This window comes from Diadema antillarum, unplaced genomic scaffold (assembly GCF_040938485.1).
Source record: "Diadema antillarum isolate AM-2024a unplaced genomic scaffold, OU_Dant_1.0 seq00000703_RagTag, whole genome shotgun sequence".
Lineage (NCBI taxonomy): Eukaryota > Metazoa > Echinodermata > Echinoidea > Diadematoida > Diadematidae > Diadema > Diadema antillarum.
In genome coordinates this window covers 53,812-197,990 of record NW_027271608.1, presented here as the reverse complement: position 1 = coordinate 197,990, position 144,179 = coordinate 53,812, and the positions used below count along the sequence as shown (strand labels likewise).

At 38.0% G+C, this 144,179-nt stretch overlaps 3 protein-coding genes across 3 annotated transcripts; 2 read left to right on the top strand and 1 right to left on the bottom strand.

The window, feature by feature from the left end:
• Positions 1–28,334: 28,334 nt before the first annotated feature.
• Positions 28,335–33,296, top strand: LOC139737756 (echinoidin-like). The gene is made up of 3 exons (XM_071648430.1): positions 28,335–28,665; positions 30,358–30,516; positions 33,096–33,296. Exons 1-3 carry the CDS (start codon positions 28,411–28,413, stop codon positions 33,294–33,296), a joined length of 615 nt encoding a protein of 204 aa, XP_071504531.1. The 5' UTR covers positions 28,335–28,410.
• A 14,323-nt stretch (positions 33,297–47,619) lies between these two features.
• On the top strand, positions 47,620–49,717 carry LOC139737760 (echinoidin-like). The gene is made up of 2 exons (XM_071648434.1): positions 47,620–47,945; positions 49,433–49,717. The coding sequence occupies exons 1-2, from the start codon at positions 47,691–47,693 to the stop codon at positions 49,670–49,672; spliced, it is 495 nt and encodes a 164-aa protein (XP_071504535.1). The 5' UTR covers positions 47,620–47,690; the 3' UTR covers positions 49,673–49,717.
• Positions 49,718–58,252: 8,535 nt separating this feature from the next.
• Positions 58,253–99,635, bottom strand: LOC139737759 (uncharacterized). Its single transcript, XM_071648433.1, has 6 exons — positions 98,310–99,635; positions 66,246–66,311; positions 65,138–65,283; positions 64,277–64,405; positions 59,646–59,867; positions 58,253–58,823 (listed from the first exon to the last, which is right to left on the bottom strand). The coding sequence occupies exons 1-6, from the start codon at positions 99,505–99,507 to the stop codon at positions 58,383–58,385; spliced, it is 2,202 nt and encodes a 733-aa protein (XP_071504534.1). The 5' UTR covers positions 99,508–99,635; the 3' UTR covers positions 58,253–58,382.
• Between the last annotated feature and the right edge of the window lie 44,544 nt (positions 99,636–144,179).

The window sequence follows — 144,179 nt, the reverse complement described above, 5'->3', positions numbered from 1 at the left end:
AATTCCCTCAATATTTTAGGATCACTACCAAAACTTAATCGTTTGTTACTTGTGCATTCTCAAGCTTTCCTGCAAGTTTCATCCCAATCCGTTAACTACTCTTTGAGTTATTTTGCACACGGACAAACTAACGAACTAACTTACTAACAAACAAACCAACGGTAACGAAAACATAACCTCCTCCCTTTGCGGAGGTAAAAAGTCTATATGATTATATCATAATGTATAATATCACATATGTATAATATTACTTATGTATGAAGAGTTTGTTCGCAAAAAAAAAACGATAAGTCCATTTTTGAAGATTTTGAAGTACGGTCTCTGTCATAAAGTACAAAATAATACATTTTAAGTGATATATTGGTCACTACAAAGGTACATTTTTGAAGTTATGGTCAAAAGAAGCATATATTTTCTTATAACTCTCTTTTTTTCTTGACCTTTATTCACAATTATCTCCATTTGGCAAATATGGACTTATCGGTTTTTGCGAACAAACTCCTCATATGAAGAGTTTGTTCGCAAAAACCGATAAGCCCATTTTTGAAGATTTTGAAGTACGGTCTCTGTCATAAATTACAAAATAACTCCTTTTAAATGATATATTGGTCGCTACATATAAAGGTACATTTTTAAAGTTATGGTCAAAAGAAGCAAAAATTTTCTTATTATTCTTTTTATTTTTCTTGACCTTTAATTGCAAATATCTCCATTTGGCAGAAAATAATCTAAAAATAATAATCTAAAGATGCATGCTACAACCTCGCGGAATACAAAATATATATAATCTTCGACTAAAATAAGGGCAAATGTGCTAAAAAAAATAAGCGGAAGGGAAGTGAAAAAGTCGATCCCGATCAACACGATTAAGAATTACGAAATTGATTGTCAATTTCACACTTGTATGTTCAAATCTGTTCAGATTTTAGTGAGACACTGAACTCTGACTTTTGTAATTGAGTATTTCAGCTGTTTCTTAACAGGAAATATTAAATCGACTTCTTCCTACCGATGATTATTGTATTCTGAGTCATTTAATTGTTTGAGCGCTCTTTAACCTATTTTTGTAACTTATGATTACATGTGTCGATATCACAACATGAAACAATTTAATTGCTGGGGCGCTCCTTAACTTATTTTTGTAACCTATGGTACGTTGATGAGTAGATAATTATGTCGATATCATAACTTGTGTTAATACTGTTATGTATGATCATGCACTGTTGGCTTGCCATAGTGTGGTTGCTATGACGACGGGCTCCGAATAAATGATGGCTACTAACGGGACGTGTCCGTGTCCATTGTCGTTTGTCACATAGTAAGAACACAACAAAACTGGCGACGAGTACGGGATATTTCGTCGGCGTTTTCACGAACCGACGCTATTTCGATTTTGGTCAAAATTTTCAAAATCGAGATATTGGTACCAAATGAAAGTGCTTTCAAAACTCTACCAAATCCCAAAATTTTAGATCACAAAATTAATTATTCTTAATTTTATCAAAGAAAGAAAAAAACGACGGTACTCGAAATATCGAGAAATTGAGAAAAAGGGGTTTCACGAACCGACGCAGTAAAGATACGCCGGTTCGTGAAACCCGAATTGCTAGGGTGAAGAGCAATGCGGGTTTTACGAACCGTCGCAGTTGCATTATTTTGAACTTTGTTCAACTTACTGGCCTAGAATTAGGTTTTGGCCCTAATCCAGATCTCAGAGTGAGAACCAAACCATCTGAAAGATGAATGACGACCTAAGCCAGCCCACTGTCCACGAGTGAAGTGAATGGTAAGCTATAATCCTATTAAAATCATGCTCAAAATAACAGTTTCAGTTGGACTACCATAACCATTAATTGCGGTAGAGTGTAGTCCCATGTATTCAATCGCGTGATGCTTATGAAGCCTAGTCTGTAAACGCCATCCAATTTCAAATTAGATCCCAAATCATATTATTTATAGTTTCTTTTCAACTTATGTCGTTACTTCTGAGACTACTGAGTACTGTAGTCGTAACGTCTGTGTGCAAGACATGCAAGATGTCAAAGTCTCGAAGACACTCATGGCTATGCCTTGACTTGAGTTGAAAATGAAATCATGAGATTGACAAAGTAGGCCTACTAAACCAAAAAAAGAGTAAAAAGTCTAAAAGTAAAACTCAAAGGAAGAGTAAAGAATAAAGTTAGACATGTTAGACTTTAACTTTCAAGTTTAACTATTAAGTCTAAGTTAAGACTTTACTTGTAATGCCAGTTACTAAAACTAAGATCAGCTGAAGTCTAAGACCAAGTCAAATTAACACAGAGTCTATAGTCTAGCTCTAGATCTACATCTAGACTAGTGGTAATAGTAGGTAGAGTCCACCCATTTTCCCCCCAATTTTTACTTGTCCATTCCTGAAAAAGTTACTGGTCAGTGTCCAACAGTGATTTTTCCTGGTCAGGGACCGTCGGACCAGTGCCAGTGTGCAGCGTTGGTGTAGATGTCATCTATGACAGTATGTGGTCTAGTGATACTACCTAAACACTACGAGTAGTACTCTACAGGTTAGGTGGCTTTCCTGTACAGTGCAGTGTTATAGAATACTTGTGAATTCAGCCCTAGTACCGTACTGTGTGTAGATATGTGACATTATGTCTAACGTTAGTTCGAGTGGAGTACCTTTGAAGCACAGCGGTGGGGCTTTTTTTCCCTAAAACTTGTGAATGCGGCCCAACCAAATGGCGTTTACATATTCACGCGTGATTGATAGTGATACAGTAGCGCTGTCGATTTCCACAGCATCCATACATAATCTTTTGTCCTTTCTTCTTTCCTTTTTTCCCTTTGTTCTTTCACCCTTTTTATTCTTGGAATCGAAGGACTTCTAAGAAATGTCCCTCGACTGATTTAACCAGGACTCTTGAGTCCTGGTAAACCTAACCTAACCGAGTAACCGTTAACATTTGTTAGGCCTAACATAACAGTAACACTGACTTAGCCCTGTATTGACTTTGTCTTTGGCCGACTTACTGAGATGGCGAGTCTAACTCTTTAACGTTAGTCTAAACGTAGTCGTTAGATCTGTCAGTGTCAGTGTCACCGGTTATTGTATATGGTGCCATCTCTAACGTACGTTAACAAGTTGATGTTAGTTATCTATAGATGTCAACTTACTGAGTCAGTAATAGTGGTACTCTCATCCTGTTGGATATCGCCGCAATATCATCCGTGACGTGTTAATTTCGTGTCACAAAGACAAAAGTTGCCAAGATCTAATAGTATTAGATGTCTAGATCTAGATGTAGTCTAGATCTATAATATAAATTTTGTGAACCACTGGTAACTTAAAAGTGAAAGGTCTAGACTTCACTTAGTCTATAATTAGACCAGACATTCATGAGGCAAAGGCCTATTTAGTAGATCTATTCTTATTCTATTTTAACGTCAATTCCTACTAACTCGCCACGTGTTATTCCTAAGGCCAAGGACTTCCGGGTTAGTGATTTTTTTTCTCATAAATACCAAACAGCAGACGTGTTTCATTTGCATTCTTGTGCAGACTTCATGAAAATATGCGCAGTATCAAAGAAATATGATGCACATGACAATGCCAGTGTTTTATAGGTGAATGGTTAATACCTTTAAAAGCTGAATGATAATGTAGAGTCTAGGTCTAATTAAGATGTTACAGTCTCTGATAAGAAACAGGTTTGATTGTCATAGACTGTTTCCCAAATGCAGGTACATGTAGTAATATTCAGCTATTTCAATGCAATGCCTTGTTTACAAATACATGTAGATTTATATTCATGTGAATGATAATTCAATTTCTACATGAGACATACCAAGTGCTAAACATAATATCTTGCATCAGTAAAATGTGTAAATGAAGAGACAATTTGAATATGCATCAAATACGAACAGCAGCATTTTTTGACATTCTTTGATCCTGCATAGGCCTACCATTTTGTTTTATGTTTAATATAAATAGAGCAAAATAATTTCAACTTCAGTTTTGTTGGCTGATTTTTTTTTCTTCTCAAAATTAAAGTTGTATCTTGTGCCATGATGTTTGATTTTAATCAAAAGTTCTTAATTACTTTCTTTTCTTTCAGATGACTGGTGCCATGTAGTAGCGAAGAACTGGACTGTCTCAGAAAAGAAAAGGAAAAGTACAGGGTCGTGTACATCACCAACAGATGTGAATACAAAGGTAATGTAGAGTCTAGGTCTAATTAAGATGTTAAAGTCTCTGATAATAAACAAGTTTGATTGTCGTAGACTCTTTCCCAAATGCAATTAGTAATATTCAGCTTTTTCAAAGCAATGCCTTGTTTACAAGGACATGCAGATTTATTCATGTGAATAATAATTTAAATTCTACATGAGACTTACTAAGTGCTAGACATAAGATCTTGCATCATTAAAATATGTAAAAGGCGAGACAATTTGAATATGCATCAAAAACAGCAGTATTTTTTTGACATTCTTTGATCCTGTATACCGTTTTGTTTTATGTTTAATATAAATAGAGCAAAATAATTTCAACTACAGTTTAGTTGGCTGATTTCTTTTTCTCAAAATGAAAGTTGTATCTTGTATCATGATGTTTGATTTCAATTGAAAGTTCTTAATTTCTGTCTTTTCTTTCAGATGACTGATGCCATGCAGTAGCGAAGAGCTGGACTGTTTCAGAGAAGAAGAAAAAAGTACAGCATCGTGCTGATCATCAAGGAATGTGAATACAATGGCTTAGGAAAGAAGACAATCTACAGATAGGATAGAAGGGAGAAATTGGGATGAAGGGCGACAACATAAGGACGGTATATCTACAGTGAAATGTGATTGTAAAGTGGAAACATGAAAGGAGATCCTAAGATTGAAGGTGAAAACAAGGCATTCCGTTCTGTGATGTCGTAATTATAATTTTGCTACACTTTAATAACACTACAGAGAGACATTTATATCAAGGAAAGCTTCATGTGGATATGGAATGTTAGATTTTTTTAAGTGTTCATTGGTATGTATTTCATGATAATAAATCTTGAAGGTTTTGTGTGGTAATCATAACCTTGTGATAAATCTTGATAGATTTCTAAGTGCACATTGGCAATATTTAGATGATGCTGTAATCAGATTAAGTTCTATTCTCCTTTATTCTTTTATTTATTATTTTGTTGTCTTCAACCCACTTTGAATGTGTCACGTATGATTCTTATAAACATGGGAACATGCACTCCATGTAAATGATAGGACTTATAACAAATTGACATAATTATTCAACCATCACTAGACAGTTCTGTTATAAGATGTTCTTTATCTAACTAAAATTGTAAATTATGATACGTGTATGTTCCCATGCAAACTCACAACAAAATACAGAAATTTGATTTCTTTTAATAATAATTCATTATGTCTCTAAATTCACAATTAAAGAAAGTGATTGCAATAAGGATGTCAAACATCGTATATTAAAATAATAGATTATTCATTTGTCTCCATCCGTAGTAACGCACGCAACTACAGTGTGCAGTTTGTAGGCTGCTGTGAAAAAAAAAAAAAAAAAATCACAGGCAGCCCAAGCAGGATTCGAACCACGACCTCTGGATTACTAGACCAGCATCATAACCACTAGACCACCGGAGTGCCCTGGCGCTACCTTTACACATGAATAATTAAGTATAGAAGGGCTTGGGGGCGCTTCGAAGTTTACTGCTCTTATTGAATATGTACATGTCATTTGCAACTCAACTAAAAATGATTAAACACACTGAAATTCTTACTTTAAATGATATTCATAATCTGTTTTTTTTTCTTTAATAGCTTGGGATGTACACTTTATACACTGTATCGGTCTACATTTCGCCTACAATATGGAATTCTTTACTTCGAGACATTTGTTTTTAACAAACAAAAAATTAAGAGTCCTTTAAAGGTGCTGTAAAACAGTGGTGTTTGTTTGTTTGTTTGTTTTTTGGTGGGGGGGAGGGGAGTCAAATTAGCCTTGGCCCCTCTCCGCCGTCTTTTTTTTTTCCTTTAGCTGCATATTTTTTAGTCATCACATGAAAATTCGTCTGCATCCACCCCGTAGTTTTGCTGATGACCTTTCTTTTTAATTATTTTAGCCACACACAATTTTGGCTGAATTTCCCCAACCCTCTTGTGAATTTGCTAGTACATGTACTAAAACACATTCTCAGAATGTGTTTATAGTACTGGTGGATTAAGGATTCACAGGGAGGGGGGGGGGGTCGGCCAAAATTTCTCTTTTCTCATATGTAACAAGCCTTCGGGGCGAAAGGCTGATATTATGGGCTTTCTACACACATTTTTAGATGCTAATTATTGGTTAACATGAGCATGATCATTTATGTTGTGATTAATTTGTTTCCTTATATATGTATGACTTCTATTAGAGACTTAATTGGCTTGGCACTCCTTACATCGACCTATTTTAGACACCCATTTCCCTCTCTCTCTCTCTCTCGTGCTTTTTCTCTACTGTCCTGTGAATAGTGTAACTACATGTACATGCAGTACCTCTTCTCTTTTGTATGATATACATCAAGTTTTTATCTGAGCATATGGGTGTTGCAGCACTCTCAAGCTTCATGCATATGCAGCAACATCTTTGTGTGGTCATATACATACATGTAGTTATGCTTGATATATTAATTTGAGAATGTTATTCTTTCTCTTGTATATGTTCCGTCCACACTCTATAGATGTAAATGTACGATGTAAGATTTGGTGTGCATGTTCGAACTGTGTTCCTCTTTTTGTGAACACACAAGAACTGATATAATAATGAACTTGAATTACACATATTCTTGAATCTTGATTCCATCTCCATTTGCCATTAGATATGTATTGATTTATGGAGCTCTTCCACAATTGTTATCCTTCCCATTGTCATTACTCATCTCTGAATAATTCAAATTTGATATTCTATTGAGGACCTATGTTTCTTCGATTACATAATGTACCTCTTCAATATATTGCTGCAAAAGGCATAATAAAACATGACCATTATTATATATTTAAAATGAAGCTTGAAATTCTGATCGTGTCGATATTCATGTATTTTTAGGAGTTTATCAGTTTCGAAGAGTGCATGCAGGATGAGTTTATGTTTTTATATGATCAGGTGCAGCTATCATAGAATCTGTTGAGCAGGAAAGAGAAAGATGGAAAATGAGGAATTATGAGTGAATTCGCATGCGAGCCAAATGACAATAATGACACTGATAAAAATTGTGACAAAGTAAATGTCACAAATATGTGGAATAATAAGAAATAAAGAAATTAATATATTATTTCAGAGAAAGAAATAACAGAGTGCATGCATGAGTATGAAAGATGAGTAAATACAAGTAATTATTATTGACTGGCACATCTTTTTCCCAAGATTTAGCGGTATCCTTCATCTTAGAACAAACATACATAATTATTATGAAAGAAGTGAACTGAATTTGAATTAAAAATAATGTGAAAAAATGAAAAAGTAAGTTAATTAAGTATTAAAAAAAAACAGTAAAAAGTAAAAAATATGAAACACAGTATACCGAATACATGTATTACCAAATGATAGATGTCCAAATGCAAAAGTGTTAAATAATAATATATCCACAAAAAAAGGGGGGCAAAGAAATCTTTGGAACGATCAACCACAGCTATAATAACAATACATGCGTGTACTAAATGAAGATGAAAACAATGACAACACTCTTTTTAGAACAATCAAGAGAAACTGGCTTGTATTATCATCTTAATTATCACTAAATGTATTGTAATCATCACAACAATCATTACATGACAATTAATTTCAATTAATAAGGTTATTGTTGATAAGCAGGTATAGCCCTAATAGTATTTGTATGTAAACACATACGAAAATGAAATAGCGACGGTTCGTAAATACACGCGTATTGCACGTTACCTATTGTACAGGCCCTACAGCGCGGGTCTCACGAACCGGCGTAATACAACTTACGTCGGTTCGTGAGACCCGCGCTTAAGTACATAACCTATGGTGCGCGCAAGAAACGATGGATTTACGAACCGACGCAGTGAGTTTGAAGACAGAAATATCGTAAATTTTTTGAATTCACACTAAAATTACACTATGGATAGGAAGAACAACTTCCACTCTCATCACCCTGTCAAAATTTTCACACACAAGTCAGGAAAAGTCATTGAAAACGTTGTCTAAAACTTGTGAGATCTTTAAACGCGATTTTCTCAGAACTACATTTTCGCTCAAAAACGAAATAGCGTCGGTTCGTGAAAACGCCGACGATTTGTGACATTCGACTCTCTAAGTTGTAGGGGTGCAGCTAGCACAATGGCGAGTGCAAATTTGGGGCAGAACAGGGTATTTTTGCCACCGTTTAGTTCCAGCTACGACAGCACGGAAGACTTGGACTGTTACGTCGAGCGGTTCGAACTTTACCTATTCGTATTAGCAAATGGGCTCGCGGTGCCTGATGAGCCAGTACAGAGCGCACGCGATCGCACGGAGGAGCGGGACCTAGCATTAGTAAAGCAGGTCACTGCCATGTTCTTACATTCTATCGGACCGAAATACTACAGTCTAGTACGAGACTTGGTAGACAGAAAGATCCGTCTGTCTTGATCCGGAGGACTCTTTTGTATTTTGCCATTAACGCTGTCCTCCGTAGACAGACGGAAGGTTGTAGTACCCATTGCTGTGTGGATGTTCTTAACCACTGTCTCTATGGAAAATTGGGTGAGGTACCTCAGCCTTCTCGATTGCGTCTAATTCACGGCCCTAGGTCGGCAAATTTAAGCTTGAATAGTTATATCAACTATTCAAGAATAGACTACACTCACCAGATTAATGAATAATCCAATATTTCGGTGGAATTTTCAACGCAAAACAGACATCAACCAGCCCGTCGCGTCGTCACGTTCAAACTGCAGAAACATACAGTATGAATCTATTAGCCAATCACATGCGAGGTAGTTTCTACGTGTTTTTTTTAACTAAAAAAAGTACCTCGCATGTGATTGGTTTACAGATTCAAAATGGCGACCTACAGCTAGGGAACGGCGATGTTGCGATATGGATAAAATTTCTGCATTATAACCGCGTTACTGTGAGTATTTCGATTGCAAAATGTGAGAAATTAACCCCAAATATTGCTGCATAATGTGTCATGTCATGTCAAACTTGTTTGAATGTAAAAAAGCTGTCTGAAATTTGGTTTATCGTAACGTTTGATCTGTGCGCGTTGCTCCACACAGGAGATGGGATCATTGACTTCGGTCTGTATACGGAGGGGATCCGTGAAGCCAGACGCAGTCTCCGCGGAACGTTCCCCGACGGACAGATACAGACCGATCTTTCGGTCAAGAGACTTGGTAGCACCAGCCACCCCACAATCGAAGTCCTATAACGAACTGAAGATGGTTTTGCGACGTCATTTGAAATCGACGCCCATGGTTGTAGCGGAGCGACGAAAGTTCATCCGTCGTGATCAAGCGCCCGACGAGTCGACGAGTGACTACGTGGTTCAGCTGAAACATTTGAGCTTGAACTGCCAATACGGGGACAAGCTCGATGAACAGCTTCGCGATAGATTCATCAGTGGCATTTCCCACGAGCCTACTTCGCTGAAGTTGATGGAAAAAGCAACAGAAAACCCCAGACTTTCGTTCAGAGAAGCGGTAGACTACGCGCTACAGAGAGAAACAGCAGCGGGAGAGGCCCGTGCTATGCGGAACCAGAGTTCGCGGAATGGCATAGATTACAACGGCGCTAGACCAGGAACTAGGACCAGCACCATTGTGAATGCGGTCTACGGCAAGTCGCACGGTTCTACAGGCAGCGGTAACCGCGGGAGGAAGGAACAACGCGAGTGCTATCGTTGTGGGAGGAACCATGCACCTGATCAGTGTTGGTTTAAGTCAGCAACTTGCAGATGCTGTCAGAAGAAAGGACACATTGAAAGGAAGTGCCGGAGTAAGCCAAAACCGATGAAAAATCAGAACAAAGAACACACAGACTCTAGATCCAAGACTAAGTCAAAGACTAAAGCAAACGAAGGACAGAAAAGGAAAGGTGGTATTCATAATGTAAAGGAAAGTCATGAATACAATGATATGTCTGGAAACAGTGAGAATGAGAGTGAGCGTGATGGTTCTGACAATGAAAGTGATGTTGAGTACGATCGCACTATGTTCAAGTTGAGGACTGAGAGTAGTTCTAGGTCTAGGACTAGGTCCAGTTCTAGCGTTAGGTCTGAGAGTGGTGCTATTTTGGCCCCCATCGAGATTGAAGGTAAATTGACACAAATGGAAGTCGATACAGGGTCAAGTGTAAGCATCATACCACTGTCGTACTATGAAAAGCATTTGTCCCACTTGAAAATGGACCAGACTGAGAAGTCGTTTGTGAGTTTTACAGGAGAGACAGTTGAGCCTGTTGGTAAGGTCCAAGTCCGGGTCAGATATGGAACGTACCAAGGTAGACTAGCCCTGTATGTACTGGAATGTACAGAGTACATGTTGCTAGGTCGTGAGTGGTTAGGAGTAATTCCACTAGACTGGAAGTCGTTAGTCCAGACAAGTCTTGGTACTAGTACATTGGACCAGAAAGTGAACGTGCATAGGCTAAGCGATCAAGTAGTTCAGAAACACGAGAAGCTATTCGATGGACAGCTAGGTAAATTGTCCCATGCAAAGGCTAACATAAGGGTGAAAGATGATGCTACACCAGTCAGGACTAAGCCCTACAAAGTCCCGTATGCACTAAAGGCAGGGGTAGAACAAGAACTAGACCGATTGGAGAAGTGTGGTGTACTTACACCAATAGAACACAGTGAATGGAGCACAGGCATAGTGCCTGTCCCTAAGAAAGATGGAACAGTTAGGCTGTGTGGAAACTACAAGTGCACCGTCAACCCAGTGCTTAGTTCAGTGGCACCACCCAACATAAATGTCGATGACATTTTGTCAAGTCTGAGTGGAGGAGTAACTTTTTCGAAGTTAGACCTAGCCCATGCCTACAATCAAATGGAACTAGATGAAAACTCCAAACAGTACTTAGTACTATCGACACAAGGGTTTGTTCAAGCAGAATAGACTAGTGTTTGGGATTACCACAGCACCGGCAATTTGGCAGAACGCGATAGATCGGGTTTTGCAAGGATTACCGGGAGTACAGAGGTTGTGTACCTAGACGATATTCTCGTTACGGGTAGTTCGCAAGAAGAGCACATGAGAAATTTGGACGCAGTGCTCACGCGCTTAGAGCAACGCGGTCTGAAGCTCAAAAAGGAGAAATGCGAGTTCGAGTGCAACTCTGTGGAGTTTCTAGGACATCGTATAGATGCGCAAGGTGTGCACACTGTTGAGGAGAAAGTGAAGCAGATTGTGAATCTCCCTAGACCAACTGATGTGTCGCAGTTACGATCGTACCTAGGGTTGTTGAACTACTATCGCAAGTATGTTCCAAATTTGATCTTTTGAAATCTGATCGGAAGTTCGCTTGGAGCGAAGAAGCAGAAACGGCATTCATACGCTCGAAAGAACTGCTGCAAGCGTCAGATTGTTTTATCCATTATGATCCACAGTTGCCGATCTCCATCGCAACGGATGCGAGTCCGATAGGCATAGGCGCAGTATTGTCGCACGTACTACCAGACGGAACTGAGAGACCGATACAGTTTGCGTCCAGGTCGCTCACGAAAACGGAAAGAAAATATCCTCAGATCGAGCGAGAAGCGTTAGCAATCATATTCGCGCTTCGCAAGTTCTACATGTACATCTATGGCCGCAGGTTTACGCTTATTACCGATAATAAGCCCCTCACAGCACTGCTAGGCCCGTACAAGAGTTTGCCTACATTAGCAGCGGAACGCATGCAAAGATGGGCTATGTACCTCGCAGGTTTTGATTACGAGATACGCTACCGCACATCAAAGGCCAATGCAAACGCAGACTGCTTTTCAAGGCTTCCGGACTCAAACGAGAAACGCGAAGGTCGTGAACCAGGAAATGTTTCGGTTTGTCATGTGGACATGCTACCGACAACACACGAGGAATTGCGTAATGCGACGCGCAAAGACCCGATCTTGTCCAAAGTGCTCAGATATACTTTGGATGGATGGCCAAAGCAGCTACCTACAGAAGAAAGCGAGCTAAAGACATTCTTCATGCGTAGAACAGAAATCACAATCGAGCAAGGCATACTCATGTGGGGAATGCGAATCATCATCCCTCACAAAATGCAGAAGGCAGTCCTTGCGGAATTACATCAAGGACATCTCGGAGTAGTAAAAATGAAATCAATCGCACGAAGCTACGTATGGTGGCCGCACCTCGATTCCCAGATCGAGGAATGCACAAAGCGATGCGAAACATGTCAGGTTGTGCAAAATCAGCCAGCGCAAACACTCTTACATCCATGGATTCCAGCGTCCAAACCGATGGAAAGAATCCATGTGGATTTTGCCGGACCATTCGAAGGTCTCACCTACATGGTCATAGTAGACGCATACTCTAAATGGCCGGAGGTATTCATCATGCCGAGTATCACATCAGAGCGCACCATTGATACTCTCCGAAGCGTATTTGCTAGGTATGGACTACCGCAAATCATCGTAACTGACAACGGAAGTCAGTTCACCTCCGCTGAATTCCAAGAGTTTGTACACATGAACGGCATAAAGCACAAGCGCAGCGCACCGTACCATCCAAGTACAAATGGTCAAGCAGAGCGTTTTGTCCAGACACTCAAACAGTCCATGCGCGCCTCAAGATCTGATGGAGGATCTGCACAAGCGAAGCTAGATGGATTCTTGCTGGCCTACCGCAATGCAGCACATAGTGTCACGGGGGAATCACCTGCTTCACTCTTCATGAAAAGGCAGTTGCGCATGAGACTAGATAACTTGCGTCCTAACATTGAACGTCGATATGCTGAACAGCTGCATTACCAAGCATCTCTCAGAGATAAGCGCAGCAAAGCAATCAAAATGCGCGAGTTTGCAGTAGGACAATCCATACTCGCTAGGGACTACACAGGAAAGCGTAAATGGGTCCCGGGAGTGGTTGTAGAAAGAGAAGGTCCGCTCATGTACAAAGTACAAGTACAAACAGGATTTTGGAGAAGGCATGTAGATCAGTTGCTTTCTAGATTAGAAACGGAAGAAGACTCACAAGATCAGAGTCAGTTAGGGAACAAAGAGTTTGATCCTACACGAGACCCAGACAGTTCAAGACCAAGCAGGTCTGTCCCAAGGGACACATTTGTCTTGCCTAGGTATGCAGAAGAACATCCATTGGGTTCTCAAAACACACCAGTTCGAGTACCTGAAACCTTACGTCAACAAGACAACGTAGATACTCAGAGTGAACCTGATGTACAAGGAGCTGAAGTAGAACAGTCTCCTACACAAGTGTTGAGGAGGTCTCAGAGGAAGAGAAAACCACCAGATAGATTTTCTTTCTGAATAGAGGTGTAGAGGAGTTGACACAAAGATGGATGTTAAATCACAACTCAGTGATTAAGGAGTTAATTTTTGGTGTTTAAATCACTCAGATGATTGTTGTTTCGATGTTAACAGAAACATGTGTTATATTAGCTGGATATAAAGTAATATCCCGAGGTTTTTGGTTAAGTTTAGTAGTTTATGTACATACATTATCAGCAACAAAACAGATTACAGATGTTTCGTGTACAAGCAAAATAAGTAACAACGGAATTACAAATGTTTTGAACAAGTATTCTGTGTCAGTTGAATGGACCATACAGTATATCTATTGCTGGAGATATTGAACTGGTTACATATCGCATATCCACTCACCTCAAAGTTTGATACAGTAGAAGTTATTCCGAATTCACATAGCAAACTGAGCATTGAGCTAATGATGTGACATTATTCTTAAGGAAACGAATAATGCTATTTACTGGTTGTTTTACAGTTTTGTGATAATCAGGATCTTTATACATACTGTGGAAAAATAACTCGGACAACACGTGGAAGTTGAAGTCCATGTATTTTATTTTGTATGTTACAGAATATATGATGTGAAATTTACGCATACAATTGCTGGAAAACAGCTTGTTTCGGTTAGTTGTGAACAGTAGCCAAAGGCAGAAGTTTGTTATTATGCAAAGGATACTTTTTGCACTTTTTCGTCAACAAAACAGAAAAGGAACAATGTTGCTGAATATCAAGTGACATTTGATTATGATCACACAGTTGTGGGCTGTATTTGTAAGTAAGAGAAAATCTTTTTTGTGATGTCATGTTCTAATAACATGGTACTGCAGATGTACACAACATTGTATTATGGAAACCCTCACACCGGATGTCAAAATACGTTTTTGGATTGGCAGGGGGAGAGTTGTTATTTATGATCATGCACTGTTGGCTTGCCATAGTGTGGTTGCTATGACGACGGGCTCCGAATAAATGATGGCTACTAACGGGACGCGTTTTTTTTTTTTTTTTTAAGACGGACCATCACTCAGCGGAAGGATATTTCTGACAGAGCATACGCAGTTTCCCGTTATCGCAGTTCATCTACCCTGCAAGCTACAACGTAGCGAGGACGGACAATCAAGACACGGCACGATCCAGACTGAGATTGAATCCATATGCAACCAGATAAAAGAGATGAGAATTAGTACAATTCATTAAACTATCTCAGACATTTGAACACTTGCGTGTGGACTATTACATACATTCGTTATTTGTGTACATGAATGTTTTGACATATTCATATGCATCTGTGTATTACTGTGGTAATCTTGACATCTAGACATGTTTCGATGTATTTTGGAGTGTACATTATTGATACATGTATATCAGTAGTGATTTTGTGTCACATATTTCTGTGTTTGGAAACTGTTATTGATTTGTTTACTTTGTAAACTATATCTGTAACCATTCAGCCGTAAGTTTGCACAGTTTGACGTTGATATCAAGCATTGTATCATTTGTATCTCCAACTCAATCTAAATCAAAACGCACGATGGCAAAGTATCCAGAAATGAATTGGAATAGTGCTGATGTGCCGGAAGAATTCAAGTTATTCAAACAACGCATGGAGTTATGCTTCCAAGACAACGATGTCCAAGACCCAAAGAAGCAAGCAATCAAAATCAAAATTGCAGTAGGAAATTAAGGTTTGCGTAGAATTAACGCATCCGGTCTATCCAATGAGGATCAAGAAAAACCTGCAATGTTGTGGTCTACTCTTGAAGGTCAGCTGAAAGTCAAGCTGAATTTTCGCATCCACAGACTGGAACTGATGCGATATCGTCAACACGCAAATGAAACTATAGACGAATTTGTAAATAGATGCCGGAGTAAAGCCAAAGAATGTGACTTTACCGAAAATGAGCTCTCAGAACGCGTGACAGAGCTAGTCATTGCGTCTACACCTATCGAGGCGTTCCAGAAAGATCTTCTAGACCAACCCAAAGGCTACAAGATAGCAAACCTCCTTGATGAAGGCAGGAAATACGAAGCCATAGCCGTAGGCAAACAGTGTCTTCGTTCGATCGACTCCTCTGCAAGCAACGTAGATGCTCTATCACATAACCAAGATAGACGCAAGAAGTGTGGTAACTGTGATTTGAATCATCCACCACGCAAGTGTCCAGCCTACAGAGACATTTGCAAAGCATGTGGTTCCAAAGGACACTGGGCTAAATGCTGCAGAAAGACAAAACACAGAAGAGTGCTTCGAGGACGAAGTCCAAGCAGAGGACGCCAAGGTGGTAACCGCAGTTTTTCACCACGAAGACAGAAGACACCCACCAGGCAGCCAACCAAACAAAAGGTAGCCGAGTTCTCCAAAGAGCCAGAAGGAAAAACCCAGGAAGATTTTGAGGAATTTAACACTATCGTACTGGGAAATGACATAGACGCATCTATCGATTCTGTGCATCAGAAAGAAGCATTCGTGAAGATTGGAATTATCTGTCCCAGCAAACGTGGACAACACATCTTACATGCAAAGGTCGATACCGGAGCGAGTGGAAATACACTCCCTCTACGGACAATCAAGGCCATGTATGGAAGCAGGTGGCAAGCAGTTGTACACCCGACTTCAGCACGTCTTACCGCATACAACGGTTCCCCGATACATTGTTTGGGCACCCTTCAGATCACGTGCAAGTACAAAGACTCCGAGTGGAGAGATCAACTTTTCTACGTGGTCGATGTCTCAGGACCAGTGATAATTGGACTACCTATGTGCAGTGAGTTACACGTGGTAACAATCCATGAGATGCACCCTCAGAGTCGTAGTCCAACTAACAGACCGTCTCCGTTGAAATCTGTCAAGGACTTGCAAGTGCTCTATCCGGAACAGTTTGATCGTATTGGTAACTTTGGTGGAGAAGCAACACTACATGTCAAAGAAGGAGCTGTCCCCACCATTGATGCTCCAAGAAAGTGCAACGTCCACATCAAAGACAAACTCAAGGCTGAGCTTGACTCAATGGAGAAGCAAGGCATCATCAGACAAAATGACCATCACACCGACTGGTGTAGTTCGATTACTACAGTTCTCAAGAAAGATGGATCCTTGAGAGTATGCCTAGATCCCAGGAGATTAAACCAGAATCTCAAACGATGTCCCCACAAGATTCCGACTCTTGAAGAGGTCAACCCAGCTTTCTCCGGAGCAAAGTATTTCTCTAAGCTCGACGCGAAATCCGGATATTGGTCTGTTCACCTATCCAAGGAATCCCAGGAGTTGACAACTTTTCGTACTCCATTTGGCCGATACTGCTACACACGCCTACCTTTCGGACTTTCTGTCAGCCAAGACTTGTTCCAGCAACACATGGACCGTATCGTTGGTCAAGTAGATGGATGCATCTGTATCGCTGATGATATTGCAGTTGGTGGACGTACCGAGGCAGAGCATGACAAAAACCTCCACAGACTGATGGAAGTTGCCCAAAGAGAAGGACTTGTCTTCAACAGTAAGAAGTGTATCATCAAAACTGACAGCATCAACTTCTTCGGCTCTGTATATACCAGAGATGGCATCCGCCCTGATCCACAGAAGATTGAAGACATTCATGCCATGCCAACACCTCAAGACAAAGAAGATCTACAGAAGTGCCTTGGTCTTCTTAACTATCTCGCTCCACACATTGCCAACTTCTCTGAAAAGGCATCACCCTTACGTGAACTACTGAAGCGAGACGTGCCATTCACATGGCAAGACGATCATCAACATGCCTTCAACGAACTCAAGAAAGCGATCTCTGCAGAATCGTGTTTGCAGTACTATGATCCAAGGAAGACAACGATCCTAGAAGTCGACGCGTCATCAAAAGGCCTAGGAGCTCGTTTGATGCAAGAAGGCAAACCTGTCGCATTTGTTTCAAAGTCTCCCTCACCGTCACAAGCTAACTACTCCAACATAGAGAGAGAAACGCTAGCCCTCGTGTTTGGAATACAACGTTTCCACACATACCTGTTCGGAAACCAGTTCACTGTCTAAACTGATCACAAACCCTTAGAGATGATCACCAGAAAGCCACTGAGATGTGCGCCACCACGTTTGCAGAGACTTCTCATCAAAATTCAAGGCTATGACTATGATGTCAAGTACAAGCCAGGCAAATCGATGATCATATCAGATGCTTTGAGCAGAATGCCTAATCCAAGTAAGAATCAAGATGTTCCCCTTGATGTCAATGTGGAAGAGATCTGTGAGGAAATCGACATATCACAGATTGACCTTATCTTCTTTGGACAAAAGAAGAGAAATGAGCTGCAACAAGAGACGTCGAGAGATCCTACCTTGCGAGCTCTGTGGCAAATCGTCACGAATGGTTGGCCAGACACAATCAAGGAAGTACCTAGAGAGGTCAGAACATTTTGGCCATACCGCGATGAAATCGGAGTATCAGATGGTGTACTTTTCAAAGGCAATCAAGTCATCATTCCCACAGACCTCAGGCAAGACATCCTGAATCAACTTCATCAGGGTCATCAAGGTATTGAACGTACCCGCAGACTAGCAAGGGAAACCGTGTGACATTGGCCGAACATCAATAAAGACATTGAGCAAATCTCAAAGAATTGCTACGCCTGCCAAGAAAATCAGGTCAAGCAACAAAGAGAACCCTTGCAACCTCACGACATACCAACTTCGCCGTGGACGAAGCTTGGAACTGACTTGTTTACTTTCAACAAGGAAGAATACCTGTTGGTGACCGACTACCATTCAAAGTATCCAATCGTTCGCAAGTTGAAGGATACATCCAGTGCGGCGGTCGCAAACATACTGAGTGGTATCTTCAGTCTTTTCGGACCACCAGCAACTCTGATATCAGACAATGGTCCACAATTTGTTGGAAGACCATTTCAAGAGATGTGTGAGAAATGGTCAATTGATCACATTACATCGTCTCCACGATATCCAAGATCCAACGGACTCGCTGAACGCATGGTACAAACTGTGACAGGAATCATGACCAAGTGTACCAGAACTGGACAAGACATCCAGACAGCACTACTACATTTTCGTGCCACACCAATCGACTCCAACCTACCATCACCTCCTGAATTACTCTTTGGAAGACCAATCAGGACAACACTTCCAAGTCACCACCTGACCAGACAATCGTCTACGCCTGATTTGTTGTTTCAGAGACAGGAGAACATGAAACACAATCACGACTTGCATGGAGGTAGAGATTTACCACCTCTGCACGTTGGACAGAAAGTGAGAGTTCTGAATCCCAAAGACAACACTGTGTAGACGCCGTGGATCGACCGTGTAGTTGCCGGGTGGGTCCGGCATGGTCATTGTAAGGGCCGTGTATATGCCGTGTAGATGCCGTGCTGTTTCGGTCTCGTCCGTGTAGCTGCCGTGTTGATACCGTGTGTACGTACAGTCATCAACTCTCGTCGATGCTCCATCCGGGGCAAAACTATCCCGGAACTCCCCGGATCGTTGCCGGCATGATCCGGGGGTCGCCTGTAGATCCTTGAGGATCCGTGTTTGTGACTGAGGCTTTAACACAAATGAACGTTCCACTTCACCACAATGTACTTTACCTGGCAAACAAGCGCAGGTTTCTCAAAATTATAGCTTCACTTCAGTTCATATCAGATTTTATATGTAATATCACAAATTCCTTCAGATAGTACAACTTCAACATATCGTTGTAATACAAAATGTATTCAATATGTATATTCGCAAACACGATTGTGTTTGTCCATGTACATAAACCCTTTTCTGTGCCAATGAGTCGAACGTACACAAATTTCATTCACATACCTATGGACATTAATTCAATGCAACACGCGAGAGTGGTGATTATTGTTGATTTTCCCGTAAGCCAGTGGGACAGATGTATTGCGTATAATATTGTTAGTTAGAATGTTGCGTCCCACCGTTTGACTTTAATCATAGTGCCAATGAATTCATACCGTTGACCAATGATAATCACTCCCCTATTGTACATGTATGTTTTAATTTTGTTTTGTTGTTGCTGTTCTTGTTTCAAGGAGGGGGTCAATTATGTAACCATGGTGGTAAACATGTACCCCACAATGTAATTTTGTATCTTTGTGGGGAAATTTAATGGTGGTGCATACAGAGCTTTCCCCGCAATAATAATCTTATTCTACCCATGGAAACAGCCATGCCTGCAAGATTGTGAGTCCGTGGTGTGGTCGAAGTTGTTGTGTTTACCATCTCAGTCCAGTCATCATTTCTTTGAACATTATACAATTATGATTTTTTTTTCTTTTAAGCACAAGTCCTCCTTACATGTTTCTGTTAGTGTTCCGTATGTACCGATGTGTCTATTCTCTCTTTCTCCTGCATTCTTACCGGTACAATTACGTATAAAATTTTTTGCATTATATTCAATCCAGCATGTGTTTTATCACTAATTTTACATCATGGAATCCAGCTTGCTTGCGTCCACGATGACACGTGCGGTAGCTCTTTTTTCTATCCCTTTCTTTTTCTTTTTATTTCTTTTTCTTTTTTCCCTTCCCAATTATTTGCATTTCATGTCAGTTGACATCGGTTCGTTTTATTTAGGTTTTTTTTTATTGCTGTTTTGTGTATTCTCTGAGGGTCCCATATCGTATAAGCTTTGCTTCTTAGTGAGACCCTCCATTTCCATCCCCATACTTAGTTAACTTGTATTATACACTTTATGTATGTAATGAACAAAGATATAATTACGTGTTTTTGTGGGGTTTTTTTTTCATCTGCTACTCATTTTCATATGTACTTTGTTAAATCACATTCTGCAATTATTACATATATCCTGTACATATGCATTGTATATAATTTCTTTGTTTATTTGATGGAAGTGAAAATAATTTTGAATCTTGAATCTTGAAGTATTAATTCTGCCACCTAGGACACATGTCAGAGAGTCATTACTCTTCAGTAGAGCACTGCACAGGCAATTCAATACCAATAATCTCTATTCTTTTTCAAAAGAATGACCGTATTTAAAGAACATTGGAAATACCAACATGTATCATAGTCTGTTTGATTACACATTCACAATAAATTAGAGCAATGGGAAGTAAGTGGTGTCATATCCCACACACACACACACACACACACACACAATTTGCTTCGCAGGAAAGGTTTATCGGCTGCTGTCAGTTGAGTGATGTCTGTACACATTATTTTTGTTGATCTAAGGATATGAAACAGAATTTAAAGGGATCGTATAGTTTTGGTGAGACATAATTTCAGGTTTCTCACATTTTTTTTTTTGTGAGATAATGAGAAACCTCTAATAATATATGAAAAAGCATGTAATTCCATGAGGAATTCAATGTTTATTTGATGAAAATTGTTTTTGAAATGACTGAGATATCCAGAACAGAGCGATTCTAATAAAGTGTGGGACCCACCTCTTATTAAGATCGCTTTGTTTTACCTTGTTTTTGGATGTTTCAGTCATTCCAAACCCGATTTTCATCAAATAAAGTTTGAATTCCTCTTAAAATGGTATGCTCCATTGGCAACTAGACGATTTTTATGAAATTGATGGGTGATCGATAGGTTATCTAACGATGTCCCGTAGGCGTACCGGCGGCCGGCGGCAGGTCTCTGCCGGAAATTTCTCACGAGCTACCTAGGTTTATTCATGTCCTACCTACATGTTTATATGTGATTTGTTCACATTAATGATAATAATAATAATAATAATAATAATAATAATAATAGTGGCTACTTGTAAATCGTAAAGGTCCACTTTTCAGTGCTCATGGCGCTTCAGAAATGAAAAGATATTATACAGGCATATCATGTTCAAATAATCTATGTCAACAAGGAAGAAAATGGCGAACAAAAAACAAATTCTATTATACCAAACAAAGAATACAACATATACCAATTAGAAATACGATATTGTTCGAGCATTAATGACACACAGCAATTACAGTCCTCAGTGTGAGAGGAACAGATAAGTTTGAAGTTTGAATTTGAATGTCTCTGTAGATGATAGTTCCTTTAACTAAATAGGTAACTGATTATACAATTTTGGTCCCATAACGGAGAAAGCACAATCACCCCATCCATGTTTTACTCTGGGTGTTTGGAGTAACAACCCAGCAAACACATAACGTTTTCTGAACGTTTTGACAACGTATATATAACGTCAAAGTTGGGACTAAGAATTTACCGCAAGGCACAGTTTTTTTAAAACCGTTTTAAAAACGTCAATGGACGTTACAAAAAAATCTTATTTTGTCTGCTACCTCTTCGTAATTCATAAACGTCCACAAAATGTTTTATTACGTCTGCTATGTCGACTTCGTCTTTAAAGGACAAGTTCACCTTCATAGACATGTGGGTTGAGTGAATGCAGCAATATTAGTAGAGCACATGATTGAGAGTTTGAGGAAAATCGGACAATCCGTTCAAAAGTTATGAATTTTTGAAGTTTCTGCTTACTCAAGGCTGGATGAGAAGACTACTATAGCTTGTGATGTCACATGAGTACAACGATATAAAGAAAGAATAAAGAAAATTCAACATATTTTCACTTTTCTCACGTAACAAAAGAGCACTTGACTTCTCTCTTTCAGAAGGCAGGGGGAATAATATTACCCTTAACATAATGTCAGTAACAAGTCGAAGAAATGTGCACTTTATTCAAAAAGTAAAGTTTTGTGAAATTCTCTTTTTATTTTCTTTATATGGTTGTACGCATATGACATCATACACTGTAGTAGTCTTCTCATCCAGCAGTGACTACGCAGATACTTTAAAAATTCATAACTTTTGAACGGATTGTCCGATTTCCCCCAAACTTTCACTGATGTGTTCTACTAATATTGCTGCATTCACTCAATCCACATGTATATAAAGGTGGACTTGTCCTTTAATGAACGTTTGAAAAACGTTTTTTATTTGGTCAGTTACGTCGTCGTCCTTGGTTTCTTTATATTGAATGCTCATGCATATTCATGAATATTCAAATAACAACAATCTAAAATTTGAAAAATAGATACAAGACATTGAAATCTGAAGTATTTATGGTGGGTTCAAACTTTCTGTGTTAAGAATTGTACCTACGTTATTGTTCGGTCCTTCAACTCACAGTAGCTCAATTCACAATTTTAGACTGTGGTATGAAGAGGTATTTTCATATGACAAAAGGCCTAATTAAGATATATGTGGTTTAAATCTGATAACCATGTCTTCGTACATTTCAACATTTCTGCCGGTATATAAAAGAATGTGATACAGATTCATATGTAGTAGGTATATGTGGTCGGACATTAGAAGCAGGTTTAGGATAGGATTAGGATTAGGGCACATCTCAGATTGTGCCTGTATAATCTCATAACAATCTACTTCCGGTAACAGCATCATACCGTGGACACTCTCAATAGCTTCAAGTACCCTTTGCAAGAACTCTACTCTTTTATACTCTTTTATATATTCTTTCCTGACTCCATAAGGCTTTGGAACTCTCTTCCAGAAGCCCTCATCAAAATGTACCTCTGCTGACAGTTTCAGTTTTTTTAGCTGCACTTAGTTATCATGTTGTTATTTTATATGGCACTGTACATATGCCACACCAGACCCGCCAAACAGTACGAAAATACACCAGATGGTGGACTGCACTTACTCGGAAAAAGAAGAAGAAGAAGAAGAACGATACTTTTTTAATGCCCCATAAATAAATAAACATTACACGTTCTCAAAAGGTTTTCTGGACATCTTAGACGGATATGAAAGGTTCTCTAAACGCTCTGGAAAGGGCCATACGACTTTTTGACGTCCTTAAAACATTTTGTGAACGTTCTAGACGGTTTCAAAGATTTTCTGGACGTCCTCAGAACGTTTTGATTATTCTTAAAGGTTTTCTGACTTCTCCGACGTCCAAAAGGTTTTCTGCAGGTCCTTAAAAAGTGTGAAAGGTTTTGAATTGATTTTTTAAACGTTTAGAAAACCTTTTCATAACGTCAATTTGAAACGTTAAAAATACGTCGAAAACCTTCCACAAAAAGACGTCCTGAAAACGTTTTGCCAAAACGTCCAAATAACAAACTTGGATCATTTCAAGAACGTTCAGAAAACGTCCAAATGTTAGCTGGGAATGCATCTGATGATGAACGTAGACTTCGTGTCGGATTGTATTTTTTAACAGAATTACTTAGGTATACGGGGGAAAAAGAATGAACTGAATGATGTACTAGTAACAGAATCTTGAAAATCATCCATTTTTCTACAGGTAACCAATGCAAGGAACGGAGAACTGGTGATATGGAATCAAACTTATATAGTTAAACTTGATATTATACAACAATCGGGCAGCAGAATTTTGCAACTGTTGAAGTTTGGTGACATTTTTTTTTAAGATTACACAACAACGAATTCGAAAAATCCAATCGAGAAGAATACAAAGCATGAATAAGTATCTCAGCTGCAGATTTAGACAAATATTTCCTTATGAAACTTGAATTACGCAGTTAGTTACGTAACTTCGAAAAGACATTTCCTGATCAAATACGACACCTAAATTACAGGCTGTTTTTTACGGAGTAATGCTGCCGATGAATTTGTATTGGGATCACTCCAAAACCTTCTAGTGATCCCTGAGGTCACTCCAAAATGAGTTCATTTTCACTCAAAATTCACTCCGATTTCACTCTAAATTCATTTTTTTTGTGTGTTCACTCCTTCAAGAGTGAATATTTTCACTCAATTTTTTTTTTTAGAGTAGTTCGCTTATGCTGGTATGTACCACTGAAAACAAAGAATCACTACATATTGCTGAAACCTGTAAGCTTGTCTCTTGGAAGAGCTCGAGTGTTGTTGGTTTTTTTTTCTTCGGGAATTACAGAGATCACTAAACACCTAAACAGCAGGAGGTGTGCGATAGTTTTGATCTCTCGTCAAAGACAAGTATAGATTTCATTCGAATCTGGATAATGCAAACATTCCTTTTTCGAAAAGTTAAAAAAAAAATTGTACAGATGGTTGGACAGCTCTGTCAAAAAAGAAAGGTCAAAGAATCAACATATTTTTCTAAAGGTTCAAGGAGGAGTAAAATATGCAAAGACTGATCAAAGTTTAAACATAATAATTCGAATAGAGGCACAAGCTTCACACTTTGTATCTGAACGAAAAGTTGACAGCAAAGCGATAATTTTCTATAAATTAGATACAAAATGTTTATGGTATTCGTGATATAACGAAATAGTATAGGGCCTACATAGCAAAACATTGAATAAATTACATTCAAGAATCATAAATATCAAAATGAAATATAGCTACAAGAGCCTACCACCCTACCTGCCCTATATATAGACCAAACATTGTACATAAGGTATACAAAATGGCAAAAAGATCTTTTGTGTTATTATGCAAATTTCATCATTAATTCAATACTAAGGAAGGATATTTGGAGGAGGGTCTGTTGGGTTTGCTGTTGTTGCTAGTTGTTGTTGTCGTTGTGTGTGTCAGTGTGTGTGTGTGTGTGTGTTGATTCAATTCGTATTTTGCACATTGTTAATATCTCGTTTGTTCAATGAATTCGAGATATCAGTACTCTGCGAAAACTAAGCATGTTTTCTCTTATCTTAATGATTGTTGTATACTCATTTGTCTGTCTATGGTAAATACATTGTTTGTATATACAGTTTGTGCGTGTTTGTGCATACGTGCTTGTTCTTTTTGAAATGGTATTTGTGTTTATGGTTTATCAAAGTGAAATATTATAGAAAGGAAAAAAGACTCCCCCCCCCCAAAAAAAAAAAAAAAAAAAGATGTTCAGATTTCGAAATAACCATTAGTTAAACGCAATAGAGTTCTTTTTATGACTCTTGATTGTTCCTCTGTTGTGTTTTTCAAGACCAAGGTATCAGTGAGGTGAGTTTTCATCTCACCTCCCTGGTACTATCACTTGAATGATCAGTCTTTCAATGATTATCGTCTACGAGGCATTACCGGTGGTTCAGTAATGTGATGAGATGCCAACATCCAAGCTGATTGGATATAGGCCTTACAAACACGCATGCTGACTGGATATACCACCATGCTGCAGCTGACTGAATATAAGAAACACGCAAGCTGATTGGATATACCACCATGCTGCAGCTGATTGGATAACAAACACGCAAGTTGATTGGATATACCAAGACGCTGTAGCTGACTAGATATAACCTACACGCAAGCCGATTGGATATACCAACACGCAAGCCGATTGACAAACATATACTGCTGCAGTGACGTACACTTAATCCAGGGTAGTGCATCAAAAAATTCCATTTTCATAAAAGGCTGCAAACTTCCCCGAACCTTGTCATATCAAACGATTCTTGCAGACGAAGAAGAGTCGATTCGTTCTCAGAAGGTAAGAAGCTTATCGCTTACACCATCTCTCTCTCTCTCTCTAAAAGAATATAAAGATGTTGCTGGTCAAGTGTAAAGGGTATATCATGGTACATCCTATAGAGTAGATATTTATACACTACCTAAGGTACAAAATTTGAATAAGAAAATTTAAGGTTACTTCTCTCTGGCATTGGACATCACGTATGGGATTATGATCGTATAAATCTGTTCCGTTTCGTTTCCTTTGTTAACCAGGTTTCCTTGTTGGTATTTGAATTTATATTCCGCTTGGTTGTTGTTTTTCTCAAAACAAATGTTTTGTAGTTGTATGCTTTCTTGGCAGTTATCATTACATGTGATAAATTATTGTCAATAAAATACAGCAAATGAGTTGTCACTTGAAAGCAACAGATCATAAAAGATTTGGAATATAATACAAAATTATATGATTATATAATCTATATAAATATATATATGTGTGTGTGTATTTATGGTCATCTTGGAATTTTCCACGTGTCGGACTTCAAATATTGTCATAAGTAGTAGAAGGAGTCTCGAGTACACCATTTTGTAGTTCCAACAAGGTTTTTATTAACAAAAGTTTCGCCCCGCCTAGGGCCTCTGTCAGTGTATACATTGTATACACTGGCGAATATAATGTATACGAATATACTAATACATATACGATTATAATATTTATATTCATATATAAACAAATAGGCATAGATCAGGAGTGTCTAAAAAGATTACCGCCCAATTTTAGATCTATCCTATTTGAGTAAACTGCTTGAGAAGGTTGTTTTCTCGCAATTGACAACCATTATATGTGCAAGATAATGAATTGTTTGATTCATTTCGAGCTGCACACAAGCTTGGTCAAAATGTGGAAACACTGTTAGTCAACTTAACAGATAGTGTGTTCTGAGAATTAGAAGGTGGTAACATCACTGCTATCATGATTGATATGAGCTCAGCTTTTGACACAGTCTATCGCATTATCCTGATTCAAAGGTTGGGATATTTGGGTATCAAGGGAACCGTCCTTGATTGGTTTATGCCATACTTATGTGATCGATCTCATTATGTCAGAATTGGTGATTCTACCTCTTCTAAGACTATTACAAAGTTTGATGTACCCCAGAGTTCTGTTGGAGGCCCGTTTCTTTTTTTCTTTGTATCACATGCAACCAATCATTAAAGTATTTCGCAAGCATAGTATTGGTAACCATTGTTATGTAAATGATATACAACTGTATATGTCTTTTAAACCTACTATGTCTTCGTTATCATCTGCCATTGCAAAACTTGAAGCATGTTTGCTAGACCTGAAAATCTGGCTTACATCCAACGGGATTAAATTGAATCATGATAAATCTGAGCTTTTGTTATCAGGTTCAAAGCATATGTTAACTAAAGTCGATTACCAATCACGGCATGTCCGTATTGGTAGCACTTGTATTACTCCATCAAAAGTTGCCCGTAATTTAGGTGTTATATGATCAGGAAATGTCACTTCGAAGTCATATAACTCAAATTCAGCGAAATGTTAGATATAGGTTGCGTAACTTAATTTTCATAAGGAGATATTTGTCTAAATCTGCAGCTGAGATACGTATTCGTGTTTTGATTTCTTCTCGGTTGGATTTTTTCGAATTCGTTGTTGTGTAATCCCTTGCACACACACAAAAAAAAGAAAAATGTCACAAGACATCAGCGGTCGCAAAATTCTGCCGCCCAGTTGTTAACTGTTAGTAAAAAGTTTGATTCCATGTCACCAATTCTCCGTTCGTTACATTGGTTACCTGTAGAAAAGACAAATCGAGATTCTGCTATTAGTACATCATTCAGTCCATTCTTTTTCCCCTTGTACCGAATACACGACTCTATTCCCAAATACAATCCGACATGAAGTTTAAGTTCATTATCAGATGCATTGTTACTCCTAACACCCAGAGTAAAACATGGATGGGGTAATCGTGCTTTCTCCGTCATGGGACCAAAATCAGTTACCTATTCAGTTAAGGCAACTGTCATCCACAGAAACATTCAAATCCAAACTTAAAACGCATCTGTTCCTCTAACACCGAGGACTATTATTTGCAGTCTATAATGTTTGAAAAATTGTATTCTTTATCTGGTATGTGTTTGTTTGTTGTTTGCCATTTTCTTCTCTGTTGTCATGTTTGAACATGAATATTATGTATCTTTCAATTTTTTTTTTCGAAGCGCCATGAGCACCGAAAGGTGGATCTGTGCGTTATTCAAAAGTAGTCACTATAATTATAATATGGTTTCTTTAAACTACTGAAGAAAATCAATAGAATAATGTTGTTGCTGGATACCTAGAGCTACACTTAGAATTATAGATGTTTCTCGTTCCACATTATTGTTTCAGGCTCAAAACCTCAAAAAAAGTTGTTTGTTTGTTTGTTTGTTGTTGTTGTTGCTGTTGTTGTTGGGTTTTTTTATTTTGGCTTTTCAAAACTCCAACCCTTTCACGTTCTGATTCACCCAGCAGTATAATTCACGTAAAAAATAAAGGGTGATATCATACATCTGGAGTGGAAACGAGGAGCCTATACTAAAGTGACGACCATGCATGCACCAGCTACCCTTACCCTAGTCCTTGTGGCACTCGCTCAAGTGCACTTGTCGACGCAGTTGTGTTGCGAGAGTCTCTGGACGCAGTACGGCAACGACTGTTATCGAACGTTCGGTGCTGCAAAGACGTGGACTGCTGCAAGGAGCCACTGTCAAAACCTCGGCGGAGACCTGGTCTCAGTGCACAGCGAGGGAGAAAATACCTTCTTGTACCAGCTGTGGAGGACAGCTGTTCGTACACCAGTGAGGGTGAGTCTCATGCCCATCGTAAGCAAAAGGGAAATTACATTTGGGATCAATGAATGTTAGCTGAACTCTTTAGTGAGGTTTACTGATATTTTGGTTAGCCTTAAAAAAATTATGATAATGATAGAATGATAATGATAAATGATAATAATAATAATAATAATAATAATAACAATGATAACAATAATAATGATAATAACAGTACTACTGTTGTAATTGGTACATGTATAAAGATTTCACTCCTGGATAGGAATGTCTGTGTACAATAGAGCGTTATAATGAAAAAAAAAATCTCCAAAATGTCCTTGATATGACATCATTTTTTGAATGGTAACATTATTTTTTTTCCTTCTATAATAGGGTAGAGGATTTAGTCTAAGTGTTCTTTTATAAAACTAAAAATGAGAGTGACTCTGGATTTTCGTTATTTTTTATAATATGTCAGTCAACTCTATACAGTGACAACTAGATTCTGCTAAAAAAAAATAGGGTTATACCCTATATTGCGAAACTATCAATATATCACAATAATTTGCAATTTATCTGATCGATTTATTACTCGTATAATGTCCATTTGATATGCAAAGTAGTGACCATAATGGAGTTATAATCACAACACTGGATCACTGTAAACATATTTCCTTTGTTTGGTTGGTGGGTGGTTGGTTGGTTTTATTTCTGTTTTTTGTAATCAGACATACCAAGAGAGTACATACATTTTGAGGATACCATAACACGATGTATACGGCTTAGCATATTGTCATACAAATTGACTCAAAATGCATACATATATATATAGTATGTTTCAATTTGTTTTTATGCTCACTGGATGAGCGCTAATAATTGCTATGGTGATCCGAAACCAAGATTCTGTACACATAAAAGTCGCCCAAATTCAAATCAACGTAATGTATAATGGAAGTTCTTGTTTACACTATGATCATACTATGAAGTATAGGGTTGCAGTGAAATATCATATGATATATATTATACCAAGTATGATTATTAATGCATTTCCACTGAGACATAATTATATGAAATAGTATATATATGTATATATATATATATATATGTATATATATATATATGTATATATATATATATATATATATATATATATATATATAAAGTCACAACAGAGGAATGCAGGGAATGCATTAATAGCCAATCTTGATTTAATGAATAATCCGAATTTTCGAGGATCCTTCCTCTTCTTCAGGGATGACAGTGCGAATATTCACAATGATTATATATATATATATTATATAATATCCTAAATTTCATGTTCCTTAATGCATTTCCTGTTTCATTATTCTAAATATATACATGAATTACTTTTCTAAAAACTCGACAATTAGGAACGAGTTCACTTATGATGATGTTTTATTGTATAAAATGTTTTGTTTGACTCCCATTGAACACACCAGCTTGACGCATCCTTTCACCGAGTTAGCCTATGCCTCCTTGCTATAAGCTCTGTTAAAGAAAATACAAATAAAGATCCTAATTGGTCTTTACAAAGGTAAATGATTCGAGAAAAATCTCTTTAGTTAAAAAAAGATGTCTTTGCGCTCTCGGGCGCGCGTGTGTGTGTTTCCTCGTATGGATTCGTAAATAAAGACGCTTGCAACAGTAATAATCGCCTTCAGCAAATCCGGCTCCTTTTCTTTTCACTGTCATATTTATCGATCAAAGGGGTTCTGGCTGGGATTCAATGACCGAGACAGGGAAGGTAGCTTTCGCTGGTCCGATGGATCCAGGGTGGACTACACCAACTGGATCTCTGGCGAACCCAACAATGGTGGAGGCAATGAAGACTGTGCCCATCTCTGGTACCGCAACGAACAATCCGGCGTGACACGTGATTGGAATGATGCACTTTGCACTCGCGAAGAATCTTATATTTGTAAGAAAACCATCTGTGCTTCTATTTAAGAGCGATGGGAAAGGTAAAACAGATAATTATGGACTTTTGCTCGGGACCTTAACTCCATTATAGTGTCCCTCGAGCGGGTTGAGACCCTCTAGGCTATAATAATCAACCTCTCCCCCCCCCCCCCTCCAAAAATACAGTCGAAACTAAATAGCATACGACATCTAGACTACGTGAACTAGGAAGGAAATAGCAATAAACTGAAATTCCAATGAAGAACATCCAAATCATTATGCTTCTGAAAAGGGTAGGCCTATAAAGCTTCACAGTCAATATTCCGGGATTATAGGGACTTCTGCTCTTGTTCTTTTTTTTTCTCGAATTATGTCGATTTCTCCATTATTCATTATGCTTTAAGGGTCCAAGACCTTCAAAAGGATATTAAAACTAATCGATCTCATTTCCACTCATAAAATCTTGACACGCCTTCGAGTTTTATGTACGTGTCTGTGTCAGTGTGTGTGTGTGTGTGTGTGTGTGAGTGAAAACTGAATTTATACAACTATAGGCCTACGTGAAAACATAAATTTGGAGCAGTTGAAAATCACTCTAGTTTCAAATAGATACTAAGAAAACACATAACTCCCAATGTTTCTAACATGACTCAAACGAGCCTCTTGGTAAAGCAAGATTAAATTGGTGTGGAGACAAATAACATAAAGGAAAAATGATTAAACGCTGGTAAAGTCTACATTGTGCATAGTACAAATAATAAAGCAATACAATCTTCATTGCTTATCGTAATCAATCATGATCTAACAAAGGGATACCCTCCCCTTAACAGACATACAAACAAACAAACAAACTGAATAGCGCACATTGTATTTTAACAAGAAATCTATACCAGGAAACATCTTGCTCAAGACCACAAATAATAATTATGCCCAGTACACAGCACAAAATATACCGTTCAGAGATGTGGTGTTCAAATTCTTTCATTTCACTTTAAGTCAGCACTGCGAGAATAGCTTACAAAATGACAAAAAGGAGCAATATTGCAGAAAGATTGATAGCCACAGACATAACAATAAAAGACTAAAAATATATAATGCACTGACCATTCATCAAAATTGGATATGGAAAATAAGTACATGACTCGTGTGAAGTTACGTGATGTTTTAATAACATTAGAATCGTCTATCTCATTTCTTTTTCTTCTTTTTTTTTTGTTCCTCGCGTGGTTGAGAATAAAACTAGACATCTTACAAAAAGAGAGAAAGAGAGGGAGGTATGCAGAAAACAATTACCCTATTTCAGATTGGATGATTCGAATCGAGTGCTAAAACAGTGTAGGCCTACACGACTAAACCATAGGCCTATGCCACACACAACAGGGCCGGCGGAGCGTTTTCAAAAGTGGGTGGGGGGCACCTCCGGGTTTCATGAGCTAACAAGCAAAAAAAAAAAAAAAAAAAGGAGGGGGCCTTCAGCGCAACTTCTGTTGCCACTTCTGGGTTTCCTCAGCTGACAAGCCAAAAACAAAACCAAAAAGAAAGGTCTTCAGCTCATCACTTCCGGTTGTTGTTTTTTTTTTCAACAGCTGCTGACAAGCAAAAAAAAAAAAAAAAAAAAAAAAAAAAGGGCCTTCAACGTTCACACTTCAAGGTCTATATTTCTTTCTAGTGCCACTTACGCACTTCCGGGGTAAAGATAAGTATGGGGGCCAAAGTGGTGACACCTTACAATTGTATGTATTCTTTTGAACGGTGCAAAAAATGAGGGGAGGGGGACTGAGCCCCCCCCCCCCCCCCCACACACACACACACACACACACACAGGTTCCGCCGGCCGACAGAAGACACGACAGAAGACCACTAGCCAACACGACGCGTCCTTGATAGCAGCCAACCAAGAGATTCATCAACGTGGTCAGGAGATGGCGCTATTTCAATTTTGGACTCATAGTTCTATTTTGTCAGCACCAAACATTATCCAATAACAGTCTGAGCTACGAAACTACCGTTACACTGTATGCTTGAGAACTGCAGTTTTCCTGATGGTTCGGTGACTGTAGATAGATTATCACTGATAAATAAAAGGTGAAAGGTTGACAAAAACTTTATCATCATTGTAACACTAAGATTTTGCATAGCTCATACCAATAATACAATGTATTTCCATTTGTAAGAGAAAAATAATCACATTACGTCCTCAGATGAGAGACACATTTTATATGGGGCCCCTGTGGCAGGGTTAGGCACTAACATTTTGTTTAAGATTTAATTATACCAAATAAGGGCAGCTTGAATTTCTTTTTTAAAGAAAGAAACAAGCAACCAATTTTGACCGCCAAATAGAACGTGATAATAGAGATTACTTTGGTGTACTGTAAACTGTTGCTGCATTAGAAGTATCGCATTCCCTGCGGGGTCTGTGACGAGAACGACAGATTGATGAAAATGCAAAATCAGCTCGCTTTGTATGGAAGATTTTCGTCTGCCGGCGTGGTACGTGGAGCTGCTGTGTCGGTCCGTGTAGTCACCCTGATGGTTTTGTGTAGACGCCGTGCTCTGCCGGCATCGACCGTGTAGTTTCCGAGTGGGTCCGGCATGGTCGGTGTAAGCGCCGTGTAGATGCCGTGCTCTTTCGGCCTCATTCGTGTAGCTACCGTGTTGATACTGTGTCTACAGTCATCAACGCTCGTCGACGCTCCATCCAGGGCAAACCTATCCCGGAACTTCCCGGATCATTGTTGGCATGATCCGGAGATCGCCCTGTAGATCCTTGAGGGTCTGTGTATATATGACTGGGAATGAATGTTCCACTTCACCACAGTGAACTTTACCTGGCAAACAAGCACAGGTTTCTCAAAATTATAGCTTAACTTCACTTCAGTTCAAATCAAATTCTATTTATTTGTAATATCATAAATTCCTTCTGATAATACAATTACAACAAATCATTGAAATACAAAATATATCAACATACAAATCATATTCGCAAACATGATTGGGTTTGTTCATGTATATTAATCCTTTTCTGTGCTAATGGATCCAACGTACACAAATTTCATTCACATACCTATGGACATTAACTCAATGCAACACACAAGAGTGGTGATTATTGTTGATTTTTCCATAAGCCAGTGGGACAGAATGATGTATTGCGTATAACTGTTAGTTAGAATGTTACATCCCACCGTTTCACTTTTCACACAGTGCCGAGGAATTCATACCGTTATGTTGACCAATGATAATCACTCCCCTAATGTACATGTACACTGTATGTTTTAATTTTGTTTTGTTGTTGCTGTTCTTGTTTCAAGGAGGGGGTCAATTATGTAACCATGGTGGTAAACATGTAACCCACAATGTAATTTTATACTTTGGGGTAATGGTGGTGCATAGAGGGCTTTCCCCGTAATAATAATCTTATTCTACCCATGGAAACAGCCATGCCTGCAAGATTGTGAGTCCGTGGTGTGATTGAAGTTGTTCGGTTTACCATCTCAGTCCAGTCATCACTTCTTTGAACATTATACAATTATGATTTTTTTTTCTTTTAAGCACAAGTCCTCCTTACATGTTTCTGTTAGTGTTCCGTATGTACCGATGTGTCTATTCTCTCCTTCTCCTGCATTGTTACCGGTATAATGACGTATAAAATTTTTTGCATTATATTCAATCCAGCATGTATTTTATCACTAATTTTACATCATGGAATCCAGCTTGCTTGCGTCCACGATGACACGTGCGGTAGCTCTTTTTTTATCCCTTTCTTTTTCCTTTTATTTCTTTTTTCATTTTTCCCTCTCCAATTATTTGTATTTCATGTCAGTTGACATCGGTTCGTTTTATTTAATTGTTTTTTTTTATTGCTGTTTTGTGTATTTTCTGATGGTCCCATATCGTACAAGCTTTGCTTCTTAGTGGGACCCTCCATTTCCATCCCCATACTTAGTTAACTTGTATTATACGCTTTATGTATGTAATGAACAAAAACATAATTGCGTGTTTTTTGTGTGTTTTTTTTTTCATCTGCTACTCATTTTCATATGTACTTTGTTAAATCACATTCTGCAATTATTACATAATATATCCTGTACATATGCATTGTATATAATTTCTTTGTTTATTTGATGGAAGTGAAAATAAATTTGAATCTTGAATCTTGAAGTATTAATTCTGCCACCTAGGACACATGTCAGAGAGTCATTACTCTTCAGTAGAGCACTGCACAGGCAATTCAATACTTTATAATCTTTATTCTTTTTCAAAAGAATGACCGTATTTAAAGAACATTGGAAATACCAACATGTATCATAGTCTGTTTGAATACACATTCACAATAAATTAGAGCAATGGGAAGTAAGTGGTGTCATATCCCAGACACACACACACACACACACACACACACACACACAATTTCCCTCGCAGGAAAGGTTTATCGGCTGCTGTCAGTTGAGTGATGTCTCTACACATTATTTTTGTTGATCTAAGGATATGAAACAGAATTTAAAGGGATAGTATAGTTTTGGTTGAGACATAATTTCAGGTTTCTCACATTTCTTTAGTGAGATAATGAGAAACCTCTAATAATATATGAAAAAGCATGTAATTCCATGAGGAATTCAATGTTTATTTGATGAAAATTGTTTTTGAAATGACTGAGATATCCAAACCAGAGCGATTCTAATAAAGTGTGGGACCCACCTCTAATTAAGATCGCTTTGTTTTACCTTGTTTTTGGATGTTTCAGTCATTCCAAACCCGATTTTCATCAAATAAAGTTTGAATTCCTCTTAAAATGGTATGCTCCATTGGCAACTGGACGATTTTTAGGAAATTGATGGGTGATCGATAGGTCATCTAACGGTGTCCCGTAGGCGAACCGGCGGCCGCCCGCAGGTCTCTGCCGGAAATTTCTCACGAGCTACCTAGGTTTATTCATGTCCTACCTACATGTATATATGTGATTTTTGATGTGATAATCAATTGATTAATTAAGCTAAAGCTCGAGGCTAAAGATTTAAGAGTTAAATTACCAACTACCAAATCTCAGTTATGTGAAACCACAGATAACTAGAAATTAGGAAATCAAACAAAAGGGAAGAAACCCAAGAGGGAACAAAAATGAGAATAGATCACAATTTCCCAAAATATCTTTGTTTGCTTCTATATTAAACAGTATTTTTCTAGTCCTATTTCATTTCATATTTTAGTTTCCCCATCTTTTGTCATTTATGACTTCTTCATTCAATATATAGGCCTTTGATAAATAAGGTAACCAAACCATATATTGCCAATGATTACTAAGTCTACCTATCGACAGTAACTTTTAGATTTCATCTCTTTTGCCCCGAAGTGGTTGTCCCCGTCTTCCATATCCCTCATGTTGGTTCCCGAGATGTTGAGATGCTGAGATGTTGGTGGGGTTTCCTTGCTTATATCCCTCCCCTGCTTCTTCCACATTGTCCTGGCTTCTCTTCCATATACAGTCCTTGGTTTCCTTCAGTGCTTCTGCCAAGGCTGTCATTTTTATCTTTATCATGTTTAGTCCCTAAATCGCTCGACGGCGACCGCTCGATCTATTCCGTTGCTTTTATGGTGTGCTTTTGTCATTTTTGTCTCTATTATTTTCGTTCCCTTAATCGCTCGGCGCCGACCGCTCGATTAGGTCAGTGTCTATGGGCAGTTGCCGCTCGGACACCGAGCGTATTTTGGGCAGCGAGTGAAAACTGGTCGGTCGCCGCTGAAATTTCAACTCCTCGTTAAAACTTCAGTGGCGACCGACCGATGCCCTAAAAATCAGTGGTGCCTGGTCGGTCACTGGTCGATCACCGGTCGTTGTTCGATCGAAATCGGCTAAAAACTCGCCGACCAGTTGTCGAACAGGCTGATTTTGGGGGTTGTGACCGTAGCCATAAGAAACCATGCACAAACTGGGAGGCTTTTTCCACGTTTAAGTCAAACTGACCAGGGAGGTCCCTGAACTGACCTAACCAACGTACTTGACATGGATAGTTGACCCGGAGCTTATTCAGTGTGACACTTACTTACTAACTTGTGTTTACTTGGGTGTAGAGACGTAAAGAATCTGCTTATAAGCCCCTCGTCACTGTTTGTCTCTGACACGGAGATAGCGCTCTTCCAATAACGCTTCCAGAGCCGTACTGAACGCTTCCAATATATGATTACATATATTATTGAAACTTTTAAGTCACTTGCACACTCAATGTACTGCGTATGGAGTATGAATAAAATACACTGTATGCATTAGAACTATGAACTTTCCTGAGTGCTTAGTAACTGTTTAGGTAAAGAAATTATCACTTGAAAGTAAAGGAGAAATTTTGACAAAACATTATAATTTTAACACTAAAATCGTATATTTTCATGACTTTTATGATAAGAACATAAAGCTCGGATCTCAGAATGAACCCTTTTTTATGAGAGAACTGAATCCTTTTCCTTTCTTTTTTTTCCAGCAGCAAGCATAAAGCTTTTTGGAAGACAAAATCATTACACATCACAGTGTCTGTCTTATTCACAAGCACATTTTCCCTCATAGCATGATTTATTGAATTGAATTGAATTGAATTGAGTTGAATTTATTTTCCATTTCCATGACAACATGAACAAAAGACATGATACTTAACATTTACAAAAAAGTAAAAATGCAGATTACATAAACGGTTGCAAAAAAAAAGACAATATGAATGGCAAATGGATGGATCTCCAGAAAGTAAGTATAACTTGAAGATCCAACAGTAATCATAAAGTATGTTCTTTTTTTAAAGGGTGCAACATACATTGACATGCACATCAAGAACATTGAGACATTTGTACATACACACACACACAATAACTTAGCCTGATTTAAGAAATTTTATCTAATTATCTGATATAAACTTTTGTAATAAATATCTTTTCAACTTTACTTCAAAACTTTTAACAACACTGCATTGTTTGATATTCTCAGGTAACATATTCCGTAATTTAGGTGCTCTGCATATGATATTAGAGTTTGTAAATGAAGACCTTCCATGTTGCACACGAAAATAATTTGCACATCTTGTATTATAATTGTGAATTGACCTATTTCGCACAAACAGATTATCAAATACTTCTGGTAACATATTATTGGTATATGAATGCATGAAACAAATCACTTGATAATCATGAAGTAAAAATACTGGCAGTATATTCAATTCATAAAACAATGGCTTTGTATGGCTATCATATGAAGACTTTGAAATGATACGTACCGCTCTTTTCTGCAATGCGAAAATACGATGCAATGAATACTTATACAAGCACCCCAACCAATAATGTTATATAGCAAATGAGGAAGAATTAATGAATTATAAATGGTTAAAAGAATACATTTTGGCAAACACGTTACATTTCCACTGGGAATAAAAATTATCATAAATAGAGAGCCCAAACTCGTTTATATCACACAGGCACGAGACACGTTTATGAGAAATTTATAGGCATATTTCTCTCTTTCAAAACCCATGTAATGAGTATGCATACAAACAAAATAAATTTCTATAAATGGACAATAAATTAAAATTGAATTGAATGGAATTGAGGTATAATTTTTATCAACAAATAAATTGAAACATATAAAGAAATGACAAATGTAAGAGAAATCATATAATAGATAGAGAGAGAGATAAAGATAAAGAGGTAGATAGATAGATAGATAGATAGATAGACAGATAGATCATAGATATATATATATATATATATATAGATAGATAGATAGATAGATAGATAGATAGATAAACATAAGAATATATGAGATAGATAGACAGACAGACGACACCGAGACAAGGAGATCACAGTTCGCTGATCAACAAAAAATCAAGTGGGAACTAAACAGGATACAGACAGTCATGAAGTGTTTGTAACGTTGTTAACAGATATCCACAGCCAGACTCCGATAGTCTCTTGAAAGATAATACTGGCACATTGATATCCGTCATGTGTGTATTATTTTCATATACATCGATACTTTATAATTTTCCCCTGTAGGTTTTATTATGATTTTAAAAAACAAATCACAAGTTCACTGTACTCATTGTCAGGATCCGAACGTCTCTTGAAGGATAATTAGACTGGTACATATATCCCGGCGCCATCTATGTACGAGTATTGTTTTCGTAGATATTGATAACTTATCATTTTCCCTTATAGGTTTGCTATAAAAAATCTTTCAAAACAAGTCAAAAGATCGCTTCTTGTTGTAGTTGAAATTGCAAACACACACAAAAGAAAAAACTCATGAATATGTCTTTGATATTCTTTCTCAAACTAATATAGTAACGAGAATAACACAGTCTGCAGGAATCTGCAGCTTATTGAAGGAGGTAGACTTAACCAGAAGAAGAAGAAGAATATCAACAAACAGAGATGCAAAATAATGTCAACTGCTTCAAAGGGGGCGGTTTAAACCGACCGTACTACAAGTACATAATTTGGTTATCTGTTACAAATGGTATTCAATAAAAGCATATCATTTTCAAAATAAAGTAAGAAACATCCAAGTATTGTCTTGTTCTCATTGTGATTTCTTCAAATTTCAAACATTCCCTGCATCCCTTAAAGCTTCATGTACCCATGTGATGGAAGTATAACAATAGTGGCTATTTCTGTTGAATTCGAAATTAAAAACACACAACAAAGTGTCTTTTGGTATTGTATGTCTCAAACATTTTAGGAATCTTTGTACCATGTATAGGCTATATACAAATGGTATTCAATAAAAGCATATCATTTTCAAAATAAAGTAAGAAACATCCAAGTATTGTCTTGTTCTCATTGTGATTTCTTCAAATTTCAAACATTCCCTGCATCCCTTAAAGCTTCATGTACCCATGTGATGGAAGTATAACAATAGTGGCTATTTCTGTTGAATTCAAAATTAAAACACACAACAAAGTGTCTTTTGCTATTGTATGTCTCAAACATTTTAGGAATCTTTGTACCATGTATAGGCTAGTGGCATACTTTCATCATGGTGTGTAGTTATATTGCATCCATGATGCTTTCATCAAGACTGTTCAAAGGGCCAATGAGCTGCGCGGACGGAGCTACTGCAATCATTGGACATTGTAGGTCTCTGAAAAGTTTGTCTATACGTCAACGTCACAACCTGTCTCAATAACAAACGCTCTTTGTTAGATAAGTAAAATGTACGGTTTAGTATTTAAAGACTCTATTGAAACTAGGGAAATTTCCTACGCTCCCGCAAATCTTATCGAAATGTACTAGACCTATATGGAGTATTATAGAACGCATTAAAGGGAGGCAGTCCTGAGTTTTTCAATGTACTGATAATTAAGAATAATAAAAAATATAACCTTTCACCAGTTTATACGGGTGGAAATTAAAGACTGTCTCCGTACGCGATTTTTGACAAACAATTCCCGCAGGCGATCACGTAAGAGCCTGTAGAAAGATCCTATACGTCGTTGATGCCCTACTCTCAAGTTGACAGGCGTGCCTCTAAAAACCAATTCAAGTGTTCAAATGATCAGTTGCAATTTTATCATAAAATGTGAAAATATGTGATTTTATTATTTTAAACAAAATATTTTAAGCTTAGTTAAATAGAATTCATGTAAATCAATATTGTAAACACACATCTATATATATATATATATATCTTTGAAATCAAATATACCATATACTTGACATGAAATAGGCACTGTCCTTTTCTAGCTTCTGTCCGTGTTGCATACTACTTTGCGTACAAACCACTCTCGCGCGCGAATTCTTACCATACTTATGTACACACAAAGAGATTTTTCTCCTCCCCACCAGTTACTGGGGAAAATCTCTTTGTGTATACAATACTCCGTCGAGCTGAGTTTGGCGTTCAGAACGAAGATTACCATAACAATTAGCGTACGCATAACGAGCAGAACACGGCTGGGAAGAGTTGTGCCTCGGTGACGTCGGACTCTCCGCCAAGACTTGCTCATTAGCATATTCACCATGCAGATTCACACTTTTTCAACAAAAAATTACAAGCTTATCTGGTGATTTGAAAGTTTGTTTTTGGTGAAAGTAGTTCATTTGAGGTACCAACAACAACATTTTTTTTTTGATTCGTGAGGACTGCCTCACTTTAAGCTGAAACTTTGCGAAGTTTAATTACGTGACCCAGTCCAATTTGTTTGCGACGCATGCGTTCTTCTTTGCTGCGCATTCGCATCAGTCACCCAAAATTCGAGAACTAATATCGATAACGGTCACCATTGTGAAAGGACGAGCATACAGCGCGGAAAGTTCTCGAAGCTAAACTTCCATGATATTGTGTTTCCCATACAGTGTGACCGTGCATGGCTATTGACCAAACACTACACGATAATGACGCAATTTTCAGAGTTACATTGTACATTGCATTTATAGACCTATTTCGACGTATCCCGTGTCTTTCACGTCGTAATAATGTTGAAGAATGCATTACGTTCACATTAATGATAATAATAATAATAATAATAATAGTGGCTACTTGTATATCGCACAAGTCCACTTTTCAGTGCTCATGGCGCTTCAGAAATGAAAAGATATTATACAGGCATATCATGTTCAAATAATCTATGTCAACAAAGAAGAAAATGGCGAACAAAAAACAAATTTTATATACCAAACAAAGAATACAACATTATACCAATTAGAAATACGATATTGTTCGAGCATTAATGACACACAGCAATTACAGTCCTCAGTGTGAGAGGAACAGATAAGTTTGAAGTTTGAATTTGAATGTCTCTGTAGATGATAGTTCCCTTAACTTAATAGGTAACTGATTATACAATTTTGGTCCCATAACGGAGAAAGCACAATCACCCCATCCATGTTTTACTCTGGGTGTTTGGAGTAACAACCAAGCAAACACATAACGTTTTCAGAACGTTTCCTTAACTTTTGTTTTTTGAGGTTCCGTACGCCTTCGTATAAAATGGACGTTTTGACAACGTATATATAACGTCAAAGTTGGGACTAAGAATTTACCGCAAGGCACAGTTTTTTTGAAAACGTTTTAAAAACGTCAATGGACGTTACAAAAAAAATCGTATTATGTCTGCTACCTCTTCATAATTTATAAACGTCCACAAAATGTTTTTATTACGTCTGCTATGTCGACTTCGTCTTTAATGAACGTTTGAAAAACGTTTTTAATTTGGTCAGTTACGTCGTCGTCCTTGGTTTCTTTATCATGAATGCTCATGCATATTTATGAATATTCAAATAACAACAATCTAAAATTTGAAAAATAGATACAAGACATTGAAATCTGAAGTATTTATGGTGGGTTCAAACTTTCTGTGTTAAGAATTGTACCTATACGTTATTGTTCCACTCACAGTAGCTCAATTCACAATTTTAGACTGTGCTATGAAGAGGTATTTTTCATATGACAAAAGGCCTAATTAAGATATATGTGATTTAATTCTAATAACCATGTCTTCGTGCATTTATTTCTGCCGGTATATAAAAGAATGTGATACAGATTCATATGTAGTAAGTATATGTGGTAGGACATTAGAAGCAGGTTTAGGATAGGATTATAGATAGGATTAGGATTAGGGCACATCTCAGATTGTGCCTGTATAATCTCATAACAATCTACTTCCGGTAACAGCATCTCTGAACAGCTTCAAGTATACCCTTTGCAAGAACCCTACTCTTTTATACCAGAAATCATTCTTTCCTGACTCCATAAGGCTTTGGAACTCTCTTCCAGAAGCCCTCATCAAAATGTACCTCTGCTGACAGTTTCAGTTTTTTTAGCTGCACTTAGTTATCATGTTGTTATTTTATATGGCACTGTACATATACCACACCAGACCCGCCAAACAGTACAAAAATACACCAGATGGTGGACTGCACATACTCGGAAGAAGAAGAAGAAGAACGATACTTTTTAATGCCCCATAGATAAACATTACACGTTTTCAAAAGGTTTTCTGGACATCTTAGACGGATATGAAAGGTTCTCTAAACGTTCTGGAAAGGGCCATGACATTTGGACGTCCTTAAAACATTTTGTGAACGTTCTAGACGGTTTCAAAGATTTTCCTCAGAACGTCCACAGAACGTTTTGATTATTCTTAAAGGTTTTCTGACGTCTCCGACGTCCAAAAGGTTTTCTGCAGATCCTTAAAAAGTGTGAAAGATTTTGAATTGATTTTTTAAACGTTTAGAAAACCTTTTTATAACGTCAATTTGAAACGTTAAAAATACGTCGAAAACCTTCCACAAAAAGACGTCCTGAAAACGTTTTGCTAAAACGTCCAAATAACAAACTTGGATCATTTCAAGAACGTTCAGAAAACGTCCAAATGTTAGCTGGGAATGCATCTGATGATGAACGTAGACTTCGTGTCGGATTGTATTTTTTTAACAGAATTACTTAGGTATAGGGGGAAAAAGAATGAACTGAATGATGTACTAGTAACAGAATCTTGAAAATCATCCTTTTTTCTACAGGTAACCAATGCAAGGAACGGAGAACTGGTGATATGGAATCAAACTTATTCAGTTAAACTTGATATTATACAACAATCGGGCAGCAGAATTTTGCAACTGTTGAAGTTTGGTTACATTTTTTTTTTTTGAAGATTACACAACAACGAATTCGAAAAATCCAACCGAGAAGAATACAAAGCATGAATAAGTATCTCAGCTGCAGATTTAGACAAATATTTCCTTATGAAACTTGAATTACGCAGATAGTTACGTAACTTCGAAATGACATATCTGATCAAATACGACACCTAAATTACAGGCTGTTTTTGACGGAGTAATGCTACCGATGAATTTGTATCGGGATCACTCCAAAACCTTCTAGTGATCCCTGAGGTTACTCCAAAATGAGTTAATTTTCACTCAAAATTCACTCCGATTTCACACTAAATTCATTTTTTTTTTGTATTCACTCCTTCAAGAGTGAATATTTTCACTCAATTTTTTTTAGAGAGTAGTTCGCTTATGCTGGTATGTACCACTGAAAACAAAGAATCACTACATATTGCTGAAACCTGGAAGCTTGTCTCTTGGAAAAGCTCGAGTGTTGGTGTTGTTTTTTTTTTCTTCGGGAATTACAGGGATCCAAGTGCACCTAAACAGCAGGAGGTGTGCGATAGTTTTGATCTCTCGTCAAAGACAAGTATAGATTTCATTCGAATCTGGATAATGCAAACATTCCTTTTTCGAAAAGTTAAACAAAAAAATTGTAGAGATTGTTGGAGAGCTCTGTCAAAAAAGAAAGGTCAAAGAATCAACATATTTTTGTAAAGGTTCAAGGAGGAGTAAAATATGCAAAGGTGATCAAAGTTTAAAGATAATAATTGAGGCACAAGCTTCACACTTTGTATCTGAACGAAAAGTTGACAGCAAAGCGATAATTTTCTATAAATTAGATACAAACTGTTTATGGTATTCGTGATATAACAATATAGTATAGGGCCTACATAGCAAAACATTGAATAAATTACATTCGAGAATCAGAAATATCAAAATGAAATATAGCAACAAGAGCCTACCACCCTACCTTCCCTATATAGACCAAACGTATTACATAAGGTATACAAAATGGCAAAAAGATCTTTTGTGTTATTATGCAAATTTCATCATTAATTCAATACTAAGAAAGGATATTTGGAGGTATGTCTGTTGGGTTTGCTGTTGTTGCTAGTTGTTGTTGTTGTCGTTGTGTGTGTCAGTGTGTGTGTGTGTTGATTCAATTCGTATTTTGCACATTGTTAATATCTCGTTTGTTCAATGAATTCGAGATATCAGTACTCTGCGAAAACTAAGCATGTTTTCTCTTATCTTAATGATTGTTGTATACTCATTTGTCTGTGTATGGTAAATACATTGTTTGTATATACAGTTTGTGCGTGTTTGTGCATACCTGCTTGTTCTTTTTGAAATGGTATTTGTGTTTATGCTTTATCAAAGTGAAATATTATAGAACGGAAAAAAGATTCCAAAAAAAGATGTTCAGATTTCGAAATAACCATTAGCTAAACGTAATAGAGTTCTTCTGGCTTGTCGGTTTTTATAACTCTTGATTGTTTCTCTGTTGTGTTTTTCAAGACCAAGGTATCAGTGAGGTGAGTTTTCATCTCACCTCCCTGGTACTATCACTTGAATGACCAGTCTTTCAATGAGTACCGTCTACGGGGCATTACCGGTGGTTCAGCGATGTGGTGAGATGCCAACATCTAAGCTGATTGGATATAGGCCTTACAAACACGCACGCTGACTGGATATGCCACCATACTGCAGCTGACTGGATATAAGAAACACGCAAGCTGATTGGATATACTACCATGCTGCAGCTGATCGGATATAACAAACACGCACGCAGATTGCATATACCAACATGCTGGATAACCAACACGCAAGCCGATTGGCAAACATATACTGCTGCAGTGACGTACACTTAATCCAGGGTAGTGCATCAAAAAGTTCCATTTTCATAAAAGGCTGCAAACTTCCCCGAACCTTGTCATATCAAACGATTCTTGCAGACGAAGAAGAGTCGATTCGTTCTCAGAAGGTAAGAAGCTTATCGCTTACACCATGTCTCTCTCTAAAAGAATACAAAGATGTTGCTGGTCAAGTGTAAAGGGTATATCATGGTACATCCTATATAGTAGATATTTATACACTACCTAAGGTACAAAATTTGAATAAGAAAATTTAAGGTTACTTCTCTCTGGCATTGGACATCACGTATATGATCGTATAAATCTGTTCCGTTTTGTTTCCTTTGTTAACCAGGTTTCCTTGTTGGTATTTGAATTTATATTCTGTTTGGTTGGGTGTTTTTTTTTTCTCAAAACAAATGTTTCGTAGTTGTATGCTTTCTGGGCAGTTATTATTACATGTGATAAATTATTGTCAATGAAATACAGCAAATGAGCTGTCACTTGAAAGCAACAGATCATAAAAGATTTGGAATATAATAAAAGATTATATGATTATAATAATGTATATAAATATATATATATGTGTGTGTGTGTGTATATTATATGGTCATGTTGGAATTTTCAGCGTGTCGGACTTCAAATATTGTTACAAGTCAAGTGGAAGAAGGAGTCTCGAGTACACCATTTTGTAGTTCCAACAAGGTTTTTATTAACACAAGTTTCGCCCCGCCTAGGGCCTCTGTCAGTGTATACATTGTATACACTGCCGAATATAATATATACGAATGTATACATATACGATTATGATACTTATTTTCATATATAAACAAATAGGCATAGATCAGGAGTGTCTAAAAAGATTACCGCCCAATTTTAGATCTATCCTATTTGAGTAATCTGCTTGAGAAGGTTGTTTTTTCGCAATTGACAACCATTATATGTGCAAGATAATGAATTGTTTGATTCATTTCAATCTGCACACAAGCCTGGTCAAAATGTGGAAACGCTGTTAGTCAACTTAACAGACAGTGTGTTCTGAGAATTAGAAGGTGGTAACATCTTATCATGATTGATATGAGCTCAGCTTTTGACACAGTCTATCGCATTATTCTGATTCAAAGGTTGGGATATTTGGGTATCAAGGGAACCGTCCTTGATTGGTTATTGCCATACTTATGTGATCGATCTCATTGTGTCAGAATTGGTGAATCTACCTCTTCTAAGACTATTACAAAGTTTGGTGTACCCCAGAGTTCTGTTGGAGGCCCGTTTCTTTTTTTCTTTGTATCACATGCAACCAATCATTAAAGTATTTCGCAAGCATAGTATTGGTAACCATTGTTATGTAAATGATATACAACTGTATATGTCTTTTAAACCTACTATGTCTTCGTTATCATCTGCCATTGCAAAACTTGAAGCATGTTTGCTAGACCTGAAAATCTGGCTTACATCCAACGGGATTAAACTGAATCATGATAAATCTGAGCTTTTGTTATCAGGTTCAAAGCATATGTTAACTAAAGTCGATTACCAATCGTGGCATGTCCGTATTGGTAGCACTTGTATTACTCCATCAAAAGTTGCCCGTAATCTAGGTGTTATATTTGATCAGGAAATGTCATTTCGAAGTCATATAACTCAAATTCAGCGAAATGTTAGATATAGGTTGCGCAACTTAATTTTCATAAGGAGATATTTGTCTAAATCTGCAGCTGAGATACGTATTCGTGTTTTGATTTCTTCTCGGTTGGATTTTTTTCGAATTCGTTGTGTAATCTTCAACAACAACAAAAAAGGAAAAATGTCACAAGACATCAACGGTCGCAGATTCTGCCGCCCAGTTGTTAACTGTTAGTAAAAAGTTTGATTCCATGTCACCAATTCTCCGTTCGTTACATTGGTTACCTGTAGAAAAGACAAATCGAGATTCTGCTATTAGTACATCATTCAGTCCATTCTTTTTCCCCTTGTACCTAATACATGACTCTATTCCCAAATACAATCCGACACGAAGTTTAAGTTCATTATCAGATGCATTGTTACTCCTAACACCCAGAGTAAAACATGGATGGGGTAATCGTGCTTTCTCCGTCATGGGACCAAAATCAGTTACCTATTTAGTTAAGCCAACTGTCATCCACAGAAACATTCAAATCCAAACTTAAAACGCATCTGTTCCTCTAACACCGAGGACTATTATTTGCAGTCTATAATGTTTGAAAAATTGTATTCTTTATCTGGTATGTGTTTGTTTGTTGTTTGCCATTTTCTTCTCTGTTGTCATGTTTGAACATGAATATATTATGTATCTTTCAATTTTTTTTCGAAGCACCATGAACACCGAAAGGTGGATCTGTGCGTTATTCAAAAGTAGTCACTATAATCATAATATGGATTATTTAAACTACTGACGAAAATCAATGGAATAATGTTGTTGCTGGATACCTAGAGCTACACTTAGAATTATAGATGTTTCTCGTTCCACATTAATTGTTTCAGGCTCAAAACCTCAAAAACGTTGTTTGTTTGTTTGCTTGTTGTTGTTGCTGTTGTTGGTGGTGGTTTTTTTTTTTGGCATTTCAAAACTCCAACCCTTTCACGTTCTGATTCATCCAACAGCAGAATTCACGTAAAAAATAAAGGGTGATATCATACATCTGGAGTGGAAACGAGGAGCCTACTAAAGTGACAACCATGCATGCACTAGCTACCCTTACCCTAGTCCTTGTGGCACTCGCTCAAGTGCACTTGTCGACGCAGTTGTGTTGTGAGAGTCTCTGGACGCAGTACGGCAACGACTGCTACCGAACGTTCGGTGGTGGTAAGACTTGGACTGCTGCAAGGAGCCACTGTCAAACCCTCGGCGCTGACCTGGTCTCAGTGCACAGCGAGGGAGAAAATACCTTCTTGTACCAGCTGTGGAGGACAGCTGTTCGTACACCAGTGAGGGTGAGTCTCATGCCCATCGTAAGCAAAAGGGAAATTACATTTGGGATCAATGAATGTTAGCTGAACTCTTTAGTGAGGTTTACTGATATTTTGGTTAGCCTTGAAAAAAAATAATAATAATGATAATAATAGAATAATATGATATTAATAATAATTATTATTATCATAATGACAATAATAATAATAACAGTACTAGTGTTGTAATTGGTACATGTATAAAGATTTCACTCCTGGATAGGAATGTCTGTGTACAATAGAGCGTGATAAAGAAAAAAAAATGATCTCCAAAATGCCCTTGATATGACATCATTTTTTGAATGGTAACATTATTTTTTTTCCTGCTATAATAGGGTAGAGGATTTAGTCTAAGTGTTCTTTTATAAAGCTAAAAATGAGAGTGACTCAGGATTTTCGTTATTTTTTATAATATGTCAGTCAACTCTATACAGTGACAACTACATTCTGCTAAAAGATAGGGTTATACCCTATATTGCGAATCTATCAATATATCACAATAATTTGCAATTTATCTGATCGATTTATTACTCGTATAATGTCCATTTGATATGCAAAGTAGTGACCATAATGGAGTTATAATCACAACACTGGATCACTGTAAACATATTTCCTTTGTTTGGTTGGTGGGTGGTTGGTTGGTTTTATTTCTGTTTTTTGTAATCAGACATACCAAGAGAGTACATACATTTTGAGGATACCATAACACGATGTATACGGCTTAGCATACTGTCATACAAATTGACTCAAAATACATACATATATATAGCATGTTTCAATTTGTTTTTATGCTCACTGGATGAGCGCTAATAATTGTTATGGTGATCCTAAACCAAGATTAAACATAAAAGTCGCCAAAACTAAAATCAATGTAATGTAAGGAAGTTCTTGTTTACACTATGATCATACTATGAAGTATAGGGTTGCAGCGAAATATCAAATGATATATACTATACCAAGTATGATTATTAATACATTTCCACTGAGACATAATAATATGAAATAGTATATATATGTATATATATATATATATATATATAAAATATCCTAAATTTCATGTTCCTTAATGCTTTTCCTGTTTCATTATTCTAAATAATATATACATGAATTACTTTTCTAAAAACTCGACAATTAGGAAGGAGTTTAATTATGATGATGTTTTATTGTATAAAATGTTTTGTTTGACTCCCATTGAACACACCAGCTTGACGCATCCTTTCACCGAGTTAGCCTAGGCCTCCTTGCTATAAGCTCTGTCAAAGAAAATACAAATAAAGATCCTAATTGGTCTTTACAAAGGTAAATGGTTCGAGAAAAAATCTCTTTAGTTGAAAAAGATGTCTTTGCGCTCTTGGGCGCGCGTGTGTGTGTTTCCTCGTATGGATTCGTAAATAAAGACGCTTGCAACAGTAATAATCGCCTTCAGCAAATCCGGCTCCTTTTCTTTTCACTGTCATATTTATCGATCAAAGGGGTTCTGGCTGGGATTCAATGACCGAGACAGGGAAGGTAGCTTTCGCTGGTCCGATGGATCCAGGGTGGACTACACCAACTGGGTCCCTGGCGAACCCAACAATGGTGGAGGCAATGAAGACTGTGCCCATCTCTGGTACCGCAACGAACAATCCGGCGTGACACGTGACTGGAATGATACACCTTGCACTCGCGAAGAATCTTACATTTGTAAGAAAACCATCTGTGCTTCTATTTAAGAGCGATGGGAAAGGTAATGATATGGCGCCAATAGCCATGGTATCGGAATAAAGAGAATTTACACGGAACTAATGTTGACATACTCTGACACTAAAATATATCATAAAATCCCTGTCGATGTGGGCTTTGAAACGGTTTTTGATTAGTACATTGTATTGGTAACTGATGTGGGATAGAATTAACTATAAAGTTATAACTGTCATTGATCATAGGTAACTTTACTCTGTTTCCGCGTATAGGGCCTACTTCTCGTCATAAAACGATTTAATGTCATTTGAAATAATTGGTGAGAGACTCAGTCACCCGTAAAGGCACTTTGTATATCACTCGGGACCAACTTGTTCTGGTGCAATGTACGTAGATTGCGATCGATCGATCACGATATTCTGTTTCCCTTTATTTGGTAGGTAAAACAGATAATTATGGACATTTGCTCGGGACCTTAACTCCATTATAGTGTCCCTCGAGGGGGTTGAGACCCTTCTAGGCTATAATAATCAACCTCTCCCCCCCCCCCCAAAAAAAAAAATACAGTCGAAACTAAATAGCATACGACATCTAGACTACGTGGACTAGGAAGGAAATAGCAATAAACTGAAATTCCAATGAAGAACATCCAAATCATTATGCTTCTGAAAAGGGTAGGCCTATAAAGCTTCACAGTCAATATTCCGGGATTATAGGGACTTCTGCTCTTGTTCTTTTTTTTTCTCGAATTATGTCGATTTCTCCATTATTTATTATGCTTTAAGGGTCCAATACCTGCAAAAGGATATTAAAACTAATCGATCTCATTTCCACTCATAAAATCTTGACACGCCTTCGAATTTTATGTACGTGTCTGTGTCAGTGTGTGTGTGTGTGTGTGTGTGTGAGTGAAAACTGAATTTATACAACTATAGGCCTACGTGAGAACATAAATTTGGAGCAGTTGAAAATCACTCTAGTTTCAAATAGATACTAAGAAAACACTTAACTCCCAATGTTTCTAACTTGGCTCAAACGAGCCTCTTGGTAAAGCAAGACTAAATTGGTGTGGAGACAAATAACATAAAGGAAAAATGATTAAACGCTGGAAAAGTCTACATTGTGCATACTACAAATAATAAAGCAATACAATCTTCATTGCTTATCGTAATCAGTCATGATCTAACAAAGGGATACCCTCCCCTTAAAAGACATACAAACAAACAAACAAACTGAATAGCGCACATTGTATTTTAACAAGAAATCTATACCAGAAACATCTTGCTCAAGACCACAAATAATAATTATGCCCAGTACACAGCACAAAATATACCGTTCAGAGATTTGGTGTTCAAAGTTTTTCATTTCACTTTAAGTCAGCACTGCGAGAATAGCTTACAAAATGACAAAAATGAGCAATATTGCAGAAATATTGATAGCCACAGACATAACAATAAAAGACTAAAAATATATAATGCACTGACCATTCATCAAAATTGGATATAGAAAATAAGTACATGACTCGTGTGAAGTTACGTGAGTGTATAGCGTGTATAGCATACTTTATTTCCATTGCAAATTAAAGCATGTGATAAATAATCCTAGGATACTACCTGCCCACAGGCAGGTACGTACAAGGAAAAAAATACAGTGGACCCAGTCCATCACACCGCAATAATGGTTATTGACAGTTACACAAAAATTTTAATAACATTAATAAGAATCGTCTATCTCATTTCTTTTTCTTCTTTTTTTTTTTGTTCCTCGCGTGGTTGAGAATAAAACTAGACATCTTACAAAAAGAGAGAAAGAGAGGGAGGTATGCAGAAAACAATTACCCTATTTCAGATTGGATGATTCGAATCGAGTGTAAAAACAGTGTAGGCCTACACGACTAAACCATAGGCCTATGCCACACACAACAGGGCCGGCGGAGCGTTTTCAAAAGTGGGGGGGGGGGGGCACCTCCGGGTTTCATGAGCTAACAAGCAAAAAAAAAAAAAAGGAGGGGGCCTTCAGCGCAACTTCTGCTGCCACTTCTGGGTTTCCTCAGCTGACAGGCAAAATACAAAACCAAAAAGACAGGTCTTCACCTCATCACTTCCGGGGTTTTTCAACAGCTGCTGACAAGCAAAAAAAAAAAAAGAAAGAAAGAAAAAAAAGGGGGGGCCTTCAACGTTCACACTTCAAGGTCTCTATTTCTTTCTAGTGCCACTTACGCACTTCCGGGGTAAAAATAAGTGTGGGGGCCAAAGTGGTGACACCTTACAATTGTATGTATTCTTTTGTACGGTGCAAAAAATGAGGGGAGGGGGACTGAGCCCCCCCCCCCCCCCCCCACACACACACACACATACACACACTCACAGGTTCCGCCGGCCATGCACAAATAGGGGAAGGCTTACACAACCGAAGACCACTAGCCAACACGAAGCGTCCTTGATAGCAGCCAACCAAGAGATTCATCAACGTGGTCAGGAGATGGCGCTATATCAATTTTGGACTCATAGTTCTATTTTGTCAGCACCAAACATTATCTAATAACAGTCTGAGCTACGAAACTACCGTTACACTGTATGCTTGAGAACTGCAGTTTTCCTGATGGTTCGGTGACTGTAGATAGATTATCACTGATAAATAAAAGGTGAAAGGTTGACAAAAACTTTATCATCATTGTAACACTAAGATTTTGCATAGCTCATACCAATAATACAATGTATTTCCATTTGTAAGAGAAAAATAATCACATTACGTCCTCAGATGAGAGACACATTTTATATGGGGCCCCTGTGGCAGGGTTAGGCACTGACATTTTGTTTAAGATTTAATTATACCAAATAAGGGCAGCTTGAAATGCTTAAGAATTTCTTTTTTAAAGAAAGAAACAAGCAACCAATTTTGACCGCCAAATAGAACGTGATAATAGAGATTACTTTGGTGTACTGTATAAAACTGTTGTTGCATTAGAACTATCGCATTCCCTGCGGGGTCTGTGACGAGAACGACAGATTGATGAAAATGCAAAATCAGCTCGCTTTGTATGGAAGATTTTCGTCTGCCGGCGTGGTATGTGGAGCTGCCGTGTCGGTCCGTGTAGTCACCCTGATGGTTTTGTGTAGACGCCGTGCTCTGCCGGCATCGACCGTGTAGTTTCCGAGTGGGTCCGGCATGGTCGGTGTAAGCGCCGTGTAGATGCCGTGCTCTTTCGGCCTCATCCGTGTAGCTGCCGTGTTGATACTGTGTGTACAGTCATTAACGCTCGTCGACGCTCCATCCAGGGCAAACCTACCCCGGAACTTCCCGGATCATTGCCGGCATGATCCGGAGATCGCCCTGTAGATCCGTGTTTATATGTGACTGGGAACGAATGTTCCACTTCACCACAGTGTACTTAACCTGGCAAACAAGCACAGGTTTCTCAAAATTAAAGCTTAACTTCACTTCAGTTCAAATCAAATTTTATTTATTTGTAATATCATAAATTCCTTCAGATAATACACTTTACAACAAATCATTGTAATACAAAATATATCAACATACAAAGCATATTCGCAAACATGATTGGGTTTGTTCATGTATATTAATCCTTTTCTGTGCTAATGGATCCAACGTACACAAATTTCACTCACATACCTATGGACATTAACTCAATGCAACACACAAGAGTGGTGATCATTGTTGATTTTTCCATAAGCCAGTGGGACAGAATGATGTATTGCGTATAACTGTTAGTTAGAATGTTACATCCCACCGTTTCACTTTTCACACAGTGCCGAGGAATTCATACCGTAATGTTGACCAATGATAATCACTCCCCTAATGTACATGTACACTGTATGTTTTAATTTTGTTTTGTTGTTGCTGTTCTTGTTTCAAGGAGGGGGTCAATTATGTAACCATGGTGGTAAACATGTAACCCACAATGTAATTTTATACTTGTGGGGTAATTTAATGGTGGTGCGTAATAGGCCTTCCTCACAACAATAATCTTATTCTACGCATGGAAACAGCAATGTCTGCAAGATCGCGAGTGTGTGGTGTGGTTGAAGTAAATTCTGCCACCTACGACGTATGTAAGAGAGTCATGACTCCTAGACTGCACTGTCCAGGCAATTTCTATATAGAACCTACCAATAATATTGTTCTTTTTCAAAAGAATGATCGTACATGTATTTAAAGAACATTGGGAATACCAACGTGTATTATAGTCTATTTGTATACAAATTCACATTAGAGCAATGGGAAGTAAGTGGTGTCATATCACACACACACACACACACACACACACACACACACAATTTCCCTCGCAGGAAAGGTTTATCGGCTGCTGTCAGTTGAGTGATGTCTCTACACATTTTTGTTGATCTAAGGATATGAAACAGAATTTAAAGGGATCGTATAGTTTTGGTTGAGACCTAATTTCAGGTTTCTAACATTTTTTTGTTCAGATAATGCGAAACCTCTAATGATATATGAGATAGCATGTAATTCCATGAGGAATTCAATGTTTATTTGATTAAAATTTGTTTTGAAATGGCTGAGATATCCAAAACAGAGCGATTCTAATAAAGTGTGGGTCCCATCTTATATTACGATCACTTTGTTTTACTTTGTTTTTGGATGTTTCAGTCATTCCAAACCCGATTTTCATCAAATTAAGTTTGAATTCCTCTTAAAATGGTATGCTCTGTACTATTTCGTAAGTGTTTTCTTGGTATCTCGCAAAAAGTTAAAAGCCCAATTCTCATCTCCACCAATACTGTACCATCCCTTTAAGGGGGAAAACAGTTTGTTACAAAGCCTTACTCTGCTGTTGGTTAAACGACATGATGACAGAATGAGACTTACGATCTTTGTGATGTCTACATGAAATTGCATTTTCATGCATGGATGTAAGTTTGCTCGTGATTTTTTCATTCTTCTCAGTGCAATCAAAGTTACATTCAAATGGCACAACGCTAAGAGATTTGAATCCCATGACACGTCTCACAATAGAAAAATAAAACTCTGTAGTCAAGCGAAGTATATAATATTTTTTTTTATCATAACTTTCTTTATTGTAACATGATAGGCGAGTTGTTTACACAGATTAACAAATTAATACTCTCTTTGACACTATGATTCATAAATAACGAGACGAAAAAACACATCAACTAATTGACTCGACAAATCAAACTGCAATCATACTTGCAATCGGTACGCAATCACATATCCATGCTCGTCTACACAATAGTTTGCTCACACTATTTTCATTTTCTAACTGTCTTCTCTTGCTATTATGACGACACAAACCGATACGAAACATCCACAGCTCCTTCTGGCACATCCCGCTCTGTTAATTCTGAGAAGAGAAACTTAGGCCTCCTTCAGAATCATGCTATGAAGTGTATAACCGTATTCACGAGTAATCATCAATCCAGTAAATCGCTCTACAAAAATGGTTGATTCTGACAGGTTGCAACTATACATTGTATAATGAGGTAATACATATTCACTAACTGTTGCTGTAATGCTTTCTTTGTCCATACCTTTCTGTACAAACATTTAGTGCACTCTTTGGTATAACCTGCGATACATAATTATGTACCTTTCCACTTTGAATCAAATATGCTGTGACTTACAACTACTGAAAGATTAAACAATTTCATGTACTAGTACGGATATACATCACACGCAATAACACAGAAATATCGACGAAATGTGGCCTCGATTATCTACATAAACTGGAGTAATAATACGAAAAGCACACAGGTCATTCACACGCTCCCCCCCCCCCCCCGCTTTCTCTTTAATCTTTTATTTGTGTGGTTTTTATTTTCTTCATCCCTTGCTCTTTCTTTTCTAATGCATTATCAAACATTTTGCTGTTGTAACACAATTAAGTATTACGTTGAACACTTCAGTCATAAGTACAGGTAAATTCATACACATCAGTATCATTTATCTCTGCTGTATACGAGGTTACGTGATTATCCGAAGACTTTCCATATCCCCAACGTCTTTAATATATTCTACATCATATAATGTACATGAAATCGCTAATATGCATTCCTATAATGCTTACAGTCAGCTACACGCTACAAAAACATGGACCATGCTCAGTCATACGGAGAAAGGAAAGTAAATGCACACAGCTAAAGCTAGACAGAAAGGAGAGAAGACCTACCTATATATAGTATATTCCATACGGTGAAAAACAATAACACACGAAGAAGTGAGAAAATTGCTAGATAACTTTCATACATCTGAATAATGCCGAGTTATTTCACTGAATCATAATGAATAAAGTTTCTACAGTTTCAGACCCAAACTGTCTGACAGACATGTTTGTGTTGAGATCACCGCCCATCTGTATTGCACACTCAATTTCTTAATGCATTTCTGTATCACTTTATCATTGTCATTGACAAGCATGGCTTTAATGGGCAAGTACTGTATGCTGTCCAGCTAAGTTTTGGCTCGAAGGGGAAGTACGTGCTCCAATGGGCACCGTTTTGATTGACTAATGCATGTGCCATTATTTTGATTAGACGCCATCGAGTAACTAGCAATAAGCAGTGATTCGGTAACGTTTACAGAAGGAACAAGTTTAGTGCTGTCACTGGTTTTTTATGCATATATACATCTAAAATAAGATTACTACAGGATATTGGCATGAAATGTTATGGCAAGTGTAAAAAAACTGAACACTAATAAATTTTCATTTTACAGTCATGTCCGAACAAGTCGATACTGACATATTTTTGTAGAGTAAACGCGAACTCATCTTAAAAACTTACCATCATTATTCAGGGCTCGAAATAAAAGATAAAACAACGGCATCATCCTAGTGACTTCACCTTCGACAAAGATTACTCAACCTTGAGCCCTGAGTGAAAAATAAAAGATATCTTCCTCAAGAACAATGCTGAATCAATGCCTTTGGCTGCACGTCAGTATTACGGTCCAGTGACACTGCTTGGAAGGTAACAGTGAACTCGGCACACTCTGTATTAGTCATGTCTACATGGGTCATATTTTCAAAAGACTGTTTCTTGGTAGTTTAAAACGGCTGAAAGAATCATAGAGTCACATCATAGGTGTCTCTCAAGCCTTACATCAAAATCATATATTACATTCATAACTATCAATAACTTATATACAAGTACACTAGCAATCTTTGGCAGAAAGTTAAGTCATATAAAAACAAACAAGCAAACAAAAGTGGAAGCAAAAGGAGAACGATTACCGAGACTTAAAAATTAAGTTTAGAAATTAAAACATGGAAGACTTTTTAATGGATACTCCGATGGTCGTTGTAGTTTTACTTTTTGCTTTTTGCGTAGACGGCTGGTACTATGATGAATGTTATTAATGCCCATCACATAAAAATACAAAGATCGAGCAACAGATCTGTATCATAATTATCATAATGAAGTTAGTAGATAATGGTGAATTGGCTTTAAGTGATTCTATAAGGTAGTGATTTTTTTCACATTGTAATCAAGCTTTGAATAGTAATGGTCTTGCTCTTACGGTATGTCTCGCAATAATGCCAAAACTCAAACTCACTACGAACGCATTATCGCAAAGCAACATATAACATTTTGTCTGCCAAAATGTAATATATTATGTAACAGTAGTTATAATCATGTCACGATCACGATCTATATGAGACAAACATCCTTTTTATGTAATGTTGCGTCTCCTAACACCTGGACGCAGTCACTTCGGCAAGTTATCGTCACATCAAATGGCAACACACTGGCTTGATGGTTTGTTGATCAGTTCAACTCTGTCGCAGTACTAATATCACAACGAAGGTAAAGTTGCGAAACGAATGGTGTACATGTACTGACCAATTTGTCAGAGAATTTTTGGCTCCAAAGTCCGTGCTGTTCTAAAAATCTGTTCTCCTTTGATTATCAGTGGGGGTAAACGTCACAGAGCAAAAAAGATCCCCGCCGGAAACAACGAAATCATGTCCTAGTATTCTCATAAGTTTGTCGGTCGCCTGACCGTATTCACATTAGTTGTTTCGGTATTCATCTCTCAACCTCTCTCGGCATCCAGAGCAATTACTATTGGCACTCGGTTATCATGATTTCTAATACTGATCCAATCAGAGAGAAGCGTTCACACGTAGATTCAGTCCAATCGCTGTCCTTTAAAATGACGTGGTTTCTGGTTACACAATACCGCATCGGATGAAACATGTGTCCACAAGCAGCAACTGAATCAGCAGATGACTCAGGCAAGGCTCGTGTTAATGAGAACTAGAAAGTGTATTGCATTATGTTGATCTCATCGATTATGTCCTGAGACTCCCAGGCGCGTTCAGACATCATTATCTTCATTTCTCTATGCTTATGAGTGAACAGTGAATGCAAAGCTTAAGATCACGTGCATCCGATGGTTAGCCAAGATCTGTTTGGTTGACGATTTGAAGGTGAACACGCACTGAACACTGAAATCAAGCGATTCTCAAGTTTTTATTTCTTCACTGGAAAACAAGACAGTGAGTGAATCAAAGTTGATTAAATATAATGATGATTTCCACTTTTTTTTTTTGAAGTATGCGTTCAAAAGTGAATGCTTCAAAACTGTTTGCGACATAATAAGCTCATCTTCTTTGATATTATATACATATATAGCAACTCTAGACGAGTTGGTGTAATACTTTTGTTGTATTGCGTAGCTCCGTAGCATAATATGGATACCAGCTACACTTCTTCCCATTCCAGCCCGGTTGAAAAAGAGATCTCATTCCGAGTTGGCTTTGTCGACTGATACAGCGACGGCGGAAGGTGGGGATGGATTGACGCCGCCGAAAAGAACGTGCGGAGAGGTCGAGCCGTTGTTGACCATCTCGCCGGGGCTGCCTGCGTGGGGCTGCACGGCGCCGGCACCACTCGGGTTGGCGCTGAGATTGAGAGGGTTGATCGGGGTCGCACCGTTGTGCAAAAGGATGGGCGAGTTTTGATGGTGGTGATGAGGCGGAGGCAGGTGGACGGCATGGTCGGCCGCCGCGGAGTGCGGCAGGTGAGTGGACGGAGCCCCGATGTGGCTGGTGTAGCCGCTGGCATGATGCAGAGCCTGAGACGAGATACAACCGCTGTGGTGGACCAGGCCTGGTATGTATGACGTCACTGGGTTGGCGATGGGCGGAGGGGGCGACAAACCCATTCGGTATTGTGGCTCAACCTGGGGAGGAAACAGTCAAAGATACTCTCAACATCCAAACCATAAACTTGAAGCCTGCACGACTAATGACTATGATTGCTGCAGATAAATATTACAAAGTACAATTGTACCTAGTCAGTCGCGTTTGTTTCTCTTTTGTTTTTCTTTCTTTTTTTGCACACCAGTGGCATAAGGCGGACTATCTTTCGGTTTGTGATTTTGAGTTTGAATTTTGAAGCGTTGATTTAATCCTGCAAACATAGCTAATAACGAATACTGTCATCCCACCTTAAAAGACAAGGAGCGATACATATCTCACGACTTACCGACATGCATCATGAATTTTGAATGTCGCATGGGCCAAGTAATACTATTCAATCCGTTCCAACTATTCGTCCAGCAATAACATTAAATTCCCATATGATTTATCACTGTATATTCATTATCTTTATTAGATGCGTATCTTCATTAGATGTTGACAGAGTGTCAACAAAGCTTTATCTAACATATTATCAACTGCATTGCACTTGGACCAGAGTGCACGCGTACTGACTACAGTATGATTATGAAACACACCATACTATGAAGAGGAATATGGGGAAGGAGACGAAGAAGTCAGAATTGCTAAAAGAATAACAAGAAAAACAAAGGCGGTTGAGGATTTAGAGGTGATCGGTGGAGCAGGAGAAAGATGATGAAAAGGATAAAAAAAGAAGGAGGAAAAGAGGAAGATACAGAAAAGAAGGAGTAACAGAAGTTTGTAGAGAATACACAAGCATAGTGTATCAGTACAGAGGTACAGGAACAGGGGTAATGTACGTAGGGGTCGCTGAGTTGACTCACTTTTATTGGAGGAGTGTAGTTAGTCGATGTCGGGATTGGTGAGGGTTGCTTGGTCGGGGAACCAGCCTTTATGGCACCTTCATTGGCCGAGTTTGGCGGAGAACCGCCGCCGTTGCGTACCTGAGCATTTTGCTGCTGCTGTTGGCTACCTTTATTGGAGTTCTTGGGCTTCCGTTTCCTGGTTTGAATCCCGTCCTTTTTCATCGCTAGAGGGCGGTTTACCTGCAAAGCCAGATGTAAACAAGACGCCCTGTCGTCAATTTATATGTAATCATTGGCATATACTCTAAAAATAATATCTATCTTAACATCGGCACCATTTCCTTCTGTGTTTGCAAGGAGAAGGTGCAAGCGTCAAACATTGCAAGCTTACTTCAAATTGATGGAAACAATTGTAAGATAATTGTGTTCTTCAAACGGCATCACGGGAAAACGATAACGAACCTCAATGGTTATTTATGAACACGTACAGCATTTTCGTGAATTGCATCTTTTAATCGTAGGCGAACATTTACAGGGCAACATGACATAATTAATGAATGTGGTTAAACTATAGTAGCTGCATTCCTAAAAATACAGTCCTGTGTTAACATGAACGTGACTTAAAAACAAAAGAAACCACAATATTCCACAACATAAGGAATAACAAGGGATGGAAACTGGAAGAAAATGAGCTGAGTTTGTCCTGAAAATAGCAGGTCACTGCACTTCATCCGCTAGATAACACATTCCAACTTCTTTCTTCCTTTCGACTAAAACAGGTCAAAAACGGAAGGATCATTCGTTCATGAGCCAGTGTCATAAGGCGAGTAAGTGACCACAAAGTTTCGCTCCTGTATTTTTATGCACCGCGTAAGCCAGTAGAGCGCCACCATATCTGATTTAAAGGAAGTAGCAGAGGGTTATCAGGTAGATAAACGCCTGGACAACACACCGCAATGGCTGCCGACAAAAATAAAGAAGGACCTTACGCAGCAGAAGACAAAAGGAGGGTATCCAACATTATCCCCAAAGAAATGTGTTTATTGTAAAAACATAAACAAGCTATCTGCATGGGACTTTCTCAAGTCTCATGTACTATAGTACATGCAGATTAAGGCGGTCACATTAAATCTAGGGCGAATTGATCGAGTAAACTATTCCTTAAACCTGCGTGTGGTGGGAGTTACTTTGCGAAACTGACTCTCCTTCATGGGGATACAATATTACAGGCTTAAAATCTACGTATTGTGTGCCTTTAAGACAACGTTTACTTTTGTTGACTGACCTGTATAAAGATATTCAAATGGATGAAAAAAAAAAACCGCTAGAGAATAGCCAAGTTTTGAAAATTATGTTGCCATCATCAAAATCTGTGGATATCTATGAACGAGAATATGAAATACAATACCAGTAAACCGTTTCCGACATTGTTTATTTCTATACTTCTGTCTACAGGAAAGTTGAGTATGATGTAGTACATCCAATCACAACAAATCTTTACTTGTTGGAAGTATTTAGCAATTACATTTACCCTCCAATACTTTTAGAGGTTGTTTCTCTTTTTATTGTATTGATACACTTTATGAGAGACAATAGTATAGGATCTTTGGGTGTCAGATTTTTCAAACTGAAACAGTAATACACCATCTTGTGTGTTGTACTGCTACACTTATCAAATAACATGTTGTTGCATTCATGCAACATATCATTTTGAAAATTCTAAACTTGTCAGAGATCAAAAATCTATAAGACATTATGATCGTGATGTATATTATGGAACTCATTGACTGACATCTTAGACGAAGTCCTTTTCTACAATATTTCGAATCATCCTTTAAAAAGTCGATCAAACAAAAAAAAAACTCTTCTCTCAATGCATTACTCGAATTAGAAACTACACTCAGCGGTGGCGGATCCAGGGAGGACCGCAACCTGCGCACGCCCCCCCCCCTTTATTTTTTTGTTGAAACAAAAGAAATAAAAAGGAAAAAATGGGGGGAGGGGTGCGTGCGCCCCCTCTTAACGGAATTCCTGGATCCGCCCCTGCTCAGCAATCCAATTCACTGTAAAATTCTCATTGCTTAGAATATGAAATTTTAAGTAAAAGTAATTGGTCTTGTTTTCTTGTATTTAGCTCCAAACTCCTAAACACTGTTGATATGCTATCGCTTCTCTTCTCTTCTCTCAACCTTTTCTTAATTGGGTATCCCCTTTCCTGTCCCCTAAGTTCGTTTCAGTGTTGTTGTATTTCCCTTGTGTTGTTCACGTTTTTTATTTCTGTATGTATGTGTTTTGTTCCTTCAGTTAAAAATATGGGAATTGAACCCGTCATCTACTACTTTCCGGGCAGCGACACTACCAAGCTCACTGGTTGCTGGCAGTGACTAGATGAATTTGGACCAAATACCCAAGCACCGAAATAAAACATTATAATATATAAAATATTGTTATGTTAAGTAGCCCATGGCGGACATAGCATATTTAATTGAAAGCAAGAGATTACTACGCAGAGGGGTGAAGAATGAGGTATGAGTTCTTCAGTTCATCTCCTTCTGTACAAATTAAATTTGTAAGATCGCAAACTGCAGATCTATACCGGTACATTGTTACAAAAATGTAAAAAGAAACCAGCGGGAACCCACGGGAACCAGCGGGAAGTGAACCTATCAGCAGTAGATGACAAGTTCGATTCGATTCAGCGGTTGCGCGATCTTACACATTTAATTTGTACATATTTGTCTATCTCCACTGCTGCTGCTGAGTAGGAAACGATCAGGACCCAGTTAAGAGTTGTAATGATGAGAGGATGATCGATGCCAGTCTTCTAAAATGGTCTATCACCCCCCCCCCCCCCTCTCGCTTTCTTCTTTCTCTCCCTCTCTTGCACCGATTGTCCAGCAGTAGCCGGACTTGTCACACACATTATTGACCCCGAGTGGGCAAGGTCAATCATCTATTTGGCTCTAATCGAAAGTATTGCTCAGGACTTCCTTCATGGTCTCATTCAGCGATGTTACGAAACTAAATTGCCCGGTTATCTCCTTCGAAAAGGTGAGCACAGATAAGACGGTTCGTTCGCTACCACACGCTTTGTTTTTGGGAGTAAGTCACGCGTACTTTTCCCCCGCGCCTTATACTCATCTAAAAGGGAAGAGAGACTTTATCAAAATCTTTCACTGGACGTCTCTGCTGTCAAAAACAATCGCCAACAGTAGCCTGGATGAGCGGGCTGCTATCTCTGACAGGACGAGCCTCACATGGGTACTGAGTATACCGTGACCTGAGAATTTTATCACAATGCTTTGGGTTTCACATGTTCTTTCGGTGGCGACAGCAAGCCTATCTCACCGATACAAGTACAAGGATCTCGCGCTCCGCCTGAGGGCTGGCTATCGGTGAGACAGAGTGTAGAGATCCAGGGACTGAGTGTGTTCATAGCTCGTAACCTCTCTCACGTGTGAGATTACCGAGTCATGCTAAATGAGGATATTCTGCCACTCTACCACTCTGTTCTCCCAACAATATTCCTCGAACTTTAACTAATTCAAAGATTGAATTGTGTATAAGAATAGCATTTCTCTATTTTCAGCAGAAATACTTGTAAGTTCGGTCAGACTATTATAGTACATCAATTTTTTTCTCTTTATAAATCTATCTTTCATGAGCAGATGTATCCTCAAGACCGCATACTGAAAGATGCTAATAGAGATTACATCTAATATTTGTAATTTTTTGGCTTAAAGGGATCGTACAGTTCTGGTTAAGACTTAATTTCCGGTTTCTACCATTTTCAGGTGGGATAATGAGAAATCTCATATAAAATATAGAAGAGCATGCAATTCTATGAGGAATTCAATGTTTATTTGTTGAAAATTGGTTTTAAAATGGCTGAGATATCAAAAAAGGGCGATTCCAATAAAGTGTGGGACCCACACTTTGTAACGATCGCTTTGTTTTTCTTTGTTTTTGAATGTTTCAGTTATTCCAAACCCGATTTTCATCAAATAAACTTTGAATTCCTCTTAAAATGGTATGCTCTGTACTATATCATAAGTGTTTTCTTGGTATCTCGCAAAAATTTAAAAGCTCAATTTTCATCTCAACCAAAACTGTACTATCCCTTTAACACATTAATCACAAAAATAATTGTGAAAATGCCAAATAACTTTTTTCAACTTCTTCGAAAGACTTAAATCAATCAGGATTGGTTTCCCAATTAATTATTCTTCTAAATTCCTCTCTATCCATTGCAGTTTAGTTTTTAAGTACAGCGTCACCATATTCCCATGGGTATAAAGCATTAATACTCTGTTCCTTGCTGCTTGTCATGGCAAATCCTAGAAGCAGATAGTCATCCCTAAACAACAGAACAGATTGTGGTGTTTTTTTTTTCATGGCACAAACTCACCTTACGAGCGTCTCATGGTTGCTGATACACGTAATGATGTTTAGTATAGCACTGCACTGTTACTCATCCCTGTGACTATTGGCAGGTTCCTTTCGGGCTACAACTTCGTCTCATGTTTCTCTCAAAAGCTAAGTGAGGATGTGTGTGTTTGTGTGTGTGTGACGTTCATAGATACCAGCTGGTATTCAGAATACTTAGTATTGTAGACAGGTATATGCTAGCTCTCATCTCTTATACTTACGCCGTGTAGTTTGAAGTAGAGGCCGCATGCGTTGCACACAGGCTCGCCGTCTTTGTTGCGGCGCCATAAGGTGGTGGTGCTGGTGTGACAGTTTGCACAGGTGATTCCCTCCCGCCTCGATCCCGACTGCTGGGGAAGAGGAATAGGAAGAAAACAGAAGGAGATTATAAAATCATGATAGTGAAATCAGAGATCTTAGCTATCGATTCACGCTGACTGCATCCCAAAAACACGACATCACACTCACGAATAAATTGATACATTTTGAGGGTAGAAGAGCTGTTCATTTTCTTCTACCTTCGGTCTTCCTGCCCACTTTTTACACTCTACTTGCCCCAAGTATCTTCAATTATGTCAATGCAATGATATTTCCCCCTTAACTTTTTTAGCCATTAAATTACAGGAAAATATACATACTGCGACCTGCAATGATGAAGATGAGTCCATTTCCAAGCGATTTATTTTCATCATTTCATTATTATCATTATCTTTAAAATCATAAGAATTGTCGTCATTATCATAAAGGCAATTGACACTTGGTATTCATATAGCGCCTTATTCACTTGATATAAGGGGTTTTAAAATGTCATCTCTGGGTTGGAATTGACCCAGAAATTGCCAGGTAGATATACAAAACAAATTCAATGAGAATCATCGTTATAAGCAGCATCATTATCATCACCATTGTACCATTGTCGTAATTATTTTAATTTATCATTCAATTCATCATTTCGATGAGTGGACTTGTCACATGTTTTCTCCTTAAAAACAAAATGCTTCAGTAGTTGTAAGTATGCCATTAATATCATCATCATCATCATCATCATCATCTTTTCTTCTTTTTTTTTTTTCGTTTCCTACCAGTCTCCTTGGGTTCTTGATCAGTGGTCGGTTGTAGCCGTTCATCTTGTGGTAAAGACCGCAGGCATTGCATAGGTAGTGACCGGTCCCGTCCCGGCGCCACAGCGGAGTGGAGATAGCCCCGCAGTTCACGCACTCACGACCCACTACGAGACGGCAGGCACAAGTGAAGAGAAAGATATAACTACTTCTTTTATTCACTTTCATTCAACGTCAATACATTATGTCATTGGAGTTACATGTCCATAGTTAACCACTAGGAGTGTTTGTGATAAAGTATAAGAGTCATATACATGACTATAATTCTTTACAACAACGTCGATAATGTCACATTAATTTAGTGTTTGTTAGACAGCGAACTGCCATGAAGTAATAGGGTTAGCTAAATATCAAAATTCCCGAGGGAAAAAAATGTCCAAAGAATATTTCATACCCACAGGACACACTGTAGGTTCCCTTGGACATGACGAATGACTGTATTCTTTCAGCCCATGTTACTTTCCACTAAATAACCCCTGACATTCCATTGACTTTGGACAGTGTGTACAACTCTGTGGGATTTCTCTGTGCCAATGAGCGCTCAAAGCATACAAAGGGTTAAACAATGAAAAACGGAGATGTCACTTGTCTGCTTGTTTTATTATTCTTTCACTTTTCAGGTATCATTTTTTAAAGAAAATACACGCACACAAATATCATGTCACAACAACTTCCAACGGACATGGCTACCACAGCAAACAGAGATTGAAATTATGGACGTACGGAAGCTTCTTCGAAAATGATCGTGTAACAAAAATATGAATTCGCTTCTGTGTTCCACACTTCCAAGCATTCAGATAATGATATATCGTCCCAAAAAAGACATTGTCGCTGTTTAATCAATTTATTCTTTCATAACAGCGATGGTGCTCCTCAGATTTTAAGCCTTGTTACAAACAACACTAAAATAATGTGTCGGTTACCCGTCAAGCAAAAACTGAAAAAAAAAATGACATTCCACAATTTACTTAATTCCAACTCTATGGATACAAGAATGAAGTCATGTCATATATTTCGTCAAGTAAAAGAGATTGTAAGCGTAAACTTCGGGAAGAAGATTCAAACTTACATCCGTATTCGTTAGGCCAGACTGCTGTGTATCCTTCCATGCTTTTAATCATCTGCGCCTCGGCTTCTGTAAAATACAAGAGGAAGAAAATGAAACTACCATGTTAACACTGTTTGTTTGTTTCTTTCTTTGTTTGTTTGTTTTTCTTTCTTCCATTATCTGGTTTCAACAATAATTCTGTAACTTCATTGAGTGGGTGTTGTGGCTCAGTTTGATTGATAAAATGACAAAACTGCGATCATAATGAAATCTGTGGAAACGAAAGAGTGTTAACATTACGAACGCTCATCAGAGACTGTGGACTTCGGAGAAACGCTCCAGAAGTCATTCCAGACCTTGCTGGACTTTCTTTTCATTATGGAGTCCATTTGCTTTACACTAAATCAAGTTACGTGAAAAAAAAATGCATTAAAAAGTGTAATAATAGCAATAATGATAATAATAATAATAATAATAATAATAATAATAATAATAATAATAATAATAATAGTAGTAGTAGTAGTAGTAGTAGTAGTAGTAATAATAATAATAATAATAATAATAATAATAATAATAATATGGGATTGTTATTATTATTATCATCATCATCATCATTTTTATGGACACGAATGTTATTCAAGCGAACAAATTTTCGCCGCCGTTTTCGTCAGCGAAATCCTCCGCCAGTTATTTCCGCTGCTAAACCAAAGCGCTAGAGCGACCTCTCTCGCTCACAGCTTGCCAATCCCCTATGATGCTGATGATAGAAATCACAGCAAAAAGGGGTAGGGTACGACGGGCCGGAAATTAAGCCTATCGACACCTTTTAAGGTTTTACAGAATTCAATAGTCATTGGTGCATTGGTATTGGTGTTTAAGAGTCTGATGTTATAATGTAACATTATTATGTAAACAGGATCTAGGGGTGCAAGGAAGAACGCACTGTCACTGATGGGCGAATAAACGACCGAAAATACATCTAAGGCAGCCTAAAGGGGCATAATGAATTTAATACAATAAGCCTTGTAAATATACATACCGTTAAATGTCACATTCACACTTCGTTGTTGTTACTCTTATTGTTTGGTACCAAATCAAAATAAGTAAAATCAGATTTTGAGGAGGGAACCTCACGCACAAAGGACGGGATGGGAAAGTTTTCTTTGTCTACTCGTCAAAATCAAAATTTATCACGCCTACGAAGTGAAAGAGAGCAAGAGTTATACACGTGTTCAGCGAGAGAGCTCATTGTCTCATTTCGCTTCAACTGCAGATAACATCTATCATCTCCATATACCTTGATACCTGTTTTCCGGCATACAAGAGTTTTGGTCATCAAATTTCATTAGTCGAGCGTATCTGCCTTGACGATCCACAAAAGAAATGTGAGCGAGGTTTGAGGATGGGAGGGTGTACCACTCGCGGTAATGTGTTTACTTTGTATGTTCCATAAACAATATCAAATTATGTTGTTGCAGTACAAAAAAGACACTCAAACGTGTGAATGACAACCTTTATCAATTGACATCAATGCAGTTTTTCCTATTATGTCGTATGCAGACGCAATTATTTGCTGCGAACGCTAATGCAGAGGTCGGGAGGGGTTAACAAAGACAATGTCAATCGAAAAGCTACTCTCGTCTCTCCGTAATCATAGTTTCCAACAGGAATTTAAAGAAAAAATAGAGACTTGGTTATTTTCGCTGTAGTTACTTTCTGTGTAAATGAACGATTGAAGTACAATACAGAGAGACACATTTTAAGGATCAACATAATTCTTAAACCCATTTTTTTTATGTAATCTGTCAATAGGGTGATCAGTGCAATTGGTTCGAAATAATATTCTTTCACTTTCGTCTGCCACAAACAAAAGTTCGGTCATTAATTCAGATTTTGGAAAAGTTGATCGTGGTGTTATAACTATGTTACATGCTTCTGAGTTACAAGTTCTTTTCCCAGTTGTTCTAAATTGAAACAAAAAAGCTATGAAAGGCAACTTAGTATGTTAAAGGAGTGAAGTCTCTAGCGGATAGTCCTTTCCAACAAGTTCGGTAGACGATGAACTGAAATCTCACTCAAGGCCCGTCACAACTTTGGATGGCTCCCATCGAACTCGCCAAGATGATTTACAAGTCCAGGCACATTCGACGGAAAGTTTGAGTTCTAGGTGTTTGCTTATTATCTATCAACAATATTTTCTTTGAAGCAATATGAGTGCTAAGATTAACGACTTACTCTCTCAGCAAGCAGCCTACAATTTTTTTCGAGAAAACTGAAGCACGTTCCTTGAGCGAAAAAGCCATTCACTTCTGAGCCGAGCAAAGACCGACCATCTTCCCCACTCCTGTAAAACCTCCTCTCACGCCTCTTCACTCGACATTATTTGTAATCCATTAAGATGGATTCTTTGACATTCGCCACTCACAAGCTGAGCATGTTGTTTGCGTCGGAAATTTCTGAAAAACATAAACGCACGTCACTCAAACGCGGGAGGGGAGAGTGAACGTCGAGCGCCGAGCTAAGGAGCGAGCGGCAATACCGTCTGCACCGCTAATCCGGCTAAGAAATAAACCCGTCGCCGGTCACCCTCTCAACGAGGGAGTAGCCGTGTTCGCTGCCGCTACCGCCGGCGGCAAGGCGACGGTGAGTGCGCAGAGCAAGAAGACCACCTTACAGCGACCAAAAGGACTTTCCGATTGCTCAACAAAAACAAGGCAAAGACAGAAAGGGGGGGTCGGGGTGAAAGAAGTATCGTCAGTCAAACACGAGCTTGTATCAAGCTTTTATCGTGATGCCCAAAGCAAACGAGCCATGATACCGCGACCAAAACCGAGATATGACCGTGAAAGTTTGGCAACATAATAAATGCACCCTGCTTTGAAGATGAACAACATAAAGCTGTAGGGGATTTTATCACGACTGCCGTGACATACCCATCGAGGACTTCATATGGTGTGAGGTCCCGCGAACAGACGATACACTGGCTAGCTAGACATTGATATAAAGCACTCAAAATCTCGATGAAAATATTTGAAGATTTCAGGGGAAAGTAAAAAGTATATGAGACTGACCGCCAAAACATCACCACTCTTGATTGTCTGTAAAAGAAATATCACAAGTCTTAGTCTTTTGTCAGATGTTCCGACAAATCAGAATGAAATATGTCATTTAAAGCGAAGTCACATACATTCAGACTGATTTCTTCTGATGAGAATCAGATGAAATTGAAAGGGTAGAGAACTTCATGAATACTTTTTGTTCAAACTTTCGTTTAGAAGAGGGGTGTATACGCTATGGAGTTATGTAAACGTGTTTGGTAATGGGGGGAAATCTGTGTGTGTGTATGTGTATGTCCATGATAGGCGGAGTCTGTACTGTATGGTATTCAGCCAACATTCTTTGTTCACTTCGTTACTCGATCCATCAATTTCAGCGTCACAATTTCTTATCGACGAGACAAATTGCGGAGATGCGAAAGCTCGAATTGATGCACGCTTGAACCTTCCAACCTCTCCGCACTCGCCCGAACTCCCGGCGCTCTGGAGGGAAAGGGGTCTCTCATCTAGTCACAGCGTGTCTCATTTGTTTATTTCGTACACATTTTGGTTCATTTGATTCAAGCAATAAACAACATTTCTTACGATAAGGGTAAGCCTACGACATGTCTGAAAGCCCCCATATTGACCATAAAATACAGTGATAAATACACACTGGTTTCCATCAGTGTTGGAGATTTACATGACGTGCTATACCATGCTATGGGGGATGGTTATTGTAAGACAGAGCATGAATACGTAATTATCATTGGTAATAATTTGCCATCGTTATCTTTTGAATGGATCGTAATAGTAGTAATACCGGCGGCATTTCTGTAGTAGTATACTGCTATCATTGTTATCGATGAAATCACTATCGGTATCAATCAACTATTATTATCCAACCATGGAGTCTGTATATTTACATATATTATCATTTCAATCATCCTCTTCTCTGTGCGCCTTCAACTCTCTTGTCTTTCTTTCCTCTTGTCTGTTGCTCATCACGTGTAAGTTTATGGTCCATTTTCACCAGCACCGATAATATGACGAATTGTTCCTTTAGTTTTCTTCAGTACGAATGACATTCAAGACTCACAAATCTGTTCTTCCTTCTGTCCTTCTCTCGCCTTCAAGTGAGTGCAAATGACTTCAATTGTTATAACACGTATTGTTAATCTTGCAAGTAAACTTGTAGAGTAAACTAAGTTGAAATTTGGCCAAAGAGTCAACATAACAGCGGCTACCTGTAATTACGGTTATCAAAAATTAACCTGGCGGGACTCCGCGATAAGCTGCTCCTGGGTGGATAATGCACAACCGTGGACTAACAAGAGCTGTGTGGGATCAGCGAAAAATTGTGGTTCCACCAACGCCCCTTATCGCTCCTTATATAGAGTCCAAATGACATTAGGAATCTCCTCGCAGGAACACCTGCAAGTTGAACAATTATTGTGAACATGAAATATGACTTTTGAAGAATAATTAGAAACTTTTGACAGAGAGGGAGTAGAGGGTGTGAAGATAAGTGACGCACTCTTTAGTAGTTGAAGCAGTTGGAATCTTATTGCATATTCATGGGGTATAAAGTTCAGCATTTAATTCTTCTCAAGATTGAGGCCATTTCAAATTTTCCAAAACTAAAATTTCAAATCTTTCACTGTCAATCATTACCTACATAGCAGGATAAAGGTATATCTGCAAGCTGCTTATCCCTATAATGATTCAAAGGCGTCAGAATTGAATTCGTCTAAAAAACACACTAAAATCAAAACAAAGCAAAAGTACAAAGTGACCGCCAGGAGTTAAACGGTTACGAATCCAACCTCACTTAATTAATAACCTACAGTCAACAAACACCTCAAGAGCACTCGCAATCCGGTGATTGTTTGTTAAAGGTAAATCATTTTCATTTCTGTTAATTTTGGCTTTATTTGTCTTGTTATCACGTACCTGTGCGCTTGGAAGTGTATATATATTTAGTTGTTGAAATGATAAAGATTCACAATTTCTTTTTACATCCTTCATGAAGTCTATATTGCGTATTTTGTGTGTGTGCATGTACGTGTGTGTGTATGTGTGTGTGCGTGTGTGCGTGTGTGTGTGTGTTTTAATATTCCGTTTGGCCTTTTCAAAGGGGGAACATCAAAATGTTTCCCTCTCCTTCAAACACATCTGTACCACAGACAAAACTGCTTACAGTCAGCTCGAATAGTTTCCAGCACAATGTACATTATTTGGTAACTTATTTCGAGTCGTCGAAAAACTAAGTGGAAATGTGTTTGTAACGATGTTATGTCAGACCAGACAAAATTGATATTACGTATTTGTTTAAGTGGCTCGCAAAGTGGTTAAAGGGGATGGCTAGTAACTGATCAGTGGGAATCAGTGGGAATGCTGGGGGATGATTGTTCCAATCCTTGTGGGATTCACTTAAGAGTACAGATTGTATCTAATTGTTGTGTGAAAATTATTTGCTTCAGAATGGTCTCATATTCAAGTAATGTGCAGTTTAATGTTTCCAGGTTAGCATGGCTGTACAGTGACGGGGCGATTAAACTACACATTACTTGAATATGAGACCATTCTGAAGCAAATAATTTTCACACAACAATAGATAATGCACTCTTAAATGAATCCCACAAAGATTGGGACAATCATCCCCCAGCATTCCCACTGATTCCAACTGATCAGTTACTAGCCATCCCCTTTAAATGTCCACATTGTCACATCTATGTAATTTGAAAGAAATTGATGTGATTTGTGTGCATAAGTTATCCCCTTCATATTTTCTCATAAAATGTCCGCATGTGATTGGCGTCGCTGTTGATTGGCGAAATGGATTTTTCACTTAGGCTCAGGGACGTTTTACTGACACCATAATGCTCTTAAGAACAGTATCATAATAAACTTTACATGCAGGCGGCGTATGTTGTTGGTGGTGTTGTTTCTCTATTGAACTTTTTGACATAACAAACGTAAAGACCCTGATCAGTATTACACTAATCGTTTCCTTTTGCTTTTAGTCGTCTGGTAGATTCCACAGTTTGTTGTTTTTTCTTTAACGGCCATCAAAAATGAGAGAGACTTACCAATGTATAACATACTTTTCTGTGCCCTTTATATTTTTATAACGTCGACCATATCATATTTCATACCATGTGATGCTGAAGATGATTACTCCAGGACGCTATTTTATTAGATAAGTGAGTGTATTGGTCCATTCACTGTAATTCCAATCTCGTGTTAGAAACAATCCATACATGATACTAAACTTGTATATCTGAAGTTTGCTCTCACTTGTATACGTGCTTTAAGATATCAACTATTAGACAATAATAACGTAATAACATGACTTTATCAGGATGAATTTGCAAACGAATGGTTTCAAGACTTACATGATTATATCAAGAAGTACCATTAGTTAGAAATAGTTTCCATATACTAGTATGCAACATCATGGAATTTTTCAGCTGAGATTGAGATAATTGACACCTGATAAAAAAAGCGTTCGATTTAATTCGATTTTACTTATTTTGAGTACAACAAGGAGCGCAGAGATATGAAAACATTGTGTTATGTGCTATGTGTTTTCGTAGGCTTTTTCATATCACATAGTTACAGAACATTTCTTCTCGTAGTTCTGATGAATATAAAAATTGCGTCAGATGACAATGAGATGCTATTGGGTAGGTCGTCGTTTTAAAAGCAATGTAGGTAAGTTGGCTTCTGTGAAGTTTAAAGGTATTGTTTAACATTGGGAGCAGTGATTTTAGAAATGTTCGAGTTATCATATTTATTGCATATTTGTAAGTCAGTTGTATCACAAAACATCTTTCATATTAACAAAAAATGCAATACTAGTAAAGTCTAAAATAATTGGAGATATCGCTGTTTTTCTTAATAAACCATAACTGTAGATGGTTTATTCTAGAAATAATTTATGTCATTCCAACTATTTTTTCATATTTTGTATATTTAACAATACTTTTGATTATACAGACTCAAATTTTTACATTGGCTGTTTCTATCCCTAACTCGTATTCTAGAACTAGTTTGAAGTACTAAAGCTGGGTTTTTGTTTTATCTGCAAATGGTAAATAATGCCTTTAATTATCAGAGAGAGACCTCACTTTCAGAGCTCACCCCTCTTAGAACGAACTCGATTGAAAACCGGAGGGAGGGGGTCGGTTAGGTTGCAAACCTATTTCACAGACCAACAGAAGTTGTTTCTTTGGTTAACTGGGATTGTGTGTGAGAATGGATACATCTGATGGTATTTTGCCCTCCTTTAGATAAGGATGGTTTGCCCAAGCATTAATGAATCACTCATTAGCGATTGTCGCGGTTCGCGGCTCTTAAGCAAAGTCAAATAAGCTAAATAATTCCCACTCCACACAGAAAGAAAGAACGAAAGAAAAAAAAAACACAATTCATGTCTTCTTTCTTGTCGACGGCTTCTCCTTTATTTCCTTATTAGACTGAGTTTTCTTTTCAGAACCTTTTCAAATAGTTCGAGGGGTCTAAAATACATAAACGGTGGCCGTCACAGCAGCGTTATCATGCATCAATTGTCAATAATATCGCAATGTCGATCCTATATCACACTTGTTGCAATGATTTTGAAGGCGTTCTTTCCAACCTATTCCAGCAATTAACGTGCTACCACGACGGCCACCCCCCCCCCCCCCCCTTTCGTTAAACCTTTAATACAAAGGCTGGGAAACCCTTGAAATTTTGTAGTGGGCACGTTTTTTCAGCGTTGTTAGCCTCCTTCACTGAAGACATCTTGGATTGACTGGGCAAGGGAAAGCACTCGATATGATTTGCTACCGAGATGAAGTGAACAAGAGATGAATAAGCTCTTGGTGTAACGGCCGTTGGTGCGATGCAGATAACACGCGATAAATGTGTCAATTAAAAACCAATTAACTATGAACACAGGCAACAGGTTGCTAGGCGTGTGATGCACTTGGCGAAATTTCTCACGCCCAAGGAAATAAGCTTCTCCATTCACTTCACAACGACTAAAAAAAAAATACAAACAGAAGCGAAATTTCCTATCAGTCTCGACAGTTTTGTTGTTCATTTGTATTAAAAAATTATCTCTATTCGGGCAGTATTCAGGCAGCAGCACAAATATCTGTTCACTTCGCTCTTCCAGCGAAGACCCTGCAGCCCGAGTGACATGAAAAGTCATTCACCTTTAAATGTGATGAACTTTACAACCATATTATAAAGAAGCTATCTGTGAGACAACACTTAATGAATTAGATCCGAGTGTCACGACTTTCCAAACAAAATGAAGACACCCCCATGTCCTTTTCATTCCGTAGTCGCGTCTTCTCCTCTTAACTTAAATATGTATTACATTAAACAATCTCGAAAAGAGGATATGAAAAAGTATAAACAATATCTAGAAACTTTTAGCAACGTTTGATTAAGGTTTGAGACATCGTCTCTTGTCTGTTTTCACCCTGGAGAAAGAATCATTATTAGAGATACCAGGAACGATGCATCTGTCGCACGTGAAAATTACAGCTAGAAGCAAAGGCAAACGCATTGTTACCAATATACACTTGTCCCGAGGCCCTTGTCTCTCTTTTGTCGATTTATGACAGTTTTATACACCGCGTATCAAAATGAGGCGATATCAACATTTATTTTCGGCGTAAAATTAGCTCAGCGGACACGCACGCTATCAGTCGCGCCGGCAGTTTAGGCGGCACACGACCGGCGAGATAGGCGTATCATCACAGCCTAGATATCGGGCCGTTCTATCGCGTTGCCCCTGTGTGTTTAGTAACCCATATCGCGATAGACGTTGAAGTTATACAACCATCTTTGATTGCGCCTTTGTGAACTGAACTTAAACTTGCCAGATCTAATCGAAGACGCGAGATATTACGTCGTTTTGTGATATTAAGGGGGAAGGCCCTAAAGTGTAGCTAATCGTCTTTTTACAAGCTTTATAATCGCAAATAATCTCTCACAGCCAGATATTGTAGTTTGTGTGTGCGTTTCTATCTCGGCAAGGTGATTCCCCCGGCCCTACTGTTTAGCTAGCACGAGATATAAAACTATTATCATATCAACGCTAAACTGCACAATACCACGATGTCCTCATCCAATTAACTGTCACAGTGAGATAACCATCCATTTGCAGATCAGCCATTAAACGTCAAATTAAAATCCATTTAGAGCTGGACAGGCAGAGCGTATTGCGGCCTGCATTTGCCGAGTCAAACGCAGACTGGAAAAACAAAATATTACGACTTATATGACGTATTGTTGTCCAGCGTAATATCGCCGTATATTCAGGACTTTATTTCCACTGTTCGACCTTTTCATTTTTTTTTCCCTCGTTTATGGCACGAGGATATCTTGAAAAGAATTTAAATATCATTCTTATGTACCTCTCTTTAATGACATTAAAATGTCACAGTTCTAGGTATGTTCATAAGCTCAGCGTGCGAGGGCAAAACCGGCTACTACATCCGTTCCTTCGTGTTAAGGGTTTGGCGCAAAGATAGCTGCATGATAGATGGTTCGTCTCTTTTCATCTTGGGTTAAGTTTATTATTTTATTCCTCTTTGTAACCTGATTATGAAATTACCTTTCAGAGATGGTACTTCTGGGATTCATGGATATTATAATTAAACACACCTTCTTCTTTTTTTTTTCATTTCAATAATGTCTTCGTTAGCACTGGAATAAAAAAAAAGCGTTATTCCTGCCGAACCTGTTCCGTTAGATGTCTAAAGAGTATTGCCAGCAAATGTCTATAGTTTTAGGTTCATAAACTGTTAATAAATGCATGTCTAAATAGCAACTTATTAGTCCCCTCTTTATGTAAGGCCATCATTGTTGAATACTGACAGCTATACGATGACTGGGCGCTATAGGATAAAATGTTATGTTCATTTAATTGACATACTGAGTAGGGCCCAACCATTCAACTTCACTTCCAACTATGACGGACCATATTACCAGTAAAATCAAAGCAACAATAATATTTGCTCATGCAAAACAAACAATTAAGCATGATTATCATTTCTGTAGAACCACTGAATTCAAAGTCAGCTGTGTCTTTTCAGTTACACATACTGATTGTTAAGCAGTGGCAGATAATACATGCAATCATATAATTTTCTTTCTATTCATAGACACATTTAGTCTGAAGCCTCTTTGTTTGTAGCTTGAATTGTGATAGAGAGGGAATGTGTGATGGCTGGGAGACATACAACATGTTTCAACAAGAACCAAGAAAAAACTCAGTCAGTAGTCTGTCGGGGTCGATGAAGACATCCGGTAAGTCTTCACTGATCTGTCGAGCCTGGTTCAATCAGGGAGGTGCCACCTTCCTGGTTCACATGCAGATGGAGATCCATCGTAGCTCCATAAGATGAACATTCAATCGGGGGGGGGGGGGGGGGTGGGACTGGTTCGTCTGACAGCTACCACACATGCTAATACTCTGATGGATTATAGCCTGTCCGGAAGTCAGGATTTCAAGAATTCAGCCTAACCTTTCCTTCCATCCAAGAACTCCCGTGACGTGTGTCAATCAAATCGCCCACACGTGGTCAGCGTAAATCGTGATTACGTAATTATTGCGTGTCAAATGAGAAAGTGTCAACCAAAGTGAAAGCTGAAGACATCACTCGCCTTTCACTTCTAATTTAGGCGGGGTTGCGCGGCGGGAGGGGTTGGGAGAGAAACAAGATGCCAAAACTAACAACCCAAGGTTGCCGAGAAGCGAATGAAAATACCCGAGTTCCCTTGTTTTTTCGGTCCATTGTTTTGAAATCTTCGGAATGAAAATACAATTTCTGCAAGAGGAGAATTGAGCAGACCAGACGAGAGAGGCAGAAGGCTGCACGATTTTCACTCACAATCCAGCAAAGAAAGTATTATTTTGGGAGTATGTGATTCACTCTAAGAGCAAGAAAGAAAGCTTGACCAGAGCTCCATCATGTCCATGGCTTGACGAAGAATGACAGATAAAAAGGCAGTTATAATTCTCGCTCTAAATAGAGCAATATGGTCAAGGAAACAAAGGCAAAAGGGTAACAGCTGACAATGAAAAAAATGGCTACGACCATTTACATATTTAAATCAAATTAAAGGGGAAGGCTAGTAACTGATCAGTGGGAATCAGTGGAAATGCTGGGAGATGATTGTTCCAATCCTTATGGGATTCATTCAAGAGTTCATTGTATATCTATTGTTGTGTGAAAATGATTTGCTTCAGAACGGTCTCATATTCAAGTAATATGCAGATTAATGCTCCGTCACTGACCAGGGACGCTAACCTGGAAGCACTAAACTGCACATTACTTGAATATGAGACCATTCTGAAACAAATCATTTTCACACAACAATAGATATTCAATGAACTCTTGAATGAATCCCATAAGGATTGGAACAATCATCTCCCAGCATTTCCACTGATTCCCACTGATCAGTTACTAGCCTTCCCCTTTAAATCTAAATTAAATGATATAAGTATTTCTGATGATCCCCCATACTACATGTTTGTTATATTATAACCAACATGTAGTATGGGGCAACATCAGAAATAAAAAGAAGTTGTGAAGTCACACAATAAGACACATTTTGTATCAGAATTCATGACTTGTCACTGCTGAGAAGGCACCTATCTCCCTCTCGACCAGCCCCTCCCAATACACACAAACAAATCCTAACTACTAATTTGACATGGTAACATCCAGTAATAATTTGATGAAATGTTGTGCCTTAATCGCCAAGAATCTAACACCTTAGATGTCTCTATGTTTACTATGCATTCAAATTCGACAATAGTATATTATAATGTTATTGTGATCTGTTCTTGTGCAGTTCTATTCTCTCGTGTTGGCGGTTGTTTTTAAATCAATGTAGAAAAAAAAAACTATAAAATGAAGTCCCTCTAATTCCTTGAAGAACGGACAATCTCTTTGAGCCTTAGGAATATCATGCAATTGTCATAACTTTTATTTGATATTTACGATTAGTCACGTTAATGACAAGTCTACACATTGTTTTTAAAAAAAAGTTCGGTTGAAGACATATACATCTTTAGTACTTTAATTATGGCTACATAATTCTTTTGTTAAATGAAAAAGGACATGATTTACCAGTGAATATTTCCGAATGACACAGACTACTTTCCAGTCATTGGTGCTCGTTATCTTGCTGCTGACAGAACAGAATGCAAGTCAAATTAATTCCGCCAATTTTAGCGTCTCGCCCTAAATTTGCCTGTCTGCATTTTGACGTCTCCGTCACGAACCCTATAGGTCCCGCCAAGAAAGGCACTAACTGCTGCCGGAGCATCCTGCCCAGATCATGGCGGCAAGCAATAGTTTCACGCGAAAGGTTAAACCTTCGACAAACGCTTTACAGGCAAGAAGAAACATTGAGAGTAAAACAAGAAGGCATGAGGAAGAAGTAACAAAGAATCAATTTCCAATTACCAAAGGTAATATCATATATATTCATTCCAAATAATTACACCCTTAAAGTTTAAAAAAAAAAAATGAAGAGAATAAATCTGATAATGCCTCCGCTACCTCTTAGATTGAAGGCATAAAGAATGTGAAAATCAGCAAGCATTGGATTTCTTTTCATATACTATTGTCTTCGATATATTTTCTGTTGGCTATAATGAAATATAATCAGATAACCTGTAAGTTAGAATCAGTCTTATTTCAGAGTGACAAGCTCAGTTACGCTTTGTTTCACCCCAAAAATTGTAGTTAAAAAAAAAAATCAATTCACGAGAAGTTTTCGAACAGCATTATGCATGGATGGGGGGGGGGGGGGGGGCTTCGACTTCGATAACTCGTTCTTGTTCATCTTCTATCTCAGTCTCATATTTTTTTAGAAACTGACAATAATTATTGTCTTTAAATCGAAGTTGTTATGGCTTCACCTTTTTCTGCAGTACCTCGCTATGTAGCAGAGTGGCTTGACGAGCTGTATGTCATCGGAACGCACTGTTATCAGCCACTAGCTAATCTTCTGCACTACTTCCACTGATCGACATGAAGACGTCTGACCTGTTTCTCTAATCTAAAGATCCACAAAATCATACCACACCAAACCTCTACACAACGCCAAACCTCTACACAACACCAAACCTCTGCAACACCAAACCTCTACAACACCAAACCTCTACAACACCAAACCTCTACACAACACCAAACCTCTACAACACCAAACCTCTACAACACCAAATCTCTACACAACACCAAACCTCTACAACACCAAACCTCTACAACACCAAACCTCTTACAACACCAAACCTATACAACACCAACCCTCTACAACACCAAACATCTACACAACACCAAATCTCTACAACACCAAACCTCTATAAACACCGTACTATTTTCGTCAATTTCTCGATCACCATTATTATTGTGAATAGTGACGTAAAGCCAGGCGAAAAAGTGCGCCTATACATACAGAACTTCGTAGGAGGAAATAACCACACAATCAATTGCAGTGATTGCGATTGTAATTAAATCAAGGTAGGATTATTCAATCCGTCTGAGCTGATTTGAGCTGCTGTAGTAAAGGCTCTAATTGCTACTGAAATAAAGGCTCTAATTACTCAAAGTCAATCTCACTTCAATCTATACCTCTGTCTCCCATTCTTCATGCAACATTTCATTGGCCTTGCTATAAGTACACGTGTTTGTTTGTTTTCCTGAAAACCAGATAAAAAACACTCCTGCCGCAGCCCGTATCACGCAGGAAACTCGCTGCGGCCACGTATGTTCAATTTCTTGACAACATGCGTAAACATTTGCGAGATAAACTGGCTTTTATCGTGATATACTTGGCCGGATCCTTCCCGTGTGGAAACGGTGCCTAACGACGAAAACCACCTCACACAAATGCCTGTGTGATAGACCCTTTTTCAAGAACATCGGAACCTTAGCGTCACTCATTTTGTACTTGCAACCCAATAGTGCAGAATTAATATTCATGAACTTTACTGACTGAAAAAAACAAGAACGATAAACAACAAAGCAACACAATTTCAACAAACCCGTTTCATAAGTATAGAACATTGAACATAGCAATTTGCGACGCCAAACTGGAGTCCAAGGGGAACAGGCTAGCTTTCTTTTAGACGCGACATCCTAAGAAAGAGTACATTTTGACAAAAATCCAGACAAGAACAGGTACGCGAATAAGCCTGTCCTGTCACCAATACGAATATTGCACGGCTTCTAATGCACACTTACAGTCCTTGCTCGTATGTCCTTAGAAATTAATTTGAGAAAAAACCTTGAGCACATGCAAAATAAAACAGAACAACCATGAAGATATATTTCAATGACATAGGAGTAAAATAGCTGTTCAGTCATTACGTTCAAAGTCTATTGTACACTGATTCTGCAAAAGTCGATTTCGAATGAATCGTAACAGTGAACCCCCAAATATCCTACGGTTGGCAATTGATAGATGACCATTCAAGATTCAAGATTCAAGATTCAAGATTCAAATTTACCACTACTGCGGTATATTTGAAGTTCAATATCATTGACTGCCTGTAGTGTCGAAGTGATCATCCGTGATCAATATATTATTTTTGTGTCGTCGTCATTTGCAGCTTGCCATAGTTTATTTATCCAGCCACACGTCACTGGCAGAGCGTGCCTTGCTGCTTAAAAGCTGTCGGTCGCAGGAAAGGGGAACGGCAAAGGAGAGTGAACGTGTTTGTGACGTAACACAATATACAAACATAAGGAAAGAACCACGTGGTCTTTGGCCATTATGTGTGGCCGTGTGTTAAAGACAGCAAAGTAACTGTTACAGCTGCTGCTTCGAGAGAATTCATAAATGTTAGTCTAACTAAATCCCGTCTAATGCGACGACCCCTCACCATTAGACCCGTCATCTCTCCTGTCACTCAGAAAGTAGACTGAATTCTGGTTTTAAAGAAAAAAAAAATCGACAATTAACCATCTTCTTTTTGACAGAAACGCAGAATTGACTACTGCATGCTTATAATATAAAACCTTATACGAGGTAACTGTAATGTGTATTTCGTTTCGAGCAAGTATGTTTCAAGTTATGTCTATCTGACATTAAATATAAATTTGCACTCTTTCTTCAGCTCCAGAGGAAACCTTTACCATGACGACAAGAATACAGGGAGGAAGACGAACAGGAAGAAGAACAAACAACGGAGAAAAAATGAAAAAGAGGAGAGGGAGAGAAGAAGGATGAAAAAAAAAAACCCCGAACAGAACAAGGAAAGGATAAGGAGGAAGAAACAAGAGGAGGAAGCGGATGATAGATAATGACCGGTTCATTCAACTAAAAGTAACTCGATGCGTGAAATTTTGATAGAATGTAAAGAAAATTACGAAATTTGTCAACGATGAGGTGAATAAAACACCCCCTCCCCTCCTCCCCCCCCCCCCCCCCCCCCCAAAAAAAAAAGAAAATCTCAACACATTTCAGACAAGTTTCTCCATCACAAAAGGAGCTATCAGACAGGGTGTGTCACTGGGGCGTGTGTAGAGATTTTGAAAAATACTTTCGAGGGTAGCTTCACGTGTATGGTACGCCATGGTTTGTTATCAGTGATGGTGAAACGCGGAGAGCACAAAATGTGCGTGTGCCGATTTATCGTAACTGCGACCATTGTTAGTTTTCTTAAGAACGCAGTACAAAAAGGTGCTAGTGGGACCACAAACGATGTGTTATTCCGCGGCTGATGTATATTTTAACGCGTTGAAACACTCGACACTTACAGCTGTGGCCCCATGTCCTGCTCTCATCCTCAAATAAACGGAGTAAATATTTTCAGCGTCAGCATTAGAAGCTCGACTCGGATATCCGCAATCATAACACTCGCATTTTTCACATGGCTTGCCAAACATCCTAAACAAACCAGCGTCGAACCCTCCTACTCCCGCCCGTGCCTCCTACACAATCAAAATAATGGACTAATTTTACGTATAAGCAGTATGATTCATTCCCCTATCTTAACCCAAACCACCACAATACCAACACATTTCGGTCATCAAGAGAGCAACTCCTGTTTTGAAGCATGCAGTCTCATCCCTGACTCAAATACAGTCTTGTAATATCTTCTTACGTTGACATTACACGTGGTGTTGTGAGAAAGTGACGAAGACAGCCAGCCTTGATAGTCCTGCCAGCGAGGGAGGTAGCGGGAGAGTTTGATGGATGGACGATGGTTAGGCTGTCCGTCGGAATTGTGTCTTGAAAAAGCAGTGAGGCGAAAAATAAGATCGTTCCTTGCCTCAAGCCAATTTGTTCTTGGCTCGGAGGCTGGAGGCGGAGGACGCTGGAGAACATGAACTCGGGAACAAAGAAAAAATGAGGTGATAGAGGAGTACTAAACACATGAAGACGAAATCCCTTTCAATATCTATGTACTACTAATCTACTATAGTACTAGCCTTTTCGTCTTACCTTCCCCTCGTATACATGTAGTAACTACAGTCCACAGAGCCGGAAATTAGGTAGATAATTCAATTCAATTCAATTCAATTCAATTTTATTCAAAAACCAAACATAAATACTTGCACCTTACCCGACAAGCGTTCGCCTTTTACAGGTGTTACCCAAAGGAAATCTCTGTAATATTTTACCTTGTGTTTTTATGCGAAATAAATGTGAATTGAATGTGAATAATGAATGTGCAACGAGCAGATGTTCGACAGCGGTGCTACCATCTTCTGCAGTCCACAAAGCCGGGAATTCGGTGGATACTTGTGGGTTATATGTAATTTTTGTGGGAGATGTTAAGGTTCTTTTTATTTTCTTCACCAGAGAGAAGATGAATGGAAGTTTTCAGCAGATTTCAGGAAGCCTCCAGCAATAAGGGGGACTCAGCAGCTCTGCGTCATGCGAAATATAAAGAGTCACGCCACCATCATACACATTTACAGCTGGAAGCAACTTTTAGATGTAGCTCTATTGCCTTCAGTCCATCCTTTGAACATAATTTGAACTTTCCATTCTTGCCATATAAAGTCTTTTCAGTAAAAGGTCTGAGTCAACACTTGACAATCTTTAACAGCCTGCCACGAGGTGGTGCATTATTATACTAGTAGTTTCTTTTCGTTTTTTTGCGTTGTTGGTTTTTTTTTTCTTCTCTTCATACGTTTCATAAACAAAAGTTTGATGAGTTCCAGTTGCTACAAGTGTAAACGCAACGCGTCTATAACTAAATGGTCGTGTAGGAAGACGAAAAGAGCTTCCCGTAGAAAAATTGGTCGTCAAAAGTATGGCAAGCCATCCTTCACCGCGTTGTTTAGTTTACGGGACTCCTAATTAACGTTTTATTGTCTCTCGCTCTGCTGCCGTAGCTCACGCGTTGGATTGGTGGTCGCTCTGAGACGAAACACTCCTTCCATATTTGCAAGGTTACTTTTCACCAGATCGTTCTTCTTCAGCTCTTTTTTTTTTACCCCTAAACACACTGTTCTCGAACTTGAAAAAGAATACCACATGCCGTGCATGCAAGTTGAGTTTCTTTCCAGACATTCTGGAATCGACACAGACAATATTCTTGTTTTGTTTAGAGGACCAGTTTCAATTCTTTGCATCTAAACGTAAGATCGGACATTTCCTTTTGTGAGTATTGTCTAAACATAATGATGAACTAAACTCTATTCATCTTTTTGCTCTCCTTCACTTCCTTTTTTTTTTTTTTGGGGGGGGGGGGGTAGTGGAAAGTCCTTCATGTGTCTTCAGTACGCTGTCACTACAAAGACATACCTGACCAGTACAGAAAATGTCTCGTAAAGGAATTCATAGTTCCCTGAACATGCGTGTCGCTATAAAAGCTAGCTCTTTCATGTAACGAGAAATGCAAGAATGTCATGAGTTTCACCTCCGTAATGTTAGATGTAAAACTTAAAAACAAAATGGGGCACGTTTCAAGAACTTTTATTGCTCACCACACAACGGCATGACAGTCTCCTCGTGATAGTTTAAAAGATATTTGGAGACAGATCGAAGGCAGACACGCATGAATTACAATCCGTGACAATTATACTATAGAAAACTACAAGCTTCCTCTTAATAACGGCAATCCTGAATTCCTCTATCCCTCTGCAAACGTGTTCCATGGACCCTGATCGTTACCTTCCATGCTAGAGAGATCGTAAAGAGAATTTTTATTATTTTCCTCTTTTTTCCCAGGAGAATGAATAAACACGGTTTTCTGTTAACAACTTGAACGTCCGAGAACCTAATGGCACAGATGTTTACAAACTCATTCATAAATCCATATTACTCAAAATTATGGATCTACGTGTGCAGCTTTGGAGTGTTTTACTGCTTGTGTCTCATGGATTTAACGCCGTGAATAAATCACATCGTTTTTTTTTCCAGCCTCCGTAGATGAAGATCCATAATTTTCCCCTCGGAAAACTTGGTGTCTTTTGGACTTGAAAGAGGCGAACAAATTGACTGTCTTTGGGAGGTGTAGACAGAAAAACGAGGCACTTTCTGTCTCTGAAAGTTGTTAGCTCTCTCTAGCTGGATATAAACAAACACTGAAATCGAAACGGCGTTTAAACGGAGCGTTTCTTACAAATGTAACTGTCAAAAGAGCGGGGAGGGGGTAAAATATGACGAGTAAAACTTGCACGGCCGTCTGGTCTGCGCTCGCACCGAAGTACGCTTCCGTGCATATTAGCCAACTTTTCAAATAAACGGACGCTGAACTTTTCAAGTCGGGGTCGGCCATTTGTAAAACCGCTGTATACATTATTAGCGAATGGCAGTCGGTTTGATTTACGAGCGCATGCACCGCTCGGCTTTCCGCGAAGATGTTCGGTCGCGACAAAAGCCGTTTTGTTTGTTCTTATCCTGTGCGCAACTGATATAACGCGGGAATCAACCTAAACCTGGCATTGATCCTTTGATCGTCTGCTACGGCAACTCATCGTTACACATAGGAACATACAAACACTTGAGAATTGAACATCCTCACTTCCTCTCTACACAGCAGACTTAACAATTACATGATAATCCACAGTGACTGCACCATGCTGATTGGCCAGACTAGGTCTACCTCTCACATACTAATAGCATCTATTAGTATTATATGTATCTATAGGCTTATACAGCTTACACCTCTGTATCTTCCTGAATTTCACTACACCACAAATGGGTGTCTTGTTTTTTGTTAAAGTAAGTTGTGGTTATGTTACCGAGCGCATCAATTAGAGAAATTGATGCAAGTGCTAATACACTCAGATGCGAGTTTCTTCACTTTGTCTCCCTCTACAAATTAACTCGCATCTGAACCTTCAGCTCTCTGAATAATATCTTTCTTTCATTTACTAATACACTGTTATACCAAGGAGGTACTAGTACCTCCTTGGTTATACTACATGAGTCTTATTTTCGCAGACTGACTTCCAGAATACGGACAATATTTGCAGGATTAAGAACTGTGCGTAGTCGCTTTTTTGATCTTTGAGAAAAATAATAAGTTATCTTTCTTGAATAATTTGAAAGCAAAACTTGTTCCAAACCTGTAGTAAATTTGAGAGGATATTAGCAGAATGATATAAGTAGGTTGTCTTTAAGGAGTTTCCGTATCTTCAATAACTTCGGGTAAATAGGACCATATATTCATTATATCACAATTTCCATCAGCGTCATTTTTATTATCATTATTATTTCTCGCATTATCATTATTACTCCTAATATTCTTATCACTATTCTCATTAGTACTTGACGCTATTTGCAAAGAGCGTTACTGATGAACCACTGAAAAAGAAACACACACACACACACATGCACACACATGCACACACATACACACACACACACACACAGATTGCAAATAAAGGTATTGTTTACCATTGGGAGCAATGATTTAAAAATGTTCGAGTTATCACATTTTTTATACATATGTGGACGTCAGTTGTATTACAAAACATCCTTCGATATGAAAATTTCGCAATAAAGCCAACAATAAAAGGATATATGACCACTTTTCTCAATAAACCATAAATGTATACGTAGACGGTTTATTCTAGAAAAAAAAATATTATAACTATTGTTCACAGTTTGTATATTCAACGATGCTTGTTTGTACTGATCAACATTTTTACATTGGTTGTTTCTATTCCTAACTCACATTTTAGAACTATTTTGAAGCACCAAAGCTGGGTTTTTGTTTCATCTGTAGAGGTATTAATAATGCCTTTTACCACCAAGACTGATCTGCAATTGATGGGGGGGGGGGGGAGGGAGGGGAAATTAACTTGATCGGCTCTTTATCACTGTTCATTGTTTGATAAACGTGTGTATTTTTAAGCCTCTTGCTAATAACTCTCCACGTCACAACCTGATTTCTAAAAACACAAGCGAGCGCGCGAAACAGACGCATCATTTCTGTATGATTTACTCGAGCTGCCAGTGCTTCCTTACTGATGGCCACGAGTGGGTTCAGGCGTCAAAGAAATGACATGGAGTACCACACAGGATTTGCTACTCATCGCCCCAACAATTATCTCTCTATTTTCAATATTTGCACAGATTGTTATGAAGTCACCAATACTGCGATACACACAGGATTACGACCTCAGATATAGAATTATTGTTCCCGAAGACCGATTGTTTAGCGGAGGACAAATTCAAGCTGTATGGGACGTCAAACATGTCCACTGATGATCGTAACTTGTCGATTGCAGACTTACAACATCCACAGTCTCCGATCAAGACGCTGGGGCTTATATATATATTTTTGGAGAAAAATGAGGGTATGCTATGCAGAAGCCAAAGGACAAAGAATACAATGGTTATGGACAGACAGATGTAGAACGAATGAACGTTGAAATTGCATGGTTAAAATAGGCAACTAGACCTAAAGAGTTTCTCAAGTATGGAATATCAGAATGTCGGAGGACACACCATGATTTTATTAAACAGACAAGACTTCGCCACCCTTTGAATGCCACATTGTATCAAAGTATAAGTAAGAGAACAATGCAGTATGATCCAAACGACTGAACCATAATATAACGCTTCTCTAATGGTCAAAAGCGAACTTTCGGTGGTTGACAGTTATCTGGCTATTCCTTGTCAACACCTGCCTAACCCACTGGTTCAGAGCGACTAATAAAATAAAACGTAATTTTGCGCTATGTGGTTTGGGAGTAGCATGGTTTCCTTTTACAAGCGAACCATCGCTCCCTGGTTATGAATACAGAAACACAGTGATCATGTCATGCCGTAATGTGGGTGAGGTTTCTCTGGAAAGACAGATCAGTTTTGAAAGTTTTTTCTTCATGTCATCCTCGCCTGTCCTCCCTCCACACTCCAGAGGGAAAACAATCACGAGCACATACAAATTGCACCTTTGTGTCATGCTCGTGGAATCTCGATCCCTATACACTCGTTGACTTTAAAGGCATTATTCATTATTCGCAAATGAAACAGAAACCCAGATTTAGTGCTTCAAAATAGTTCTAAAATGTGAGTTAGGTATAGAAATAACCAATGTAAAAATGCTACTCAATAAGTACTATTAAATATACAAAATGTGAACAACAGTTATGATGAAATTGTTTCTAGAATAAGCCGTATACAGTAATGGTTTATTGAGAAAAAATAGTGATATCTCCTTATATTTTAGGCTTTAGTTGCAGAATTTTTATATGGTATGAGTTATGAAGTTTTACGATACAACTAACCTTCACATATGCATCAAATGTGATAACTTGAACATTTTTTTAAACTCACTAACCACTGCTCCCAATGGTAAATAATATATCTAACCCTTGTGCAAAGAAAAAGAAATGACAACGCAAAATCAAACCTGCGTAATGATCGCTAACATCTTCCCAAAGTCCCTTGTTTCTATATTCAGGCAAATACACTTGTAGTATTCTTTTTTTTTAATAGCATTCATACATTCATTTTTCATTCGTTTATTTACTTTTCCATTGTCTTTATTTTGCATCTTAACGCATAAAATCAATTAATTTCAAGTTGACTAAAGTGACTTTATCTTTCGAATTTGCAATCGCGGCTGAGACTGTCATCGATCAAGAAGAAGAGAAAGAAAAGACGACTAAAACAGCAAATTAATCCCATGATTGCATAGAAAGAGGGAGATGGAGTACAATGGAAGAAAAGAGAACGAGAGAGAGAGAGAGAGAGAGAGGGAGGGAGAGAGAGAAGGTGAAGGAAGAGAGGAGAAGGTGCACATATCGTAACAGACAAACTTGCGAAATAGAGGAAGAACTGCCCAGGAAGGGAAAGACAACGCCAAACATTTTGGTTCTCCGATTTCCAAAAGAGATTTCCCGCTTCTATCCACCTCTACACCTTGTATGGATTTATAGAGTGTTTAATGGCACCGCCTCGACAAAACACAGATCCGGTTAATAGTGGACTGGGGCTGGTTGAGCTCTTCACCACAACGGACATCCTTCTCCGAGGAGGATCAGTGTGAAGTTTATAAATTACCCCTTGGACCAAAATCTGGGGGTTATTCAATATTTACTCAAGCCGAAACAGAAGGGGACACTAATGCTCACAGTGTGACGAAATGTCAACATCCCTGTCGTTCTCGTATTAATTGTTAACACTTGGTATTTCTTCTTCTTCTTCTTCTTTTTCTTCTCACCATTCCTCTACATCCGTACAAAATGGAACTACACTGTGTAGTCAGAGAGGTGCCACCTCCCTGGTGTAGTTCTTTTCCTGGTCGCCTCTATCCATTTGGTTAATAGAATCGAGGCTTCTACGGGCCTGATCGACAACAAAGTTAAAAACACTGATTTTTTGAAGTGATTAATTCAGTCCTATTCCGAGTTAAATAAAGACGATGGCTAGAGCTTTGCGATGTTCTGCTATTTCTTTCCATTTCTCTTTTTCTCTACTTCTCTTATGGTCTTGTGTGACAGTAACAAAATGAACTCAGATCGAGGTGTCAGAAAGCTCCTTTCTAGATTGAGTGAACCAAAATGACGAGTAAGACTTAAGGAAAATTAATTTCCAGCTTATTTAGGTAACTATCTTAATGATGAATGACGAATCACAGCAAGAGAGATCAGATACAAGAAACAGAGGCCTCCTGCACGCAACAATCGGTCAGAAGAAGGCACGCACGGTACTGAACATTTCTCTTCGATTTTGCATTGAATACTGATTATAACTTTCTATTTCAAAGAGAGGTTCCTGAATGAAATGACCTCACATGGGTGTCATGTTAACCATGTTAACAGGCAACGACAAAGAGACCCACAAAGCACAATTTGTTAACGACACACTTTCTGGTTCCTGGATGATTGCTTACTCAAATTCAGGCGTTTGTCCGTGTCTTTTTTTCTCTCTCTATTACTATTAGCTGCAATGTTACCGAAATTATTTGTGCTTTGATATAGACTTATTTCATTAGTGAGCTCACTCCTTACTATCCAGTTGACCACTGTTTCAACGCAATAACAAATCTACACGATGTTGACGAACAAACGGTTCCGCAGACGTGGTCAAGCTATGTAAATGATATAAGGAATTTTTTCTATTGGATAATCAGGTATAGACGTATTTTAATGAAATGGAATATCGACATTTGGGACTGAGGCAAAATGGTTTTAAGTATAACAAGGAATGCAATGCTTTTGTCGTGTAATTTTGATTAATCAATCCCCCGCTGGATGAATAAAGTTTCAAACATTTAGATTAAACTCATTACTTTACACTTTGGGAATTCTTTCTGAATTTTTTTAATCATGAGTATGGGAAAATTGGTGCTACAATTCAGCTCATATAAATGATATTGGCACTTTTTTGATCATTTTACCCTTACGATGGAAACTCGGTGGGACATCCTGTAAACCCTTTTTTATGGATTTAATGCGTTTCGATGTTTAGCACCAGCAGGACTTCGGTTTTATGGTCCCAGGTTGTTGTTGGCTGGCGTATACGAGGGGAGGTGCCTGCAGTTTGAAAGGCTATGTAAAACCATGTAGGTCCATGGTAAAACACAGGGCAAATAGACGTGTAATCATAAAATGAGCCATCATGGACCAGTGTTGCACCTGCAAGGTCCAAATCGTCATCTCTCAAGTTTAGCTGTCATTTCCGGTGAGCTATAGTGGACTTGGCTTCTAAGAGGAAGCCGATGGACAAAATTGAGTAAAAAGTGCTGGTATGTGAAGTCCTGTTTGAGAAGGTCCGGTCAATAAAGGAAATAGGAGTTTAGGCCTACTACGGGTAGGTGGCAATATCGGTGGCAAACCACGGGGGTGGAAATCAAACGATGCACAAGTGCTTTGATGAAGTTCCTGTCCGTCCCATACCCGAACAAAATGTTTATCAAAACACTCATGTTGATGAGATGAAATCGTTCTGGACCAAAGTTGCAGACGGTCCGTGGGTTTTGATAGAAAGTTCCAAATGATAAAGTTAGAATACGGCTGTACAGAAAACGGGAAGTGCAATTTTGGACGATTGAAGGTATATCATAATGTACTGTATAGTGTATGAGGAAATATATTATACACATCGCAGTGCCGTTGGACTTGTCGTTCCCATACGCTTAGGATCATTCACGCCTTAATAAATGAAATCTACAAACTAATAACAAAAAAAGTTTCAGGAAAAAGAGGATGAAATCGCTATGTTTTAATTTAGGAAAAAAAAAATAGCTTTTTCATACCGATCATTATTGTCTTCATGCCTTAAGTGTTATCATCAATCGATTCGATATAAAACACATTTGTTTTCGAGTCAATCGGTGCACGAAATAACATCTCACTCCCATTCTGGTAGCACAGAACAAGTGCATAATTTCCATAGATAATCAGCAAGCTGAAATATCACACTACCAGAGGTAGTTGACATTGTTATCTAAACTATTTGGTGAACACTACATGTTTCACTCTCTGTCGAACAACATAATTATAGCGTTAAATTATATGATCTCATTTACAACAATGATATATCAATTAAAGAACGCTCGTCTACAAAATGTAATTTCATGTCATTATACTGTAGTAACAAATGATGATGTTAACACCTGATAATCTTAGTAATCAATTCGATATTTACTTACTTTCTCTCAAACTCATAACAATTTGTTCAATTTCGGAAATTAGAATTTCCGAAACTCAAACTATGATGTTATCAAGATTTTCTCTAAAGCATTTTGTCAGTCAGAAATCTCTACTACTAGATCCTCAGAACTTCCTAAGTTCATTAAAGTTCACTTTTCTTCCTTTGATTAATATCATAAAATGAGAGAAAGATACTGTATATATATCTTATAGTGCCACTTGAACTTCGACTACCCTGAAACTGACATTTTGACACATTTTCGGTTTGAAGAAACGTAGAATTCCATGCCAACCTCTCATCTGGAAGAATCTATTCATTCCTAGCCCTTATGTATCGATGTTTCGAGACCAATATAGTACCTGATTTCAAGATAAATCAAGTTAAGGAACATGTCTTTTGTATTCAGATTTAAGTGTAATTCCACGCTACGTCCAAGTTACCTTCCAGTTAAAATCGGACCTACAAAATGGAAATGGGACGGTTATGGAATGTTGACCCCTATTGTCAATCTATTCATTGAAGTCAACTGCAGTATGGTGTCTCCTTGCATTTTAATTCATAGGTCTTCGCCTGAAGTGACACTAGACTCAGAAAATAATGAAAGTGATTCCATGTTTAGACTTCTCATAGTGATCTCACATGAGCAGTTCGACCGGCAGAGGTCGCGAGAAACTTCGTTACACCATCTAGCTCCATGGTTTCACCGAACAGGCCTCCAACACGGTAAATCCCGGTCCAAGAGCGCAGGAGGCGCAATAATGTTTATGCTCGACACAAAATTATCATGGCCTGTAATCTTGGGCAACGGTTCACAGTTTTGCGATAAAGATAATACTGTATATGCTCCGTATCTAAACAGAGATATAACCCAATACGTCAATGACTCGCGTAGAGTGCATGGACAGAATAAAGCTCGCTTGGGCAAGTTGGGAGTGCATTATGCCTGTGTTATGACGGTAAGGTCTCGGGTAGGTCGCTGCAACGCTCACCTCATGAGCCTCGTGGTAAAATTAAACACCCACATCCCTTTGCATGCATGTACTGCCAAGACTTTGGCATACTTTGGCTAATTCTGAAAAGAAGTACTACTTAATTCCCACTTGATCAATCAAATAAAGACAAATAGTACGTTCAAAAGCATTTAATAAGTACACACCGTCATGTACCACAGCAAACACTGTAACACGACATCGCCAGTTTAGGCCCTACTTTATCAACAACTCCTATACCTGATTATTAGTTTGCTAATCTCCTGTATAACCAGTACAATAAGCACAGTGTTACTACTTCACACTACTTAAGACTTATGTATCTTAATATTAGGTATATGGTCACTTATATCTTTTTTTTTCTTTCTGATATGACAAAGAGAGGAAAAAGTTATCATGAATGATATCACGGCAACAAAAAGACAATAGATGACCAGAATATGCAAAATTTGAAAATGTTGAATAAATTCGAGTTCATTTGAAAAGCTTTTTTTTAATATGCGCTTGATATAGACCGTAATAAGTAATAAGAAGAACTGTGTTTTTCTTATTGAGCAATATATGACTGAGAGGATTTACAACACCATTTCTGTCTGTGGACAGTCAGTGGAGTTAGAATATATACTGACTACACCATTTCGGAAGCAGTTCACTAGCTCGGTGGAGTTTGTTCATATTTATCAGGAAAGTGACAACTTTTTTTTCTAAACATTTCTAGTGTTTCTTTGTTCACTGAATTGTCTTTAGACAAGAATAGACAACAAAGTTCAACAACTTTTTAAGGAGTATCCATGAAACTACAAGACATGACTCCATTAAACCCGCAGAAGAACCAGCTTCGCACTTCATCGTAAATTGACTAATTACATGTCTCGTCCTCTGATGACGGCAGCTCGCAAACCACCGGTGTGCAGAGAGTCACTTTTTTTTTTTTTTGGCCAATTTGTTTTTACCACTGAGGTTATGTGGTGATACCTCCTTGTTTTTACTATACAGGGCACCCAGCCTTTCCTATTGTTCTGCGATCCTTAAGTCTCTGTGAGTAATCCCCATGTTCAATCCGCTTGCTATAACTTTATGACACTCACCGCCATTCGCACAGAATACACCAGTATTTATGTCGCGGCATTGTTGTTCTCATGTTTACGACGGCGCGAGCGACTCCATACGTTAAACTTTGCCGCTAGTAAAACATCAAGTTCAGTCACAATTGGCAAAGGGGTTTATGACGTTTACCTGATGAACATCGATACATCGCCATCAAAGCAAAGCAGCCGACACGTATGTACACAATCGCCCTCGAGTGGCCGCGTGTTTGAGTTCGTGCGCTTTGACTCTTGACACGCTAACATCATGGTCATCCCACAACTCAATATATACCTCACCCGGTATACCTCTCAGATTTCCAGTACTTTGTCAGTCTCTATATGAATGGTGGTCTTCACATTATCATGCCTAAAATTCCTTGTTAACATTCGTTGCGGCAAGAGAGTTGATAGAATTGGAATGACGAGAAAATGAAGTCAAAGTTTTACGCCCTGGACAAATATTTTTAAAAAAATGAATGAATGAATGAATGAATGAATGAATGAATGAATTCTTAACAAAAAATAATGAAATTAGTCAAAAGCAGTGTCCTCATTATGTTGGATGAGATTATCAAATCAATATGATACTGACTATTACGATTATCATGATGGCAGTGATTGTGATAACAAGATATTATGGCAATCAAAATATTTTTTAATTAGTGAATATGATATCATAATAAAAATAGATAAAGCACTTCAATAAGGTAGTTACTGTATCACTTCACCAAATCAATATAATCATGAACTCAAACCCAAATATCCAATAAAATTGTACATTCGTATAGTAATTCTATCAGACTTTAATTATGAACCAAATCACTTCTCGCTGCATTTTGCAATGAAGGAATTCTTTCTCCCATGCTTGGATCACATGCAGAAGTATTATGGGTTTGGTTAAGATTCGTCATGCCTGAGAAATAATATCAGTCTATACTTCAATACAGTATCAAAAGACTTGCGAGTGAAACAGCGAAACGAATCAACTATTAAGTCGTCATTCGTTCCCCCACGTTTATACGACTATAGGGATAGTACAGGGGGAAATCCGCCAGCACCAAAGCCCAATTTAATTCAGCCAGACCGATAAATCGCATGTTATCTCAATGCGAGATTGTAGGCAAATTGTGCGGTCATAATTATAGAGATATTATGTTGATAGTACGCTGATGTATATACAAAATTTACCGATAAAAGTCTGTAGACGATATTAAGATACAGTTCATGGTACTTTACTCTAGGAATGCAGAGAGCAAGCAATCGAGAACGGCCTAGTCATAAACTCGTCAAATGCCACGGTAATTCAAAACAAATGTAGAAAAGTCATGATCAAACAAAGTGTGCTTTGCATTTAGGCCCAATTTTCACGCAAGTTACGGGATGACTCCTGTGTTACATTTTGGACAAAACGAAGAAGTTTTTATAGTTTTGTCGTTGTTGTTGTTGTTGTTGTTGTTATTGTTGTTGTTGTTGCTGTTGTTTTATTCTTCTTGGGGGAGGATGAAATCAGCGTACACATAATGATAAGGCATTATGCTGAATATTCAAAGTTTGAGTTCCCTGCGATCAGAGCTACAATACAAATTTCTTTGTAGATGTGTGAACTCGGACCTAGACAGAAATCCAAGTATCTCCCTGTAGTAAGTATATAGATCATGAAACCACCGCCAACAACTTTTGACTTCGTTTACAATCAACAATTAGCTTCTTGACTAAAACTTTTGACTTCGTTTAGAATCGACAATTATTTTGACTAAATATACGATCGTCTAAGTAAAAAAAAAAAAAAAAGTTGTCTGATTTGAACACACGAGGTAAAGCAGTTTTTGTTACATTTTCGTGTTAACGAGGTTAATTAACTGACGTCCATGAAACTACGCTTTGCCCCCCTCCCCCTTGCACATACCATGGCAACAGTGGGTTGTTGTTGCTGTTTTTCTAATTGGTCAAATGAAGAGATGACTCCGCCCATTTACCCAATCTGAAATCATCTTCGTGTATACGCGTCATTGTCTTCACTGAGCGATCTTTGGAATCTACCATTTTCTCAAGATCACTTTGGCCTAATTCGCGTGCAAAATGCACATTAATTTGTACAATCATTTTGAGAGTTGCAAATGAATAAGATTAATAGGTTTATTCATTCTCAAATGTTTGAATTATAATTACCCCTAAATTGGACTTTGGTTTGGACGGGCTGGCACGTAGCCGTACCCTTTCTCAGCAAACTTTTTCTTTTTCTTCTTCTCCTTCTTCTTCTTCTTCTTCTTCTTCTTCTTCTTCTTCTTCTTTTTTTCTCCTTCTTCTTCTTCTTCTTTTCGAGCGGGAAAGAGTGTAGGAGTTAACGGAATGACGACATTAGACTTTTCGAGACGACGTAAATTGGAACTGGATGATGTGGCCGAGCAAAAGAAAGAACACTTTGAGAAACAGTATTTACTGCATTTTCACATGCATCATCAAGATTAGATAATAGCGAAATCTCAATACTGATGATTATTTGCTGTTACCGTCACGTGTGAAATCTCGCTAGCATGCTTTTAATGATCGTGGTGCGTTCACGTATCAAAAAAGGGTTGATTTTTCTCTCCAAGAAAGTCAATTAACCGCCTCATACCCCAAAATGCCTCCTCACACAGACAATCAAAGAGAGATACACTCACAAACAACGGGTTTTTAAAAGAACATTAATTTCACTCTATCATTTTCCTACGGAGTGGACCGAATTGAAAAAAAAAAAAGTTTTACAAAGTCTATTCAATAATGAAGTACTTAACATGCTCGGCTTTTTGTGCAGTGTCATACGAATCCTGTCCCAAAGTATTCGATTAGATGTCCATGCGATTCTTCCTTTCTTTTCACAATAAAAGTAGATTTTATGGTCTCCATGACTGAACTGCGCTTTGATAAAATAGAAAATGGAGACATCTAAAAAAGAGAAAAGAGGTGACGAATGGAACTTTATATCCCCACATCAAAGGTACCCTGTATCAAAATATCACCCAATACTATTGCACTAAGGGTTTGAACTCGATTGTCATTCCGTTTAAAAGTTGAGTGAGGGTTCCAGCCAAAGTGTGCCTTTTAATTTTATGTAGTTCTGCAGGTTTTTGATGATGATCCGATCAGGAGCAGCGTCAATAATCATTCTGAAAGAACATAGATGGGTTCACTGTAGAGCGCGCCCTCGATCTGATGTTTTCAGGTTGACCGCGACTTTACGTCTTGCAAGCCAAATAACATAAGCAGTATTCGAGGGCTGAACAGTTTATGCAAAGTTTCGTTTGAGAATGAGGTAGGGGTACTCTCTAGAAAAATAGAAATATCAATAACCATGCTAAAGTGGCGACGAGGAACATTGTTTTCTTTCTGGTAAACATCTCTACGTTTTCGAACACCAAATCGATTTAAATGTGCGAATTGAATTAAATGTACCACGATCTTGAGTCTCCATCATAGCTCCAGATTTATTCAGGAACGGACTCAGTAAATGATCGCCTAATGTTTCTTTAACTTGTTACAACACATCTTGCTCTGAGATCATTCTCGTTCGTTCACCCGCGCTGCGAATAGAGCTGCAAGACGACACCCGAACACTGTTGCCATGGCGACCAGAACAAATCTCAGTCAACTATCTATCTTGTTTTGAGTTTCATCAGCCACAACAAGATACCACCAGTGCTTCGTGCAGTGGCAAGAAGATGGGATAGTCATGATAGTGGAGTTACTTGCCACCTCCGTTTTATAATGTTTTTTTTTTCTCTTGCTCACTTGCTCCCTCCTCTTCCTCCTTCATCCTCTTCTTCTTCTTCTTCTTTCCCTCTCTCCTTTCTCCCTTTCTTCTCTTTCCTCTTTCCTATTTGTCTACTTCCTCATTGCTGGTCTTCTTCCTCGTTTTATCCTCTTTCGCCATCGTCTTTTTTATACTCTAAATAGCTTTTTGGTGTTTTTTCCTTCACCTTTACCTTTCTTTTACCATCGAGGAAGGTTGCACTCCGTCAGTTACACTATTATCTCTGAAGAGTTGGAAACGAGAATTTGGAAGCGCGATACTGGTTTGATTGCCGAATCATTGTTTAATAAGAAATGCTGGGACCGCGACCGCAACTTTTTGTTTTTAAAGTGTTTTTCCTACTAGAGTAAATTTAGAGTTACAGAACTGGACGGAAGGACTGGCGGGGGAAGAAAAAAAAACACATAACAAGACAGTCATCACGCGCGTGGCATGAATTTCCTGGGTGTATATCTGTACCGTTCCACATGAAAGGAAACATGATTGTTGATGGAATGACAGAAATCTTATCGGGCCTTGGACCAAACCACAAGACTTGGGTTACTTCTTTCATACATACAACAATGTACTTCATTATTGCTTTGATGTACGTTATATTACTCTCTAAACCATCTCGAAAGTTAATCTGATTAATCTTGACGTGAACATAATCCAAGAATGAAGGTACGTAGTGTAAGCTATTCAGAGTGCCTTAACTTTATTTGAAATATCCGTTTATTTTTGAAGAAACTTGACAAAGAATATGAAAACTTTTCAGAAGAGAGAGATTTCAGAAAAGAAATTTGAAAATGTTTTGGCACTAGCACTTGAAAATTTTGATACACAAATAAATTGATCAAGGTTGATGATGAATTGTAATCAGACACATTCGTCAGAAATCTAGCACTATTTAACATTTGTACATTCTTAAGATTGTTACAACAAAAATCGAATAGTGTGCAAATCACCCTGTGTCAACTCTTGACGTATATGATAGTATTCATCACAACTTTCCTGGGTCTCCCTCTCCACCATGCACCGAGTGACAGTTGTTCTATTGATTATACATGATTAAAATGATCACGGTTACTTAAATTAGTGAGGGAACTTACCTGTTGGTCGTCTGCTGCCAATATTCCCGCTGCCTCTCGCCATGTTGGAGTGGAGAACTGAGCCATCGAAGGCGGACCACGAGGACAAATCGGAGCTCATGTAGGGAGAGTAGCCGGTCAAGCCGTTGGGCGTGGTGCCGGGGTGTCTGCCTGATAACGGGCTACTAGCCGTGGTCATCGATGGACTCGTCGGGAAGGAGTAACCTCTATGATGGGAGTCTGCCCCGACGGCTACCCCTCCGTCGGTCTGTGGGCTCCACACGGCTGCGGCGGCATGGGCGTTGCCTTGGATGACCGATGCATTCTGGCTGGGGCTCGAGACGGCGGGGATGTGCTGAATGTACTGTGGATGGGGCATTCCCGAGAAAGGCGGCCTCGTGGTTGGGACGTAGACGGGGTTGGAGGATGAGTGGATGTAGGACCCCTCGTAGGCCGCCTGTGACACCATCCCACCGGGCGACACCGTCGGCTGGGCGGTGCTCTGCAGGGATATACTCGCGCTCTGATACATTGGTGAATCGGCAGGGAAATGATACTGTGGGTGAAGGTAGGACTGGTGAAGTCCAGAAACCGAGTTCTTGTCCAGGTTACTGAAGAAGACTTCGACGTCTTCTTTAGGCAGGAGAAGGTTGTTTGGCTGTTGCCCCTGTTGTTGTTGTTGCTCAGACTGGAAGTGGCTCAAGCCGACTTGATGCGGCATACCACGCTTCGCTTCGTGATATCTGGCCCACAACTCACGGGGCGATCCACCGACACTGCTCTGGGCCTGGGACTGCTGGTTTACAATCAGCTCTGAGTGATGATGATGGTTGTGGTGTTGATGATACGAAGTCGGCGACTGCGGCTCGTGTTTCACGAGCTCACTGTCCGACGTCCCCTGGGGTTCAGTCTTCACCTCGCTAAGGGGACTGGGCCCGCTACTCTCGCTGTGTTTATCGACGTCCTTCTCAGCCGCGTCGTCGATTTGGCGCTCGTTTTCACGGTGTACAATTCCCCGCTCTAACACGACTTCGTGATGGAGGTCAACCTCGCTCTCGCTTGCCCTGCGCACACTTTCTTTGAGATTGTTGTTGTTATTATTGTTATTATTATCTGAGAACGATCCTTCCACAGCTTGGTCTAGACAAGGTTGATACGGGGAGAGTTTGGCGGGTCTAGCTTCGTCCGAGCTCGCCCAAAGGGTGGCACTCTGTTCCATGAATTGCGAAGCTGATTGAAGAAAAGAAGTTGCAAAAATCAAGAAATCACGTCAATGTACAAACGTGTCGCTACTGCACACAAAATCGCTTTTCCGAAGTTTACAACCACGTCTTTTCACTCCACCAATGATTGGTTGCTGAAGGTATAAACGAAACGATCAAATAAATTCGAAGAATTGAAACAGAACGTCAGCGTCAAAGGATCCATGAGCTGGTCAAAAAAGGTTTGTGATGAATACTAACCCGCAAGCGATATATCTCTATTCGGTAGCCTAATCATTTGAGTTTTGACAGTGAAACTAGAAAACTTCCGACTATCGACGCACCAACAGCGGACCAGTTGCGACTCTTCTAGCAGGACCAGGCGATAAAGTTTGTGATGTTCAATTTCACGACTTCGAGGCTAGCCCGTTGGGAGGAGAGCTGATGTATGTGTGTGTTTGTGTGTGTGAATGTGTATGTGTGCGTTGTGTGTAGTCACCTGGCTGACTTTTCACGGAATGTGATTGGTCTGCTTACCGAAGCGTGTCAAACGTGTTAGGTAGTAGTAGTAGCAGCCAAGACAGCAAGACACTAGTCTTTACCTGCATTTTCTTTCGCTGTGTTGTGCACAAGTTGCAGTAAGCCACTGCAGGTGTATTGGTGGCGGTGTTGGTTGGGGGGGGGGGGGGGGGGGAGGAGTGGCTTATATGGGATTTCTAATCCTGCGTGATCACATAAATCTCAAAGACGCACTCCTCTTCTCAGGACAAATTTATCGCTTGGTGTGGTCGACCGATGAAGATTCTTCCAATCTGAAAAGCAAACATTCGAAACTATTTTTACGAAAAAGATTCTGCCATACCCGTTATTAATCGATATACACAAGGTAAGATGACGATGAAGCCCATGACAATAAACTTAGTGGTAAGTATACTATTAATACCACAGCAACACTAACATGTTTATTGATGAGCATGTTAATCCTGCTGATGCTAAAACTTAATAGAAAATAGTGACAATGATATTTAGGACACATTTCGCGATAGGCCTAAAGATCATAAAGGCCTTTACATTATTACGAATTTCATGAAATTTCATGTAATATAATCATAAAACAGAATTACACACTACTATTTCAACAACATCGATGCCTTTTAAAAATCAAAGCCGACATAGCCTGCTACTCCTACATTCTGAGATTGATAGGTAATGTTTATAAGATATCCGTATGACTTTGGCAAAGGGACGAATTACAACCTTTGCTGTAAAAAAAAAATACATTGTAAAAACGATAAGGAACATTGACTGCAACAAAGTAGGTTTTGATGACATTAAACATACCTACATACATTATATTATTGGATACAAACCTGTGTTCGAACAACAGTTCTGTTGTAGGTCAAACCTGAAACAAATATCTACAGTTTATCCATTGTTCATTTATTGTATTCAATGTGGATCTAAATGATAATAGTAATGATAATAATGATAATAATAATAATAATAATAATGATAATAATAATAACAATAATAATAATAATAATAATGCACTGTCACATAAACTGAGTTTCATACGATAAGGAAATGACAGAGTTTCTAAATTTGTATTTTCATTCTAAATTTCATATTTTGGAGAGATAGTGATGCTAGGACCGAATACATAATACACATAAGATGAGGTAACGATGCCATGGATTTACAAGACTCCCATGCCTTACATTCAAATCTTCGCTACATCTCTTTTTTAAGCGGTAAATAAAAAGGAAAGATTAAGATAATTTACATCACTTGTTGTCTTGTGGTAGAAAACCAGCAAGGGTAGCTCGCAAGAGGAAAGGGTTGTACAGTTGCTGATGAATTATCGACTCTGAAGCTGTTTTTAGTATGTGTAGGCCGAAATACTAGTGGGTGAGATATGAGACGATTATCACCTCTGATGATAGTCATGAATGTGAGACCATGATCACAGCTGAATGAAAACATGCCAAACTTCGAAATCATATAACTTTCATCGTTTTACTTTGGCAAAGTCTAATTACTTCCAAGTGACTTCAGCACGGTAGAGGGGTTCTGAAAATTTTCGCATCTGTACTGTATTAATTCTAGACAGGATCCTTCAGTTATTCTCCGTCGCGCCCTCAACGGGTGCTTTTCCCTTCATCGACAACTTATTCCTATATGTCCTAGATAACGTGCTGTTCATTGTTACAGTTGTGTTCAGCTTTCCACAGTCTTTCTATTCGTTTTTCATGTTTTGTCTTTCCTCATATTTGTCTCACCACAATGGTAATGAATGTTTACGCAATGAGAAAGTTAGCGAAATAGGAAAAGATCAAAACGAAACCCAACTGGAAAAAAAAAATATTCAAGCATCAGAACACTGGGCAAACCAATTATTATATTCAACTTTACTTTAAAGATAATACACTAAATCAACATCTCCTTTTTAATGTTTCAATCAATCTCTCACCGCCATACACTTCAACAAAGATTTTTTTTCATTTCAAACAAATGGAAGAAAAAAATGTGGCAAAGAAAGAGCTATCGCAGTTGGCGTGTCGACAGTGACAAAATAACGGCTTTTGCTCAAGTTCATGTTCCCACATTTTGTGAGTGATTCCTTTTTTCCTTTTTCAACGTATCTATTTTGTATGAAAATACGTCTGCCTTTTCGTTCCACTTATTAAGAAGTAAATCTTAGAGTGACTTCGTCATGATTTCATTTCATGTTGTTGCTTCTTCTATCGCAAATATACCGTTTTTGGTATTACATCAGTTTATAGAGTTTGTTACAGAATATATCTTCAGCTTTATGTTAATTAAATTGATTTTCTATTTCGAACAATAGGTTGCCATTGCTAATAGGTTTGTACGATATTCGCAAGTAAACAGATATCCGAGTCATGATTCTGATACAATTATACAATTCAATCTGATACAATTGCCCATATCTTTCTCTCCGACCTCACGTGACTATGGCCGCATATCAGCGCTGTGCTATCGGGCTGGAGCTGGCGATAGATAGAGGGACGAAGACCCTGCACTTCTCGCTGGTCTCGTACTGCAAACGGGTAAAAACCCTATATGCCATGAGATATCTCCAAGGAAGTATGTCTCCGCGCTTTGTGATCAAAAACTTCTAGGTGGAAAAGTCAAATTACAACTCATTCAGGGACGTTCTCATATATGTTGCAGTGTATGTCTTCAAGAATTAAGGAAGCTACTTCATCTTGAGAGTGTAATCTCCTTTAATTGTGTTTTGTTTAAAGCATTCTCTTCTTATTGAGAAACTGATCGTTATTGATCTCAATGGTGACCCAAAACATTTGAGAAACATTCTTACGGGTCTTCGCTGTATGGACCGTATATACTGACACATCAGGTTATATCACTCTCAGACATTCAAGACGATCGATTACTTTGAATTATTTCTCCCATTTTCATTGCTTCTATACAATTCTGTCTCTTAAAAATGGCTATCTATGTCCTATCAAACCATCTGTCTAGATATCTATCTATCTATCTATCTATCTATCTATCTATCCATCCATCTGTTTATCTATCTATCTATCTATCTATCTATCTATCTATCTATCTATCTATCTATCTATATCTGTTAGTCTATATTCTACCAATCGATCTATAGATACCTGTCTATGTTCTATCTATTTATCTATCTATCTACCTATCTATCTATCTATCTATCTATCTATGTGTCTATCTATCTATCTATCTATCCATCGATTGATCGAGCAATCGATCGATCTCATGGCTTACTACATTGTCCCTTAATGTGCTCTAGCTTATCTCATTATATTGTGTTATTTTCCTGATCACTACATCCTTTTGATATGATCGTCAAGACAGGTAACCTTTATCATTCTTGAAATCAGCAGCTCTCTTGAACGCCGATTACAATAACATTATCATCGGTACACGCCTGTATTTACATGCAATCACCCTTGTTGATATAGCGTATACTCTCGAAGGAAATTTTACCTCAAATATACATGGGGATCAACGGGGATCAGTTACAGTATAGTATTCACAATATTGTAGTTGAGGAAAATCGGGTACTCCGTTCAAAAATTATAAAGTCGTAAAGTTTCCGTTATGTTCAAGTGCCATGATCACTGGCTAAAAGACTACAACAATAATTGAATGTTTATATTAAAAGAAATTTAAAAAAAAAAACTACCGGTATACATATTTCTTCGAGTTCTTTTATACTGACATTATGTCATTATGCTTTCTGAAAGAGGTGATGTCAATGCGCTTCCATTACGCTGGAAAAATGAAAACATGTTGAATGTTTAGTAACAATTCTTAGTAAGGGAAATCATTGTTGTTATCATATTAGTCAGATTTTTCATCATCGCTGGGTGGGGGGAGGCACTGTGGCATAGTAGATAACACTCACGACGCTCAAATGACTGTCCCGAGTTCGAGTCCTGCTAAGTGCTTACGTTTTACCAATGATGGGTATCTTAAAGGAATCGTACAGTTCTGGTTGAGACCTAATTTCAGGTTTCTAACATTTGTAGGTGAGATAATGAGAAATCTCATATAAAATATGAAAGAGCATGCAGTTTTATGAGGAATTCAACGTTTATTTGATAAAAATTGGTTTTGAAATGGCTGAGATATCCAAAAAAGAACGATTCTAATAAAGTGTGGGACCCACACTTTGTAACGATCTCTTTGTTTTACTTTGTTTTTGGATGTTTCAGTTATTCCAAACCCGATTTTCATCAAATAAACTTTGAATTCCTCTTAAAATGGTATGCTCTGTGCTATATCATAAGTGCTTTCTTGGTATCTTGCAAAAATTCGAAAGCTTATTTCTCATCTCAACCAAAACTGTACTATCCCTTTAACCCAGGTGTGAAAAGAAAGAGAAAGGAAATGACAGGGTAATGACAATCAGGGCCTTCTGGAGCAGCACTTGCACTGAAGAGGCTACCATAAGTAAATAAGACCATGTTATCATCATTATTTTCAAAATTATCAATATCAATATCATTGTTGATATTATAATTATTCTCATTATTCTCATTTTGTTATTATAATAATGATAATAATAATAATAATAATAATTGTTATTATTACTATTATTATTATTATCATCATCATTATCATTATTATTATTATTATCATCATTAGTATTATTATTATCATTATTATTATTATTATTATTATCATCATTATTATTACTATTATCATTATTACTATTATCATTATTACTATTATAGTTATTATCATTATTATTTTACTAGCACCACTAGTGCTATTATCGTTATCAACATCATCATCATCATCATCATTATGGTCATTTCATTCTCACTGTTGTTTTCAGCATTTCATAAGAATGAAAATCATAGTAAGTCTTGTCACAAAAAAAAAAAAAATGATATTTGGAGTATATAAAGGCAATGAAAACTTGTCTTCAACCAGCTGGGCATCCTAAACTGCAACTAATGCTGAAGCTCAAAAACCGAAAGAAAAAAAAAATCTTAAGATTGACTTCGAGGATGACAAAACAAACGACTGTTACATTGGTCGTGAGAACACTACTCGTGGTGAAATTTACTCAGGCTTGTTCGGAATGGAGAGGTGCTTGAATGGCCACGTGACCCAACTGCTTCTGACAACAAACCTGCTTTTCGACCAAACCGATACAGTTTCCTGTTCACACTGGCGACGATCCGCGACGTCACCACATGCGAGCATCCCCGCGAAGGTCAAAGGAACATATCCACGCAAAGTTTTGGGTCAATATTTGCCGATTCTCTTCAGAAAAGTGCAGCTCTATTTGATGGCCATTGGTTAATCATTACTCGAGTAATGTTCTTATTTCTAATTAGTCAGATGTGCAAGGTTACTGTATTCAGTCTTTTTTATTCTTTTTTCGCCAAATTAAACAAATCAGTTATTGCGTGATTTAATTGACTTAAAACAGCTGAATCAGTGGGTCGCTCTATAATCAATAAATATGATACCCCGTGCGCATCATCCATCACCAAATCATTGATTTTACCGATTTGTCTTTCAAAATGTTCCACCACTTTCATGTCTTGTCCATTGGTGACAATATTGCTGCTTTTGTGTTTGTCCTTGAAAACCGCCTTTTTTATCCACAGTGATCGATATTATCGTCATCACCAAATCATCGAACTGCTCGACCACCTGTCTCGTCCCTTTGTTGGTAATGCTGCTTTAGTGTTGGCTCCTTTAACCGCTTTTTTGATCAACAGTGATCGATATACTACTGTTTATCTAATCATTGAATATCGTTGAATCAGTACGTGAGTATGCATGCTCTTCCAGTGTGAAGTGCTCACGAAAACCATAACAATGTTCAAGTCTACTGAAGGAACGGGATTTGCCAGACTGTTCATAACAGACCATCTCCTAAAATTAGTGAGGACTCTATACCAAAACATGAACCATGCGCATGATGCACACTTGTTTCTACTACCATCCCATTTCTCCACCTCTGTGATCAACACCTCTGTACTTATCCGCAATTATTTGAGGTAGGATGACTCTGAAACAGAAGAGAGAGGACGTACGATAACTAGGTCATAGGGCTTGCGAACTCTCCTCAATGTTCGTTCTATTTCGATACTAACAGTTCGTGATCCGATGTTACAGACTCAATGCAATTAAACAATCGACGAATTGTTGCCGCGTTATGCGGACTAAACAAATGCGCCAGAAGAGACGTGGTGCATTATATGCAAATTGGAGAACACAACCTGCTCGGTTAAAGTCAATAAACTCGTTTCATTCGGAGCATGGTTATATTTGGCAAAAAGCTAGAAGCTTAATATGTGTGTTGCGTAAACCACATCACGATTTCGGGCAAAATGTTGAAGGAAGTAGCACCCTGTGGTATATAACATCATGGGTTGCCCAGAACAGAAATCTGCTGACGCATTCTCACATTCAGTGCACAAACTTTCCACCCTCGATTTCACTGCAATGTTTTTTGTGAGATATAGAAATTTTCAGATTTTGTCCCAAAGTGACAGGAAATGTACTTTCTGTTCTATTGGCTTTTCTAACATTAGGTTAGAATAAAACGAAACAAAACAGAGATATTTTCGTTTACATTGCTTTAAAAAGAGAAAGATCGTGGTGGTATTTCCTAATTCTCATTGAGAGTATTGTCGACCATAACGACACAGTATGTAAATCGAATGAGTTGACGAAATCTGATGTCAATGAAGTCTCTATTGGGTTTTTGTTATATTAATCTACGAAGAATTTCTTCAAATGTTTTGGCAATCACAAACATGAATACACGTAGTAACAAGGCATGCAAGGGAGGGGGGGACATTCGAATCTAGACACCTCTAACGAAAACTTGGCTATTGTATGTTTCGCTTCGCTCGTCGCTTTTATTTCACGAGTTTTTCCAAATATGTAATATAAGTTAAATTTGCAATGTCACAGCAACGACTCACAAAAACGATTCATCACTAGATGAACTTTAGAATGAATTTATAATTTTGATCATAATAGGGAATGTAGATAAGGAATGATAGGTGTAAGAAGAAGAAAAGTAAGCAAACTATAGGAAGAAGGAGGAGTAGAACTAGAAGTAGAACATAGAGAAGATTATGGTGGAAGAAAATTTGAACTATTAAGGAAGAAAGATGTGCTGCTGCTGCTGCTGCTGCTGCGAATAATGATGATGATTATGACGATGTCGATGATTATGATGATGTCGATGATGTCGATGTTGAAGTTGACGATGAAGACGGAGGAGGAGGAGGAGGAGAAGGAGAAGGGTAGGCCGAGAGAAAGAAAGCAGGAGCAGAAGAAATAGTGTGCGAAAGAAAAAAAATGAACAAAAGGAAATGACATGTCGAAGAAGAGATATCAATCCAGACACGACTCGAGGGTATGGCGAAGGTGAAAAGTGATTTATTAGTTTGGCCAGCCCCAACTGCATGTCGCTCGGATACTGTGACCAAAGACGGATGACATTTTAAACATGGATGTCAAACACGTGCTATAAGGGAGATGGCACGTATGGCAGTTTTAGTTTGACACTGCTTGGCCAGGGTGTAAAGCCTCTAATTACTCTCCACAAGGCACATAGGGCAGATCTGATGGAAAATTACTCTAAAATATAAAAGGAACGAAATATGATAATCAACCGTGGATCCACGAAATTTTGAATCGCCCGAGCAATTTACTATTAGAGGAACAATGTCCTCTGAAATACTCGTAGATTTATTTATTAAAAGGTATTACAGTACTCATCAGTAGCATCAAATTAATTCATTATCATACAATATAAAGGGAAAAAGTAGTTAAAGCAAGAATATAAAGAGTATCAAGGATCATCATTGTACTGTAATTAGTACCGTTTTATTACCTATTACACTGTGTGTGATATTACCATGACAGTGGAACTAGAATCAAACTTACAAAGAGTAACGGATTATGAAACATTGTGAAGGCAAGAGGCAATATTCTAATATTGTGTGTTGTATTTTCTTAGGCAATGATCTAACTGACTCAGATTGATGATGTCTATACACAACAGATGTCGTGCATGAGCTGCCTTGTGCGTTCAACGGAAGCTGCATAATTACCATTTCCTATATAGGCTGCCTTAACAAAAAGACCAAAGTCAGTGGAGTGGCACAGAAAAAAAAAAGCTATTGCAGATGACATTTAATGTGAAATGTCATACTTTCAAAACAGTTTTCGAAACAGATACATCGATCACTACTATATGCATTTACCATTATCTCTCCCGACGTTTATTTTTTGTTTGTTTGTCTTTTTATGATGAGCCAGTATTGGAAAATCATCGTCGCCATTATTGTAGATGGATACACCGAATAATGCAATGTGAAGGATGTAATTTCTTCTTTGTTATTTTCACTTCAAATTCAAAGGCGACGATTTCGTCAAGTATCTCTTTTACTTGCACATTAAATATCGTTATAAAAATCATGTTTATTACTAAGCAACTATACCGTCTCATTCCCTTACAGGCTATTAATGTGAGGATATCCAAATGCTTTTATAATTACTGGAGTTGAATACAATGAACCTATTCCTTATATTTCTTCTTAAAATTAAAAAAATAATAAAAATTAGTACACTGATAGTAAGGAGGAGATTATTTTGTGATGTGAGTTATACGTTTGACTGTGACTATAATATCAATCATTCCTAAATAAAAGTAAATTTCACGTAGATCTCATACTTTTCTTATTTCATGTACGTTTGTAATAAAATGTACATCTTTCTGTTTTATGACATGACAGTATTTATTGCAATAAAAGTCAACTTTAACATTTTGTGGTATTACACTTTATTGAAAGAATATGCCTGATATTAGCATGACCTTAATTTGCTTTCTAAAAGCAGGTTCTTCATGCAATCGCTGTATGAATATCAATCTACGTATAAGCAGGGTCAAGTCCACACTCGCTAAATGAGTTCTATAGGCCTACTATCTCTTCTATGAGAAAGAGGAACTTTGATACACCAACACCTGCTGAACATTGCCCTTTTTCTATTCTTTTTGGGAATACAAATCAACGCCATCCTGGCGGTCAGCCATATAGGCAATGCATATTCCAATTCTTTCTGGGTTTTTTTCTTCATTCCTTCATTTTTCAATCTCAACCCATCATACCGTTCTTGCCAAAAGGTTCAAGTGACTAGAGCTAGCTACCCATCATGTTTTAGCAAGTGGTATATAACGAATGACAAATGACATTTTAACGATATTGAGTACATTGACCCCATGGTATTTGGATGATTCTCCTACAGACCTAGCAAAAAGAAAAAAAAAACTGTTTATTTGACATGTCAAACCCATTTGGTGTACATTTGTGTACATTTAAAACACCTCGTCTGATGAAAATTTTCCACATCTTATACCCCATTGTCTGACCCAAGAACACCCCCCCTTTATGTTGATTTCGAAATGATGACATTCAAAACAATTGAAGTATGATAACGTGAAAGGCCCTCCTTTAAATTCAAGTGAAAGAGGTAGCATTCAAAGAAAAAAATGCGTGAGGCTATGACATCAACTTACGTCCATGATTCACAACGTTCCTTTGATTGTAAAGAGAGAAGTAAGTATTTAACATTCTTTGCCCGAGATATCGAAAACATACCATACTTTTTGTTCAAACAAGTGCTATCGCTAGAACTGTGTGACAGTTGAAAAATAGGTTTATTTTTAGTCTGATAACCTCCTTTGTCGTTCACAATAAATATATTCTTTTTCTTTTTAAGTTTGAATGTCATGAACATAAGTTTTAATACAGGCATGATAAGAGTTATATATTTCTGTATAATGTTGTCGATTAAGATACGATATGATCTTTTAGTTCCTACACATAATGTCCTGAAATTATAATCTAAAACAGTAGCAGGAAGGAAAGACTTTACATACCAGCTGGATATATGATCAAGAAGTCCCTTCTTTATACTACCCAGAGCAGTAATCTGTTTTACACAATTTTTCATGGCATATTATATTAGTTTGTGTCATTTGCGTATCGGGTATTGCACCCAATAGTCGTAAGTAACACCTGAAATTACTTGAAAAGACAGATAAGTGATATAGTCATACAAATCACGAATCGATTTAGAATCCAGATAAAAATAGTGCCACAAATATTTATGACAAACGAAAGGAGACGACCATGGGGTGCACCCATAATCACTGCTCTGTTCACACGGGAACCCAATTTCGTGAAGACGAACAAACCATTGCAAACAGACAAAGATTCATTTCAACTCGACCTAGCTCTGTCAATCAGGTCGGCACCCGAATATTTCTTTTCTTATCTCGGGTAATGAATGGGGGGAATGCGGCAGGAGCATGTCAGGCTTTGATAACCGAACGGAAGACAGGATGCACTTCAACTCTTCCTCCATTCCCCTCTTTCTTTCTCTTGAGTTTGTTTCATCCTGCACAAACCCCATCTTTTCTCTTTGTCGTTTTTTTTCTATCTTCTATATCTCTTTTCATTCATCCCAATGAAGAACCCTCGTTTGTTTTTGGACCCCCCAAAGCTGCACTTCCACTCCATATTCAAGTTGATTGATGACATTACATGATGAGAAAACATTTTTGATCAGACTGGAGAAAGGTTATTCAAAACCAGGCATCATAAGAAAGTAGAGGGGCTGAAAGTTTTGCAACAAACAACCACTAGGTTTAATACATTTACACTTTGATTAAGTCATGATCGAATCATGCAATATAAGATGATGTTTTCTTTTCATATATCGCACCCTGCTCTCACGCGCGGTCCGGGCAATCGTATATATAGCCATGCACTGAAGGTAACATACTATTAATGTTTTTTATTGATTTTCAAAATTCTTAACAACATATCAGCATAAACAATCAACCAATCACATGAAACAAAACAACAACAACAACAACAACAACAAGGAATTTCAAGAAAAATAAAGAAAATAGAAGGAAGCGCTGTGTAAAGCAATCACTTACCAAAATCTTGACTCTTGACAAGAGCGAAGCACTGGTAATCAACTAAATTGTCAGACATGTAATGAATACTGAATATTTCAAACTGAATCTACACGTAATGACTGTTCATTGAGTAAAATAACAAAAATGAATATTTGAAAGTTTGTTGAAGGTCACGTATTCTAGCATAGATTGGAGAAGCTGTGGTTATGACTATAAGACGGAATAGAATGTGTTTTGTATAGGTATGTGCGTTTGTGTGTGACTGAAGGAAAATATGCTGACAATCCCATACACTCTCAAATTGACTCGAAAGCTACAATTTTATTGTCTTAACGAACACTGAAATAGACGCTATAAAATGATACTTTGATATCCCCAGGGAAGTGGAAGTTATTCCCACCTCCCTGTTATTGGTAAAATATTCCCTTTTCCAGTGGTCTACCAGACTAAGAACTATAATTAGGATTTAACACGGAGAAACCAACACAATTTTCCTGAGGAGTTTAACCAAATAGGTAGAATAATAGGTAGAACAATCATTCCGTTTACAGAAAACTTTCAGAGAAACAGTTTATGTTGGTGTGTTCCCACAAAACATCCGTTCTGTTTAAAGCAATTCCGTGACACTCACCTCCCTGATTAGACTCCGCTCAAGTCTTCATGTCTGTTTCCACTCGTAATAAATGACATAGAATTGCAGCGAAAGGGGGGTGCACATCACGAGTCCAACACCCATGAGTCATATAGCCCAAGAGCTAGACACCAAAGTGAACAAGGCCCTCTACACCAGGCAAATAAGGCCCGACACCATTAGGAAAGAAAGTCACACATCGAGACCGACATTACACCAATACGCAGTGTCGATCTCATGGGTCTCTGTGCCGTGTCGGACTCGTGGGCCTTGTTTGCCTATTTGCCTGTTGTGTCAGGCTCATGGGCCTTATTTAGTTATTTGAATAGTGTCAAGCTGGTGGACCTTATTTGCGTAATATCAAACTCGCAGTATGACTCATGGACCTTTTTCCAATATCGTGATCGTGGGCGGTGTGACTCTTGGGTGTCGGCCTCGTGGGATGAACCCGTCTACAGATCACTGATAAGAAGATAATTATCATGACATGAAATCAAACTGATTCCCTTTCATCACCCCTTCCCTGATTTCTGAATAGATAATGTCCAAACTCTGAATTCTTTCAAAAGGAAAGTTTGTCTCCGAATCCAAGCTAACTTCTGTAAACATTATAAAATCAAGCGAACAACGAAAACATTGAAATTAGAAAAGAAGCTTAAGATATTTTAAAGTGACATGTGTTTTCTGAAATCAGTAACGTCAGTCACAGTAGCATGATAAGATGAAATGGTTAATGCCATATCCTCCCAAGTCACCTTTTCTCTTGGAATTCTAGACATCTTTATGAAATTTCTCTTTGAAATTGATTTAAAACGATGATATTCTGCCTCCCCCGTTATTGCTCCGAAGTTGCTACGAATAGTAAAATTTTCACTATATATTTTTTGTTACTTGAGCTTTCACTGTGGGCGATAAAAACTTTATACATAATTATGATTAAGTTTATATACATACTGGTCAAGCTCTCGCGTCGAATTCCTTTATGCCTATTCCTCTATACGTTCTTTTAAAAATGATCTAATCTGTAAAATTTGTGACATAAGGGTTCCCCCATTACTTCTATCAAACAAATAAACAAAAGAGACAAACCAAGTCATGGCCGGCGGAACCGGCCCCCCCCCCCCCACTTTTAGTGCACCATACAAAGGAATACATAAGGTGCCATCACTTGCCCCCCCCCCCCCCCCCACACACACTTTTTTTAACCCGGAAGTACGTAAGTGGCATGGGAAGAAATAGATAGAGATCTTGAAGTGTGAGCGCGGTAAGGTTAGGACCTTTTTTTTTTTTTTTTTTTTTTTTTTTTTTTTTTTTTGCTGGTTAGCTGAAGAAACCTGGAAGTGGAAGCGGAGAGATGAGCTGAGGACTTTTTTTTTCTGCTTGTTAGCTCATGAAACCCGGAAGTGCCCCCCTCACTTTTGAAAACATTCCGTCGGCCCTGCAAGTTACAACATTACATGACTGAAGTATATCCTTTTAAGCTGTCCATGGAAAGTTATCGAATAGATTGTCAAAACACAGTCCACGAGTCATACAACCTGCGAGCGTGACAATACATAGACAAAAAAAAAAAATTTCCACCAGCATCTCGACACGAGGCTAATAAGGCCCACGTGAACGGGCCCCGTGATGTACCGTCATGTCAGTCTCGTGGGCCTTATTTGCCTAGTGTTGAGCTGGTGGGCCGTACAGCTCGACGTGTGCCTGTTTTACTTGATGTCGAGCTCATGGACCTTGTTAAATTAGAGTCTAGCTCGTGGGCTGTATGACTCGTGGGGCTTATAACTCGTGGGCTGTATGACTCGTGGGCTGTATGACTCGTGGGTGTCGAGCTCATAACTTGCACCCTCTATTTACCTCGTGCATACACTCCACTCTCTATAAACTGGAAAGAATAGTCTCAGAGTGATCCAGCACTTTCTTTGAAATGTGACACGTGGGATTCCAATATAGTCCTCTCCTTTCTCCGTGGTGAAAGTCGAGGAAAATCGATCATTGCCCCAAATGTCAACCTATTGATGGGAAAGGAACCGCTAGCTGTCGGTGTTGAAACCTTCTGGTCTTTCTCGAAAGCATCGCCTGGTCGAAAGGCAGCGGGCCTTTTGGTTGGCCCGCGAAAGACTGCGATAGAAACCTATTCATCAGCCTCTAAATGTTCCTCCAGCCAAGTATTTGAAGAACCGTCAAAAACTTAATCATTGTAGATTTTCGACACCTTGGCTCCTGACTTGTATTGAAAGGTATAAGGCAGGGGAAGAAAAGGACAAATCACCCTCGAGTGGCCTGGACGAACTGCTAATGGGAAGGTTGAAACTGACAGGGCACAAGGTAGAAATCACCTGGGAAAACTTGTGACAAGCCTTTCACAATTCATGTCCTATACCTTTGGAAACACAAACCAGAGAGTAGAGTCTACTTGGAGTTGTGTTTCTTTCATCTTCAGAGGAAGGGGAAAGAAATGAAATGATTTGTTCTGCGTAGTCCGATTTTCAGTCCGTAGGTTGCCTTCTCCATGTTTAGCCTTGATCTTCTTTAAGATTTCGTTCCCGTTACAATTTTCAGTTCATCATATTTTGGGATTTTGCTATTGTAGGAATGTAGTCTTTCCACTTATTAGCATGAGAAAGCATAACTACTTTCAGCACAAGTCAGTAAACTTAACGAAACTTAGACTATAGCTGAAGAGACTACACTAGCAAAAATAAACTTAACAGCTAAAACGTTCATTTCTTCACATTACTTCGATGAGGGAACCATAATATGACATTAGAAGTAATGGATGTTTGTGATATTTTCCAAGAAATGTTATGTACACGAGCAACCTTCCCATATACTCAGACTGTAGAATTTGGGGGCTTTACATTCCGTTGCTGAATCTGGCGTCAATGCAATATAGGGGACCCAATCAACTAAACCGTGACTTGAATTGATTAAAGAATTAATTGTTGCTGATGATTGTTGGGGAAGGTCGCGAAGTATGTCCGTGACATACTTCGGTAGGTAGATAGGTAGCCGTAATTTGTGCCCAAACCCTCCTTCATGTTTGTGTTCATTTCAAAGGAAAACAGCGTAGAGACAAGATCTCGTTCTTTTCTCTGAGTAACCCGAAGACAAATCTAGAATGAAAGGAACATCAGCAGAAGAACGAACGGGGTGCCAATCGGGCATAGGTAGCGAAGCACTGAGTGTGAAGGGTTAGAAAGACCAACGTACATCCGTCTTCAAAGAAGCCAAAGGGGCATTCATCTGTGTGGATGGCGTCAAATATTGGTTGGAGATCAGAAAAAAAAAACTGAGTAGCATCAAGAATATCGGATAAGTACAGCACAAGTAGCGGATAAAGATCTAGAACACTTGGCATAATATTTATTTTTCGCAGTTTTGATCTAGAAAGAGTTCTGTACCTCAGTTACATGACACCTACGCTATCTTTGCTGAATGTCTGTGTATGTCTGTAATTCAGTTTCGTTGCAAATCCACGTCTGGGATATATGTTACAGGCTTTGAATTCCTTATATTGATGACAAAGTACATTAGGGATATAGCTTGTTTCGATACAGCCACAGGTGAACGTCATCAGTTCCTCTGACAAGATTTTTACTCCAGTTGTTTTGCATCCTCTGAGTTTCCCTCATTAGAAAATATAAAATGGTATGAAGATTCAGAACAGTTGAAAAGGCAGACCCCGCCTTCAAATGATTACAGACGAAAGTACGTATTACACAAGGCTCAAGTTAACTTTGTTCTTGTGACTGTAATACCTATACCATCAGTTCACCGAGGACCATTTAAGAATTCAAACAAATACAGGTACTACTCATCGTTACTCATATACTTTGAAGCCCTAATGGACGGAATATGTGCTGACACCTAGTGTCTTCTCAGATTATAATTAGAGGAAGTTTGAAGAGAGTTTGAAAAAAAATGTTCAGAAGACTTTATTAATTAGTAATGATTGTGACATCGATGTATCTACGTCTATCCAGGGAGGTGTACCTCCCTGGTCGGTCATCCCTAATCTCTTTCAGCTGATGCTTGTCAAGATTTTATTTTGCTCAGCACAAAAGTGACACAAAGCCAGACAGAAGCTCAGCACAATCATCTTCAACTTCAAATTTTCCCGAGATAGAGAATGTTATAGGAGATGAGAAGGCGAATGTTATAGGAGATGAGAAGGCGAAATATGATTACTGGGGCCGAGCAAATTGAAACTGTCCAGTGGCAGTTCGTCACGTAGGGCAAGAAGCGAGAGTGGAAGAGGCCGTCACCTTTCACGGCAGCTTCCCGGGCCCTCCCCATCGCTCCTCCTGTTCGGCCCGAAATGATGAATTACCCGTCCCAGTTTCGCGATAACGCGGGTGAACGGCTCTCATTTGTTACAAGCATTTCCCTTTGCCTTCAGCACCCCGGAATAAAAGAGACTGGTTGTAGAAGAAATCCCAGGCACATGGCGGTTGAATGTTTTCTGGTTCTGCTTTCATCACCTGTCATCACCCCACCCCTTCCCTTATGTCCCGAGAGTCTCTTGAGAGTTAACTGTCTCCTTTTTCTGTATTCTTCACTTGTCTTGTTTCATCCTTGTTCTGCTCTGCTCCATACCAGGTGAGAGCAGGCAAGAGGCAAAGCTAGGTAATTTGTCTGCGTGTGGCGCTGGGCTCATCACCACCCAAGCTCCTGTCATGTCTTCATCCCCCGTGTTATTAGTCTGCACCTGTTTCATGTTATGAGCGCAGACATCTCGGCCAGTGTGCAATTTTTCCTCAGGTAGAAGAATCATCAATAAATCCTATAAGAAAATCTATACGTCTCTTGTATACCCACATTTGTCAATATAATATAAAAGATGAAGTTCTTCTCGCGTCATTTTAGAAAGCTACACCAGATTCATCATTTCACCAACAGTGACGTTCAAAATGCTGCCATATTTGTCATCCGACATCCACATCTGTCATAGTTTCATTATTTCACATCAAAATAATATGAATAACTCTAATCTCACTCATTACTTCCTCCCTGTCAGGGCTCTCCCTTAAAGGTGTCTTGTCATTACGTCATGACTGCCCCCTTCCCCCCTCGTGCAGTGTTCTCAGTCGTGCTTTAAAGGGACTGTACAGTTCTGGTTGAGGTGAGGAATTAGCTTTTAATGTTTTGCGAGATATTCAGAAACCACTTTATGAGATGTCAAAGAGCATACAATTCTAAGGGGAATAAAAAGTTTATTTGATGAAAATCGGTTTTGAAATGACTGAGATATCCAAAAACAAGATGAAACAAAGAGATCCTAATAAGGCGTGGCCTGTAGCCTTTTATTATTATCGGGTTTTTTTTATTTCTCGGCCATTTGAAAACCAATTTTCATCAAATAAACGTTGAATCCTTCTTAAAATTACATGCTCTTTCATATTTCATGAGAGGTTTCTCATTATCTCACTTATAGGAATGTTATAAACCTGGATCCTCCCCTCAACAGTTTAACTATCATGAGAGTCACCACTTGTTATAAATGACATGAATGATAAGCGCCTTGATGTATCCATCGGGGTAGCACTCGAGAATAACATAGCAACATCTAAGGCGCTGGTTGAGTAACAGTAGGTACCGTAGGTCTCTTTAAACTTAAGCTTTCCCTGGTGAACAAAGGGAATGTGCTCATCCATATCACTGGTAAAAGAACGACAACAACAAACAAGCAAACAAAAAGAACAAAATAAAACAAAAAGCAGGTAACTTTGTGGGATTCCAAAAGTTATGCTTGTTAGCACATGGTTTGAATTATATAAACGGATAATAAAATAGCATTGATGCATAACGAATTTTCAGACAGGCGTGCTACACTGTATGCAACCGTGTTTAGGAACTCGACCGGGACAAACCTAGTAGGAAAGAATAAATCATTACTTACGCTGCTGGAGTTTCTTTTCGTCATCTTTGAACAAAGCAGACGACGTGAAAACGAGGTCTTGAAACCAAAACATTACACAAAGAAAGCAGATCATTAGAAAAACGTCCTAAAGATAAACAATTTAATCATCCAGTTGATAAATGTTTATTTTCTAAAATTGAAAATGAGATATTTTACAGATTTCTGTAATACTTAAACCAGTGATGTAAAGGAAATAATTATATGAATTGGCAGTGTAGTTAGTGCTTTCCCCTATCAAATATTAAAAATATTATCGTCTGTATGCTTTAAACCCTGTCGTGACCACCATGATAGAACTAAACGGGTAGAACACACCCATATAGTCAATCATCCGTCAAATATTAACACGTTTTATCAGTGAAACTGTAATATTGTAATTATAACCATAACCGCGCTTCCTGCACTTGTGTATAGCTGATAACGTTACACGTTCATTCCAAACAGACGCATCTCAAAACTTATGTTGCGATGGACCTAGTTTTTATTTTAAGCCTGTAACTCCAGAGGGTATCAGGTTAAACATTTAACAGCCCTAACAAACTTTGAATACAATTATGATGTCTTTTCATCACAAGTAACATTAATGAAAAAAAAAGAGAAAAATTTTAATGAAAATAGTGGATTTAGTGAAATAGAGTTATCCAATATTCAATGGGTCCCAATTTGGCTCAAATTATTCATTCATACACTCGACAATCTCCTACCTAATATTCTTTTCACCACATTGTATAATTTGTGTGAATATACTGCAGTATACTTTGTAAGAAGCACGTAAGAAATAATCAAAATCTGAGACAGTGGCTTTTTGTCATAACTCGTGTTCTACTCGATGACGTACCAATAGTCTCAACAGTGCCACTGATTTTTGCCTAAATATTGGAAATAACACAATACTGTCAATTGCTTCCTTATGCCAAAGCAAGGCGTTATGCATGCGTTATATAAACTTATATTGTATTTACATGTGAATCAAATCTAATGCGTATTTTCACGGGGAACTTTGCTAACTAGGACTGCTGGTTTGTCCGGCTTTGTTTCTATCTTGACGTGGTACCTCGCGAGAGTTAGGCTGTACTCGGGTTTTTCTTTCCTCTCTTCTTCTTCTTCTTCTTCTTCTTCTTCTTCTTCTTCTCTCCCCCTTCTTCGTGACGCGGCAAGGAGTAAATCGGAGGCCAAAATGTGACGATGCCTCGGGATCGGTTGATGATGTGATGATAATGAAAATATATCATGATGAGTGACGTCACTAATCACATGCCATCGTACTTTTAAGCAGTATACTATTGGATTGCGCGAACCTCATCTTCGATATGAATACTTTTCTTTCCACAGCACTTTAAAGGGGATGGCTAGTAACCGATCAGTGGGAATCAGTGGGAATGCTGAGGGATGATTGTTCCAATCCTTGTGGGATTCATTTAAGAGTACATTATATATCTACTGTTGTGTGAAAATTATTTGCTTCAGAACGGTCTCATATTCAAGGAGCAGATTAATGCCCCCGTCACTGACCAGGCACGCTAACCTGGCCTGGAAACATTAAACTGCACATTACTTGAATATGAGACCATTCTGAAGCAAATAATTTTCACACAACAATAGATATATACATAATGTACTCTTAAATGAATCCCACAAGGATTGGAACAATCATCCTCCAGCATTCCCACTGATTCCCACTGATTCCCACTGATTGGTTACTATAGCCATCCCCTTTAACCCCTACCAAAATAATAGGTTGAATTGTTTCATCTGAGCACATGCTACGTCACAGAGTGCGACGTGGTCACGCACTGATATACTGCATTGACCTTGGCCTTGACAGGACGTCCCCATGCACAAAAAGCTTATACAGATAAACAAATTAAAAAGGGAAGGCACGCAATATCAAAAATTTCACACTGAAATTGTGAATGGATAGCATGTAAAATGACTGCATCAGGAGGTTCCCGTAAGGGGAATATGGTAATCGCTACTGCTTTGATAATTATCAACTAACATTACCAGATTACACGTTACAAGTAGTAACGCCTTAGCCAGATGTGTAAGGCAACTGATAATGTCTTTGCTACAGATAGACGGCACAATTAACGTTGGGTATGATAGGATATAGATAGTGGAATAACCATTTTCACAATTGTAATGGAATCTAATCCCCCCCCCCAGTATCTATCTCTCTCTCTCTCTCTCTCTCTCTCTCTTCCTTACATAAGTAGAGAGGAAAAAGTATTGTGGACTGTCCCACAATACAGTGACCAGCATTAACATCCACATCCGCTTGATGTTGTTGTTTGAGTGGATGATATATTTTCCTCTGTTCCTAAAACCATTTGCCCGTATTGCAATCACAGCTGTCACACATCGCTGCACTGAACTCCCCAACGTAGATTTGTACAATCTAAAGATTGCAGTACTTATTTGTGACCTTGAAGTTTTGACCCCATGGTATAGTGACCATTCCGAAAATTTCCCGTTTCTCACTTTGCGATTTTCCGCTACCATACGAAGACATAAACTCCCCAACGATCCGACTTCGCTGCTCAAATGTTCGTAAGAATTCCGAAATTTACGTTTAGGCCTATTTGAGGGACTATGTCCTTCTAGATTTATGAAAGTTCGTTCTCCGTCATCACAAACTGGCCCGTATTTTGATGATTTTTCAAATTAACATTGATTGTTTTTTTCGTTGGAGGAGCATTTTGCTCGGTCGCAGTCACACTGCACGATATGCGTGCTCAATGTCAATGCGTGTGCAAGGCCGCTGAAAATGCATCGCGCTCTACACTGTTGGTGCAAAATTGCACCGGGGACGTTGCGGCGCTCGTTGGTGGCCGAATACTGGTGCAGTAGACATTTGCATTCAACCCTTGCATTGAATAATTCCCGTAGACACTAATCATAGGGGTAATTGCCTAGGGGGTACGTAAATTTTGTTTTTCTTTTTTGCTTTTGTGGATACCATCAAAGATCGTACACTCATACGACCTTTGATATTTGATGATTTTTCAAATTAACATTGATTGTTTTTTTCGTTGGAGGAGCATTTTGCTCGGTCGCAGTCACACTGCACGATATGCGTGCTCAATGTCAATGCGTGTGCAAGGCCGTTGAAAATGCATCGCGCTCTACACTGTTGGTGCAAAATTGCACCGGGGACGTTGCGGCGCTCGTTGGTGGCCGAATACTGGTGCAGTAGACATTTGCATTCAACCCTTGCATTGAATAATTCCTGTAGACACTAATCATAGGGGTAATTGCCTAGTGGGTACGTAAATTTTGTTTTTCTTTTTTGCTTTTGTGGATACCATCAAAGATCGTACACTCATACGACCTTTGATATCATCACACTCTCGGCTTGCTATAATCAAAATATCCCGCAAGAAAATGGCGTATTTCTCGATTTTTAGCGCTTTTTCCGCGCACTATATACCTATTAGTGGTCCTGTGTTTTAACGGTTTAAAATGTTTAGGTCACAAAGCGTGCGGAAAATACACGGGACGGCATATGATTTTCATGCGGAGAGCTTGTCGACAATTGATGCGTACTTTCTGATTAGGCTGACACACAGAATGAAGTGTAAATGAAACATTACCTGAGATCACTTTATGACGGTTCAAAGCCCTGTTTCCAAGCCACGTCGACTTTCCAGATTTCTTTTGAATTTTGTGATTTTAATCAGAATTTATTGTGTCTGATTTACTGAACTGCTCGTGACTAGAAATTGGAGATAGGATTTGTCTGTTTCCTACAAAAATGCGCGAAGGCATTATCTGTACTTGCTTTCGCACGAAAAAAAAAATACATCGAGTTTACATCCTTTCAAGGGTTTGTGAGTGGTATTTCAAAGGTGATTTCTGTTTTCAATTGCTACACTTTTTTATCAGTTTGAGGCAATCAATGATTAGCCACTATATACCTGCAGGTTGTATTCTTACTCATGAAAAATGAATAATTTCAGCGGTCAATTTTGTGACTGGTAACCTGATCAGTATCAACGGTTAGATTTAACATAACCGTAAGATATTTACACATGACTGTTATACCCTCAAATATCGAATTCTTATTAGTTGGAAGTCCTTTGAATTTGATATGAAATATTGCTAGCTCATCTTTCGGTGCACATCGATTCTTGAAAAAAAAAATTAACAAACAGACAAAAAAAAACTCAACATCAACACTAACAATTAAATGCAAAGACAGTTTTACTCTGATACGTTTATCCCCCCACCCCAACCCCCACCCCTCGGGTAAAGGCTAATGTGGGCTGAACAAAACTTGTGTAGAGATTTCCTTGACAGCTTCAATCCACGGAACCTTATACAAACTCTTAAATCTAACAAACGTAAGATATACCAGCTTGATATCCATTTCATTATCATTGATCATGACGCTGATAAATGAAATAGTTTATTCATAATGCTGAAAGCAGTGAAATTAACACTCTAGGCATGTCATCCTGATCGTGAGATATATCATATACCCATAATTCAGTAATTATGTTTGGACTTGAATCAGAGCCCTGACATCACTTGAGAATTGAAAGGGGCATCAATTTGTACAGCTGGGATGCTCAGGACTGTATAGGAAGTCAGCTTACGGTGTTAGGTAAGCTTACAGTGTTCTCAATGCCAGGTTTAAGCATTAACGTTTCCGTATTTCAAAGCAGTGAAACTCAAAGTCCTACACGGCCATGCTTCCGCCAAAGTTCCAATTGAACGCGATTAAATACGAAAAAAAAAAATAACAACACTGATTTTTTTTTCCTCCACTGTCAATACCAGCTACCTGTATAGAGCAGGAAGTGTCCTCTATCTTCACGGCAAAGAATGCGTGCGCATAGTTGTAAGACATTTGATCACGTGATTTGAAAGACGAGTGCATGTACGTACCTTAAATCCAATGTCGGTTACTCTACAGGCCATATCCTTTCCTCAGCGCTTTCCTGTAAAGTTATAGATCAACTTGTATCTTTAGCGTCTGAAAGAAATTGCTCAGCAGATGTTAGGAGTTTTTCAGTCTTCTTCCTTGAATGCAGTTGCGCTGTATCGCGTGCTTTGTGTAAGGCAAATGTGATGATAAAGAGGAGTTTAGGCGAGATCGACAGCCAAAAGAGCAAACTGCATAATTTTATTTGACCGCATGACGCTCAGTGTAACTACCTTCCGTTTGAAACGGCTGTGCTGCCATCAGCTCGAACTCGACCTGGTCGCAGTGTATTTTGTTTTTCTTTTTGTTGTTGTTGTTATTATTTTCCTTTGGAGCTTATTTTCCCCCATTAAAATCAAATCGTGACTATTCAATTGCTCCGGAACAAGAGGGTTTTCCTCCATTGTTTAAAGGCTCACAACACACTAAAAAGCGACAACAAAAATGGAACCGCGGCTATACTGTTAGGGTGATATTAGAGAGATTCTCCTCATTCAATTTGACAATCTTCTTTCAAAGGAAATGTAGTCCAAAGCAGATGGAGCTGTCAAAACTGGATTAACAAATCAACAACTTATACTGTCTCATCCAATACAGAAAGAGGGGAGGGGCGATATACGTTAAATCTTCTCTTTTCACTAGATACAAAATTCATGGATAACCTTCAATATCTCGGAGCTTCCTGTTTCTTGTCTCACAAGAAAAGAAAAAACAAAAACACGGGCGAACCAATGCTGAAATGGAGAAAAGGTACAAGGACGATCGAAATAACAGTAAATCTAAAGCACGTCAAAAGAAATTACAATCAGATTTTCGCATCGATAACACCCGATGTGATTAAACTGCTTAAATGCTACTTCAGAGTCTTAAAATATAACATCTTAGCTCTATTTTGCAGAAAACCCCATTCAATTTGGTTCAGCAGTCACAGAGAAAATGTGGATTGCTCTAAAGCATGTCATGCGTCTGATTCTTCCAAGTTTAGCACTTCAATGTTCTTGTGTGTGAATACAATAGACAGAACTTGGAGGGAAGAGATTTCTTACATCCTCTATATACAAAACTCGTCATTTCTCTTTGACCACTGAAGCAAATCGAATGGGGTTTCTGTAAGATGTGGGCAATGAGTTATAGTTTCATAACCCTGAATTTGTATTTAGATTGATTCATTATTTTTTAAAGATATCATTGCGGACGGTCCCGTTGTATTTTTTTTTTTACCTACGGTACAACAGCTAAGTTAGAGGTCATATCCCTTTTGCCAACGTCACGGAGTTTTACATGGATGAATACCATTGTGTCCAAATATCGTGTCATCAAATCTTAATGTAATAAATCTTGATTGTTTTTCTTTAAGAAAATGAAAAACTAAACTCATGTCACTTGAAAGTACACTCCCATTTTGTCTCTGTACAGAAAATAATGGTTGGAATATTGTTTCGAGGTATGAATTAGTTAGATTGGCTGGAAATACATGATGCTGTGCTGTTTCCCACTCTGTCACAAAGAACTTTTACTATTGTGAGGAAAGGTCTGAATTACCTATACTTATAAAAGGAATAAAACAGTTTTCAGGATTACAAAAGACATTTCACATTATTTTCATATTGTTATCAGTCATTCAAACTAAATCTGTTTTTGTTTTTTTGTAAATGCCCCCCAAACAGATTATTTTAAGAACTCTTTTCATTATCAAGCTTCAAATATGTGGAATAATTTGCCAAATTTTATTCGTAATGCGCAGTCATTGTCTGTTTAAAAAAAAATATATAATATATGCAGGGTACTCAGCATGATTGAGAGGTTATGAAAGCATGCATATGGAAAATGTATTAAAATCAACTGAGATTCGTGTGTTTATGTTATTTTGTGTTATATATCACTAAGTTCATTAAGGTTTGTTTTTTTGTATGAAGAAATGATAATTAAGTTCGAAATTTGATGATATTGTATGATTACAATTGTAAGGGAGGTAGGTGAAGTGGTAATACTTTTCTGATTGTCCTATCAAGCTGTTATTAAGCTGTGATTGTACAAATGTTTGAGTTTGTTTGTATATATGTTTTGGTGTAGTGGTTGATTTGTAGTATAAGTTATTTCATTGTTTGTACTTTTGTTCTTTGTTTTGATGTTAATTCATTACATTTTTGTCTGTACATAATGTGAGCAGGGCCCCTTGGTATAACAGTTAATCAACTGAAAGGGCTACCCTGCTAAAAGAATATTGAAATGAATAGATTAAAAAATCTTGTCTCACATCTTTTCAGCTATATACTTCCCCCAGTCATCCCGTACTATATTTTCTCTTATTTTCTTCTTCATCTCAAAGTTCTTTATAAGAGTCTGTGAAAACTGTTCTAGTCATCCCGGAAGAAATTGCATTGGTGCTAACACAATAAAGCAAAAAGAAAATGAATAAATAAAACAAAACACACACCCCAAAAATAAAAATCCCTACACAAAAAAAAATTCCCCATTCTGCTGACATTTGTACCTGAAGTTTTCATAGATTTCTTTTCCCATCTCAAGTTGTATACCCACTATTGGAGGACAAAAACATTAAAAAAAAGAACAGAGAAAAAAATTAAATATTTCGGAATCATTCGTCTTCTCAACAGTAATGACTTCGTTGCAGCCTACATTGACAGCACTCACCAATCATTTAAGCTCAACACTCGTCCTAAGTTTCTCGTTCTGCAAAAACTTGCATCGTCTACAAACATACAAGAGCTCAATCATTGAAGGAATTCTTTGAACTCTGCTATAAGGTACTGTTTACCATTAGGAGCAGTGATTTAAAAAAAGTTCGAGATAACACATTTTATGCATATGTGTAGGTCAGTTGTATCACGAAACATCCCACCACATAAAAATTTCGTAATAAAGCCTAAAATATATGAAGATAACACTATTTTCCCCACTAAACCATAACTGTATAGGCAGTTCAGTCTAGAAACAATTCTATCTATAACTATTGCTCACATTTTGTATTTTGTTTAACACTACTAAACATTAATTTATACTGACTCAAATTCCTACATTGGTTGCTTTTATTCCTAACTCATCTTTTAGAACTATTTTGAACCCGACTAAAGCTGGTTTTTTGCTTCATCTGCAAAATGTAATGGTAAACAAAGCCTTTAACAACTCCTGCTCAGTCGTGTTGTCCTACGCAAGTTTACATCTTTTTATTACACACCATAGGTTTCAGGCCAGATTTCTTTATCTTTATTGAATAAAAAAGGTTATTATATAGTCCAATCATTAACAAAACTCACACACATACACACACACACACACACACACACACACACACACACACACACACACACAAACACACACACAGTTTGTGTAAAGTGTGATAGAGTAACATTAAATTGCAAATTACAGATGAACCGCGATACATTTACTATGTTAAAAATGCAACCTTAAATTCCATTTCCTTTTGTTGCTCTATAGCATGTGTCCTTCTCAAAGTTCAGATAATTTTGAAAACCTTGGAATTCTTGATTCTTTTAAACACAAATATAATACTTATATTAAGTGATAATAATACTACAGGTTCAGGAACTGCCTTGTAAAATAATTTGGAATAAGATGAGCGTATGCACAAGTAGAGATACAGGTGAGTGTTTTTTGTGTGTGTTTTTTTTATCTTTGATGAATGAGTGAGGGAATCATAATCAATTTTCTCCTCTTTTCGATTACCAAGGATTTATTGTGTCTACATTTGTAGAAACCCTGCAATTCGATTTTTGCAAGTGTGTCTGTATGTGTTTGTTTATTTCCGAGAGTTTTTGGTTTTTGTTTGTCTGTTTGTTTACCTAAGGGGAAATTTAAGTTACAGAAGCATTTATTCAGTGTGTAAGTGCAGGAGAATTGTTCATCGGAAGCATTGCGTAATCGCGATCAGGTGGCTATGGGCCGGATTCGGGCAGCGTCCTTCCCAGCGCCAGCCCGGCGGGACCACTCAGGTCATCGCTACTTTTTAGCTGCCCTTCCTTCAGACCAAGGATGATGGGTAGTCTGAAATATCCTCTCCACTCACACGCAAACAAGGTGAAGAAGTCACCGCAAAGGAGATACTGGGGGAAAAACAACAACAACCGCTTACACAAAAATAATGTCTTATATATAACTATTGTCGGATTCATGCAAAGGATGACGGTAAGCTAGCCTATACTTTTAACAAGGGCGGGTCCAGGAATTCCGTAAAGGGGGGGGGGGGGCAAAAATATTTGTGGTGCCACTTCCGGGCTTCATCGGCTGACACTTTCTTTTCATTTCCTTTGTTTTAACAAAAAAATGAAGGGGGCGCACGTCCGGTGCGCCCCCTTTGGATCCGCCCCACGTACTGACGTACCTTTATCATCTGACAGTTTTACCTATATTGTTTTTTCTTCAATCGTAGGGTGTGTGTGTAGGCGTTTGTTTGTTTGTTTATTTTTCTTTTGTTTACGAGTAAAAGAGATATATGTAAATTAAAGCATCATTGTGGAGGAAACAGTCGTCCATGTCTCTCCCCTGGATGTACAATTAAGAGAAATAATCCTGCTTCTTTTTGCCTTGTCCTCCTGTGTCGGATCACCTCATTTTTATAGAACAGAAATAGCTAGAAGTGGTGGTCACACAAATTAGGCCATACTGGAATCTATCATTCTTTGGTGGAGAATTTGCCTCTGAAAGAGAATCAATTAGAACGGAATCAGTGAAATAAACCTGCACATTAACGAAACATTAAGCAATACTGTGGTGCATGTATATCCAAGAGTTATGACAGGGTATCAATGTCTCTCTTTTTTTTCCAACATGGTGGGCCCCAAACAGTATCAAGGCCAACCCTGACGGCATTCGCTTCGAAATTACAATATATTTTGTGCACCAAAAATAAATAAATAAAAAAGATAGATGAAAAAAGCAGCAGAAAAAAAGAAAAGGTCAACTTTTGTTTGCCGTTAGGACGCCATAGCAAAATAATTTTGCATATTCTTTACCTTTAGTTTTCGTGATTTTGTGTCTTGGATCCATTCCCCCTACTCATTATACTTCTTTGCTGCCACTCCCGTCTTTCTCCACCTTGTCCTGTTCAATCCTAAATCTTATTTCCTGTTGTACAATTCACTTATTCCATTATCAAATATTAGGTCTCACGTGTATTTATTACAATATTGTATCTTATTGTATCTTATTCTTATGCGTATATTCAGTGTTATTGTACGTACATTGGTTTTACTTGTGAGTTCTGTGAGTCCAATGTAAAGCAACCGTATCAGCCTTCGCTGCATGGATTGCCATTTTACATCATATATTATCATCGTTATTATCATTATTATAATCCATGAAGAAAGATTAAAGTGACTTCGTGCTAGGTAGGGTATATGTTTCAGTCACGTGGTCACTAGTTTGAATGGTCAATTGAATATAATGCTAAAGTTATGCCTTATCGAATTTACCGAATTCGCAGAGCTATTTTAACATTGATAATACATCATACTGGCCATTTTCACTTAACATGCATGCAGTATACTTATGGTGTATCTTCGTGTAAGTTGACATGGTTGAGGTACATGAAATCTGAGTAACATTTCTCGTAAAGATTGATTTTATCTTGTAAGGCTGGGGCCTGAATACCAGAGGCCGCTTTATCTGCACTATAATTGATGGTGATTATAGGGTACTGATAAAAAAAAAATCACGTTGCAAATACTACAAACAAATCAAAGCAAGAGAATGCGCAGCAACTGGAGTATTAGAATGTGCACACAAAACTTGCTATTTTTTTTTTCATTCTAATTGACATGATTGATAGCTCTGAAGTGGTCGTTGGTTTGTGTGGATGAGGAGTGACAAAAATAACACCGTATATTTTCATTTTTTATTGGCATGTTGATGACTCTTTTTTTTTCTCTCTCTCTCTCTCTCAAACACACACACACACACACACACACACACACACACACACACACATTTTTTCCATCCCTGTCTTTTGGCGTTTCTCTTTTTCTGTCTCTGTTGACGGGAGATAGGCTCGCATCCGCCATAATACTACCGGTTGTACTTTATTGCGTCACAGAGGACGTAAGGGGACTCGTTATGTAATCGCTTAACCTTTCTATTGTGTTTTGCAAGCGCAAGTAGCTACACGGCCTTGAGGGAAAACCTAAATGTCCAAGCAATTCGGGGAATAGCTTTTCAAGAAAGCAGGGAAGACTCATCCAACCTCATGACGTTTCTGTGATAATTACCTTTATTTCGGCGATATTATTGATATCCTCTCTTTATTTTCTGTCCTTCTGTATCTCTGTGTCACCTTCGAATCGTACAAAAATAAGTGAAGAGTATATAAGAGAGAAGAGCTGGGGGTGAAAAGAGAGTGGAAAACTTGCGAGGTCTTAAGTCCACGCTTAGTTCACATCAGATGTTGATGACACGTAATATAGATGTTTAGTGAGTGGCAGTTTGCAAGGTGTTATGCACACTGAAACATAATAGAATTTTATACGTTAATGCTTGTTCATGTCGATATCGGCATGAATGCCTTTAAAATACCCACTCTCTATCTCAGGCAGACTCGAGCGTGAAGACACTGGTTTAGATTAATGAGATAAGGACATTAGCTGCTGCCTATTTCGTTGACAATAGTTTGACGTTTTCTCCGCCTTATCAGTGACCCACATGTCACACACAAGAATTCCATCACAGAGCAGACGATGTCTTGATTAGAGCTGTTCGCAGCGACATTGCATTAATTGGCAAAGTCAGCTGCAAGTACATTGACCCCTTACTCTAACAATAACCAAAGGCTCAACACGAGGTGATTTTAAAATAGCATTGAATAATAATTGTATAGTGATGTGAGACATGAAGTACAGACCCGATGCAGACAAAGTCATATACCTATCTAAAGACGAGCAACGAAAACAAAGGAGGGAAGAAGTCCGCATAACATTTTGATAACGAGGGAACAGAGGGTAGAATTGGCTGCACTAAATAAGTGGCCATTATAACGGAAAAGTTATCTATCAAAATGAAAACAGTAGCAGGCTTCGATAACTTCCTAGTGTTTTGAACGCCCAGTCGTTGTCGGTTGGTGACACAATAAAATACAGAAAGCAAATGTAACAAGAGATTTACATTAATTTTTTTTTTTTTTACATCCATGTCTGTGTGGGTGCATGTGCGTGTGCGCAAGCACACTTCGTCCCTCATGTCATGTATGTGTTGTCATTGTATGCCATTTCCTATATGAACGACATTTTTGAGCGGTTTACCTATCATGCATAGTCTATGAAATTTCAAAACACACCTACCACTATTTGATTTATTTTAATTCATTTTGTTCTGTTAATTCATTTCACACTTAAAAGTTTGACCGCAATTATTGAAACTCAGTTAAATGTAGAGGGCTCCTGCGACGACAGATATCTATAGATTCAATAAGTAGTGAACATTGTCTTCTGTCATAACTACGTTTTTAGATTGTTTTGTTTGTTTACTCTGTTAACAAACATTCTAGTCAAGTTACCAGTTTGAGATTTGCTTTTTCTCCTGCATCCACCGATACTCCAGTCGTTGTTATTTGAAATACATGCAGAAAAACAACATTGACGACAATCATACAATAAAGCAGGTGTTCAGGAGAGCATCCTTGTCATTATGTAATGATTACAAACCATGGATTGGATGTTTTGTATCATAACATGAGAAGTAATATAATGTAACATGATGCGCGTTGATTTTTCGAAAAATCCTTGAATTTGCGAGAAATATGCTACGACTTATACGTTTTGTATAGATTCAATGTTGCAAGAGTCTGGTAAGAGATAAAGGGCAGGGAGGTTGTGATGTTTAATTAAAGTGAGCTAAATGATTTTTCTTTTTAATATTAAAACGTACTCATTCTCTTTTATACATGTATGTTCTCAGGACTGTTTTCCTTCACACTGCAATAGAATAGCTTCCTCTACTTGTTTTTTGTCCAAGACAAAGGATAATGAAAGAAACAAACAACAACAACTTACGCCTTGAAGTGATAAGTCACGAGGAAGGCATTTTAGGCAAGTAAACAAGCAAAGTTTGATACCCTCGTTTGACATGATACTTAGCAAATATGAACCACGAAATATAACCACAGAGGATATACATGACAAGTTCTCTAATGTGCGTGATACTCCACGTACCCCATCCATCATTAATGAGTATGTTTGTCATCCTTAACATAATGACACATGAGGGTATACCGTCTTACAAGCTTTTCCTGATGTTTCTACAAGAATATTACTAGATGTGTGTGATGCAGAAAACTTTCATAAGTTGGGGAGATCATACAATAGGAGATTTAGGCTTCTACCAACCTCAGCGGAAGGAACGAACGCACTAATTACTCACAATGGATGTTTCTGGTTTACTTTTTTATTTATTTCTCCCCTATCGCTGCCGATTCACTGCTACCATGCACTTCTAACCCTGTTCCCCCATCTTAATATTTCCTCTGCAGTGCATCTGCGTGTGATCTGTCGTAATCGATCCATCAGTCCATTTCTATGTTGGCATAGAAAAAAAAAAAAGCTATTTTTTTTTAAAGAATATTTTATTCTTCATCAATCGGAAACATAATATACAAACAAATTTATACAAAATTCTCTGGACCAATTTCATAATCATTTTCATCAATGGATGAAAAATTTATACCGAAACTTAACATCAATTTAATACCTTTTGATACACTCTGATACATTTTTTTTCACAATCCATATACACATCTCTTCTTTTCTATTTTACACTACTAATCCCTCATTCTCTGTTCAATTTTATTCCTTCATTACATTATAAATTTTATTAATAAATCACTAACCCAAAAATAATTTCTTTTCAACAGTCATTCAATCCAACTTGAAATATCAATATCCATTGATTGAAGTTTATTGTTAAAAAAAAAAAACACACACACACAACCCCCCCCACCACCCTATACCCCCGTCCATTCTCCCTCTTACTACCCTACCCCATTCCCCCTCCCCCTTCCAAAACCCCCCTCACAACAAAACCTCAAAAGCAACTGAAACCTGTGTGTCCTGACATACATTATAACACATATTTCAATACGAGTGCGTGGAAAGGCATTTCCTGGTGGATGTGCTGCAGACCCTATACTCTATTAAATAAGAGCAAAACAAATTCTCAATTCTTTTTTTCAGTTTTCCACTTTTGCAAATGTATTGACAACGTATTACGTATAACTGTTAACTTTTCTCCTTCTAACTTATCCTGCTCTATAGACCTTTTAATGAAGTGTTCCGTTGGGGGTGTCTTATTTTTCCCTCCTAAAAAAAAAAACAATTTCTTCACCAAAATTATAACATGGTTAACTAACTGAGCTTTTCCTTTATCTGGTAGCTCTATACCCCCCCCCCCCCCCAAAAAAAAAAAAAAAAATCTTTTCCCAACTCAACTGTTGCAAATCAACATAATAAAAAAAAGTACTACATTTTCCCCAAACATTCCTAGCAAATTCACGTGTACAAAAATTTGTTTATACGTCTCTTCCTCTTTATGACAAAAGGAACATAAATTATCATTTACTATTGGTAACATGATCGACAGATACCCACTTTTTCTTTTAAATTTTCTTCACATCGTTATTCTTTCCTTCTTTTCCTCTCTTCTGTCTATCCTATCTTCCCTGATCATGTTTTCCTCCACCTAGCCTCTTTGCTAACGTCACCGTCCTTTCTTATGGTTTTCTTTCCTCAGGAATTCGTGTAATGGTGAGCTAACATGCGCGCACCCAGTGTCCTTCCGGGGTTTCCGCCCTGCCCGCTGGTCAAACTCGGAACCGAGAGCGGAAGGAACAAATGCACTAATTACTCACGATGGTCCATTTAGTAAACGAAACAGAAAGAGAGAATGAAAGGCAAGGAAAAAAAAAGAAGAAAAGAAATGGGGTTGAGGAAAGAAAGCAATGAGAATAATCTGCGACTATTATTGGGGATCAAGAGCTTGTTGGCATGCAGAAAAAAAAAACTATACACTGCAAAAAGTCCGGTGTTAAATAGTGAACACCGATCTGGTGTAAAATTTTCGGTGCTCATTTATGGTGTTAAATTAACACCTCCGGGTGTCATTTCCAAATATAAAACTGTTTATTGAAGAGTTTCTTAGTAACTGCACTTCTTGTTGATTTGTAATTTAAACAAGACGATCAAGAATTTTACATTAAAATACTAGATTTTTGAAAAAATGTGAAAATAAATTTACACCACAGTAACACCAGCTGGTGTGGTCTCTTATTGAAGCTGGACGGGTGTTAGACCATTGATATTAACACCAACAAATATCAAATCAACACCATGTGGTGTCATTTTTGAATTAACACCAGTACAGTGTCAAAATAACACCAGGTACAGTGTCAAATTAACACCACGAAGTGTCAGGTGAACACTTTTCAACGCCACCACAGTGCATTTTCTACGCCTGTGGGTGTGGTCCTCTATTGAAGTTTGATCGGTGTTAGATTTAACACTCATGGTGTTAAATCTAACACCGATGTTTTTACAGTGTATGACAGTTGCTCATAATGCGTTGTGAATTAATGGACCTTATGAAACCACGATGACTTCATCAAAGCGATACAGTCACACGAAAAAAAATATTGCTGTATCAAACCAGAACGTAGAAGATGAAGAACAAGTGGATTATTCGTATATTACATTCTAGAAAAAAAAAGCACGCGAAAAGGAGAAGAGAAGGCATTTTTATAATCTCATATAAAACAAAATAAATCTACAAAATGTGTACATTCTAGGAAAAAAAAAGAAAAAGCACGCGAAAAGGAGAAGAGAAGGCATTTTTATAATCTCATATAAAACAAAATAAATCTACACAATTTAATCAGATCCTAAAATCAATTTCAAGTTAACAACGTTAAATCTGAACCTACTTTTAATGGACCGGAAATTAAAGCAAATCAAAAGTGAAACCATACCATGTAATGTAATCTTCGTCACTACATATATAAACATTGAGACCATAAACCATAAGAATTAAGATGAATTTTCAAACAAATACCATGATTATAAATGTATTTCCATCGCGGACAATGTGTGCGCAGTCTTCTATGACTGTGTTTGCTTTGGGGCTTGTAAATATGTATGCAAGTGTGTTCATTTAATTTTCACACCGTTGAATTAATTTTACACTGCGTGTGTGTGTGTGTAAAATAAATATTTCGAGCAGCCAACACTCCAACGCGTCTGGGGATAAACCCGATGGAACCAACAAGTCGAAAACCTCTTCTCATACCATCTTGTCATTAAGGGTATCCGATTATTCTTGTCTGATAGAAGTGTATAGGCATTTTCAAATTTTTAATTACTATCTCATTTGAAACGCGCGCGCTCACATATTGAAAGATTGCATAATCATATAACTATCGATTAAGATTAAATCCAATCTCAGTAATGATTATCATAGCAACATTTTGCATTGGTGTCACTCTACTGTAGATTGTGTGGTGGGTACGGGAAAATTACATCGCAAAAGAGAAGGCGTTTTGGAGCACTGTGGCACAAAGTAGAGTGAAGTACAAGTATACCTATACATCCTTAATAGACAAGATGCTTTGTATTCACCGTATATCCTAATTCTCCTTCTTTCCAGGTGTGACCTGGCAGTGCTAGTAATGGCAGGGCCCTCTGATATAAATAGAACAGTGTCACAACACTGAAAACGGTATACGAAGATTATTATTATTATTATTATTATTATTATTATTATTATTATTATTATTATCATGATTAGTATGATTATTATTATCATCATTATCATCTTCACTATTATCATCATCATCAACATCATTGTTATTATTATCGTTAGTAGTAGTATATAGTAGTAGTAGTAGTAGTAGTAGTAGTAGTAGAAGTATACAGCATCGCGAGTTATACCAGAGAATGTTTTCTATCCCGTTAAATAACCGGTCATCTAGGTATCAATTGAGCCGAAAATAGGTCTAAAAGGATCTACTCTTCAAAATATCACTGAATTGTAGATTGGTCAAAGCATTATCAAAACATACTAACAGGCATTATCATGACCAAACCTATCCATTATCTACGTTGTATACCGCAAACCTCTGAAAGTGTTAAGAACTGTATTACACTTGGATTCGAATAGAGAACATTCGTTGAGGTCTGGGTGCTGTAACATTTCGACTAAAAGGAAATGAGAACAAACCTATACTGGTAGATCTTTGAAAAATCACCAAAACTAAACAAGCATTTCTTGGAATCCTCGTTCACGTTATTCTTCTCTAATCAAACTATCTGCTTTCTCTTCGTAATTTCCTTTATTCACACTATTGCCATTATACGGCATTTTGCGTAAAACGGGACATGATATACTCATAAGCTCGGATTTTATATTGCAGCCTAAAAATAGGGCCATGATATCTTCTTACTCCTGGGAGCGGAAAAGAGCTTCTCAGTATGAGCTGGACACTGGTCTTGTGAGTGGTCAGAACAAACTTGTGACTTGGTGTGTTCCATGGCCACTGGTCAGTGAGAATGGTCAGTAAGAGCGGTCAATGGAAGGCTGAGAAGCGAGGAAGTGGTTAGCCGCATTCCCAGAAAAGGTCGCTCTTTTTCCACCGTGAACTCATTTATTTCAAGGATTATCCTTAAAGTGATCACTTGGTTTTCCATAGAACATAACCAAACGACAGAACAAAAAATGGATAAATCCTCCGCCCTTTGCATAAAGCACATTCTCTTAAGTGACTTATTATAACAGTTGTTAAAAAAAAAATCTTCAAGTTGATTGGTTGTTGCAAGAGGAATGATTCATAATGATTTAGCGTTATACATCCAACAAATCGGTTACTCAACGTTTAATTCAATTGCAGCTTTAACTTATGAAAGAATAATTGTTGCTTATAAATCTTTACATAGGTAGAGAGTCAAAATGTTCCGACTTTAGGCGAATGATCCACGATGCATTCTTTCGCATGTCGAGTTCACGTTCAACATGAGTGAATTATTTTTTATTCTATATAGGGATGTAGATCAACTTTGTTATTGTAGCTGCTGAAAATTATAATAACGACAATTATTATATTCATAATGAAAAAGTGTAGATAAACAACATGAACAAATCACGAGCACGCATGCAATCATATGACATGCATAGGCCTACATCATTATCGTTACAACTATTTATATTATTTTCATCACCACATCAGTATCATCTTGTAGCAGTTTTGTTTCCATAAAAATAGCACTATTTCATTATACCGTTTTGAAAAGTGAGCAAGAATGATTAACAGCGTAATTCCATTACCTGGGAATCTTGGATGAAAAGAAAATACCACGCACAGAATAGAAAAGAAAGGGGTTAGCGAATAATAGATGTCGGAAGCTGGATACCTTTTTTTTTCTCGTTGCTTTATTATTCTGCGACGAGTAAGCATTCCCTTTGATTTCATGACTTGTCATCAAATTAATTTGAGTGAAGATCTGTGTGCAGGTCAAATGAAGACTTGTTATGACAATCATCATCTCATTAGATTCACATCGAATGGTTCTGCGATATCACTTCCTTTTTCTTTCTGTCTTTTTGTTTGGTGAAAACAGTCATGTGTGTCTTACAACTATCTGATTTCATACCTTGTATTTTGACAGAACTTCTGATATTCTTGCTCAACTTGGTATGACGGAAGAATTGAAGGCCATCAAATTCTCAAGCACGTATCATGTATATGATTTCATTTGTTTACACATGTATGGCACTTGGCGGCGTGGCACAATGTTGTAATTAGGCGCTTTCCACAAAATGCTATATAAAGTACACACATACAAACACACACACAAACACAAACACACACTCACGCACACACACACACACACATACTCATCGCACACAGAGAGAGAGTTGCCAACATACATTTTATTATTGAAGCACATCCCAATTTCAGACCAGTGGTGTTTGTCTTTTTTTTTCACGAGGGTAAAGGCTTTGGAACGTCGAAAAGACAAATATTAAGAGACATTGGTATAGATTTACAACATGTATCATTACACCGCATAAAAACCTCTGCTTAAAGTTTATTTACGCCTACTGAATGGCGTTTACTTATTTGCACACTCCAGTACAATCACCGTAAAACGGGTTGGGAACGGCGTCCGAAATGGCGCGGAGGTTATTTGCATATAATTGACGGGTTAGGCTAGGTTTACATAGGACCATAAAATGAGCAAGGTAATGGCAAAGTTTCAACCGCTGCGAGGTGCCATCTTCTTTACAGTTTCGTGTTTAAACACACTTAAGGGGCGTAATAAGGAGGGAACAAGGCTTGTAATGTAATATGTTTAAAAGGAAGAATTTGATTCATAATATACATTTTATGTATAATCCCATGTTTCCAGCGTCTGACCGTTACAGTATTACTTTACATTGTGTAGTATGATACTATCTATATATCGTACAGAACAACGTACGACATGTGCTTACGTAATGAGATGGGCTGGTTCGTATGAAAACTGATTTGATAATATATCGCCTGCGTTTTACCTGGTGAAAGGTGAAGTGCATCACATGAAAAGTTTATCCTCAACTTATCAGTCACTTCGCAAGTTAAAGTTTTCGCAAATGACTGATCCCAAACTGCAGTAATACAAAGAAGAATAAAAATATGCAAATTGCAAAAATATATTTAAGGATGCAAAATTCTATATTACCTCTGTATTCTCTCATGTCAGTGCATAACTCTCAGGAGAAGATAAGAATTCCATCTTAAATGTGTAAGGTCAAGCCGAGAAAAGAAGTATAATAATCATCAAGGCAGACACACGATTGATGAGTCCACCCAAATATTCAAGGGAAGAAACGGGGGGGGGGGGGGGGGGGGGGGGAGGGGCTACAAGTTTGATTTCAAAGTTGATTCAACTATAGCTTAAGTGGTCACGTGTTCAGAAAGGAAGTGAATCTTTTTCTTCGATGAAACATTCTTACTACTTTCTCGAGAGACAAAGTTGTCTCCAAGTGATCCAGTGATTATTCATTATTTCACCTGCATGGTGACAAGGAATGGCATACCCATATTTCTGGTCCATAATGTGATAAATGTATAGGTCCTTCTTTACTGATATGAAATGTTAATTACACTTTCTACTTTTCTACATTTTAGACAAACCTTAGAACCAATGGTTAAACTATTTACAGTAAAACAAATTTTCGCATATTCGGTAAAAAAGTTTCCTGCGTTAAAAAGAAAAATAAATACACTCAGCAAAAAAGAAAGGAAACACTTTTTAGAGTTCATATTTTTCATAGAGGATTTTGATAAAAATCAATGTTTTTATATACCATATTTAAGGTAATCTACTTGGCTATCACAATAGTAGGTCAATATAAAGGGAAACTTTACGCATGAGTGAACACATTCGTTTTTTTACCTCTAACATTGTCTAAGGCTCAAAAGAAAAAAATGCAAAAATCTGTCATGTTGTCTTTCATTTGCAAATGCCCTTTGAAGGGATGGTATATAGTAACGGCGCATGGAGATGAGGATTAGGTATTTAACGTTTTGCGATAAAGTTGGAAACTGAAGGGGAAAAATAAGAATTTTCTGTCAACTCAAACTTCAAATGATGATATAGGGAGTAAGGGCACAAAGATGATAAAATGAACAGAATATATTTATTTTACCCTTTTGATTTAGTAATTGAAGAATTCATGAGACAATTTCAAGAATCAAATATAATTTCCAGTTTTCGTAATTAAAGAAATCAATTCAAATTCCTACCATTTTGTATATTGCTTCTTCTCTCATTTCTTTTGAATCTGGCTTTGACGGAAGATTCTTCATTTTCCTCCATTATCTTAGCCTTTGATCTTTAGGTCTTCAAAGATATTATAGAGTTCATAGCTTTATTTTTGCAACATATTTCCTGTTTTTTCAATGTGTTAAATTTGTCTTTTTTCTTATTGTTACATGGAGAAACACTTATGAGAGCATGCATGAATGACAACTTGCTAATTTTTGGCAATTTAACCTTTTGTGTCTTTGAAGAGAAAAACGAAAGTATTCACTCATGCGTAAAGTTTACCTGTTTACTGACCTACCAAGTTGATAGCCAATTAAAATATACACCTTTCATATCAATGTGATTATGGTACATGATACGTTGTACATTAACTTTTCGACAAATATTACATGAGAAATATAAACTTGAAAACGTGTTTACTTTCTTCTTCTTCTTTTTTTTCTTCTTTTTTTGCTGAGTGTAGATACACGGCATGGTCTTCTAGTTCACTAGCATCTCTGACATTGTGTAGATGTGAAAAATGGAATAGAAAATTATTTTGATATCATTATGTCTCAAAACAAATAAAGACAAATTTGTGTCTAAGTATTTGAGACTTCTGACTGTGCAAATGGCAGATTATTGAGGTAAAAATCATGTTACATATCTCACAGTCGATATACGTATCAAAAATACATAACATGATATGCATGGAATGCCAATGAATTAAGGCTATGCGATGATATCGATTATCTAAAACGTAATTACCATTATCGAAATGATAATGTTAATCTAAAAGAATTTTATTTTCTTATATTATTCATATAATATTCAACGAGAACTTCCTTTTAAAGACGAAGGTTTTATCATGCAGATGATGCATCTTACCCATTGACATTGATCTGATAGTCATACGATATCTTCCTGTGAATTAATGAATACGACAACCAGAATGATGTTTTGTCTCCCTTTTCCTTCTTTTTCTTTGTACGAGTGTGTGTGTGTGTGTGTGTGTGTGTGTGTAGGTGTAATTGTGTGTATTTCTGCGGCAAGCCATTGTATCCAGAGATCCACCATGTCCTCAGACAGGTCAGAAAATGGACAATCACAACTAGCCGAGATAAAGGTAAAAGTCGTTATCGACAAAATTCGGGGTCCAGTGGTAGATACGAGAAGTCGCTATGTCCGACGCACTTTACTATTATCACCCGTTATCATGCACTGCGAGGGAGGCGCGGTAGTGGAAAAAGCTGGGGTCATGGGTACATTTCTACCACCAAACAATGTACATAGGTTGTGCCATCACACCTCTCAATCATAAGCACATCAAAAAGAAGTATCACAAAAGCGGGGTCAAAATAATCGATTCAGAATGTATGTAATCAAATTGTTTAGATATAATTAATAACTCATATTGAATATACCGTGTCTTCGTATATCACATTGCTTCATTGACGGATTTGTAAATAATGAGAAGAATTACACAAAATTCTGATCACAGCCAGTTAAGAAACATAATTTCTGAAACTACTTGTAACCCTCCCCATCCCTTCCGGTCCCAGGGGACCTGTTTCAAATACAGTCGTGTGCACCATCTCTTCACAATACTGGGAGTAATGATATGGGCAAAAAGCAAATCATCCCTTATCAACGCCTTCTTCATCTCCATGCACTACACAGCCAGGGAGTCAATGACAAACCTTAAAAGATTGAAAATTAAACTCCCGGCTTAGTTCAAGTTCTCTTGACCGATAGAGCAAAATAGCATAGACGGACCAGTGAAACTCTATGAAAATCAGACATAAAATACGGAGACTGCGGATTAACCAAGTTAAACATGATTAGCGGACAGGTGATAAGTATCAGTCACGATCGGTTGTATGATAATTAAACCGGGTAATAATGATGTTATCTCGTCATAAATCTCTCGTTTGATTGGAAATCAAACATTTTAGAATTATTTTCTATTAATAATTACGCAATAATCAAGCAGATATTTAGGTAGTTACAGGATACACAATTTCCACTTCTGGAATTCGTGTCGAAAAAAAAAAGGAGGTGAGGTTTGTGACCTAATATACGGGAGACTTGTAAGGCCTAACGGAATCCAACCTGATTTGCATAAGTTGCTGTGACCAATGTCATTGTTGCCAGAAAGTGTGACAATCAGAGATCCACTTTTTCTTCAATATGAATGATGACTTCACTAGTCTGTTTTATCAATTTACGGCATGCATCAAAGTCTAATTGGACATGTATTGGATTTTCGTCATAATACGCCAAGGGATGAATTGATAAAAGAAATTTGAAGAAATTTGAAAAACATAAGGCAAAGTGTAACAGAAACAGCTACTCAGTTCCAAAATATTGTCTGCATACGACTGACTTTTTACACAATTTACATATGTTAGTCCTTTAAGAATCATATTTATAACCTTGCAAGGATATTTCAATTTTCATCATCATCATACTACAACATTGCCTTTACCTGATAATCACAATAATTCAAATCCTAATTCTTTCGTCGTTTTGATTAATAAGATGGCAGATTAATATCTCAATCGTAGAAACAAATCTTCCAGAACCATGAGTGTCAAGGGATAAACAAATTTTATTTCCCATTCCAGTTTTCCACGTGGTTTCTCAGAGTATGATCATTACTATCAACGAGACGCAAATATACGCTCATTGACACACGTTTATCATCTATCCCACCTTAAAGTATTTAATCGATGAGATAAGCAAAGGGGAGACTAGAGAAAAACAATACAGATTGGACTTATCGCGCCTGTACCATAACACTCCTTATATCGCATTTATCTGAGATTCGCAAACTACAATCACAACAGTTGATATTGTGTGCTCATAAAAGCCGTTGCGCTCATCTTGAATCATATCTGTAATAGCACACTCACAGACGGTTGTAAACCGTTTTAGCGGACAAAACCGATAAGATATGATGGTGTTTCCCTCAAAACAGACTGCTTAGGTTTGCATGCGTGTAGATTTACCCACATTATCAGGGAATAGCTGTCATCCACGAGTGACAGGCTCATGCCTGCAGAAATATCTTATCATTTTTATTTTTCTGTAATCACTCTAATAATATGGCTTATCACGGTATTACAGATATACTTAACAACTTCGGCTAGACTAACTGGGATTGATTTGATAATAACGTCATGATGTCCATTTTGATAAGTATAATAAGTAGGATGAAGATTCAAAACGAGCAATTGCATATCCAACATTGGTAATGGTATACATTATTTCTACGAGTTTAACTATCAAGCAGCGTAGAAACGAGTAATAAAAGGGACCAGCAAACTTCTTGCTATCCTGTGTGAGTGCTTATAGGCTCTCACATTGTGCTTTCACATTGAAAAACTTACAGAAAACACTCTTTGTTCAAACTAAGTTCGATAGATAAAATAATGGCTTAAGTTTCAATGAAATTAGATACGATATAAGGAACTTATTTTTATATGTTTATAAATCACATAGTATGCCAATTACATTGGGTGAGGATGTCATCGCTTCATAAATCTTCCACTGCTTATATGCACACATTCACTGAATAATTACACCTCTTTGAAAAGATACAAACAAGAACGAATAGAAACCTCTGCAGAGTGATATTACTATATGGCAATGACTTGAAAGCTCGAAGGGGTTGCGGTATATAGTTGCGTAATTATAGACCATAAAATATTACTGTGATCTCCTCACTGTACTTGTTACGCACGCGCAGTTAAAGAAGTAATATCGTCTTCTCATTTTATTTTAATTGTCATACTTCGTTTCAGCCTGCTATTGTGAAAATGTGAAACTTCAATATTTCCTAACTTTTATAATGTCTGACTTATTTTCAGATGAGACACGCATATTGACCGCATATCGGGATTGCAATTATGTTTATGAAATCTTCTAAAATTAAATGAATGAGTGATAATCCAGGACGGCGGCACATGCAGGAAACCACATATTGCTGTCACCGAGTTTACGGACTGAACTTTGTAAAAACGTGCAATTTGCAGGAAAATGAAATTACCAACAAAGCAAAAAAACAAAAAGACAGAGAGAAATAGGACTTGAAAGGCAAGAAGATTATTTCATACACACCCTATACTATGCAAAACGACATGAGGTGTAGTGCACTGTAATTATGATGAAACATTATTATTGATGGTATTTGAGTCTTGAGAAATAGAAAAGAGTAAAACCTCTTCCAACATTTCCGTTCTACACAGTCTCACTGCGTTGAACTGCGCAACGGTTTGTCAGGTAATGTATGTTTTGATGCTCACAACTCAAACTTCAGTATCCTATAGTGCTCTTTCCCTTAAATGGTTGATATTTTAAAGAAAAGAAATAGACAAAAAGAAATATCGAGAATGCTATGAAATGTTAGATACCGTCTAAATATTTACTCATTGCCATCTGCATTGCGTTCGGCGGAACGAAGTTAATTTTGTCAGTTCAGGAACATCATTTTGATATGAAACAATAAGTGCAGAGTTTTGTAAACGATTTCATTTCGTGTTAATTTTAAAGCCACAAAGTCCTAATATTCAGAGTGCAATATGGATGGTTTAATGGGTTAATTTTTCTTCGAGGATGATGTTCCAGTATAGCTTACGAGAAAGAGACTCAAAGAGACATGTGAATGTAGGCTGTAGTTATAATCTTTATCATTCTTAGAGCTATTAGGTGAAAAAAATCTGAAGTTTAAAGTCATGTACCCCACTGCGCCCCCCCCCCCCCCGCCCATGGTTGCTTCCCAATAATGAATAGTCGTGTTATACCCCTCTCTTTCTCAGTTTCTTCCTTCATTCCTTCTCTCTTTCTTTCTTTCTTTTTTTTTTTTCCTTTTTCTTTCTTTCTTTTTTTTTTTCTTTTTTTCTTTCTTTCTTTCCTTCCGTCCTGTTTGTCGCATGATATTACGTGGCAGAAGCAAATTTTCGAATTTCATTTAAAACCCCATACACCAGGCGTGGATGAAACAGAATTACAGAACACGTATAATAGCTTTCAAAAAGAAATGATCCAAAGATTCCAAACAATCCAACCTACCTTAGTTACGACATTCTTTGGGCTTTCTAGTCCAGCAAACCTTGGCTAAAAGAAACTCTTCGCTAGCCCTGTATGGTAAAGGGTTTCTGATGTTGGAGACGTGCAAAATCAAGCAAACGATGCGTTTCTCGGGGGATGTTTGCAGGGTAACTTCAGAATGGACTCACAGCGTGTTTAGTTCCTCACTTTTGATTTCGTCTTGGTGAACACACTTCCAAGTTCTTTCTTAAGCGTTAACAACATAGGATAAGATTAGGTATTATGAATCAGCGGTTGTTTCGAACAAATACCGAGACCATATTAAGCTCCTTCAGACGAGAATAAAAGGGGTTTCGCGACTGTCTTGCTTTATTATGAAAACATTCTTCCCAAGATTTTCTTCTGAGAATGTGACGTGTGATCGGTACTTGACTACAGTCGTCTAGCGAGTTTACCCAACACTCCAGGGTTGGATAGATACTTACCCTCCGGCGGAAATAACTGGGTGTTTTTTCCGAAGAAGTACCCCCTCGAATACCGTGTGTTCAGGAAACGACAAGTGCACGATTAAGCGCCAGCGAAGTGGCAGCACTTGAGTATAACCCAACCCGGAGGTCTAGGCGCGGCTCTTGTCTCCTCTCCGCCTGCATTCCGTGGATCGCATGGCACTCTGGTGTCACAATAACATCGATATTAAATATCGTTTTTTGTTGTAATGGGGAGCAATCGCTGATCACGATATTTTGAAAACGATTCTGATAGTGTGTATCACAGTTTTTTGTTCTCTCTCTGGAGTGAAATGAAAGAATCAGACACAATCAGACAATAAATTCTGCGTCAACCCTGAGTTTGTTCTCTGCGTTAACGAGAT

What these genes read in the sequence shown, in the direction of transcription:
- LOC139737756 (XM_071648430.1), top strand. Translation starts at nt 28,411, where the DNA reads ATGCATGCACCAGCTACCCTTACCCTAGTCCTTGTGGCACTCGCTCAA. An exon ending in CTGTTCGTACACCAGTGAGG is followed by an intron (nt 28,666 to 30,357) that starts GTGAGTCTCATG and finishes TATCGATCAAAG; the next exon opens with GGGTTCTGGCTGGGATTCAA. An exon ending in ACCGCAACGAACAATCCGGC is followed by an intron (nt 30,517 to 33,095) that starts GTGACACGTGAT and finishes GGTTTTGTGTAG; the next exon opens with ACGCCGTGCTCTGCCGGCAT.
- LOC139737760 (XM_071648434.1), top strand. Translation starts at nt 47,691, where the DNA reads ATGCATGCACTAGCTACCCTTACCCTAGTCCTTGTGGCACTCGCTCAA. An exon ending in CTGTTCGTACACCAGTGAGG is followed by an intron (nt 47,946 to 49,432) that starts GTGAGTCTCATG and finishes TATCGATCAAAG; the next exon opens with GGGTTCTGGCTGGGATTCAA.
- LOC139737759 (XM_071648433.1), bottom strand. Translation starts at nt 99,507, where the DNA reads ATGGAACAGAGTGCCACCCTTTGGGCGAGCTCGGACGAAGCTAGACCC. An exon ending in TGGCAGCAGACGACCAACAG is followed by an intron (nt 66,312 to 98,309) that starts GTAAGTTCCCTC and finishes TGTATTTTACAG; the next exon opens with AAGCCGAGGCGCAGATGATT. An exon ending in TCTACTTCAAACTACACGGC is followed by an intron (nt 59,868 to 64,276) that starts GTAAGTATAAGA and finishes CTGGCTTTGCAG; the next exon opens with GTAAACCGCCCTCTAGCGAT.